We start from the raw sequence: 144,179 nt of genomic DNA on the forward strand, positions 1-144,179 counted from the left end.
CCAAGGAATTATCTTTAAGACTGTGCACTTTTACTGAGTCTGGAAGGAACTCAACTCTATGTCCATCTCCAAAGTGAGTGACTTGGTAGATTGAAAGGAGATTCGAACTTAGGTTTGGAACATAGAGAATCTCTTGAAACTCTCCATTTTCCATTTCCACGTTACCTTTTCCTTCAACTTCCATTTTGCTATCATTCCCCATGAAGATGTGTGGTACCTTTGAGTGATTCAATGAAGAAAAATCCTCCTTTGAAGAACCCATGTGATATGAGGCACCTGAGTCAAATATCCATTCCTTGGAAGAGTTTGCATTTTCCATAGTGCTTTCCCTTTGCCCTTCGAATCTGATGAAAACTCTTTATCCTTGTAAGAATTAGGCAATGGAACATTATGTTTCTTCATGATGTGAGTTAACTCATCAATCTTTTTAAGATAACACTCATGCTCTTCATGACCCAATTTCTTGCAATAAGCACACTTCTTCTTCTCCTTATTGTTGTCCCCTTTCTTGTTGGAATTCGAGGACTTGCCTTGTTGATTGGATTGTGGTGTTGTCTTTTTTGCATCCTTAGATTTACTCTTCCATTTCTTCTTACCCTTTCCTTTATTTGAAGATTGTCTAGCTGAATGTTAAGAACCCTCATTGGCCACCAATGCTTTGGATTGAGGTGATTTGAGAATCCCCATTGATTTCAACTTCTTTTCTTCATCATCCAATAGCTTAGCATATTCATCAAAAGTGACTTTCTTATAGGTAAACCCTAAGGTTGTCTTTGATGTGTTAAAAGAAGATACAAATGTGGAATATTCTGATGACAACTTGTTATGGATGAGATAGATCAGTCTGTTATCTTTGATAGAACTCCCACAATCAGTAAGCTTTGTCCTTAATTCATTCACCTTGATGATGAAGTCCTGTATTGAGTCATACGACTTAGGATCTAAGGAAACTAGCTCATCTTCAATTTTGAACACATCCTCTTCAAACACTTTCCCATAAAGGCTTTCGAGGGTATCCCAAGCTTCCTTGGATGTAGTAAATTTCTTGATTTGATACATGATTTTATCATCTACCCCAAACATATATTACCTAGGGCTTTCCTATCCATGGCTACCCAATTAGAAATTTCACTTATTGATACATTATCACCTACTGGTTTAGGAAGAGTACCATCTACATATTGTGAAACTCCATTATGCATTAAGTGATACCACATTTTAATTGACTACGAAGCATAGTTATGAGGAGTTAATTTAGGAAACTTAAAGTTGCCCATAATGCAAAAAATGAAAGAAAATTGCAGAAAAGAGAGAACACAACACCAAGAACACCCCCCCTTTTCACTAAATCAAGAAACCCCCCCAAAATAGATGCTTTGGGCACTTTATTAGTAGTGCAATTACAATGGGCCACTTGCCAATTTTGGCCTTCGTGGACTTTTGATTTTTCTTGTTGCAACCTCTTAATAGAGTACAAAACTAAAACTTTACAATGTGCTACAATTCTGAAGCTTACAAAGCAAAGAAAGGTCCTATTGCTAAAAGTGACAATTTTGTCCACACAACACTATATTCTGATGCTTGATCTAGAAATGAGACAAAAAATAACACACTTTCAAAAAAATAGAACCTATTTTTGACTCTAGATGTGCCGGTACAAAGCATTTGAAGTTGCAAAATGTAGGATTATCCAGGTACAGTCACCAAAAAATGCAATTTCTGAACAATCCATGCACCAAAACCAAATAGCTACACCACTAAAAACTTTAGAAAATTTTACCCAATTTCAAAAAAACTTGCACCTAATTTGGAGTCTAGATGTGCAAATTATGGCCTCTTGAAGTCGGACTGCAAAATTGAAAATCAATTTGGTGAGGGGTTGCACCAGCAAAAGATGGCGTTAAATTTGATGGTCATATGGCCGTCGTAGCAGGTTTAATTTGCCCAAAAATAACATCCAGATGGGTATCAATTTTAGGATATGAATGCGATGATGTCAGCACAAATTCTCTGCCTTCGGATGACGTGGCAAATTATGCAGATTTCATATTGTACGAATCCATATGGACATGTACGAACCAAATTGACATTTCCTTTTGACTGGTCATACGAATTGCTGACTCAGCAATTGTGGTGGCATCCTCGATGGCGAGAGGGGTTTGGCCCTGTGGGCATTGACTGGTCAGAGAATACTATGTGCATGGTGCAGATGGGATACGACCACGTGTTCACTGGCAGGTCTAACTGTCGTGGTGGAATATTCTCGTAAACTCTTGAATTTTTTACTGCGTGCCGAATTTGTTTGCAGCGACCGCCAGAGAGGATTTCCGCATGTCGGAGGTTCAGATATTAATCCCACATTGGTGGGTCGAGCACTTATTGTGCTGTGTAAATAAAAACTCCCACCGATCTTCTTCGAGGATGGAGCTCACTAGATTTTGAGTGTCGTCGATATGTATTGCCGACGGATTGTGAATGTCCATCGGTGGATATGTCAGAGCTGCTGGAATTGATTCCGTCGGTAGTTAACAGGTATGGCTTACTGTGTGCTAATATATAGTATGATCGGGATAAATGTGGCTCAAATTTAATATTGAAACTTGTGATTAATAATAATTCCACCAACAAAATCACAGAGTCGAGCCGGAGTTTCACTGCCTGGTTCGGCTAAAAAAAAAACCTCGACTCGGTTAAAAAAATTTCCTCTGCCTGATATTAATTTTGAAAAATAAATTCAAAAATTACAGAGAAATAATAGATCTGAAAATTAATAATCAGATCAATAAAAATAATCATATGTAATTGCAAATTGGTGCTTTCGGGTGTTGGTTTGCAAAAAAATTTTGCTTCATGATCAACTTTCACTGAATATAGGTGAATTTATAGTCAATCTTCATCGAATTGATGCTTCGGACGCAAAGGTGAGGTTAGATTTGGCTCTAGACACTCTCAATTTTTATGGATCCTCTCAATTCGTGTCAAGGTGCTGAAGCATGAACAGTCTCGAACGGCTATGTGATGAGAATCTCCCTTGGCTTTGATACCGTGTAAGAATTTGGCTTAGGCCAGAATTGACTCAAGAACTAAAGAACTCAACACAAGCACACATTAGACCAAAATAGACAAAGTACTATTCATTCAATAACTGGATTCAGGAGTACACTAGGAGTGTCTAAATATAAAGGCCTCAGGAGAGCTTCTAGAATGCATAGAAGTCAGCATCATGATATGTCATAGAACTAGGCACATGTCCACCAGATATGGGTTATCCTCCATTAAACATGGGATTAAGTGCGATGATGTGAGGATAAGCCTACAATGGTGTAGCACACAAATCAGTGGTGTAGACAAAATGTGCTGAATGAGGAGTGCTGATAACTGTGTTGTCATCATGACAACTCAGTGAATGATGCATACTCCTATGTTGTAGACACCATGTGCATAATTAGAGTTGCGTAACTCAATGAGAGTTCACAAACTCCTAAGTGTCTCACTTAAAATAATAATAAAATAATGCAAAATAATTAAATAATGCATTAACCTAAGTAAAACTTAAGTAAGTGTAATAAGTAAATACTTATTTACACCAACAAATTTATATTAAATATTTTTATTTAAAAATAGTTATTTTTAATCAGAAGGTAAATATTTATTTAATACAAAAGAAATATAATTAAGAAGACAAAAACTAAATAAAATGTACCAAACTTTTCAACTTGATTTTATCTACCATTTAAAAAATAAAATTAGGACAATTTAAAATATAACTAATATTTTTTCTTCAAAATATTTTTACTCTTTATAACTATTAAAATAAATAAAATTATATAAATAAATAAATAAATAAATAAATAAATTTTATAATATAAAAGAAAATAATATAATTCTTTTTAGATTAAAATTTTGTATTTAAAAGATTTAAAAATAGAATGTGAACATTAATATCAATTGAAGAATACCAAAATATTGTATTTCTTATTGTAATAAATAATATAGTTAATATTTGATATTTTTAAATAAATGTAATTAAGATATTATTTTATTTTTGATATTACTAAATTATTTATTTTGTGAAATAAAAATAGAATAAATTTAATTTGAATTAATACTTAAAAAAATATTTAATATAGAAATTGATGTTTATGATATATAAGTATGAAAAAATTAATTTAATTTTAACTAACAAGTAAATTGATTAATTAGTATCTAAAAATATAGAAAAATAATTTTTAAATAATAAAAATATTTATTAAAAATAAAATTAATCAACATTCTAAAATTGAACTTTGAAGGCATGATTGTTAGTTTTAGGTAGCTTGGATAACTATTCATCCATATGTGATTAATTGGCAAATAATTGTTAGAGTTGTGACAAATATTTGTTAATTAATTGACTCCTAGAAGCAACTAGTAACCTATTGGTTAGGTTGTTTTAATCAAGAAGCAACTAGAAACTTCTTGGTTAGGTTGTTATCAAGAAGAAACTAAAAACTTCTTGGTTAGGTTGTCTTGATCCAGAAGCAACTAGAAACCTCTTGGTTATATAGTATAAAAGGGGGTCAAGGGAGTCATTTGGAGAACATAATAGAATAGAGGAACACATCAAATTGTAGAAGCATCTGCAGTGTTAGAAAATGAGTTTACAGTGATAGCAAACAATTTTGCAGTGTTAGCAAGGGCACAATGATAGTATTGGGGATAGTAGTGGGGAAATCAACAGGAGAAATTAGGAGGTTGTCTAAATTCTACTAGTGAGAGGCAAGGAATTTTGTATCTCTTGATTTGCTGAAGTTAATATATTTTCCATATGTAGAACTAGTTTTCCCTTAGGGGTTTTTCTAGGGATGATTTGTCCAAAAATATTGTGTTCTTTGTGTTGTGAATTTCCTTTCGTATTTTATTGGTGATGTTGTAGTTGTGTTATTTTTTGATATTAGTTGCAAATTTATTTATGACAGTTTAATAATCGTTTACGATAGGAGATTAATAATCAATGACTACAATAGTGTTAATTTTCACTCATTTATATTGTTGATATAATTATTGCTAATAAACTTGAAATTGCCTTAATGAACGATATAATTAAATATATTATCTTTGAGTTAATATTTGCAAGGAATTAAATTGCATAGTCAGATAGGGAAAATGGTTGGTAGATCTCACCGTAATTCAAATATTCAAATTTTTTGAATTAGCACCCATATCTACCAAATACATGTGTTTAAAATTGGGGAGTGATATCGTAGCATAATTTAGATCAAAGAAGTTTTTTGCATGTATTAAATATATTATTGTTTTAGTTAATATTTGCAAACAATTGAATTGCATAGTCTTTAGTAGAGGTAGAATGGTTGGAAGATCCATAATTCAAAAAGTACTTGAAAAATCAATTTGCCATCATCATTCCCCATGAGAATGCAATTTTTAATCCACTATGCATTTTTATATATCTAAACTCTACTTGTTTGTTTTGTATTCTCTTTAATTAACTCATTACGTGCATCTTCTCATTGAATTTCGAAAAAACAAATATTTTAAGTTAAATTTAAGCCGTTTTTAGGTTTTTGAGATTTTAATGAAAAATTGTCCAAATTTTTCTGTAATAAACTTTTTGAAGCTTTACGAGTTGTTTCCAAATGAGAGTTTTCCAACTATACTTTATTTGATACAATGAAGAAATTTACATATAATGAATTTTTCTATTTGTGTTTAATAAGACTATGTATTCCATAATAGACAGGGGATGCTCCAATTAAGTATGGAAGCTTGCATGTTCCATGGCATTTGCCAATACAAGACCCTCTTCTTACTTCATCCCTTGCACTTTTTGATATTATGGATTTATTATTATCATGCTCTGAAATTAATAGCTAGAATTATAGACATATAATTTTAAGATTATTATCCTTTAATTTATGCCTAAGCCATAACCTACTTCTTATATTATTTTTACCACTAATGAAAGGTATTGAAGCTCCTCACCCACATCTAGATCATTACTTTGGCTAGACTTCGCTTCAAGCAAACTATGGAGCAGAACTCTGCTACATTTGTCAATATCACATTCTGTCACATCCCAAAGGTTGGTTATAATAAAAGGGCAACCTACAATTAAATATGACAATGGTACACCAACTGGTTCATAATCCCCTCTATAAGAAAGACAACCACAATTACATCCCATAAGACTGCAACCTTATTTTTCCACCCTAGGAATTTGCTGGAATGTCACAAATGTGAAGTAGTTCCATAGGGCATCAATCAATTTCTTGTATGGTACAAGCTTGTGATCTTTAGTGTGATAATCATTATTTACTCGGTTAATGAAAAACTGAGAGTCCCCATAGATGTGCAATTCTGTAATCCTCCATTATAGAGCCATTTTAATCCCATTAGTTAAGGCCTCATAGTTAGCTATATTTTTGGTGCATGGAGACAAGAGATTGTAGGATATTGGGATAATGTAGCCATGTGGTGTGACAAACAGGATTCCTATGCAAGCTACATTCTAGGTGTGTGAGCCATCAAAAAACATTTTCCATGACCTTTCACTAATGTACATGATATATGCATCAGGAAACTCAATCTGCATGAGAGTGTTGTCTTGTAATGGAAACTCAACAAGTTGATCAGCTATATCTTGTCCCTTAATGGCTTTACATTTAATGTATTGAATGTTAAATTCTAAGAGAATCATCATCCATTTAGCAAGCTGCTCCATAAGCCTTGCTTTACTTAGCAAGTATTTGAGAGGATCAATTTTTGCAATAAGGTGCAGTGTGTGGGAAGGCATGTAGTGCTTAAGCTTCTAGAACACAAATACCATTGCAAGACAAGATTTTTCAATGTTGGTGTAATTTACTTCATAATCCAATAAAGTGTGACTAATGTAGTATATAGCACTTTCCTTTCCATTCTCATCACTTTGTGCTAGTAATGCTCCTAACGAAGAATCTATAGTTGAGATGTATAAGATCAAAGGTATCCCTGGTATAGGTGGCCTCAATATAAAAGGTTTAGCCAAATATCACTTGATTTGATCTAAGATTTTTTGACATTCTTCATTCCAGATACATGTGGAGCCTTTATGGAAGTTTTTATTGAAGGATTGTGCTCTATCAACTAACTAAGATATAAACCTCCTAATAGATTGAAGATGTCCTTGAAGACTTCTTAATTGATTGATGTTCTTAGGAGGAGGCATTTCCATAATGGCTTGCACCTTTTTGGGTCAACTTCAATGCCTTTTGCAACTATTATGTAGCTTAGTAACATTTTTGAGGTGACACCAAAAGTGCACTTCTTGGGATATAGTAGTCATGGCTCTTTAGTAAGTGGCTCTTGTGTTATTTAACCCAAAGGGCATATCATTCCAATAGAAAGTACCCCATGCACATGTAAAGGCATTTTTCTCTTGATCTCCATGGGCAATTTTGATTTGATTGTATCCAAAAAAGCCATTCATTAAAGAATACATTTCATAACCCACTATCATATCAAGAACATTCACATGGGTCTATTTATATTCGAAGACACATGCCAAGCAATACTACCTAAGGTCATAGTTCATTACTCAAGAACTTGGCCCATGCTTGATGCCTCTTTGCTTCACACCAAGTGGTTGCCTAAGAGAGATATTGGCTTCGTCATGGAGATGTTGTTGGCATAAGTAAGGGGACACAAACTTGGGTTGATCTAGGTAATCCATGAGGATCAGTCATTGCACCAAGATGTTAAGCGGAACAATAAGGTAGCTTCTAACCTATGGTTTTTAGAAAGGGCTTCCTTTCACAGTACTGCCCTTGCTCCCAATTACAAGACACCTTACCTTGCGACAAGTAATGAACCTCGTAGCCACAATAGTACCGTAACCATTCTTTCCTAGCATTTTTCTCATGGTCCCAATCCCACAAGTACTCACACTAAGTGAAGACAAGCACTATGTCTACCAAGTTTTTGTGTCCTTGACAACCTTGAGTTTATAGTGGGTTAGAATAGTCGAGTTTGTTTGTCTCCACTTGGGTCATTCCTCTCGATTTATCAAGTAGGCCCTATAAAGTATTTTAAACTATACAAAATGGATCCACTTTTGGGGGTCAAGATTTATGATTCATTGCAAGGGTGAAGAGCATACTCTCCTATTCCAATTGTTTCCCCCAAACACACCAAGAAGCTTCAATTATCCCACTTACTTTCAAAATCTAAGTGTGGGTCAAAATTTTTGATTCACCCAAAGGGTGAAGAGAATACTTTCCTACCACCATAAGATCCTAATTGCAAGTTTTACATGCCTACAAAAATGAACAACTAGTAGAATGCCACACACAAAAATAAAAGAAACACAAGCACACTTGTTTGTTTTTATGCTTTTAGGAAGCTTTGCAAACAAGAATTAGTAGCCTTTTGGCATTTGAAGCTTTTACATGTGTTATTTCAGGGAAATTTTGCAAGCATTCTTAGAGCAACCCTACAAGCAAAAATGTTAGTCCAACAAAAGGTTATTTCAAAATAATGTAAAAACCTATAGTAAAACCTTGGTCATACAGTAATAAATTTGAGAAACCCCCAAAAAAGAATGCACAAGATTCAAAATTGATCACGTAATTCAAACAACAAGTTCCAGTCTAGGTTATAGTATTCTATTGACAAAATATTGTACGATACTTTTCAGTATGGGGGGACGATACTTTTGTTCTATGTGATACTTCACACTATACCCAAGTGATAGAGTTTTGTATACTCGTGTGATAGACTTCTATATGTGTGAGTGATACTGTAACTGGTAAAGTATCACACGGGAGTACTGATAACTATCATATGATACTAATAAAATATCACACAATAATCAGGATTGTAGAAAAAACAAGGTCAGAACAACAAGTGCAAAATGCAAGACAAAAGTGCAAATTGAGAGGCAAAACCAAGATGTTCTGCCCCATGATGGGTGCCAAAATGTACACTAAGTTTATGCACTTCTCTAAACACCTCTATCCAAGATATCCCATAGATTGGAATGCTTGAATGAAGGCTTAGAGATCCCTATCCATGGCATGCAAAGGTGTGTGCTTGTGCATGTGAGGAGCTCTCAGTTGAGCCTTATAAACACAACCCTTGCTAGTAAACTATGCAATGGGAGATTCCTTTAGACAAAAGAAAGAGTATAATGTCAAAGGGATTCTCAAACATGCAATGGAAGAAATGAGCTAAGCTAGAATGAAATGCACAATGCAACTATGCTAACAATATGATAATGTTACCAAGATATACTAATTAAGCTAGGTGATCTAAGCTATTGCAAAAGGAACTAGACTACTTGAAAATGGATCTAAGCTAGTATGGAAATGCAAAGAATGAGATGAGAAGAATATAAGTTTTCCATAAATGCTCCAAGAATCTATAAGTAAACCTACAACATAACATTAGCTTAAAAATGGGATCCTTAGAGAGGGAGAGCGCTCTGTCTCTTAAAGGTGTACATACAGTTGAGATCAAGATTAAGAAATGAAGGATCAAGGTTGGAGGTTGACTTTTGGCATGATCCATTTGCAAGATCAAGTCAACCAATGAGAAAGAGTTGATTTTTCACCTGAGACAAAGTCTTTTCTTTTAATTTGTAAATAGGAAAAAGACTTTATGTGTGCACATTGAGTGGGTTAGAAGAACGAGGTCTTTATTTAATTAAAAGGGGATATGTTCTTTTAATAAAATATGGACTTAGGATATTATAGTCAATCTATAGGTTAAAATGAAATAAATAAATTTTTAGAAATTTGACCTAGGGAAATAATTAGTTAATTTAGCTAAAATGCTGAGAAGGGGGTTAATTGTATAGACAACCATTTTTAGGTGATTACAACAATAACCCGTTCAAACTTAAAAGAAACCTAGCTTTATTGATGTTGTCCAAAAAAATGATATCCCTATTAGTGTCCTAAGCACAAAGGCCCCTAAGATCATTGTATTTGTCATCTACTCATTATTAGTGCATGGTCTTGAATCTCAATTTTAGATAGAATGTTGCATTGTCTTATAAGAGTGAATTTTCCATTTGAACCCTGACACAAGTAAGCAAGATAAATTAAAAAATCCAAATAGGGTACACATTGAAACAATTATTGTATGATGAACCAGAACAAAAATCATCACATGGAAGTTGCCATTCATGAAAACAAAAAAGTATCATAAAGTATGAAATGTAGATTATTCTACAAGAGCTGAGAGGATTGATCTTAATAGAGATAAAAATATATTTCAACATGAGGGGTAAACCAAAACTTCTATTCAACCACTTGTGGGTAGAGAAAAACCCCTCCATGGTTGAGATTATACAACTTGACTTTAGAATATCAAGAGAATCCTTTAAAAAATTGGTAATTCCCTTAGCCATTTTATGAGCATAGATGATATGTACAAAACAAGTGGCTAGGAGGCTAATATATATTATTGGATTTTCAAGTTGGTCATTTTATGCTTCAAACATATTTTTTGGTCATTCAAGTAGAGGCTAAGGCTTGGAAGCAAAAAACATAATTTCTAGTCCTATCTAGAACCTATTGGATGTTCTCATTAACAGTCCTACCTAAAATATTGTCCTAAGAAAATTCCATAGTCATTTTGCACTCAAATCTGATTAAAAAATTAACCATACCCAAATGTGCCAAAAAAAAAAACCAGTACAGTAACCTAAGAAAATTGAAATTAGCAGGCACTAATCCTATAGAAGAGACATAATCAGTATTGCATGTCTATCTGGTAGGCAACAGATAAGTAAGTTGCTAAATGGTAACTACTATTTCCTACTAGGAAATAGGGTGTTTTTTAGTGGTGAATATTCATAATTTTATGAATTTTAGAATTTTTTTTTGCTAGTAATTTGGCTAATAATTTAAGATTTAATGCAACCTAAATCGCCACATTTTAATTATATTTAGTTCTAAAATATTTAAAATTGCTCAATAATTTATTTTATTAAAAAACTTAAACTCAAAAATTCACCACAAATATTCGATACATGATTAGATTTGATTCACGTAAATATTATATATTATTGAAGAAATTAAAATTAGTTCACCAATAATTAACATAATTATTAGTTACTTTAGGGACATATTACTGATATTTAGTTTTCACTATCGATTTAAAATATAATGTAATTATCCTCATAATTTTCATGAGATAAAACATTTTCAATTACAATTTGTAATATTCCATGATGATTAGCGAACTTCCTATTATTATTGAGATTCACCAATATTTTCTGAAAGATTCGCCAATAATTTGATTTTTATGAAGGGGAGTTTCTTAAAGCTTACCCTGCTAGAAAATGACATCATGTGACAATTTTGTCCAAATCAAACATGTGTTAAACAACAATCACACCATGCTTTTACTGACATTAGCTTTATTAAAAATAGCAATTCCAATAGTCCTGGTGCTCCTGTGAGCATCACCTAGACCCAATGAGTGCTAAGTGTTCCATTTATTCTCATGAGAGATGGATTCATGTTGAATCACTACTCATGAAACATGGGTCAATGAGTTTGACTCAAAAATCGCACAGTTAAACCCTGATAGCAATATCACAATTCCAATAGTATTGGCACCATAGAATAAAAAACTGGGAGTAATCGACCTATAATGCTGAGCAAACCAGTTGCTAACAAACATGAAAAAATGCTTGGGCGAGTCCACAGTGAAACTCACAGCAATTACTCGCAATAATTCCAAGTTTTAACACACAAATTTACCACAGGCACCAGACCTGTTGGTAACATGAAAGCATAATAAACTTTCAAATAAATTTCCTTTACAAGAAAATCCAACTCATAATTTCCTCATACAGTATTTACAAATTTGTAAGTGTGTGTTTTGTGTGAAGATTGATCACCTTAGAACTTTTCAGTTGCATTTGAAAAATGCAATGCACCATGAACATAGAAACTGCCCGATGACCCTATAGGGTTTTGCCGACAAAATTCCCTCATAATTCCACTGGATGCCGCCAATCCCAGATCCACACTTCAGTTTTACAAAACAAAACCAATAAAAATTGTTTTTGGCCCATATTTTCCATAGTTGGAAGCAGTTAAACATGTAATACATAATCATAACATTATAACCAAAAGAAAACTCATTTTTTGATCTATAAATGAACTTTTATGTTTCGCCTCTATAAATTCAACGCTATGCACGTTTGTTGAGATTATTTTAAAAGCTTGCATTTTTGGCTTAGACACTTCTCCAAGTTTTTGCCGAGTCCTAGGTCCAAGTCAAATTCTAGGCATTCTAAGTTTTTACCAAGACTGAGTTTCCGAATCACAGTTGGCAGTGTAGAATTGGCACAATTAGTACAAGAATTATCCAATTTTTCCTCCGTGATTTGATCAGACACCTTTCTCAAATTTTCATTTAGCAAATCAGTCAGTTAATTTGTATGACTGTCTTCCAGTCCTCTATGAGCATCATGAATTTGTTTTACACCAAACGGACCCTTCAACTATTTTTCCTATTTCCTGGAGGATTTGCTTGCTTCATTATCTTGAATGTTATGATAATTCTTCCTTGATGTTGCATGTTGAAATATGGTGGCAAGTTCTTTTGCAGCTTTGCCAATGATATCAGGTGGCAGACAGATCCTTCACGGATACTGTGAGATAAAACATAACCATGCATCATTTCTCTCAAGTTCCTTAGTTGTTAGAGAAGGAATTCCATATAACAGAGCTTTCAATATACCTGTATCAACATGAAAATAATCCTCCTTTCCTATATTTGGCACTGCTGAATAAACCATTGATTTAAGATCCTGTATATCTGTTTGTAAAGAATGGCAGTAAGCCGCTTCTGATGGTTTTCCCAATAAAAGGCATTTCCACGGACCAAGCCAAGAATCTTCAATTCTCCTATAAATAAGAAAGAAAACTATTAAAACTGCCTTGATTTTGAAAAAACAAAACATAATACAAGTCTCTACCAGAAGATGTTAAATTACATATATTATTATGCATCATAGAAGATTCAAGGATAGTTGTTTCGTGCAACTTGTTTTATCCTTGATTTATGGATAAACTTGTACTTTTTTAGTTTGTAAGCTAATTAAGGAATATTTCTATTTTTTCAATTAGATTATGTTTTTCTTTTGTTTTTTGCTTTGAGAAAGTTTATATATTGTATTTCTATTCACATCTAAATCAATAAGAAATAGTTTATTGTTTTTATTTTTGTTCTCATTTTCCCCCTTTTACTTCATGTTTGTTCTTTCTTTTCTAACTAGATCTAATGTTTGGAAGTTAACTAAAATTTTACATGCCAACCAGACAATTTTTTATACAATTGATGTAGCAACTAGATGAGATCTCTCCCCACCACTAGTATGTCCTTTTGATATAATGGAAAAATCTTCATGGTATTAGGGTGAAGATCATTAGTATAAGTCCCTCAAGCCCTTTGACCCTTCGCCTACACCACCAATACGTACTTTTGAGATGATGGCAAAACTACAATTCTTTCTGCACTACCACCGTCTTCTTTTTTCCTCATTGCTTGCAACGGTCAGTGCATCAGAAGTGGAAATGTGTCTTTCCTCAAGCAACAAATGAAACTCTTGAGCAACCACATCCATAACCTTAGAAGTGTTGTGGATAACATTACCTTTCAAATTGTTAGCTTCAAGATTCTAGATTGAGTGCTGATTGCATAGGTTGCTGCCCTCCACGACATCTGTTCTTGTGCCTAACATTAAAATCTCCTCAATTTCCTCAAATTGAACTTAACTACATAATGCACTTAACAATTAGAAAAATATTTAGCAATAACATAATATATCTACTCTATAATGAAGTAAGAAGTACAAACCATTGAAAGTTGAATCGATGGTCAATAATAGAACTACTAATGGCCCATCATAATCAAATCGTGTGATGAAAATCATATGGCAAATGGGATTGTGTTCATTTTACTTGGTCCATACTAAAAATAAAAAATATTAAAATGTCAAGAAGTTAAACTCAAATGTTATAATATATATGAAATATTATAATTAAAATATAACAATGATGTCAAGCATCAACAATCATTCATCCAATAAGTTCAGTGTGGGTCTAGGGGTAATGACCCCAACAAAGCTTAGGGGTGATCCCATTGCAAGGATATAGGAGTAGTGTTTGCAGTTGAGTCAAGGGTCAATGTTCTCATAGGGCTTTAAGGTCAACACCCCTAAATTGGGGTTTGGGGCCAACATTTCAAAACTACACAAGCATTTATGGTGCACGTTATTTTGCAATCACTCACATTAGGAGAAATGTTTTTTTTGTCCTTAAATGTGTTGAAATCTACCTTTTAGGGTTGGAAAGACAAATTTTAATTATTAGGTCACAAAGGATTAAAAATAGGTCAAGCAAAAATTTTAAATGACAAAGCACATCTATATGGGGAAAGTACCCATCAAATTTTCCTCAAGTTTTCCTGGGACTGATCCACAACTTTGTGTGGAACCCTACCCAAACCTAAGAGGAACCATATCTGGAACCCAAACCTGAACTGCATCAAACAAGGACTTGATTACTATAAGCGAAAAACCTATAGCATAGTAGTAATATGGATAGTCATATGAGCGAAGGACCCCTAAAGGAAAACATACATAAAATGAAAGCCAAGGTTGGATATTAATGTTGGCAACTAACACCTATAGGCATCTTAACCATCAGTTATATAAAACATGAAATAATTATAATACCACCAACTAAAGAAAAAGGAACAAAACACTAGTTAATGATATTCATAGTCAAATGTCCTTGGCTAGATGGGTAAGCTAATCAATTGAGCAAGGGAGCAACACGCTTCTCCTAAAAGTAGAGACAAAAGTGTTGTTATATATATGTCAACAATATGCTCAATTTGTAAACCAAGAAAACCATGTTGGTACTCAAACCCGAGTAGGAGCATATCAAAATGCATAATATGTGAGTAAGAGGACTGCGACATTTTAGCAGCATACAACAAAAGTCATCATCTCATAAAACAATAGTCTATAGATGAATAAGGTGTATCAAAGAGACACTTGATAACCCCAACATCTAGGACAAACTAAAATAAAGTAGTCATCTTGGTATTAAGAGTTGCATTGCAATGCTTTCTACATGAATATAAGAATTCTCCAAAGGATAAGCGCCAAGAACATAATTTTGTGTTGGATAATTGAAGAAGGCGACTATGGAACTTTTTGACTCTCTATAAGAAGATTAATATCTCAAAATATATTATTTTTCATCCTTCACCCCCTTTGTAGAACAAATTAAAATAGATCATACCATCACAAGTATTATGGTTATCTAAATTTACTTGTAAGGGGTGGCAACATGCCCTCAAATGGAAAAAAAGACTCCTCAAATCATATGACCATCTTTTCATATTAAGTTTTTTAGTATCATTGTGCTTTTTGCAACAATAATTTAAATGTCTAAAGTGTACAAAATGTATGGAAGAATATGGTACAATAGGAGAATGGGTTCCCCTTGTTTCCTTGTGCTATTCCTTGTTTGAGTCAACCTAACCAAACCTTCCACATAAAAAAATTATACAGTACAAAGAGCATATATGAAGTCACAACAAGCTTTACGATAATATTTAATTCTAAAACATATTAAAAAATTCCTCAAGAAATTACAACATTTTTAAAAATAGGAAAGACTAATCCATTAATAAGTCAAGTAAAGAGTACAATCATAAGGAAGTGTCATGATCCAATAAAAGGCTCCTATGAGAAACTAGTAATTGAATAAATGAAAATTCCACATTGGAATACATGAAAGCACAAAGAATGTAAACCATTGTAACATCCCAAAATATGAGTATCCACATTTTTTCCTAAACCATATTTTTTGTTAAATAGTTAGGATTTAAGAGATACCTTTCACTTTGAGTGATGCCTTGCAACACAATTAGGGTTTGTTATTTATAATCACATTTCATAACTAAACAAAAACATCAGGACATTAGTTTATCAAGGTGACCCAACTATAGAAGCACAAATTTAGGGTGAATTGATGAGGTGCCATAATAACCTCCTATTCTAAGGCCAAAAGTGGACATGCCATCCTACTTGACCTCATGTGGGCCATACCATACATATGAGGTGGGCTACCTAGTCTGGGGTCCTATCACTATTTTCCTTTACTTTACCACTCCTCACTTGACTTCAAATGATGGAACAACCAATTACCATATGGTTGGTGTGGTCATAATTCCAACCACATATTTAATTTAGTAAAAACAGTAATAAACATTATTCATATATTACCACAAAATGCTTCTTACCCAGATTGCAGGTCTAAACTAAATTTTGTTCTTAGTCCCTTTTTATTTATTACTTCATTTTTTTTGATTGAATGGTTAACATAAACTAATTTAAGTGATTTAAAAATTGATTGTAGGTATGCTTTCTTGATTGCCAATTGATTTTTGATGAATGATTGAATAATTTCCTTTGATTTGATGATTTGATATGTTACTGAATGATGATTGATCAAATGTGGAATTGATAGATTGAGAAGTGATGATTGAGTGTGTGTTGATTTAATGTATTGGCGAGTGATGATAGATAAATGATCCTTGGATAGTTTCTCATTTATACATTTGTATTGAATAGGTCAACACCTATCATAAGAATTGAGTCACTACTTTCCATTATTGTTTTTGAGAATAATATATTATTCACCAACATCATCTCCCTTGGATGCCCTCATTATATGAAACCTGTTTCTCTTTATACCTTTCAATGTGAGAGAATCAAATCTCTTTACCATATTTTCCTCTTTCAATGGTCACACCCTTTTATAATTACCGCCCTTCCAAAGGGTCACAACCCTTTCTCATTGCTGCCCCTTTGGAAGTTACTTCCTTATGTAAGAATTTTCCTAAGGGAATAATTCACCTAGGAACTAAGAACTCAAACACAAGCACATAGTAGACCAAAAAGAGAGAGTATGGTTAGAATGATGATATATTCAATATGCCATGATGAGAGTACACTAGGAGTGCCTGTATATAAAGGCCTCTAAGATACATCTAGAATACCTTGTAATTAGCTACATGATATGTCATACAACTAGGCACATGTCCACCAGATATGGGTTATCCTCCATTAAGCATAGAAGTATGTGTGATGATGAGAGGATAAGCCTACAAGGGTGTGACATGCAGAACAATTTTGTAGACAACATGTGCTAAAATAGAGTTGTGTACTCCTGTGTCATCTACATGACAACTCAAAAAGGTGCACAAACTCCTAAGTGTCTCACAAATAAAAATAATGCAAAATAATTAAATAATGCATTAACTTAAGTAAGTGTAAATAGTGAATACTTATTTATGCCAACACCTTATTATCTTCCCCTTCCTTCATCATATGTTGAAGTTGAAGTTGATCCCACTAGTACTAGCACTGGCACTGGCACTAGCACAAGCGAACCTTGTACAAAAAAGAAAAAACATTATGAAAATTGCAACATAAGCAATGTTAGTAGTTACTTCACCAATGTATGCACCAATAGCTTATGGACAAAACTTTGAAAATAATCCTAAAACACCAAGATTTGGAACATGCCATCTTTAGGTTGTTGGCAATCCTCAAAATACGATTGTAGGTGGATTAAGTGTAACTAAAATTGGATGAGCATATAAAAATAAAATTGATAATTCACCTTTAAAACATTCAATTGTGTCAAAAAACCCATATTTTTATTTTAAATGGCTTTGCAACAAAGTTTGATCAGACAATTATAAGAAATAGGCAAATTATGAAGATGTTGAAAGGTGATATAGTTGTTGAACATGGGGGTTATAATAGTAACAATATATTTCCAACATATGACCCAAACACCAAAATGATGAACTTCATGGCTATTATACCCCTACCTAGAGATGATAATCTACCAAAAAAAATAATAAATCTTAATGATGTTCAGGGTACCAGTCTTCAAAATGAATTTCTCAATAGCGAAAAATATTGACAAAATCAATATATCAAAATAAAGCAACAAAATGGTCTACTCTACACTTCTAAAAGTGGAGAGAAAAAACAAAAGGCTTGCAAAGAAAATAGAAAAGTTACAAGTAGACCTTGATAATGTGAAAACCAAAGAGAAAGTAATAGACAATAGGCTCAAAGAATTGCAAAGTAGGATAAAGAATTATTCTTCTATAGAGGCAATTGTCTATCAAGAAAAGATGAATGAACTACTAAAAAATCTAACTAAAGAATCTAATAAGTGCAAAAAGAGGTTTGAGATTGAAAAATCCTCTACTACATAGTTGTTCAAGTAAGTCTATAGAGAATAGTGAACAAGTAAACAATAAATTGAAAATTGACTTGGACTCTATTATCAAGGAAAATAATAATTTAAAGATTGAATTAGAGAATGAAAGTAAAAGGTACTCCTCTACTGAAAATACAATCTATAATTTGAAGATGCCATTGGAGAATGAAGAGAAAAATGAGGAGCCTAATGTAAGGATAATTCATAATTTGTAGAAGGTATTGGGAAATGAGAAGATAAAAGAAGAGTCTAGTGAAAATACAATCCACAATTTGAAGAAGCAATTAGAATATATGAAGAAAAAAGAGGAGTCAACTGCAAAAATAATGCTTGATTTGAAGAAGGAATTAGAGAATGGGAAGACAACAAAGTCTAGTGCAAACACAATCCACCATATGAAGAAGGAATTGGAGAATGCGAAGAAAATAGAGGAGTCAACTATTAAGAAAATCCTTGATTTGAAGAAGGGATTGGAGAACACAAAGAAAGAGGAGTCTAATCATACTACAAACACACTCCATGATTTGAAGAAGGAATTGGACAATGCAAAGAAAGAGAAGTCTACTATGAAGACAATCCAAGAATTGAAAAGGGAACTCAAGGATGAGAAGAAAAATAGGTAACTACTACAAAGAAAATCCAAGATTTGAAGAAGGAATTAGAGGATGAGAGGAAAAGAAAAACTATTTGGTATGGGAAAGTAGAGGAAATTGTTGGCCAAAATATAAGGTAGGATAGGTTATTAAGAGGGGAGGGGTGAATCAAGAACCAATAAAAATTTAACTCACTTCACCAATTAATCCTTCATATTTTATTCTAATCTAACTACATGCATGAAAGAATGAAAGCAATAAAACATTCATAACATTGTGACGCAAGATTTAGTGTCCCAAAAGCATTCCAATTAGAAAGTAAAATTTGGGTGGGAATGATACCCACAAGCTTTAGTACAACAGTATAAAGTTGGCCTATTTTGGCTTACAACTGACTACTTCTAGTGATCTGCCCTATTAGGAGCAATATAGATTGTGAGGTCCACCTAAAGGATTTGCAAACATGCAAAAGATTGTTAAGTCCACCTAGTTAAAAGATTTAATTGATACACCTATTAGAATGAATCAATGGTTGATCTCTAATCTATAACTATGATTTAGTGAATGAGATTCCTTGGATTGCAATGTTTCCTTGCTATAATAGATAAATCTCTGCTATCCCTTATACTTCTTGTAGCCTTCTTGAATTCACACTCATACACTTCATATTACTTCTCATTAACACACTTGGATATGATAAAATGAGCTACATATATATTAATCCAAATAATTACCTACTAGAGTTGGCTACAATACTAAATTCATCATTTTTCAAAAAGTCGGCCCAACTTCTATAACTCAAGTTTTGAAGACAAACTCGGTGATGTTCTAACACTCGGCAAACACTATCAATTCTTGACAAATTTTGGCACTTGGTTGAAGTTGAAGCTCAATCCATACTGATCACTTTGACTAGCTTGAACTCTTTTAGCACCATGTGACTCATTGAACACTGAGAAAATTAATAGATACATAATCACTCAGTTGACACTATATGACTAAGTCAATACTAGATTCTCTTTGTTAAAATTGCGATCTTGGTAAACATTGTAGAAATTGGTTAACACTACAGAGATCGGTTAATACTAAGAACTTCAGTGCATCTACTGGATAGCTCGATAGACACTACTATGCTTGAGCTATACTATAAACTATCTCAACTACTTGGTAAAGATTATGTAGTTAGGCATGAATTGTAATCTAATTGTTTAGCTCAGTAGCAATTGAAACACTTGCTTAACACTACTGGATGAATGATAAGCTCAATTGAAACTATAGAGCTCGGTAGGAATGCAACCAAATGACTAAGTGTTGAGTCACTAATAGACAAATTGACCTTAATGTCAACAATCTCCCTCTTTGGCATTAGTGACAAAAACACTTATTGAATAAAAAATTCCTTTATCAACATTTTGTGTCTTGAACTCAGTTTTGACTTACTGCTACTCTAGCTTGCTAAATTATTTTCCTTTTTTTATTTTTCAAAATTGCTTTTATAAACATATTTACTGCTTATCTATACATATTTCTACTCCCCCATACATATATATTTTCTATATACATATATGTAGAGTGTAATATTCTTCTCCCCCTTTATCAATAATATTTTGCTCTGTATTATCAATAAGCATATTTACATTTACTTCTCCCATACTCTATATAGATAATCTTCTTCTCCCCCTTTTGACATAAATGCCAAAGGTGTATAATATCTACAAGTTAATACCAAAATGTGATAAGAAATCAGAATGTACCTGTAAGATTACTACTATAGTCTTGTCCCGATTCTCTTGCAATACCTTACATACAGACAAGGCTATTTGTACCTCTACTGACAGTTCCATCATGCGGTTAGCTATGGAGAAGTTATTATCATGGATGAGAGTATTCATATGTTTAATATGCATTTGCATTGAATCCATGTTTGGAAGAATCATGCCCTAAATTTCTATAAGTGTGGCCCTAATTCTTGCTTCTTCCCTCAATAGTTCTGCCTAAAGATTTGTCAGATATCTTATCTTTTTGAAGTGTGTAGAACTATAACTTGGATCAAGTGATAGCTGGTTTGTACTTCCCTTCATATCCTCATCTATCTCAGATAATTTATCCTTGATCTCCTTTATGAAGATATATTTATCACTCAATTTGACAAATAAAGAAATAACATTATTGATAGATGTTTCTAGTGAAGTAAGAATAGTAGACAAATATACTTGATCAATAACAATCTTCTGTGCTACCTTCTCCAAAACTTAAATTTCAAATTTTCTTTGAGCTCTCTACAACATTTTTTTCTTGTCTATTTAGTTCTTCATTGTACTTGTGGATAATTTCAATAAACTGATCCAGAATAGGTTGTTTCCCATCAACCTCATTATTCAGAGCATCAATAGATGTTCTTTTTATGTCCTCAAGGACTCGATTAATCTTATTCTTCTATTCCCTAAGCTTCATTTTTTTAGCTCTTTTCTTCCAAGTTCTCCAATGGTATTCATCTCTTCTTAGAGGTATCCCAATTTGGAATAACAATGTCCTTATCTAGATCAATTTCTTCATCTTCTTTACCCTTAATCTTTGGAATGGTAGAATGAATAATTTCTTTTCCCTTATTCAAAACTTTAGTGCTTGATTGGGACTAATTCTCAATTGTCATTGTGTTAGAAATGGTGGAAAAAATAGTTGAAAAGGTAGGAATAACACCAATAGTACTAATAGAAGAAACAACATCAACAACAAGAATGCCTTGTTGTTTCTTAGTCAAGCTTGATGTTGTGAAGACTTGTAGCTCAATAGATGAAGTGCTAGTGCTTCGGTCATTGAAATACTCAATAGAGTAATTCTAGAGATTGGTTGTGTCTTGGTGTAGCAGATTTGACCTCAACCAAATCGATAGAAGCCTTCTCTAAGCTTGATTGCACTAAGAATTTTCTCAGAGAGTGAGGAAAGAAAGTCATAACTAATGCTACAATATTTTTTGCATCATATTCTTCAATACTCTATATTTCTTAAAGACTTCCTCCAATGGCTTCTTGCTCTTCTTCCTCATCATCAAGATTGACATCATCTATCTCATCATCTTTGATTTTTAATTCTTCTTCAACATCATCTTCTTCTCCATCTTTTTCATCAACATGCACAACAAAGTCACTAGGCTTGTGTAACCCATAGATGTTCTTCCATGTAGTAGTGCTAGACTTCACCATAGATTCAATATCTTTTAGTAGTATTAGATATGTATTCAATTTGGGTCTGAGATTCTTCTCATTTTCTTTCAATGATTCCTTCACCTCTTTCTCACTAAGACTTGGCATAAGCCATCTCAAGGTTTATTCACTGACATCTTTGGTAGTTTTCATTACACTATCCCATCAAGGTTTAACTACTTTCAAAAGTACATCAAGCACTTGATGTGAAAGCTCATTAGGTGAATACTTCTACTTACCCAATTTTGTCACAAGAGTATCCTCTTTTTCTCTTCTTCGCTCCTGGTCTCATACTTAAGAGACTTAAAACATGACATACTTGTTCCTTGTTCCATCTTCTTCAATCTTTCTAGAAGGGTAGGGGTAGACCTTTGAAAGATAATTTGTTCAGCTTCATCCTCTTCACCCAACTTTAGATTCCTCTTTTATTTGGTAGATCTTCTTGTAAACATAGTAGGGGAAGACTTGGTAGGTTTGGTTATAATAACCTTTCCTATCTTCTTGGGAGGCTCCTCTTCCTTAGGTTCTACTTCCTCCACTTCATCTTCATCTTTATCTTTAATATCATCTCCTTTACCCTCAAAAATCATGAGAGGAGAACTTGATGACTTAGAATTCTTGATTATTTTCCATATCCTCCTTCCTCTATTCACTATTTGAGGTAACTTGATCTCAAGCTCAATTTTGGCTTTGGCCTCCTCATAAGTACCAAAATATGTAGCTTTAGGATCCACATGCTCATTTAGTAGAGATTCAAGAATATCTTTGGTGTCATCAATGTTAACCTCATATTTCAAAGGCTTAACCCATGCCACTCTAGGTCCGACTGCTTGAATGTAAACCTTATCATAGTCAACCATGAAGCATATGTCTTGCTCATAATCTTCTACAAGTTTCTTGGGTATCCTAAATCTGCTCTAAACTTTCTCCTTAAATTTTTGGAAATAGTTGTCCATGATACTATCAAAGTTTTCTCCCAGCTCTTCCGTGAACTCATTTATTTGGTACGATACTGGAGTATCTTTCTTCCATACTACAATACCTTTAGAAGGGAAATAATTCATCTCAAGAGAGAATCAAACTTACACAGATTGTTCTTTGATACTTGGATGCTCTCCATATTCTCACTTAATTGATTCAACATAAGCTTGGCAAGGTCGAAGGATAAGTTGTTCTTCACCACCTTGTATGCTAGCTTAAACATTTCACATGACATATTGTTTAACCATCTTGAGCTATAGATTTTGTGAGTTGATGAAAGCCATTTATGATCCATATTCATACCATCTTTTCACCATTTTACATACCATCATATTCATTTCCATATTCTATTCTATTCCATTTCATCCATATTTTTGTTATCTTATGTTGCATATGGTTAAATATAAATAAGTAATACTTAATAAAGTTTTTAGATATATTAATAGAACTTTATAATTGATTGATTTTACTAATCAATATAGTTATTTTATGACTTAAAATATATACATACATACATACATACATACATACATATCTTGGAACATATAATACAAGATATGTGGACTTATGGAAAAGAGAAAAATTTGCCAATCAAAAATACCATAGTTTGTTTTACATTTCAATTTGTAGAAAAAATGAAGATGAATTTCAAAACTCCATGATCTGGGTTTTGTGTAGAATGAGGCCATTTAACTTCCCTCATCGAAAAATCTTCAGAAACTAAACCATTTGGAAGTTACCTGCAATTTTCTAAACATCATAATTTCTAAATTTACTCCAACAAATGCTCCATGTTTTCTCCAATAAGTTATGGCTCTATCAATGTGGGAATTGATCTTTGGAAGATTCAATTTGCTGGGGAACTTGTGGTAAAGATTTTTATATGGCTAGAGAAGTTTATAACCATTCCAAACCTATTTTTCTATTGTTGTTGCAACTGATTTGGAGTATGTGACCAACACATTGTATGTGAGTCATTCAATTGTGATCTTTGTTGATTGGAGGAAAAAAAATGTTATGCTATCCTTCAAATAGTTGTAGTTTTTTATACAAATGATATTTATATATATGCATCTTCTCTAAATGGAGGAGATATATTGATATCAAATAAAAACACAAGCTTTTGTACACAGATCTCCTTGTAGTAGAATTCTATAATTTTATGGATGAATAAAATATCATTATTCTGATCATGAAAGAGTAGAAGGGAATTCATGTTTCATCACTAGGCATACTAAGGAGGTAGGATCCACTTCTTGGAATGAATGGTGATTTAGTTTAGATTATTTGTGTGTTTTTATTTTTGGTGTGTTATTATTTTGATTTTATTTCATACATAGAATTATCTTTGGTTTGTGTTTGTTTGAGATTAAAATGCAAATTTAGATTTGTGTACTTCTTTATTTAATTATTGTAATATTAATTTTTAGATTAAAACTTTATTCTCTCTATTTTAAAATAGTTTTTCTTTAACAAATTTAGCTTAGCTCCTGTCGCTAGGAAGTGACAATTCCTGTCACTAGTTTTGTTTTGGTTTGTTGTAGGTTTCCTTTCACATGTTCTCAGTTGCATCCAACCCCACTTCACATGATATCTTCATCCCTTGAACATATATCCACTATACCTTTCATGAGTTTATGACCTTGGATTGATATTTAAATGTGAGATGAACTGGCTCTTAATCTTATCATTTATCCTTAATATTTGTACCAGAGTTTTACCCTACATTTTTGGCACCATTTCTAGGGGAAGGTATTAAAGGTGTGAAATCATAGTAAGTTGAGTTAGGAATAGTGCACCTTTGGGAGTGTCTGATCAAGTGTCGACCTTGGCTAATCTAGTACCATAGGTTTGCATTGTAGTAAATCATTTAGGTGCATTATTTTTTTTAACTTTGCAAATAGGTTTTAGAAGTTAGATCTAAAATTTATGTTATAATTTTTTGTTGTGAGTAATTGATAAAGAAAGAGAAATTTGAAGAAAAATGTTTAAAATGATGCATTTTCAAGGTAGGCCAACATCAAATTTTAAAACAAGACTTTGTGGAGGAATTGCATCAACCAAAGGTGATGTTTTTACACGCTCACTACCTAATGAATGAAACTTAAATGATCTTGATATTCTATTGTCATAGGGATGTCCTATTATTATTTCTAAGTTTGAACAAGAGGATATAATTGATGAATTTTTAAAACAATGTGATTTTGAGAGTGACATATTAACTGCTTGTTGTTTTATTTGTCATAGACAAGGTGATAAATGTATATACACAAACAATAAAGAACACATGGTGAATGAAGTGCTAGATCTTTGTGAGCCTCACCATGCTAAGGATGTAAGTGAAAAATTATTCCTTGTAAGTGGTGAGAAATTTCAAACACCAAATCATGGAGATCAAGGTATGGATTACTCTATTGCATTGGAAAGACAACATGTTTCTTCAAAACATAATTTTCCACCTAGTATGCACAATGAATATAATCATGCATTCTCACAACAACCTATATATCCATCTTATATTCTGCCATCTCCATTATTCCCATCCTACTCATATCCACCTACTATATATCCAATAAAACCTTTTCCATTATCCTTATTCTATTCATTTCACTCCCCATCCACCCCAACATATCCACCAATAGAATTCACAATTCCTAATATAACATCACATAATAAGGTGGATCAAACTACATATAGTGTTGATATTTTACTGATCCTTTTTCACATGCATGAAATTGATGACATGGATAAAGAATGTGATTTTGGTTTCAAAGAAGTAGAGGGACATATTTACCAATTTAAAAATCATCAATTTAGTTCTTCTTATCTACTTCTTAAATCACAAAATTTTGAAATACATAAGGAAACAAACCATTATGATTTCATCATTGCAAAGGTATTTATGTGTGTTGGAATTAATGATGCACTGAAAGATGATCTATTGTATACCCTAATCATTCAAGTGTTGTGAATGATACCAAATGATATCTTACAAGACCTATCCTTTAAAAATGTTTTAATATTCAAATATATAGATCTTGGGAGGCCTATGATAAAAATGTGTATTCCTCACACACTTATTGATTTGGGTCCAACTGATTAAACAAAACTTGAAGGATTTGAATGCATTAATGACCAAATAACATGCATTGCAAATGGATGTTCATTATTCTTCATTGTTGATTCTTTACATTATCATGAGATGACTAAATACACTATGGATGATTCATTCAAGAACCAAGGTATTAATATCTATATATTTCTCATTCTTGGTTGTTGTATCTTAAGATGATCATTCATAAATAATAGGCACTGAATCACTTTCTTGATTCTTTGGATGGTTTGAATGCTCATGAGACATTAAGAAGAAATCCATAAAAATACTAAAACATAAAGATATTCTTAAATTTTCTTGCTTAAAAATTTCTTGATGTTTTTATGACCTTGTCGAATGAAGTTAAGTTGGGGGGAAATCCCTCCAATTCTATGGTTATTGGATAATTTCAAATAAAGCTTCATTAATCATTCCATTGGTCCTTCTAGTAAACCTCCACATGTGGGATCTCAACCAATTAAAGGTATGTGTTCTTTTGTTGATTTTCCTTGATATTATATATACACAAGTATTTTCAGTTATTTATCCATTTATTATTATTACCAAGTATCTCTTCATATTAATAACTCTACCTATCATTTGCAAAAATAAATTGCATACTTAATGGTAGAGTTATTGAATGAATGATCTTTTTTTACTATACTTGATGTGCTTGGTCTTGAGAATATGGTTACAAACCTTGAGAATTTGGTTACAGGTCTCTTATTGTGGAGAGATGATATCAATTGGTAATATTTCTTTGTTTGAGTGTCAAGTAACACTCTATCTTGGCTTTTCCTAGCTATATGGAGCATGGTGGTTTCTAACTTGGTCTATGAGATTCCTGAATCTTTTAGTACTATTTTATAGAGCTACACATCCAAAGACAACTTGAAGAAATACATAAGGATCTTGGATATATTGCAGATCATCTCATGACTTCCTAAACATGCGTCTCTATTTGCCTCTAGTTTTATGGACACATTGGCGAATATAATTGTTTTTTTACTCTACCACTTGGCCTTTGGTAATGAAGGTGTCTTATTTCATGCAATGGATACCTCATATTCTTATCAAGATAAGATAACATAACTTCATGTGGTGTCATCATAGAGCAATATATCTTTTGAGAATTGTCCTCATTATTAGTAATTCTTTTAGCCAAGTATACCAGTGCATGTTCTGAAGTTCTACAAGAAGATTCCATAGTTAGTGGCATTGGATATATGGATCAAGATTAGTTTTGTGGGAAAATGGTTCTCCTGCTCAGGTTATTCTTGGTCATCATTTCAAGTTCACTATATAATCTAGTTTTAATGGTGCCTTTTGTCAGGAGATGGAAAGAAATCAAGTTTTTGATGATATCACTCTTTGTCATCCATAGAAGGAATTTTTTTTCCTTTGGTCATTCTATGCAGTTATTCAAAAATGGAAAAAAAATGAAAAAATGAAAAAGAAAAAGAAAAAGAGAAAAAAAAGCAATAAAAGATCCAACAATGAAAACCTTCGAGCATTGTTGGCCAGTTAATATCTGAAATCCAATTTTTGGTAGATATTAACTAAAAAATAAACTCTTAATGGTGAAAACTATTTTTATAGCGCCATTAAGTGTTAAGTGATTGAAAAATGGCTTGCCAGTAGTCACTTATCGTTATCAAATTTTTTTAAAAAAAAGAAAGAAAAAAAAATGAAAAAAAGCACTAATTTAGTTGAGCTAACCATTTTTTTAGGGTCACCCAGTTACTTCTTTGGTTGTTTCTCTCTCAGTGTTTCTTGCATCTCTTGTTGTGCATTGTGTGGTTGTACTTCAGTTTCTGGTGATCACCATGATTTTGATCACATATCCTAAGTACTACACATTAAGTTGAGATGCTCTGGAAAATGGATCAAGCTCCCTTTAGTGTGCTTTATATTACTTCTTTTATATGGAAACCTTTTCTCCAACATTCATTCCAGTTTGCATTTGTGGTTCTTTCTTAGTTGTAGTGGTCTTTTGGCTTCTGGACCTTGTCATCCATGGATATGGATGTGCATGTTGGTAAAATAATCAATTTTATTTTTTATTGTTTTATCTCTTAACTTCGTTAATATTTCTTATATTATGTTGATCATTATGCAACACCCCTCCCTATCCTCTCCTTGTTTCCTATGGATGGTCAACTTTTAAGTTGGGGGGAGGAATGTCATCCTATTATCTTCCATCCATCACCCTTAATAATTCCATCACACTATCCATTATATCCATTCTACAATAGCCTTTACTTTGTCTCTTATCTCTTCTGTTTTGCCCATTTAAACTCCTCTTGTGCAAATTGAGATAAATTTCTCCTATATGTAACCTTGTGAACCATGGTGCTATAAAAAAAAAATGAAATGAAAAGAAAAAGAAAATAGAAGAGAGAAACAACTTATGCAAAATTTGATGAGATATCCCTACTAAAGAAGAAAAGAAAGAAAGAAAGCTTTTCATGTGAAGAAAGGGATTTGTGTTTCTATATGAGTTATCATGGTTTAGACCATAAATCCAAGTACTTCCATTTAAAACTAAAGACTTCTTGATCATTATGATTACACAAGGACGTACAATATGTTAAGTTGGGGGGAATGATGAGAGCCATTTATTATCCATATTCATACCATCTTTTCACCATTTTACATACCATCATATTCATTTCCATATTCTATTCTATTCCATTTCATCCATATTTTTGTTGTCTTATGTTGCATATGGTTAAACTGTTATCAAAATTTTATTACCTACAAAAATTTTCTTTAACATTCATTACTGTTTATCAATTGCATTCATTTGCCAATGTTCACAGAAACGGAAAAAAGTACATTGCATTGATAAAATGAGAAAATCCTTTATTTGTATTAAACAATGACAAATTTCATTTTGGAGTTTATACATTGAAGAATTAAAGAACATGTACTGAATAAAAAAATGATCAAAATCTCTCACACACGGCCATGAGAGTAACCTAGTATTCATTATTCTTGTGCAAATAAGGAACATGTAAAAAAAAAATAGAATAAATGATACAAATGAAGATGCAAGAGCATGAGAAAGGGAACCAGCCATTTCCTAGGGGTATATGGCTGGTCTGAGTCCACATTCCCGAGGTTGCCTTGCTGAAATTGAGTTCTTCTTGATTCCCCAAGCATCCAACTCCTGTAAAAAGTGAAAGGAAGGTACAAGTTAGATCCATATGGATCTAAGCAATGTCTAGTTCTGCAAAAATATACATATACACTTGTACCATTTACCCATGATCCTAATTTGAACAAGAACATTGAACTCAATCAATCATGGAGCAACAATATCAGAGTCTGAAAATCAAAACCATGTATACAAGTGATTTTATTGGTAACATGTTTGTGTCATGTGCAGAAGGTAGGGACATTGATATTTAGGTGACAAGCTAAATTGTTGTTGAAGTTGTTTATAGGTGTCACAAGCCCGTGCTCGAACCTTGTAAGTCAGTTCAATCAACAATATTTATCCAGATGCAAAAAAAGGAGATTGAGAAATTGGTTTTTGCCTACCTCAATATCATAACTAAATTTTTCCAACCATGTTCGATGCCTCTTTCATGGATCTCTAATATCTGCAATGAAGCAATTTGAACACCTTTTTCTTACTCCTTTGTAATGACTTTGTGTACTGGTAGCATATGTACTAGATCAGGCTTGAAGGGAACACATTGTAAACATAAGGAAGATGAAGGAAAAGATGAAAATAGTGCAATAGAGCTATATGAAAAGGAGCATATTAGAATAGAGAGGAGAAAGTCGCTTGGGACTCCAACTACAAGATTGCATAGCTAGTCACTTTGGTGCTGATAACCTAAAAATGTTAAGTAAATACCATATGATAGAAGTTCCAGCATAGTAAAGAATGTGATATTTTCAAATCTCGAACAGGATAAAAAGTAAGCTAAGGTACACATATAATTTCATGGCAGCTTTAAGGAAACCCATAATTTCAATAACAAAAACCCACAATGAATTCCTTCTAGCAACAAAGAAATAGCGGCCAACAAAACCTTTGTGTAAAAATGGTAAATGCTGAAATAGAACATACAACAAAATATTCATGGTAGTTTTAGTACATATGATAAAATAAAGCAACAAACTCCTGTAGGTAGCTAGTATTGAAGCCCAAAAAACCAGAAAAAGATCATATAATGACAAGCAAGAAAACCCCATTTGGGTGCTCAAGATCAACTTGCAATTTCTTTGAAAAGAAACAAAAAATCACAAGAGGAAACTTTCTCATAGTTCCAACAAATGGAGAGAAAAGTCATCACAAAAGTTTAAAGCTTCAATAGTGGTATGTATGGAAAAACCCAAATAGCAAGAGTTAGAAATGCTTCAAAGTACCTCTCATGGCAGTTTAGAAACCAACAAATTTCTCCAATGCCAACCCTGCAAATTTCCACAAACTCCATCTTCTTCAAACCCTTGAGTTTTCCAAAAGCTTCATCTCAAAATGTAAATGTAAAATGAGAAGCCTTTTAGGGTTGTAAAGGCTTGTATGCCTTTTCAATTTTTCATAAGCCTTTGGAGTTCGTGGATATATCATGGGATTTTTATCCTTCTCCTTATTTTGTATAAAACAAAATGTGACAAGAGGTGTTTGTTAACCTCATGGACTAATTTTATTTCTTTTTCATAGGATTCATTTTATATAAGAAATAATATTAATGTGATATTTAATATTATTTCCTTTTTTTTTTTTTTAAATGCAAAGGAATAAGAAGGGGGAGTTTTAATTTTAATCATTTCTTTTGCATAGGTATTATTTTAAAAGAAAAATATTTAAATGACGTAATTATAAGTCATTGGATATATATATATATTATGAATGCAAAAGGAATCAAATGAGTCATCTTTTTCCCATAATGGTCTTTAAGTTACAAGTCAGTTGGGAAACATATGGAAATAATAGAGGGGGTTGGATTTAACTTTTCCATGTTAGTTTGTGATTCTTTATGACTTGTTAGAGCATTTTTAGGTAGTTTTGATGAGTCATGGGGGGCAGTTATGAGTTAATGGAGTCTTAGACATTATGGGACTTTATTTTGGAAGTTTCTAAGCCCTATTTTGGGAGCTATCTTTCTACATACGACCCAAAGAGTTGGACATTGTACTTATGGAGTTTGGTAACTCATTTGTAGAGAGTTCTGAGTTATGCAAAAAAAAAAAACAAAACAAAACAATATTGAGTGATATTTTTATCCTGAGTATTGTTATGCATTTTTCTGTAACTATTTTGGAGAATAGTTGAATATATGATAAGCTTTTATAGGTTCATTGTGGGAAGATTTTCAAGCCTTAATCTTTTCCTATGGTGCTATGTAATGTTTTGATTTGATAGTTTAATCTGTGAATTCAAGGGTTCCTTATTAATCTGTCTTAGCTCTACCCTATCATTGAAGTGTATTTTGTCTGTAGGTCACCTTTTGTGTTTGTTTCATTTTCATCTTATTAAATGAAAATTTCTATTTCCTTAATGAGTCAAAATCAAGACGTTAATGTGAAACACTGTTGCAGGCCAATATAAAGTTTGAGTACTTACTAGTGTTTTTTGATATATTGGTGGTAAAAGGCTATTATTTGTTGAAATCTTTCTTTAAACATCTTTGGTGCATCACCTTTTAGAAAGTAGTTTTAATTTTCTATTTGCAATCTTCCTTAACCCTTTTCTCAGCAAGAAAGTAGTGTTAGGAGATTTAATCAGGTGATTTTCCATAGAGGAGCTGGCCTAGAATCTGAAGGTTCAACCATTGATAGGTTACCCACAGCCTTTGGTTGTTCCAATGTTGTCCTAGATTTTCAAGTTTTTCTTGAAATTTGATAGGGTGCAAATTTAGGTGACAACATAAACATAAATAAGTAATACTTAATAAAGTTTTTAGATATATTAATGAAACTTTATAATTGATTGATTTTACTAATCAATATAGTTATTTTATGCCTTAAAATACACACATATATATCTTGGAACATATAATACAAGATATGTAGACTTATGGAAAAGAGAAAAATCTGTCGATCAAAAATATCATAGTCTGTTTTGCATTTCAATTTGTAGAAAAATGAAGATGAATTTAAAAAATCCACGATCTGGGTTTTGTGCAGAATGAGGCCATTTAAATTCCCACTCAAAAAAATCTTTAGAAACTAAACCATTTGGCAATTACCTACAGTTTCCTAAACATCATAATTTCTAAATTTACTCCAACAAATGCTCTATGTTTTTCTCCAATAAGTTATGGCTCTATCAACGTGGGAATTGATCTTTGGAAGATTCAATTTGTTGGGGAACTTGTGGTACAGATTTTTATATGGTTGGAGAAGATTATAACCATTCCATACCTATTTTTCTATTGTTGATGCAATAGATTTGGAGTATGTGACTAGCAGATTGTACGTGAGTCATTCAATTGTGATCTTTGTTGGTTGGAGGAAAACAAATATTATACTATCCTTCAAATAATTTTTTTTTTAATACAAATGATATATATATATCTTCTCTAAATGGGGGAGATATACTGATATCAAAGAAAAACACAAGCTTTTGTACATAGATCTTCTTGTAGTAGAATTCTATAATTTTATGGATGAATAAAATATCATTATTTTGATCACAAAAGAGTAGAAGGGAATTCATGTTTCATCACCATATATACTAAGGAGGTAGGATCCACTTCTTGGAATGAATGGTGATTTAGTTTAGACTGTTTGTGTGTTTTTAGTTTTGGTGTGTTATTATTTTGATTTTATTTCATACATAGAATTATCTTTGGTTTGTGTTTGTTTGAGATTTAAATACAAATTTAGATTTGTGTACTTCTTTATTTAATTATTGTAATATTAATTTGTAGATTAAAACTTTATTCTTTCTATTTTAAAATACTTTTTCTTTAACAAATTTAGCTTAGCTCCTGTCGGTAGGAAGTGACAGTTCCTGTCGCTAGTTTTGTTTTGGTTTGTTGTAGGTTTCCTTCCACATGTTCTCAGTTGCATCCATCCCTACTTGGCATGCTATCTTCATCCCTTAAGCATATAGCCACTATACCTTTCATGATTTTATGACCCTAGATTGATATTTAAATGTGAGATGAACTAGCTCTTAATCTTATCATTTATCCTTAATATTTGTACCACAATTTTACCCTACATGAGCTATCACATGGATACCAAATTTCAATTCCATGTCAGTCACACCACTAAGATTCATTCCTCTTCTATCCCATTAAAAAATATTCCACTTTTTCAGTTCAACCCGACCTAGGGTTTTAGTGGTCTCTGTCTTATTTGACATGGGAAATCCTATAATTTTATGTATCATCTTATTGGTTATCAAAATAGGATTATATAGCCATAACTGCATGTTATGAACATGTCTCAAGATGAGTCTAATCCACTTTACTTGAAAATCCCTCAGCATACATAAAATATGTGTCAAACTGAGACAAATATTTGTGCTCAGGTTGCAAACAACCATCCACACATAGTTCATTGTATGCTTCATTTGTCACTAGGGTTCCAAGCTCCTAAATAAAATAGTGATAAAATGAATGGATGTCATGAACAAGTAGTAACTTAGGTGGAATTTGAGATTGTGCTCTAGCAAGGTCAAGTGCCTCTATAATTTCTAGACTCAGTTTGAATGTGGAATCCTTGCAATCAACTCCATGAACCAACATTTCAAAACCTTTCTTAATCTTGCTACTTGAAGATTCCATCACTCAGTAGGGTTTAAAAATGGGAGTAATCTTCAAAAATAACTGCTTAAATCACTCAGAGTAATTGAATTCACTCTTTTCTCTATGCTATGAAAATTTGTGGTGAAAAAATACAATCAATTTCCTCCTTTTAATTTATTTTAGTCATTACAATCGCCATTAATGCTTCATACACATATCCACTTAGTGATAGGTTATCCTCCACTTGGTTTGGTCTTTATTGCTCCAAAGACACCTTCAACTCAGTAAGGTCTCTTGACTCAGTAGGAACAACCAAATTGACATCTGCATCCTAAAAAAAGATATGCAACCTGAACTTGCTCAGTAAGGTCTTGAATTTATATCATCACTCAGTGATCCTTGTGCATCTTGAATGGTAATATGGATATTTATTCTTTCTAGTTGGAACTAATGTTAGATGATTTCTTCTAAATCATAGTTCCAATGATCTCAATAGGGAACTAAGTTGAAATGGTTAGGCCACCCAACTCACAAAAACCTTAGGACTTTGGCTTGCATTCTCTAGAGATTTCTGCACCCATTGTTGCCTCATTTTTTTTCTTCTGATATTGTAATCTTTGGCTTTCTTTTCATCTTCAATTCTACCTATGTTCATACAGTTCTTGGCAAGTTGTCCAAGTTCTATACAAGAAAAACATCTCTTTGTAGTGTTTCCTTTCCTTATATGATGTCTTACATAGTTTACTCCAATGTTCCCAAACTCACCACAATAGTGACATCTACACCATGTGTTGTAATCCCATCCAAATATTGCTTTCACAATTTTCTTTGCTGGGTTCTAGTTCTTGGTCTTAAATTTTTAAGATTTGGTTTTATTTAGGTTTCTTTGTGTGTTCACTTGCTCTATGACCATTCTTATTGCAATTGTAACACTTTCCATTGAATTTTTCTTTACCATTGCTCCAATTCTTATTTGATGTATGACCTATCTTACCACAATGATTTTAAGTATGTCTTTATTTCTTTTGAACTACTTGCTGAGATGATTTACCTTCTTCTGTATATCCTAATCTAACTTTTCCTTTGTGTCTATATTGACTTTTCTCATTCAATTTATTCATGGTTTCTTGAGATTTTATCATTCTCTCATTGGTTTATTTTTCAATATTGAGAACATCTTGTAGTCTTTCATTATCTATCCTAGATTGATGAGTTCTTGATTTGTCTCATTGAGTTGATCAATAAAGTCTGCTTGCTGAAGAGATAGTTGCTGAATTTTAGTTTCCTTTTCTTCTACTACTTCTTTGGCTTTGTCTTTTTCTTCCATGACTTCACGTAATCTAACTGATTGGATTTTTTTCTCTCTTTTTAGCTTTATGACTTCTTGAAGATTGAAACTCTTCTCTAATAGGTCTTTGATTACTACATTAGCTTCATGTGAATTTCTTTCTAGACATAAGTCTTCAATTCTTTCTTCAATGTAGAGATTTCCATCCATTTGTATTGCAAGATCTTTCCTTCTTTGCAATGATTGAGACAAATGATCCTTTGCTATCTTGAGTTGTCCAATAGATAATTCAAGATCCATCTTTTCATTCTCACTAGCCTTATCTAGCCTATATACCTCCATTGCCTTTGAACTTTTTTCAAGTTGTTAAAATTTTGATGTGAGAACCAGTCACTCTGATACCAATTGTTGGAAATATAAGGTAGGCTAGTTACTGAGAGGGGAGGGGTGAATCAGGAACCGATAAAACTTTAACTCACTTCACCAATTAATCCTTTATATATTATTCTAATCTAATTGCATGCATGAAAGAATGAAAGTAATAAAATGTTCATAATGCTTTGACACAAGATATGGTGACCCAAAAACCTTCCAATTAGAAAGTAAAACTAGGGTGGGGATGATACCCACAAAATTTAGTATTGTAATGTAAAGATGGCCTATTAAGGCTTACAATTGACCACTTGTAGTGATCTTCCCCATTATAAGTAATAAAGACTATGAGGTCCACCTTGTTAAAGGATTTAAAAACATACCATGAAGTATGCACTGTGTTAGGAGATTTAGCAAAAGACTATTAAGTTGACCCGATTAAAGGATTTGACTGATGCATCTATTAGAATGAATCAATAGTTGATATTTGATCTGCAACTATGATTTTCTAAACAAGATTCCTTGAATTGCAATTATCATCTTGTTGTGATAGATAAATCTTTGCTATCCCTTATACTTCTTTTAGCCTCTTTCAATTTGCACTCATTTATTTCTTATTACTTCTCATTGACACACTTCGATATGATACAATGATTTACATATATCAATCCAAATAATTACTTGCTAGAGTTAAATACAATATCAAATTCATCATACTTCACAAAGTTGGCCCAATTGCTATAGCTTGAGTTCTAAAGACAAACTTGGTGATGTTTTGACACTTAGAAAACACTATCAACACTCAGAAAACATTGTCACTTGATTGAAATTGAAGCTCAGTCTATATTGATCACTTCAAGTAGCTCAAACTTGGTTAGTATTGTGTGACTTGGTGAACACTAAGAAACTTGGTAGATGCAGAACCACTTGGTTGACACTGCATCACTTAGTCAACACTAGACTCTCTTTGTTAACACTGTGAGCTTGGTAAATATTGTAGAACTTGGTTAACACTACAAAGCTTGGTTAACACTAAGAACTTCATCACTTCTGCTAGATAGCTCGGTAGAAATTGCTATAGTTGGGCTATACAATAAACTATCTCAACTACTTGGTAAACACTCTGTAGCTTGGCATGAACTGTAATCTAACTATTTAGCTTGATAATAGCTAACAACCTTGGTTAACACTATTGGATGAATGATAAGCTCAAAAGAAATTGTAGAACTCTATAGCAATATAACTAACTGACTAAGTGTTGAGTCACTAATAGAAAAATTAACCTTAATGTTAATAGAAATATAAAAAAAGAGTGAAATGGAGATGTCTAAAATGAAGAAAAGCATGGAGAATGCAATTGCACAAAATATAACTACAACTGATGCAAGACCATCATGTCAAGGATAGTATAATAAAGATGGTTAATCTTATTAAATAAGAAAATTGGGAGAAATTAATGTAGAACATTGATAGCTTATTTGAATGGCTTGATTTAAATAGCAATATCAGAGATGTCTTTGAAAATGTAAAAAAGCATTGAGGATAAAAAAAGTATCTTCTCTAGTTCCTTATAAAATATTGCAAAACAAATTTTTTTATTGAGTATAGAGATCCATTGATATGGAATTGGCAAACCAGGGAATAAACAACCACTATGATGGCTCTCTGATGGCCTTAGATATCTATCAAAATTGTGAAAAATTAATGGAAATAGACGAAGATATAAAATTTGCTTCCAAAGACTTGATTAAGATGAATCACAACATACTTCATTTGATTATAAATGTTGGATTACCAAATCTAGCTGACCCAGATAAAAATTTCATTAAAAAGAAGATTACATGAAATAATTGCACAACATCATGAACTTTGATTTAGGCAACTTTCTTGAGGAAATAACTCTAGAAAGAATTGCAAGTTGCATCAAACCATTATCAACAATGAATGTACTTATAGATAAATTCCTCAATTCATATGAAAATATCTCTTTGAAGTATTAATTATTGATGAGGTTACAACTATTTATGTACAACCTTAACAAAATAGAGCTTCCAAATGATGCAAAATGGAATGCTATAAAGAACATCCTTGGAGTTGGGTTATCTACTCAATCTGTTAGTGTTAGTCATAACACTAACAAGTAACAACTTAGTAAGTGATAGTAGTATAAATGTTTTGTTACTTTTTGATCTTTAATTTCAAATCTCAAATTTAATTTTAACTTTGTTTAATGTTAATTGTTATCAAGAACCATCCTATCAAGATAGCTAGATAGTCTACTAGTACTACCTAGAGCAGATGTAAATTTTTTCCCTACTACTTGAAAAAATTGTATAATTGGAAATGTGGCAATGTGATTGTACACACATAATGTAGTACTAACGTGATTATATATAAAATTACAAAATAATTTGCAACTATTGTTTCTCCCTTGCATCTATAAAAGGGAATTCAGGGTCATTGACTCATTTGCAAAGGGTTTTAATATTGTACTTCTCTAAGCTCTATATTTGTATAATTGTTTGTAATTTTAAAATATATTATGATATGCATTATGTTGAATGCTGATTTATAAATTATAATACAATTTTTTTAAAGACAATTTTTTTTGTAAAATGCATTATGTTACAATTTCTTAAAGAAACTAGAATCAATGAAAATCTAAAAAAGTCTAAAAACTAGAATGAATGAAAATCTCAATTTCAACATGTATAAAAACTAGAATCAATGAAACTCTCAACATGTTTAGACTCTAAAAATTAGTTTCAATGAAAATATCAACATGTAACATCAACATGTTTAAATTTTTTTAAGCATTATAATATGATAGCTAAGGGTATTGACTTCTATAAACACAACTAGTAGATACAGTCTTAGACAATGGTAAGACTAGAGTACATAAATTAATTTGAATTGAAATTTATAGGACCAGAGCTACTAGCCTACTATTGACTCATAGAGAACTTGAGAAGCTACTATAGTTGCAACTCTGACTGGACTGCCTGAGCATCACTATCATCAAAATCATCCTCATTTATTTCATATAACATTTGATCTTTTTCTGTGTTTTCTTTAGATTCATTGTCAGTATGCATGCCAAAGTCAACTTCATCATCATTGCTTCCAATATCAGGACATGAGCCACTATCACTGCCATTGCCACTGCCACTTGGGTTTGAAATGTTGGCCATCCCTCTTCTTTGAAATTTGTTTCTCCAAATGCTGAGAGCCCTATCATTAGTGAAACTATCTATCTCATACCTAGAATTATAAAGCCTCAAACAATTATCTAATTTTTTTGTCTAATTTGTTTCTAACCTTTGATTCCAGGAAGCCCAAAGTATTGAAAACTCTCTCATCCTCCATTGAACCCAATATCATTGTCAAACATAAATTAATAAGCTTGAAATATTCTAATATTGAATCTCTCAACTGATTTCTATGACTAGGACTTTTCCAAAGCTTTGTTACTGCTCCCTCTTCATTTGGATTCTCCATGAGATCGTATTGTTCTCTCATTATGTTTGCAAAATAATATGATTGATCTCTCAGTCAAGATTCATCTAAATTTCCATTTATAGTTACTCAATTGATTGCTTTAGTTTTGCAAAAATGCTTAATCAAATTCATCATCATTCTTCAAAAATCACTTGAATAGTTTAGAGACCATTATTGAGGAAAATAATAGACATTTCTTTGAGCAACTTCTAAGGAGGGAATCTATATCTAATTTGTGATGAAATATTGTGGAAAAATTTCATGATAGAGTCAACATTCTTCTTGAAGTCTTCTCTTTTAACATGTGAAAGTACCTTCTTTGGTTCAAATTCTACTTCTCTTCTTGATTCATCGGGGTTGGACTCGAGGTCAACATAGGCATGGTACTACATTGGCATGTCAACTCTATGTACCCTGGTACATATCTCATCATTTTCACCAACATGGAAATAGTTCCCAAGATTGTTCAAATATGTGATTTCTATCCACTTTACAAACTTTGATTCATCCAATGGTTGTAATCAATACAAAGTATCTAGGCTATTACATGGCATTTTATGCAGCTTATTATATTTAGCTATGTACATAGCTCTTTTTTGAACCCTTTTCATAATATTTCTAATGTTTTGTAGCATGGGGAGAATAACTACTAAAGTTAAGAGTATCTCAACATTAGTTAGACTCAAATATAGCTGAGGGAATCTGTCTTTTATAGAGTGGATTAGTCCAAGCAATGACGGATATTCAAAGAATACTCAATGAGTTGGTCCATCCAAAGGGATCCATTTGGTATCATTTTATTTAAGATGCTTCCTTCCATTTATAAGTTCTTGACCAAAGTGTTGAAATTCCCAGACTCATTTTGGACTTCAACAAAAGTATTGGTAAATCTCTTTGATTAAAGATTCCACTTTATGACCACAACCAAAATCACTGACAATTTCAAAATTTAGATTCATTCGATGGGCCATGTAGTGAATGGGAATAATGTAAGGTGCCAAATCATTCTGGATCTTTTTGCAAAGACCACCTTTATGACCTTCCATTATTGAAGATTTATTGACTCCAAAACACACCAAATTTTTGGCGATCTTCATGTTATACATGCCTTCATAATCAATTAGAGTACTCTTTAATAAGTCATTATTATTTTTGGTTATTGCACTATAATTCATTTTAGCAACATATAGTAGAAAGGGTTGATGATAAAGATTGTTTATGGTATAAACATGCATGCACACCCGTGAAGTATTGTCAATTGTTATAACTTCATCTAGAGAAAATGCAATGAAATTTGATGATTTAATTTTTTCCTTCATATCTTCTTTTTCAACTTGTGCAAGACAACTAGCCCTTTCTCATCCATTTTTTACTAACTAGTGACTATTTAGGTAGTTTCAAACTTCAAAAAAATACAATAAACCAATACTTGAAGGGTAGTCTATCATAGGACACCCTCTACTCAAAATATAAAAGATGACACTTTAAATTTTCCCATATTTTCCAATTTAATTACTTTCCTAAGGAAATCTTCAATTGAACCTTTTACTGTAGAACACTTCTCGTATAATTTCTCATGTAACTCATATAATTTGACATTCTTGATATGTAGACAATTGTCCTTCATTTTCCAAGTTAGCACAATTTTTTTAACTCCATCTATAGTTTCCTTTTTGTAAACTTTACCAACATTCTTTTTTATGCTGTCAAGTTTGAGTTGCAATCTCTTTTCCTTTTTATTATCTCTATATGCAAAGCTTACATATGCATTCTACGGGAGGCTCACCATCAACTAGATTGGGCACTAGTTGAATGAACCAAAATTTTTCCACCCATTCTAATTGAAAATTCCTTCTTGATAGATCCCAGTGGGATTGATATTTTTTTATTCCAATTTTCTTTTCCCCTTCTATGCATGAACATCATTTATGGCATTACTTTTGGTTTTCTCACCCAAGTCTATAATATCATGTTGTAACTCCCTACTTAGGGAGTTGCCTCAAAATCATATTCAAGTTCATCCTTGACTAAGATATTAGGTTCACCAACTTGAACTTCTTCAAAATGGTCTCCAACTTGTTATTAATCTCCTTTTTCAATATGCATTGGAGATGTAAGTTGTGAATCTTGTAGGTTGCTAGATTTCCACCACCAAAATATGATGATAAGGTTTTGGATTTTAGTGGCCTCTCTTGGCTTTTAGGGATTTGACTAGAACCCCACTTGTTTGACATTGCAAACCAATAAAAGATGCAAAAAATATCAACTTGTTGAACAAAAGACTGTGACAATAGACTACATATGTAATGCCCCGCCAAGGGATCCAAAGAATTAACCTAGAGTTTCACTAAGTTTGGTAACATTTTTTTTTTTACATGAAAGTAAATACCATACTTAACTTATTCACAATAACGGAAGCAATAGCAATGTCCATCTGAAAGTAAACATAACATACATAACAGATTACATTGTTTAAAGATCCCTTAATGTTGAATTACATACAAGAATCCATCTAGTACAACATCCACATGAAATAATAATGATAAGTCCAATGTTTAAACATTACATTTTCAAATGCTCAATCATCCACTATACATGTCACAGGGTATGACAAGCTCAAAGAATATACATATGTGAAATAAGGTACATCATCCTATTCCAATCCATGATACATCAAAGTAGAGATAATCACATGATACATCATCATAGAAGACATATACATCCATCATAAGATCAAACATAATAAACTAAGTGCACAGTTCCTCCCAACCGTCAATAGCATCATCAGACCATCGTGGGCCCTAGCCATCCCTCCGTGCGTAACATCCCAAATCACTAAAGAGATCATCGGTATTAACATAGTAGGAATGTCACCCCTAATATATACAACATCATATGCAAATAAAAGCATAAGATAACATCATCTAACATATGCTAATCATCAATGAAAAATGATACATATCCACCATCATGAAGGACACATCAACCATGATGTCTCAATGAATCTCAAAATTATAAGAGTGGAAAATACACTACCACCCAACCATGTGGTACCTAAGTGGTCCACTCCCACCGTACTGAGGAGACAATCTCAAGTCCCAAACAGGCTATCCAAAATCACATAGCACAAATCTCTATAAGTCCAGGAATCCTAAAAGTATACTAACTCAAAGGTTCCAAACACAAAATCTGACATCTACTTCCCAGAGGCACACAATGACATGTAGGAATCTACTATGTAAGCGGAAAAGTGTCATCGCATTTATCACGTACAAGTTATCCTGGCAGTTAGCTAAACTCCACGGGTCCATACTGATCTCATGCGGCCACTAGTATCCTCTCATACTGACAAGGCATACTAGGGAATGCAAGGTCGCAACCATGTGTCTCACTACTCCCATCCTAGCCTGTACAAGAACTCAAGGCATGGGCGAGAAAAAAACACTTATCTTTTTAGGTTCATTTAGTTAGTATTAGGTGTGAATGTTATCACTTATTAATCCAACTTACAATGAGTTACCCTGGCAGCCTCTTAGGGCCCCAACCCCCATTGCAAGCCACTTCCCATCACTACATGCAGATATCCTACCCTAATGCTCATGGAATCATAAATCTCAAAATTACAAAAGATAATCCATAATTAAAATCATCAAATATGCATAAAAGCATCAAATCTCCATGAGCAAACATCCATAGAAAATCATGAACACAACAGCTCTCTATTGGCAACTGAAGTATCACTGATTATCAAAAGTATCCAATGGTTCTCAATAACCAAAATATATATCAATCATACTGATCGAAGAATCCAAAAATGGTTGAGTCAAACATGTCACAACATGACATCATCAAGAATAAATCCACATCTCAGTCCCATCATGGCGACTAGAAAATAACCAAGGATAACTGATCGATGACCAAAATAATGGTTAGGTCAAGTGTGTCATACACAAGAATCTCAACTATAACAATCAGTATTCACATCCAATACATAGAGCATTCCATCACAAGCCATGGTTGGGTTTATAAAGATCGAGATTAAAACATCATCATGACATCACAAGCACATAACCCCCAAGCCTCTGGTAGACATCCTATAACTGGTCAACACTAGTCAACCCAAAACCCAAAACAATAGCATAAAGAATGCACAATGTAAACACATGTTTTGGTTTTGCTAAGTTTTCAAATTTGAATTCAAATGCAAAAGTCTCAGTTTACGTTTCCAAGTTTAGAGAAAGAATTAGAGGAACATCTTGTACGTTTTTCCACGTATTGTTTTTGGATGGATAAAAGTTTTCCTTTATAAGTCTAAAATCCAATTTCCAATTACAACATTCTATTGAAATCGTTCCCCACCAACTTTTAATTAAATTTCATATACTTTATATATTTTATAATTTAAAACTATTAATTAAATTTTAATAGTTAAATTATAAAATTACAAAATTATTCATTATTATAAAAAAAAGAATTCTTAAATCTTTTATCAAATAATTTTAAATTTATTAATAACATATTTACATATTACATATATACATATATATATATTTATATTTAAATATATATATACATACATATATATAATATATAAATATTTATTATTATCAAATAACATCGATATTTATTATTATCGCGTTTTATAAAATGGAATAACATCGAATTCGATTGAAACGAAACAACATATGAAAACCGATTACGATTTCATTTATATCAAATGTTAAAAGAACTTTTAAACAAGCATATATACGTGACCCGTGGATCGCAGGGTACACTGCAAACCGTAGGTACTCTACGGTACCGCAGTCCGTTTGGCATTGCCGCTAGCGGGGGTGGGAAAAAATCACGTCCCCTCCGCCCATTAACATTTTAAATTATATTTTAAAATGTTGCGTTTTATTAAAACGCCTTCCTCGATCGCGATGCATCATTCGCTCGCTGTGAAATATGTGACATTCAAATTTTTAATGAAATATATATATATATATATATATATATATGTATGTATATATGCATACGTATATGTATGTATGTATGTATATATATATATATAAGTATATATGTATATATATATATATGTGTGTATATATATATATATTGATGCAGGAGCATATCCAGAGGTATAAGGGCAATCCTCTGTCACCCAAAAAAATTGTACTTAGACTTAGTTTCTATTTCATGTCTTTTCATTTTTGGATACCCATTTGGGTCAAATAAAGGTTCCAACTCTCACAGTTCCACTATCAGTACGTTTAAAAATCTTGAAAAAATAAGAGCATGCAATTTGGCCATCATTTTGGTGACCTAGAAGGTGTGAATTGACCAGATGAATGTAATTGTGATTTAGAGTGTTCTAGAAAAAGAATCAGGTCAAAAGGCCCCACGATTTGAAAGTTATTGCAATTTTTTGGGTTTTGGAGACCCCCTAAGAATGCTTTGAAGTCAGGTTAGGGGCATTAAATGACCTCAAAAAGGGTCAAAAAATGGGGGACGAGTGAAGCTTGTCCATAGGGCTATAGAGCGCTTCGAGAGATTTTCAAAAATGTAAACGGTTCCTCAATCAGAGCTACGGTTCAAAAGTTATGCCTCCCAAAAGTTCAGTTACCGTTTCTGGATTCTTCTAGAATTGCACCGACTTCTAACGCAGCTTTCAAAACCTTCTATTTGGTTGGTGGATGCCTACTAGCACTTTCTAGAATGTACTCCTAGTCCTTAACCCTCTGGGGTCTATTTAAGGAGATTTTTGGTATTGTAAAAGGCAGTTCGGAGTGGAGTTTGAGAGGAGGTGCTAAAAGGAAAAATATTCTCCAGATTTATGCTATTGTAAGCCCTTAGGGCATGTTCTGAAGTTTATTTTCTCTGTACTATTTGTACTAGCTTATTTTCTTAGTTAATATAATTTTCCTTTTCTGTTGTGTCCATTCTCTTCTTGGGTTGTGTCCCCATCAAGTGGTATCAGAGCGGGTTTTCCTAAGTGTGTAGACAGAGCGCCGACTCTGAGGCAGTTTGCACCAGGACTATGTGGTTGTGGGTTCGAGTTAGAAGATGCCTCCACGAAGAGAGCATGGCAGAAGGGCCAGAGCTATTGTTCTTGAGGAGGTTAGAGCCCTCCAGAGGCAGGTACAAGCATTGCAAGAGGAGCTTCGTAGAGGAGCAAATGTTACCGCAGGTGACAACAGTGAGGATGACAATGAAGAGGAAGTAATGGGACTAGAAGAGGAAGTTGATGGGGAAGTTCTGAATCCTGTAGAGGAAAGGCTTTTTAGGGCCATTACTAAGTTTGGGAAAAGACCTACAATTGAAGTGGGTATATTTTTAGGAAATCTAAAACCAGATGAGTTGATCGATTGGATCAATGAACTGGAAGAATACTTTGAGTATGAGGATATAACGGACCCAGATAGGGTTGAGTTTGCAAAGGCCAAACTAAAAGGCCATGCCAAAATCTGGTGGCAAGAGGTTCAACTAGAAAGACTTAGAAGAGGAAAGGAGAAGATCACAAGATGGGATTGCATGGTGGACAAATTGAAGAAGCAGTTCATTCCTGTGGACTACGAGCTTGATCTGTTTAAGAAGATGCATGGGTTAAAGCAAGCAGGAAGATCAGTCCAAGAATATACAGAGGATTTTTACCGACTCTTGATTAGAGCGGGACATGCAGAAGCAAACAAGGAGAAGGTTGCTCGTTATATCAGTGGGTTGCGACCAAGCATCTAGGAGGAATTAAGTCTGGTAAGAATGACCAGCATTGAAGAGGCATACCAATTTGCCCTACGAGTTGAAGAGAAGTTGAATAAAAGGTTTGAAGGAAGAGAAAGAGGGCACAGTCAAGGAGGAAGGGGAAGCGATAGATCATCTGGAGGCCGCAATGAAACCCAAAAGAAAAATGAAGATGTGGGTACTAGCAGGAACCAGAGGAATGAGGGTTTCAACCACTCCCATGATCAAGACTTTGGAAATCAGAGATGAAGAGGTAGAGGACGTGGACAAGGAAGAGGAGGCTTTCGTGGTACCTGTTTCCATTGCAATGAAGAAGGGCATCGTGCCTTTGAATGCCCTCAATGAAAAGGAAGGATACATAGGAGAGCTGAGGGCCAAGCTAGGGTTGCTCATGTGGATGAGGATGCACAATCATCACATTCAGAGGATGCAGAAAGAGGAGAGACCTTGGTAAATGAAAGAGTCCTACTAAGTGGTGAGAATGAACCAAGACAACGAAGGAGTTTGTTCTGTACCAGATGCAAGTGTGAGGATAAATGTTGTGACATGATCATTGATGGTGGTAGCACTAATAACTTGGTATTAGAAGAGATGGTCTCTAAGCTGAAGCTCAAGAGGGAGAAACATCCACAACCCTATTGCATTTCTTGGGTAAAAGATGATCATAAGGTCCTGGTAAGTGAACAATGTTTAGTAAAATTCAAAATTGGGAGTTACCATGACGAAGTTCTCTGTGATGTTATTTCGATGGATGTTTGCAATCTATTGTTGGGTAGACCATGGCAGTTTGATAGACATGCAGTGCATGATGGACATGCAAACACATACTCTCTCACAAAGGATGGAGTTTTCCATAAATTGAAGCCAATGAAAAAGGAAGATGAAAAGGTATGTAGCAGTGCTAGGATTTGTCTTGTTGATGGAAGGAAGTTTTTAGAAGGCATGAAACATCAGCATATGTGCTATGCTTTGATTCCTAGGAAAGATAAAGAAGGTAGTAGTGAAATACCATTTGAAGTTTCAAATTTACTAGGAGAATTTGGAGATATTATCTCTGACAATGTTCCAGATGGATTGCCACCAGTAAGGCAAATCAGTCATCAGATAGATTTGATTCCAGGAGCTAGTTTGCCTAACAAGGCTACTCACAGGATGACTCCTACTGAAACAGAGGAGCTAAATAGATAGGTTCAGGAGCTGTTGAGGAAGGGCTTGATTCGAGAGAGCCTGAGTCCATGTGTAGTACCTGCAGTACTCGCACCAAAGAAGGATGGAGAGTGGAGGATGTGTACATATTCTCGAGCTATAAATAGGATAACCATCAAGTACCGATTTCCTTTGCCAAGGATGGATGATCTTATGAACTACTTGAGTGGAGCTCAGTACTTCACAAAGATAGATCTGAAGAGTGGCTATCATCAGATACGGATTCGAGAAGGAGATGAGTGGAAAACAACCTTCAATACCAAGGAGGGTCTTTATGAGTGGTTAGTCATGCCCTTTGGATTGACGAATGCCCCAAGCACCTTCATGCGGCTCATGAATGAGGTACTTAAGAAGTTCTTGGGAAAATTTGTTATTGTCTATTTGGATGATATTTTAATTTTCAGCAAGACTTTGGAAGAACATTTACTACATATTCGTAGTGTCCTTGAAAGGCTAAGGGAAGAGAAACTGTTAATTAATCTAAAGAAGTGTGTCTTTGCAAAAAGGGAGTTAGTCTATTTGGGATTTGTTATATCACTTGAAGGTCTCAAAATGGATCCAAAGAAGATAAAAGCCATCTTGGAATGGCCTACTCTGAGGTTTGCTACTGAGGTAAGATCATTTCATGGTCTGGTTAGTTTTTACAGGAAGTTTATTAAGAATTTTAGTGGCATATGTGCACCCCTAACTAATAAAATAAGAGGGGATAGAAAAGAGTTCAAATGGACTGCAGCAGCTGTGAGAAGTTTTGAATTGCTGAAGAAGAAGGTGACAGAACAGCCTGTGTTGGCACTTCCAGATTTTAGAAAAGTGTTCCAAGTGGATTGTGATGCTAGTGGCAGCACTATTGGGGCTGTATTAAGCCAAGAAGGTAAGACTATTGCATATTTTAGTAAAAAATTGAATGATGCAAAGAAGAAGTATTCTGTTTATGATCAAGAGTTCTATGCAATAGTTCAGGCCTTAAAGAAATGGAGGCACTATTTATTGCCAAAGGAATTTGTTTTGTATACTGATCATCAGGCATTACAATACCTAAATAGCCAAGCTAAATTGAATCAGAGGCATATGAAGTGGGTAGAATTCTTGTAGAGTTATACATTTGTGTTGAAGCATAGAAGTGGAAAATCTAACAGGGTTGTAGATGCACTAAGTAGGAGACAGTCACTGCTTACAGTAATGCAAGTTGAAGTAGTTGGGTTTTATGAACTCAAGGATTTGTACCCCGAGGATCCTGATTTTGCTGAAGCATGGAAAGCTTATAAAGAACCTGTTGCTATAGATAGAACCAAGTGGTTAGACTATTTGATTCAGGATGGCATGTTGTTCAAAGGTAGTCAATTGTGCATTCCAAGGAGTTCCATGAGGGAAAATCTGATTAAGGAGAAACACAGTGGAGGGATGGCAGGACATTTTGGTCGAGATAAGACCATTGCCATTCTTAGAGAACATTATTTTGGCCTCAAATTTCACAGGATGTGAAGAAGTTCATACAAAGTTGCTAGGTTTGTCAAGTTGCCAAGGGGTTTAGTCACAATACTGGCCTATATCAGCCGTTTCTTGTTCCATCAAGGCCATGGGAGGACATAAGTATGGATTTGTTCTTGGATTGCCAAGGACACAAAGGGGTAATGACTCAATATTCGTGGTGGTTGATAGGTTCTCCAAAATGGCACATTTCATTCCATTCCACAAAAATCATGATGCTGTCCATATTGCAGACTTGTTTTTCAAAGAGGTGGTAAGACTACGTGGTCTTCCAAGGAGTATAGTTTCTGACAAAGATACTAAATTTGTGGGGTATTTCTGGAGGACATTGTGGAAAAAGCTAAGAATAGACTTGAAATTCAGTTCCACGCATCACCCACAAACTGACGGCCAAACAGAAGTGGTAAACAGAAGTCTGGGCAATTTGCTGACATGTTTAGTTGGGAATAAGCCCAAGGGATGGGATTTGATTCTACCACAAGCAGAGTTTGCTTACAATAACTCTATAAATAGGAGTACTGGAAAATCACCATTCCAAATTGTATATGGGAATAGCCCAAGGACTGCACCAGAATTGAGGAAGATAGAACAAGGGGAGAGGACAAGTGCTGAAGCTGAGGAATTTGGTAAACATATCAAGCGTCTACATGAGGCGGTTCAAGCACACATTACCAAGATGAATCAAGAGTATAAAGCTAGGGCTGATCAAAGGAGAAGACATAAGGAACTCCAAGTAGGAGATCTAGTCATGGTGCACTTACGAAAAGAAAGATTTCCAGTTGGTACTTACAACAAGCTGAAAATGAAGAAATTTGGCCCCTGCAAAATTCTGAAGAAACATAACTCAGGAAATGCATATGAGGTGGAGCTACCAGATGGTTTTCACATTTCTCCCATTTTCAACATTGCAGATTTAACAGAGTATCATGATGATGGTGCAGATGATGAGCTGGTGTTAGAGCCATGTCCAATTCCTTCTTCTAAGAAGGAGGAGATAGAAGACATTCTAGATCATCATGTGGGTAGGAGTACCAAAAACAGGCAGTATGAAGAGTATTTGGTCAAATGGAAAGGACGACCGATCGAGGACTCAACTTGGATTTTAGCAGCTGAGGTTTCCCATTTGGGATATCCTCTACCATCCATAAAGTGACAGGGTCACTTTTCAATCTACCCGGGGTGTCTGATGTAGGAGCATCCAGAGGTATAAGGGCAATCCTGTGTCACCCAAAAAAAATTATACTTAGACTTAGTTTCTGTTTCATGTCTTTTCATTTTTGGATACCCATTTGGGTCAAATAAAGGTTCCAACTCTCACAGTTCCACTATCAGTGCATTTGAAAATCCCAAAAAAATAGGAGCATGCAATTTGGCCATCATTTTGGTGACCTAGAAGGTTTGAATTGACCAGATGAATGTAATTGTGATTTAGAGTGTTCCAAAAAAAGAATCAGGTCAAAAGGCCCCACGATTTGAAAGTTATTTCAATTTTTTGGGTTTTGGAGACCCCCTAAGAATGCTTCGAAGTCAGGTTAGGGGCATTAAATGACCTCAAAAAGGGTTGAAAAATGGGGGACGATCAAAGCTTTTCCATAGGGCTATAGAGCGCTTCGAGAGCTTTTCGAAAATGTAAACGGTTCATCAATCGGAGCTACGGTTCAAAAGTTATGCCTCCCGAAAGTTCGGTTACCATTTTTGGATTCTTCTAGAATTGCACCAACTTCTAATGCAGCTTCCGGAACCTTCTATTTGGTCAGTGGATGCCTACTAGCACTTTCTAGAATGTACTCCTAGTCCTTAACCCTCTGGGGTCTATTTAAGGAGATTTCTGGTATTGTAAAAGGCAGTTCTGAGTGGAGTTTGAGAGGAGGTGCTAAAAGGAGAAATATTCTCCAGATTTATGCTATTGTAAGCCCTTAGGGCATGTTCTGAAGTTTATTTTCTCCATACTATTTGTACTAGCTTATTTTCTTAGTTAATATAATTTTCCTTTTCTGTTGTGTCCATTCTGTTCTTGGGTTGTGTCCCCATCATATATATATAGAATTTAATCAAATATCATAGTTTATAGACATATATATATCTATATATATATATAATTGAATTTATATACATATATATATATATATGTATTCAGATTTGGAAATATAAATATATATATAAATTTCAGTTCTCAAAATTTTCCTATAAGTTTTTAAATCACAAAATTATCCAAATATTAATCTAATGGATTTGGCCACAATTTAAACCCTAGCCCCATCTTCCTTTCAGATCTATGCAAATAAAATTCTCAAATAAATTTAATTTCCCATATTGAAAATGCATAAAAATATGAAATTTCTCAGAAGACATACGGAAGACACGAAGAAGATAGGGAATGCAAGATGCGAAAATAGCATAAGTAAAATCACAAGAATCTACCCAGATTCTGATGCTAACTCGCTCTTCCTCAGAAAATCCGCAGAGCAAGCTCCCTTCTTCAGAACTTTTGAATCCTCCAATGCTCCAATTGCACTCCAAATGCTATGTCTAAGCTTCTAGGGATGCCTGAATATAAAGAGCTCTCAGGAAACCTCTAGAATGCTTCTAGAAACAGCTAGAAGGTGTCACCAACTAAGCATGGGTCTTTTCCAACCTTTTTGATGAGCCATAGGGTTGTAGACACCATGTGCTTAATTGATGCACCAATCCCCGTGTTGTTGACACAAGAGAAATAGAAAATGCATTAATTCCCATGCAAGCTTATAACTCCAATTTACTTTTAAAATAATTTCTATTTAAATTTTATAACTTTCATTTTAATTTTTATAATTTTTATTATTATTATTTTATTTATTACTTTATTATTATTTTATAATTATTATTAATTTTAATTTACTAATTTTCTTTTATTTAATTCTTTTTCCTCAATTAATTCTCATTTAATTACTTTTAATCACAATATAAAAAATCATGATATTTTATTAATTTTCTCAAATAATTAATTTATTAATTAAATCTATTTATTAAGACTCAATTAATAGAAAATTCACCATAGACCTCCAAGATAAAATATGAAAACCCATCATAGAACAAATCATACAAAATCAGTCTAAAGGGTTAAAAATCACGAATTATGTCATCCGACACATTCGGTGGGTACTCAATTTTTATACTTTTCCTAACTCACTAGGACAAATGGTTTTAGGGTTTGGGATTTGGACTTGAGAATTTATCTCCCTTCTCTTATCATTGAGATAGTATAATAGGGTACGCTCATCCTGGCAATTCAGGGAAGTCGATACCCAGTACCTGCAACCTGTAGAAAACCATGCATGTACATCCAATATATATATATAGTGCTAAGCTAAATAGGCAATGGAAGGAAGTGGTGCATCATGTAGATCTCGACTAAGCAGGTGACTACGACTCCCTTCCTTAACCACATCAAAAACACCATACAATAAGAAAACATGCACACCACACACATGCAAGTATGGGGTAAGTATCCATAATAAAACACATGAGATAATAAACCATCTAACTAATCATCATTAATAACTGAAAACAATATAATGATCATCATGTATGCATGAAATGTAAAGTCTAAATGATCACATCATATAACCACTGAATCCATAACATAATACTAGTCCATCAAAGTATGATAATAATAGCAACAATAAGTCTAGAAAAGATGTGAATGAGGGTAGGCACTACAACTTATACTACATATAATAACAATAATATGATTTGTTCACATAAAAAGGGTATAAATACTATAGTCTACAATACTACCCAATAAAATTCACAAATCTATATGAGCATGTGAGATGTCTTGTAGATAGTAAAAAATAACTAGCACCACATAAAAATAAATAAAAAATCACTTACCTTTTATGAAAACCGTATTTTAGAGTCATGAATTCTCAATGGGAAATGCATTCATCACTCTAAAACATTGGCAACAATAAAAAATGTTAGACCAAAAAAGAGAACATTTTATAGAATGATAGTATTTTATGAATGTATATATACCAAACTAGGTTGATGAATTGTGGGGGATTAACAAGTGGGAATGTCAAATGTAGGAAGAATGAACCTTCCTATGTAAGGTCAATATATAGAATAGTTAATTGGTTATATTAATGGCAAAATAATGTTGTCCAATAAGAAAACACCATGTAAAGCATGGCAACATTTTTAAAATAATTGTATCCAAAACATATATTATGGTGGTGATTGGACTAGGATTTTTGATCAATCATGTGAAAAAAATTGGTGACTAGTGTGGGCTTTGGACCCAAATCTTGTAAATTTTTGTGACGTAGTTGACCAACTTTACATGTTCTATTCACCAAATGACGATCAACCAATGAGACAAGATCACCAAATGGAAAAGATTAGCCACTAAAATAATCTCTAGGCATCATCATTTCTTCATTAATTCATCATTCTACTCTCTCCCACACTTCATGCTCACTTCAATCCATTTAATTTCACTTTCATTTCACCATTTTTCCTTATTTGACCTAATGCTAATGCTTTATCTTTCTTGGTCAAATTTAATTAAATTGGGGCATACCATCACTCCTTAGTGGTCACTCTTTGGTTTTAATCTCTTATCTTCCATAATGGACCTTGCCTTATCTTTATTTGATCATATCTTTCTCATTTTAGTATCCCCCATACCTCATTTTGATTTCAATCTTGAGGGGGTGGGAATATTCTATCACCACTACAAATTGTTTGCTTAGTATGGCTATCTATTTCTCAAGAGCATATGCTTGATCTTTCTATTTTCTCTTGATCTATCTTCTTTTCTTGATGTTGGTACTCTTCTTGAGTTTTGATATCATCTCTTTCTCCTAGTGTTTAGTACTATCATTCCCAAGTTGTGCATTCAAGACTTGTTATCTTGCATTTCATTCTTTAGAATCATATCTTTCTATCTATTGTTGCCTACTTGGCTTCTTCATTATTTTATTGCACATTATTCAAAGAGGGGAAAATGCAATCACCCAAAAATGGTCATCTAGACTATTAGCCCCCTTCTGAGCATTTGGCTAAATTATTTAATTATTTTCCTAGACCAAATATTAAAAAAATCAATTTATTTGATTTTATTCTATAGTTTGACCACTTTATCCTAGTTTCATATTTAATTAAAAGTAACATATCTCTCTTTAATTAAATCAAAGACACATTTCACCCCCTTATCCTAAGTTGTACACATAAATTATTTTCCATAATTTAAAACTAAAATAAAATACTTTAAGTCTCACTTGGAGATACAAAAGTCAACACTTTCTCATTAGTAGAAATGATCTTGCACATGGATCATGCCAAAACTCAACCCCCACCCTTGATCACGTGCCTTTAGATTTTGAACTCTACCTTCTATAGATCTTTAAAAGGGAGTGATCTCTCCTTGTCTAAGTACCCAAATTCAAATTATTATTACGCTCCAAGTTTTTCTATAGGCTTCTTGGAGCATTTGTGGAGAACTTATATTCTCTCTCTCATTATTGCACAAGAACACTAGCTTAGTTTCATAGTGCATTATCTTAGTTTCTTTTGTGCAATAGAATATCTCATATAGTGTTATTAAAAGGATTTGTATCACTCTCATATTCCTAGTTTAGTTGTGCAACATTCTTTGCATCTCATTTAGCTAGTTGCATTGTTGCATTGCATTCCATGGAAGTTCTTGGAAACTAGCATTCTTTCTCTTGTCTTAAAATCTCTCATTTCATGGTTTATTCACAAGGGGATGCACTCCTTAGGCTTAGATAAGAGCTAACTTACCACTTATTGTATCCCTTTGCACTCCATGATTGGGGAGCTCTAGGTCATCATCCAAGCTTCTCAACCTATGGGATACCTTGGATAGAATGCTTTAGAGAAGTACACAATCTAAGTGTGCATTCATGAAATCAAAGAAATTTTTGAAGATACATGCATCATAATTAAGAATCTGTATCAAGTGAAGAGATTGTAAAACACTTCAAATTTACACAAAAATGGAAATTAAAGCTATCCATATACTTGCAAGATGCTTTTATAGGCATATTTTAGGTCAAATGAGTATGGATAAATGATACTTATTTGATATATGGGGACCAAAAGTGGAGTGGACAAATTCCTTTCTATTTGGATGAGATGATTGCAAATGGGTACACCCTAAATTTGATAGCATACAACACAATAGTTCATGCACTTTGTAAACAAAAACATAGAGTTGATAAATTTATTTTTCTATTTCATTATATGATTAAAAATGGCAGTTTTCCTAACCAATTCCCATTTTCTATATTTCTACAAGGCTTGGCAGTAGAGAGACAACAGTGAATAAGGTCAAACACAAGAGAACATTGACCTCTTGAACCGGATGATGTTCCTAATGTTAAGTAAAATATTGCAAAAAGGTATTATTGACCATGATTTGCATTAATGGAAATGGATTAAATTTTTTCAAACAAATGGCTTTGTCTTCATCTTGTATGAGATGTGTGTAGAAGAGTGAATATGTTTTGATTCTTTTTTCATTTCAAGATGATTAAACTATTGATACCAAAAAAGTTTAATAAGTAAAATCATGGGCAAAGAGACTCAAATTTAAATAAAGATTGGATTCCATGCTAAAAAATGTGATATGCAAGAAATTTCATTATTTCAAGAGCTCCTCTTCATCCAATAGGGAAAATGACAACTCTATATTCGTATCAAGGTACTTGTTGTGGTTTCACAATGCACACCCCATTTTTGTAGAAAATGGTGACCCCCTAGTTTTGAAATTTCTATACCAAGCTCCTAGTCTAGAGAGCTAGTCATTTTGGGACCCTCCCATGGGTCTGGGTCAAGACCCAGTCTTTGATTGGGGCAAGTTGGGAAACTGAAGAAGAGGAAAAAGTCAATTTTTGGGCTTGCTGGGACTAAAAATTTCATGGTCCATTTTCAGTCACATTTTGAAAAATTATTTGTAAAATCATGCCCTAAAGTGCCTTTTATGCATATGTGGTTAGTTGTCGGTTTGAGGCCTAGATGGTGTTTGAGTGGCTTAACACCTTTCATTTGATATATGCATGTGATCCATAGTGTCATTCTGACATTTCAAACTATTTGGCGAAGTCCTGTTTTGAGCTAGTGTCAAATCTGCAATTTTACCTAAGTGTTAAACAGTGATAGGAGGCTGTGTTTGCATCTGAACATCTTCCACCTAGAAATGTTTTGTGATTTTCCACTTTGGGAATGTCTAGTATCCATACCTGAGAACCTATGTTTCAGATTTCAAGTCATTTCGAGTTCATTTGACTAGGTTTTGAATCCCTCAAAGTTGGTCAGTTGCAGTTTTCATTCATTTGCACTTTGCACACATTTCTGGGAAGCCCTGTTTGACATGCTATAACTTTTGACCAGTTGATCCAAATGTTGAAATTCTTATTTCAATTCATTGTAGGCATCAGAGACTTGTTATGTTTCAAGTTTCATATCAGGATGAATACGTTTGATCATTTTTCAAGCGTGATTCCAAGTGGAGTTTTTGACTTTTTGCTGGTGTTAGTATTTGTAGATTGATTGGAAGCCCTGTTTGTGACGTTATATCTACAAATCCATGATAGGTCAAGTTGAATGGTTTTTTCCCCTGTATTATACTCTAAAAATACTCCCAGTGTGTCAGTTTGTAAGTCATGATGAATCCGTCTGCACACTTTTCCAGGTCGATTCCATTCACAAAAAATGCTTTCTGTCAGCATGTCCAGTCTGCAAAATTCTGTGTAGCCTACTTTGAACGTCCGCCTTTTTTGCCCAGTTATTCGTCATGAGCCTAAATCATAGATCCATAATGTCCTCATGACAGAGAATGAGTGTCCCAGTTTTCTTTTCCCCATGTGCTCATTTGCCTAGTTTTCCAAGCCGATTCTAGAGCCAATTTGTTGTTTTCTGACTTTTTTACTTGCAGGTAATTTTGAGAAGGCAATTTTAACGGTGAATATCTTTCAACTGGGAATTCGTCATGAGACAAGATTCGACGGGGTGAAAATATGCAGAACAAAGATTCAGTGTGTCAGTTTTCAGAGCCTGGTTAGTGGTTCAGGTCAGTTTTTAAGGCCAGTCAATAGGCCTCCTGACACCAAATTTTACAAGTTGGCAAAAGGTGATAAAGTGAGTTTTATTTGATTAATTGGTGGTCAAAATTAATTCAAATCAGTTTGAGATGTTTAGTTGGTCAGTTTGGAGGATTCAGTTGTTTGGGAACGAAAAGTTTTTTAGCCGGACCCACTTTGGGGCCCAGCTAAATTCATCAGAATTATGACAATCATATATCTACACATGGTTTAAAGATGGAGTGGTCTCATCCTCAACAACCAAATGATTTGGTTACTCCTAGGGGTGGGCATGTTGGTGTCACATTGGGTGACCGATGGTGTGTTGTAGATAGATAGATCAACCTAATAGGAAGAGGCATCTTTTTCTCATAAAAGATAATTGTCTCCTACTAATATGGATCACGAGGAATCCAAAAGGTCAGAGAAGAAGTCCAGGAAGATTGATAGAGATGGAGCTCTAGTGAGACAAAAGAAAACAAAAAATATTGAAAGATGAGACTCATGGTTCCCATCGATTGTCAGATGCAAAGAAACAAGTTCATAATGAGCATATAGAAGGCATCCATAAGGCAGGGTGCTATGACCAGAACAGGGGAAGGCAACACTAGACAATGAAAAGATGCTTACACAAAAAATAGCAAGAGCATCATTGAAGGTAGAAGCTATTAAGATACGATAGTGGATAGAGGAAAGGTCACGAAAATTAGAAAGGGGAGCCACGTGAGTTCAAAGAGTAGCCAGCTAGGCATGGGATGTTTTCAGCATAGAATAGAAGTCGACCATGTAAAAAGAGGAGTAGGCAGCTGCAATAAAGAAGGAAAACCTTGCGGTTTGGAAAGGAGGCCCCATAATTTTGCAGGGGATTTCCACGAGAATGGGGAGGAGAATTTTAGCGCTGAGTGAGGAAGCTTCAATGTTACAGAAGGAGTCTTCACGCCTAAAAAGGAAGAAGCCGCCAAGCATTAGAAGCCGTGAGCAAACTAAAAAGAGCATGCCAAAATTGAAGGAAGTTTGATTACCTGTTGTGGTTCAAATCTACAAGGTTTGGATTCATGCTTTTCCTCTGAAGCTCGAGTTCCCAATTTTTCCAGATAGCTTCTTTAGATCCATGCCTATAAAGATTGATTGGAGATGGCAAAAAGTAAGAAGCATCTCAGACCAACCAAGTTGAGCCAGCCAACGTAATAAAAGACAGAGGTAGATTGCAAATCACAAGGAGAATAAAAAGAATGTATTGCCTGGACTTATCGCTTGGGGCATGCCATTGCTAGAGATCGAACCGCAGACTTTCTATTATGCCACGGTTCTGCACTTTACCCCACACGTTTTCTTCATTGAGTCATTGGTGAGATTGTTGCTATTGAGTTTAAGAGATGCTGCAAATCAAGAAAATGTGGAGCTCACAAAAGCAAGAGAGCAGAGGACGGTTAAAGTCTTTTATCCCACATCTGGCAGGTGTGAAGATTTTTAACTTTTAAATACAAATCTTCACATATTGTATAGTGTCTTCAGAAAGAGGTTTTTGTAAGCCGCTCAAGCATGTAGTGGGGTCCACTCATGACGTCAGATGCACTAAAGGGCATAATTTTGAGCAAAGACACATGCGTGTTGAGGTGGACTCGGGAAAGGAGATTGTGACACATGTCTTGATCATGCGGCCATCGTTACCTCACCATGCAAAGATGCTTGCTAGTTAACTATAGCGAGATAGTGAGGCTGATGTGGCAGCAAGTCTGGGAGATGATGATGTGGCATGAGTTCCAAGGTAGATGATGAGGTGGTAGAGGATGACACATGTCATTCCGTTGCTATGTCGCCAATGACGTGGAGGTTGTTGAGTCAGATAGTGACATAGCAAGGGAGAATCAGGAAATGACATGTGGCAAGTGGTCCCAGAGCAGTTGGTGACATGGTGGACGATACATATCGAGTAGCCAATCAGGAAGCACCAAGTGGTAGCTAGTCAAAGTCAGTTTGACCCTGGATTCAAAGGGCAAGGAAAAATTTGTAGAAAATAAAAAATAAGTTTTTATTTACTTTTCTGGGCAGTGGGTATACACGTTCAAAAAATTTCAAAGAGAGATATTCTAAAGTTTATACTTTAGAATTTTTCAAATTTTATAAAAAATTAAATGTGTAGACATGAGTTTCTAGCAGAGGAGTCATTTTCAAAATGACTTTCAGGAGGTTTCCAAGAGGCTAGATAGGCAATGTTATATATCACCGAAATCGAGAGAAGATGAACTTTCTAATTTCAGAGTCAATTTTTGCACAGGTATCAATCTGTTTGAGCTACAAGAGGATTTGTCTCAGATACTTGAATTGCAAACATTTTTAGACCAAGAAGTTTAGTTGTATTTTTGGCAAGTTAATAGCTTGAATATGCATAAAAGACAAGGAGAATTCAATTGGGGGCATTTCTGAGTTAGTTAGATGAAGTTTTATCAACCATTTTGATGCAAATCAGATATTTAGCAAATAAGGGATTTCATCATTCAGTAGGGGATATTTTGCAAATCAGTTACAATGTAATGATGAAACAGAAGATTAGATGGGATGAAAGAAGAAAGAGGTTACTCAGTTGCACAAGATTGAATTTCAAGTGGACACTTGTCGTCTTTAGAATAGATCTGAGAATTCTTTATCTTCTATATCTTTCTTTCTTTCTGTCATTGTGAGGGTTCCAATTTTTGCACTGAGAGACCATCCTTCAGCATGTCTTCTTGTATTGAACAACATTTTGAGTTTTACGCAAATAGTTCATGTCTGTTAGGTGATTTATGAAGTATTTTGTACATCTTTCATGTATTTGATTTCAAGGAAAGCAAATAAAGAGTGGTAATGGTTTCAAATTCAGTCTGAATCTTGTCTCCTGTTTGTGGATCTGTAATCTTTTCTAGTTTATGATTAAAGACCATAGATTAGGTTGCATCTCATTTAGTGATGTAAGTGATTGAAATACATTGCTTATGGAACCAAGAGCCATATTACCGCTTGGTGTTTATCACAGGGTTTATTGATTTCATGATGGGATATTCTGAGTATGAGATTCATTTTGATGCAGATGTCAGTTCACAAAGTGAAGGATAGATCAGGGATCTTGATGTAGAGATATGTCTGAGATTTCTAGGAGATGTATGGTTATAATTAATTTAATTTCCCAATAGATAAGGCACTGATCACAGATAGGATCATTAAATTTTGTTGCTCATACCTGGGTCTTGCTGTCATCAATCTATTAAATCATTTTCATTTTATGTTGAAAGGTATTCAAAGTATAACCCACACTTAGCTTTCCAGTTTCATGAGTCATGTCCTTAGCTATTTCATGCTTGTGATCTCCTAGTTGAGCATAGAAGAATTAGGGGTTTTTATCTACATTAAATAGATTCAGGGATATGTTTTGCACTAGTACGGTATCAATTGAATCTCAGGTCTACTCGCCTAGGTTTTGCAGAGCCTAAAGAAGAAGAAGGGTCATGCCTTATAGTTGGCCTAGTGTCTGAATGGATGTGTTGATAATAGTCCAGTTAGCTGCCCCTAGATATGTTTTGTTCTCATCAGAGTAATTGGAAATGGGTAACATTTTCAAACACCAACAGGGCTCTCATTTGTTTTAAGTGCGCACATGTGCACATGGATATGTGCACTCAATGTGCAAGTGCACACTAAACCCCTAGGCCAAGGGTGTACACATGAACAAATGCACATGTGTGTATCATCAAAGGGTGCACACCTTCATAGATGCATACTTACGAGGGTGCACACTAGGCGCTTGGTGTCTATATAAGACCTTGACCCCCCACCTCTTCACTTTACTTTACTTTACACTTTGTTCCCCTTTGAGAGTGCACGTTCACACCTTGCCTCCTCACACAAATCCACTTCCTTGTTCCCCTATAGACAAAAAACAAAGGTTAGAACTCTCCAAGCTGCACACATGCACACCTTAATGGGGTGCACATGTGCGCAACTCCACACATAATAAGATCATAAAACCTAATAAAAAAGAAACAATACTAACCTAAAAAATCCTAAGGAAACTCTTTGAGGTGTGTAGATGCACACCTCCATAAGGTGTGCACACGTGCACCTCCATAAGGCGCGCATGTGCACACAAGTAAGAGACAAATAAATGAAAACCTTCAAGGAATTTTTGAAAATGTGCACATGTGCACCTCCATGGGGTGCACATGTATGCATCTCTCAAAGAAAGAAGAAAAAACATAAGCTTTAACTCCTCCCCCCATTTTTTACTGTGCACTGTGTGTATACATAGCTACACACCTGTGTATGTGTGCACCTTACTAAGGTGCACAAGTGCTAAACTACTCAAAAAATCCATTTCAAGGCTACATACGATGCACTAGCATGCCTATAAGGGTGCACTAGGTGTGCTGAAGTGCATAGCAAAGCATTTTGATGGGAGGAGCTACCTTTTCATGTTTTTTGAATGGCCCTAATCTATTTGTGATGGGTGTTCAAACTGCTTTGTTTTTGTATATTCTTTATACATTTTTGCCTTGTCTTAAGCTTCTCCTAACCCCTGTTATGCTATTAATTATTAAGGAATATAATGCATTTAATAAAGTCTTAAGGTTTGAAATATTTCTTAAAAGAGTGGATGTTTAATGCATAAAATTGATATATTTTGGTTCATTTTTCTACAAGAACCAAGGGTGCAAGAGTATGGAGTTGGCTATTTAGATTGGAGGAACAATTTTGAAGTTGTAGTTTTTCTATATTATTTTAGGCAAGTAGTTTTGAATGGTTAAATAGATTAGTTTTGGCCATATGTTATCTTAGCCAGGTTGTTTTGTAATCTATTATGTGTGGCCAGCAGCCAAAACAAATCATTATCTATGTTTAGGGAGTAGTCCACTGACCATTCTAGTTTAGTTATCAATATGGTTAAGTAGCTTAGACTATATAAGAAAATGTGAATCAAAAGACAAGAAAAACATGATATATGAAAATAATCTATTTATATTATCTCTAAAGTTTTAATATTAAGAGTGCGGTGTTTTAATAGCAATTGGTTTTTAGAATAACTCTCACCTTGTGAACTAGAGGAGGGCTCCCTCTTGGGAAACTTGGTGAGATTACTATAGTTTGCTTTGTAAGTATTTCAGTATTATTGATTTTGTGTGTTCTTTTAAGATTTGACTGTGTGCATTTATAAGAAGTTTTCCATATATATGTTTGCTAATCAAATCTATAAAAAGCTTGTTGATTGATCAAGGATTCAATTGTCTGATGGAATAATTGGTTGCGATAGTCTTATGAGGAAATTATCTGATATATATTATTATTCTATTACTGCATAAATCTATTGCAAATTATTATTTACTGCATTCTCCCTACTGCACCCATCCATGTATTGAACCTTAGTACTCATAATACTATTTCTTGTATTCTTCCTACTGTGTCCATTTAGTTATTGAATCATAATACCCATAATACTCACAACTTCCTGCTACACTCTACATTTAGAATTAGTTTGTTGTAAACAACCTCCTACTACCACTAAATCTTCTATCACAATCTAAGTAGATTACAACTCTTAATTAAACCAACTTTTGATCAGACAAAACTATGGCATTCATAAAGACATTGTGACTAATCATTTAGAGGAGTATTAATAGCATTTGTTAAAGACATTGTGATTAGTTGATTAGAGGAGTGTTACTAGTATTTTTTTAGAAGTGTATTAATAGCATTCATAAAATTCATAAAGACATTGTGTTTAATTATTCGGAGGTGCAAACTTTAGATTAGAATCCATTTGCAAAAGTAATCTTAGATGTGTGGTAATTTAGATAGTTCAATTTATTAGCAAGTAGTAATTGCATTCATAAACCTCTTGATTTATTATCTTCACTCCTTGTGCAAATAGCCATTATATCTCTCATGAGTTTATGAATCTCAAATTATTATTTTTAGGGTATTGTTGATTCAATCATATACCATCAAGTTGAACCTCAGTTTTACCCAACATTTTTGGTGCCATTGCCGAGGAGAGATATTAAAGGTGTGAAACTATAATAAGTCAAGATAGGAATAGTGAAACCTTGAGAAGTCTTGAGAAATTATCGACCTTGCTTACGATAGTACCTTTAGTTTCCACTCCAATAAATCATTTAGGTGCATGAATAGGCTTAGAGATAATCAAGGTAGATTTGTTAAGAAGGAATCCATAAGTAGTTCAAAAATTCAAAAACCAAAAAAGGAGAAAAATCCATCAACTACTGAAATCAAACTAAGCGGAAAAGTTAAAATCCAACCATCTTCTCAATTCACCTCTTCTACTACACCTTCTAAAATTGCTAAATAGTTTGCAAAGTCATACAAAATTAGGTGTAGTAAACCTCCAAAACCTCAGGAACAACCCTTTAAAACATATTTTACACCTTGGGAAACCAGAGTTTTGGAAGAAGTCATGGCTAAAAATGTCAAAAACAACAATGCAAGAGGAAATAATGCTAGAAACAATAGGAATGAAATTGTTCAACACAATATGACCTTTGAGTTCCTTATTCAGCCTCCTATGGATGATGCCCCTATGAAAAACATCCCTCACTCCACACTTCCCATATTTAGAGGATCAACCTCTGAGGATCTTGATATGTTCCTATTTGAATTTGATGTCCTTTGTAATAGCTATGATTATCAAAGTGATGCACAAAAACTAAAGCTCTTTCTAGCTACCTTAAAAGATGCTACATTATGATGGTTTATGAGTCTTAGGGACATTAGAACATGGAACCAAATGAAAGATGGTTTTCTAGCAAAATATTAGGAGTATTGTAAGACCAAGGAAGTATGGGATGAAATCTTTCACATGACTCAACGAGAAGAAGAGTCAGTTGAAGATTTCTTTGAAAATTTTGCCTTTAGTTTACAATGTTCAAGACATCCTCATTTAACTTCATAAACTATCAAGATGCTTTTCTTAAGAGGGATTTGCGATGAAACCATGGATGCCTTAAATTTGATTAGAAAAGGTGATATTTCTAAAATGTCTTTTGAAGATATTTGCAATATATACATGAACTATTCACAGTGTCATCAATCTATTTATGGGAATTCAAGTAAGTTTTCCACTATGGGTAATACATCAAGTATCTCTAAGTGTGAAATTGGTAATTTACTTGAAGGTCTTAAAACTGACTTATTAAATCATATGGGCAAACAAATTGACACATTTATTCTCACAAGAAACATGAAGAAGCTGAAAAGGCCTTGGTAGTATATTGTGCAACTTGTCATAAGAAGCATGGATGGAAAGATTTCCCTTATAATCAAACTCACGTAGCATTGCTTTAGGAAGCTAGTAAGACTTCAATGCTATGACCTCTTCCTAAAGGGATGATTCCTATGGAATATACTAAAGAACTAGTTTATTATATGGCTCCACAGTGCCAATTTTTACCTAGAGGATTCTCTAATGAATACTTTTCTAGACCACGTCAGCAATTCCCTAACCAAGGTCCATGGTATGGAGGTTATCAATGACCTCAACCTTATGCACAATGGCCCCAAAGTTTTCAACCTAGTATGCAACCATGGCATCAAACATGGAGGTTGCAACCTTCGTATCCACCTCCACAGTCATTGTATCTACCTTTACAACCTTATACACAATCCTATCTTCCACAATAGTCCTTTTCTCCACCACTAATGATAAGCCCCTATAAAAAACCTCAATAATTTCTTCCTCCCATACCTCCATCTTCTTCGAATCCACCTTCAAATCCACCACAACCACCTTAACCCACATCCATGCCAAATCAACCAAATCCAAATCCTAATAGCAAGCCTCCTCAACCACTATACCATAGTGAGATAACTAATTTTCCTACCTACCCTATTAACACGGTTGAGTTGGATGGTGTAAACCTCAGATCTTAGAAGGCTCTTAAAGGACCTACTATTACAGAGGTCCTAGATAAACCCAAAGAGGAGTCAAAAAAGAACCTCCCTTTCTCGATCAATTCATCGTAAGCTATAGCCTAAAGAACCAACACATTCTGAGTTTGATATTTTAAATGAATTATGCAATGTTAATATCAAAATTCTTCTTTTGTAGGCTCTTAAGGATGTACCAGTATACAATAAGATGATACAAGAATCATTTACCTAATGAAAAAAAAAGAAGGATCCAAAAACTATTCAAGTTATTGGACAACTCTTAGAATTAATGTTAGGAAATATTAGCATCCCAAAATATGCAGATCCTAGTAGTCCTATCATCCAAGTAAGTATTGGTAAAATTGTTATTCCTAATACACTTGTGGATTTAGGTGCTACTATAAATGTAATGACAAATGAAGGAAAAATAAAATTATCCTTAGAGGGACTTAGACATACTTGTATAGTGCTTCAAATGGTTGATCTCTCTTTAGTTAGACCAAAAGGGGTTATAGAAGATGTCATTCTTTCCATTGATAGTTGGGATTATCCAACTGACTTTATGATCCTTAAAACCAAAGCTAAGTTGCGGGGATATCCTCTTATTCTTGGAAGACCTTGGTTAGCAGCAACTAATGCCCATATTAATTGTTGGTCAGGTAACATTATTATTTCTAATGGTGAGCAAAAAAAAGAGTTGACTTTATATCCTCCTGCTCAACCATTATTGGACATTGAGGACCCAACCTGGGTTAGTAGTGATTCAGATGATTATGTTCCAATCCTTACCTTTGAGCAAGTACAATATTTTGAAGACCCAAATGATGAGGCCATTTTAGTAAACTTTCTTTAGAATAGGTATGAGTCTAATGATATCCTAGAAACCATGGTTTTCCCCTCTCATGTGACTGTTGAGTGTCCTTTTGGGAATTTTCCTTTAGTAGGAAATCCTTGATCTATTCAAAATTTCCTCATATTACATCAGCTCTTGCCACATTAGTGTTTGTATAGCCCATTATTGTCTTTGGAAAAATGAGAAACATCATCCAAACCTACATCATCAGAACCTATAGAAATCCTACCTAGGCATACCCTCAATATTAATCCACAGTTAACACCAGCTCAGGTTAAGGATCTCATAAGTATTCTTAAAGAAAATAGAGATGCATTTGCATGGGAGTATCAAGACATGCGAGGTATTCATCCGACACTTGTACCCATCACATTTACATTGAAGAAGGAAGTCACCCAGTTCAACAATTGCAACACTGACTCAATCCTACCTTGCATGATATTGTCAAAGAGGAACTCCAATTTTTTTTTAATGTTGGTTTCATTTATCCAATTTTAGATAGCAGGTGGGTATTTCCTTTGGTTTTCATTCCAAAGAAAAATGGTAAGTGGCATATTTGTGTTGATTATTGAGCTTTAAATAAGGCTACTAAGAAGGATCATTTTCCATTACCCTTTATTGATCAAGTCTTGGATACTCTTGTAGGGAAGTGATTCTTCTCATTCTTGGATGGCTTCAATAGGTACAATCAGATTTGCATTGCACCAGAAGATTAGGACAAAACTACCTTTACTTGTCCATGGGGAACCTTTGCATACAATGTTCTTCCTTTTGAGTTATGTAATGCTCCTGCGAAATTCCAATGTGTAGTATTAAGCATCTTTTCTGATCTTATTAATGATTGTGTAGAATTTTATATGGATGATTTTATTGTTCATGGAAATACCTTTGATGAAGCTAAGAATAACTTAGAGAAAGTTCTTGAGCGATGTATCGACACTAATTTTTCTCTAAGCCATGAGAAATGTCATATGTTGATGATAGAGGGAATTGTTTTAGTTCATTTAATCTCATCCAAGGGTATAAAATTTGATCCTAAAATGATCAAAATAATTCAAGAACTTCCCACACTTTCAACACAAAAAGATGTTCAGAGTTTCCTTGGTCATGTTGGATATTATAGGAGATTTATTCAAAACTTCAGTAAGATTTATTCTCCTTTGTTTGCCTTGTTAGCTAAAGATGTTGTTTTCACTTAGACCCCTGAATGCCAAGAAGCCTTTGAAATCATTAAGACCAAGTTGGCAACTACTCCTATTTTTAGAGGTCCTAATTGGGAATTACCATTCCATATTCACATCGATGCTTTTGTCTTCTCAATGGGAGTAGTACTTGGACAAAATGAGGATAACCTCTTCTATTCAATCTACTATGTCAGCAAGAATTTCATTGGTGTCGAGGTAAACTACATGGTAACTAAAAAAGAATTTTTAGCTATTGTTTATGCTATTAATAAGTTTTGGCACTATATTACTTGTTATAAGGTGTTTGTTCATATTGATCACTCAGTGATTCAGTTCTTGATGAATAAACCTATAGTAGCTAGTAGGGTTATTAGGTGGATGCTTTTATTACAAGAATTTGATGTCACTATACTTGATAAGCCTGGTCAAGAAAATGTGGTTGCAGATTTCTTGTCTAGGTTACAATAGTCTGACAATGAAGTTGTTCCTGTTGATGACTCATTCCCTGATGAACACCTCTTTGTGATTTTTGCCAAAAGTCTATGGTATGCTAACATTGCCAACTATTTGGTTACATGTGAATTTCCACCACACTTCTCTCCTCATGAATGTTAAAAGTTGGTGGGACTTAGTGGACAATATACTTGGATCAATGGTCTTCTATTCTGTACCGACATTGATAACATCATGCACCATGTATTCTTGAGGAAGACGTCTTTGATATTCTCTGTGCTTGTCATACTGAACCTTGTGGAGGACACTTTTCTACTGAACAAACTGCTTAAAATATTCTGATTGTAGGTTATTACTAGGCTATGCTCCATAAGGATTGCAAGCATTATGTTCAACATGATCACTAGTGCCAACGCATGGGTCGTCCTACATGATCAAATGAGATGCCACTTCACCCTCAACTTTCTATTGAACCTTTTGAAAAATGGGGTCTTGATTTTGTTGGAGCTATCAACCCACCTTCCAAAAACAAGAAATATATTCTTGTTTGTATAGATTATGTCACAAAGTGGGCTGAGGTGGTTGTGCTTAAGCATGCTCGAGATACCAAAGTTGTTGAATTCTTGTATTCTGATATTTTGACTCACTTTGGTGTTCCACATGAGATCACTACTAATAAAGGACCTTAGTTCACTTCAGACCTCATTGCTACATTAATCAAAGAATATGAGATTCTCCATATTAAATTGTCACCTTATCATCCTGAAGTGAATGGACAAGTCAAGGTAACTAATCGAGAACTAGAGAGTATTCTTACTAAATTTTTTGCACTTTATAAGCATGATTGGGCCACATGACTTCCTGAAGCCATGTGGGCCTATCATACTACATGGAAGACCACCACTAGTCTGACCCCTTATGAATTTTTTTATGGTAAGAAGGTTGTACTTCCTATTGAGTTCAAGATTAAGAATCTTCAAACTACACTTCAACTCAAATTGAGTCTCTTTGATGCTGAAAAGGAATGCCTAACAAAAATCCACTCCCTTGATGAGTTATGTCAAGAAGCACTTCTTCATACTAAACTTGTTCAAAATCAATGAGCATTATGGCATGACAAACACATTCATCAATGTTCTTTCTAGCCTAGTAATTAGACACTTCTGTACGACTCCCAATTCCAAGATTTTAAATGTAAATTTCATACAAGGTGGCTTAGACCTTGTAAAATTGAGCATATATATGACAATGGTGTAGTTTAGCTCTATACTATGAACTTCGAACATTGCAAGATCCTTGTTAATGGTCATTGATTGAAGCTATATAAGAAGCCTCTCTTAAAGGAAGCTTTCTTTTTGGAGATTTCCAAGGAACTCATCGTGGTTCCCTTTAGTCTCCTTCAAAATTGATAGAATATATCTATATAATTATATATATATATATATATATATATATATATATATATATATATATATATATATATATATATATATATATATATATATATATATATATATATATATATATATATATATATATATATATATATATATATATATATATATATATATATATATATATATATATATATATATAAGATTTCATTGATTGAAGCTATATAAGAAGCCTCTCTTAAAGGAAGCTTTCTTTTTGGAGATTTCCAAGGAACTCACCGTGGTTCCCTTTAGTCTCCTTCAAAATTGATAGAATATATCTATATCATTATATATATATATATATATATATATATATAAAGGATCCAACAATAAAAACTAGTTCTTTGGCATTGTTGGCCAACTACTTGTTGAAAATTGGGTAATCCAACAATGTGTAGTTGTTAGACTACCTGGTAGTGAAAACTAGTTTGCCAACGCTTCGAAGTGACACTTGATTGAAAATTGATTTATCGTCGGTCTAGTGTTGTTCATTAAAAAAGAAGGAATGAAGAGCTCCGAAAATAGACTCCCAACAATAGTTGTGATAGGAGGTTTCTTTGTTCCTATTGCCATTCTCTTGGAATCCCTTCCTCATGACCCTCCTACCGCTCTGAGCCTTTCGGTGGCCTACATTGACATGTGTCTCTCTGCTTTGCTAACCATTTATTTGCAAATCTTTTTTTAGTAGATTTTATTCACTCCTCACATGCTTGCTGTCTCTCTCCTTGGGTTTGCTGATGACTTTAGATCTGGACTTTCCTTGTTGAGATGATCTCCTTGGATTTGCTGATGACTTTAGATCTTCCTTCCTCCTTGTTGCAATGTTAGGAAGTATTCTCTTACCTTATGCTTTATTTTATGTATTTTATTTCTTTGATAAATACTTGGCATGATTAGGATAGATCAGCTGCTTAAGTTGGGGGGGTTCTATACCAAGTCATCATTTCCACATAAGTCCTTATTGAGTCATCATTTCTACAATATTAATTACATACTCCTTTCCATTATTAAGCATGAGAGGGTTTTGCGCTAGGTCACTTCTACACAAGCCCTCTTGTCCTTAAGAATTAATAATGCTTACCTCATCATTATTACTACTTTTGATGATATCACCCTCATTTCTCTATTGCTAGAACTGTTTCATACTTCTTGTCATCTTTGCCATTTTTTTTTTCTTGTTTCCTATTGTGATAAACTTGTTCAAATTCTATCGCTTGCCATCATGGGGGGAACTCATCTTCACTTTGAACCAGAGTCTTTGGATAAGTTATATGCTAATGAGGAAGCCTTGAAATTTTTTTGTCATGTTGGATGGAAAAATTTCTTTAAATGCTTTTGTGGATTTGATGTGAGTTTGCTTCAGGATTTCAGGGAACCCATGCTAGAGTTCAGGGACTACAGTTTCCTATGAATTTGAAAACTATTGCAAAGGTAACTAGTCTAACCCAAATTGGTGACCATTTCATTCCTAATCCATCATCAAGGGTTATAGACTTAAAGCCCCACAAAAAGTAGTTTCTTCAGTGAGGAGAATTGGTTAGAATGTCCAAGGCCAAGGGGTAGCACAAAAATCACTTCTGAAACCATGGGATGTTGTTGTGAAGTTTTTAATTCATTATATCACCTACAAAGGGTGCTACAAGTATGTATTTACCCACCATTTATGCCTCATGTTACATTTACAATATGATGTTCTCGTTAATCTTCCATATTAGCTCTTTTTCTTCCTAAAGTGATCTTGTGATTAGTATAATTAGGGTCATGTGGATTCCTTGACTCACCATGGGTTAATTAAACTCATGATTGACCATAATCTTCACTTGGCTCAACCTATCTTGGAATGGGATGCATTTGTTAACCAAACCCATATAGAAGATCCTCAACTTCTTGCCATTGATGAAACCCTCAAAGTTGACCCTTCTAAGAAATGGCATTTGAAACCTCTAAGCCTACTAAAGGAAAGGCCCTAAAACCCAAAAAGAAAATGAAAAGTGAAACCCAAAAACTTAGCCCACATCCTATGGTTACTTGGCAGAAGCAACATACTCTTGATAGGTTGTAGGGATTAGTAGAGATAGCAAGGTCTGTATGTGACATGAAAATTCTGGGTATAAAAGAACCATAGATAAAAAATGCCCATCTTTTAAGGAGGTTGAAAAGCCAACATCATATGAACAAAAAGAAAAAACAACAAAAAGAAGGCCCTATTGATCATTTAATTCCAGAAGAAGAAGAAACCCCTGAACAAAGAGATGAGGTAGAAATGGAAGACCATGATAATATTACTCAATTGGGTGAGGAATTGGTGAAGTGATTAGGGAAGAAACTCCACCATGTGATATGAATATTCAAGAAGAAGAGCACGTTATAGGAAATTAGCAAGAGAATCTTAAAAACCCATAGGAAGATGTTCATCAAATAACTAAAGAGGTATGCCCTATTTCTCATGAGGGAGCTATTCAACAAAATAAGGATGTAATGAAGGAAAAACCAACCACTAGCACTGATATGGTTCTTTACTAGGATACACAAAGTGATAATCTTCTTCATGAATTTTCCCTTGCAATGGTTAATGTCAGTAGTGATACACCTCTTGTTGCTCTTATAGTTCAGAGTGACTACAACCCAATTGCTATAGGAATGGGTGGACTTCATGAAGTTCCTACCATAGGACAAGGTATGCCACTTTTCTCTAATGCACTATTATGGTAGATTGTTGCTCAAAGCCAACAATCCAATCAACATCTATAGTTGCAATTGCAAGAATTTGTTTCTTAGGAAAAGGGAGTTATTGATGTAGCTAGAATTCAAGAGAATACATAGATACTAAATTTAAAACCTATTGGATCTAGCCAATCACCTCATTTGCATTAGGGCATGCAAAATTTTTAAGCTAGGGGGAATGATGGGTGTGTAAACTACTTTGTTTTTGTATATTCTTTGTATATTTTTTCCTTGTCTTAAGCCTGTCCTAACCCCTATTATGCCATTAATTATTAAGGAATATAATGCATTTAATAAAGTCTTAAAGTTTGAAATATTTCTTGAAAGAGTGGATAATTAATGCATAGAATTGATATATTTTGGTTCATTCTGCTATAGGAACTAAGGGTATGAGAGTATGGATTTGACTATTTAGATTGGAGGAATAGTTTTGAAGTTGTAGTTTTTCTATATTATTTTAGGCAAGTAGTTTTGAATGGCTAAACATATTAGTTTTGGCCATATGTTATCTTAGCTAGGTTGTTTTGTAAACTATTACATGTAGCCAACGGCCAAAAAAAATTATTATCTATGTTTAGGGAGCAAGCCACTGGTCAGTTTAGTTTAGTTATCAATATGGTTAAGCATCTAAGACTATATAAGAAAATGTGAATCAAAAGAAAAGATAGACATGATATATGAAAACACTCTGTTTATATTATCTCTAAAGTTTTAATATTAAGAGCACAATGTTTCAGTAGCAACTAGTTTTTAAAATAACTGTCACCTTGCGAACCAGACGAGGGCCCCCTCTTGGGAAACTTGGTGAGATTACTATAGTTTGCTTTGTAAGTATTTTAGTATTATTGATTTTGTGTGTTCTTTTCAGATTTGACTGTGTGCATTTATAAGAAGTTTTCCATATTTATGTTTTCTAATCAAATCTATAAAAAGCTTGTTGATTGATCAAGGATTCACTTGTCTAATGGAATAATTGGTTGCGATAGTCTTATGAAGAAATTATCTGATATATATTATTATTCTGTTACTGCATAAATCTATTGCAAATTACTATTTACTGCATTCTCCCTACTGCACCCATCCATGTATTGAACCTTAGTACTCATAATACTGTTTGCTATATTCTTCCTACCATGTCCATTTAGTTATTGAATCACAATACCCATAATACTCACAACTTCCTACCACACTCTGCATTTAGAATCAATTTGTTGTAAACAACCTCCTACTGCCACTAAATCTTCTATCACAATCTAAGCATATTACAACTTTTAATTAAACCAACTTTTGATTAGACAAAACCGTGGCATTCATAAAGACATTGTGACTAATTCTTTAGAGGAATATTAATAGTATTTGTTAAAGACATTGTAATTAGTTGATTAGAGGAGTGTTAATAGTATTTTTTTAGAAGTGTATTAATAGCATTCATAGCATTCATAAAGACATTGTGTTCAATTGTTCAGAGGTGAAAACTTTAGATTAGAATCCATTTGCAAAAGTAATCTTAGATGTGTGGTAATTTAGACAGTTCAATTTATTAGCAAATAGTAATTGTATTCATAAACCTCTTGATTTATCATTTTCACCCCTTATGCAAACAACTATTATATCTCTCATGAGTTTACAAATCCTAGATTAACATTTTTAGGTTATTGTTGATTCAATCATATACCATCAAGTTGAACCTCAATTTTATCCAACAATTTAGAGAGAGTTAGAGTCTATGTTTAGGTCAAGTTTTTACCTTTAAACTAATGTTTTCCTCTCTTGTGTAGATAAAATGACATCCTCATCCTCTTCAATGGAAGAGAAAATGGCTCCAAAACTAATCACATTTAAATATTATGGAGCACTGAAGAAATATTGATTGCAAGATGGACACGCTAAGATCAAAGACACAAAACTCAGAGACATAGAATCGAATACATTCCTCACAATCTACAATAAACCAAAGGAAAGATTGTTAATGTTATCTACACTCATCTAGTTAGGGCTTGTGAACATAGCATCTCACACAATGCTAGTTCAATCCTCAGAGCTTATAATGACCCTTATGGAGCACTATGTGACAAAAGAGAATGTTGTTAAGAGTGTCACAAGAGAGATAGTCTTGTACCTCCAACCCTAGAACATAGAAAAAGTATGTCACCTCCCAAGGATGGATCAATACTTGCAAATCTCATATGATGGATCAAAGAGACATTATAAGGAGAATGAGAAAGAGGCAAAGGAAATAGTTCAATCCTCTTTCCTGATTGATAGAACACTAGTGGACTGTAGTGGGCAAAGTAGATATGACAAGGGATACATGAAGGATGATATTAGATATGCAATTTTACTTCTAAGTAGAGTTATGGATCTCCCAATAGTAGGTCACCTTCAGATTTGGATGGTTCACTTCATTAAAACCATCATAACGATAATGATGCCAATTAATTGGGATACCATCCAAAGTGACAACTTGGATGAGCAATTAATAGATGTCAAATATGATCTATGCTTCTATATGACATCATATATGGTATAATTACTTGCAGTAAGAACAACAGATTACCCAAGCCTTTACAGAAAGGGAAGCATGCAGGATGGAAATGCTTGGCCCTGTGTGGGATACCCAAAATTGGTAAAGTAGAAGCTCCCATTGCAAAGTGTGGAATATAGAGTGGTGAATGATGGGTTTATTTTTGCAATCATCAGGTTCATAGAAGGAGACTATGGAAAGACAATGTTAATTGAGGCAGTAATTGCGATCACAAAAATAGGTTCTTACTACATTCAATTCAAAACCTTCACATATCTTCAGGTAGTTGGTACTCTTGAATGCCCCAAGAGGCTCCCAAGATACCCATTAGATAGGCTGATACTCCTAGAGATAGCCTACCAACTCACTTCTACTTATGATAGAGTGAGAAAACAACATAAGAAGACATGGGTTTGGCCCTTCACAATTGGTGCCTTCAAGGTGAAGTAGAATATTTCCACCTTCAATTATGAGTGGAATCAATATCCCTTGGATGAATACAACTCCCCTTGCCTTTTCTTTGACAACATTGGGATGGTGAACATCTAAGAGGGAAATAGTTTGTACATGTTGATGCCTTGGAGGATAATTAGATAAATGCATTAGATGACTATGATTTCTAAATAAGGGATTATTGTAGGACAAGCCTATACCTAGTAGAAAATGTGTTAAAGATGAAGATTCCTCTTAAGACTATGGAGAAGGATGCCAAAGAAGTCCTAGATCCTCTGTATAATAGAGATAAAATCTATGACAAGTTGATCATGAATGAAAAAATAGGGAGGGATGAGAATGATAATATAAATCATTAGAGTAGGCATGTTGTTGAATTGACAAAGGAATGGATTTTAATATTTAGAATGGATCTAGTTCCTCAGGCCATAACCCTATAACCCATAGCTAGGTCAATCAAAGGAAAATTTGTGAAGGTCATTGTGCCAACCTACCCCACTCAATCCCTAGTAAGGCCAAAAATGGTTCATTAGCATGAGCAGGAGGTTGTGTACTTAGAAGATGATTAGGGAAAGAAGAGGAAAAGGGTACCTCCAAGGGAAAAGAAATAAGAAGCTCAAGCTCAAGCACCTCCATAATAGGTAAAACCTAAAAAAGCACAAGATGAGCCTCAAGAAAGAACCTTCAGAGAAGGTACAACTAGAGTAGGAAAAAGTAGAGGAGCATAGGGTTCCACTAGTAACAACTATAAAGGAAGAAGCCTCCCCCTCAGCTCCAAAGAAATAAATAATTAAAATAACTATGGTGGGAACACATAGGGGTAAACTAAAGAAGAAAAATAATCTATCCCAATAGCTTCCAAAGACCATCCTAGAGGCTAAGGATGAAGAAGAAGGGGAACAAATGGAATATTTCCCCTTATGCCAAAGGACCCACTTGACCAAAGCCATAAAAGAAGAGAGGAGAAGAAGCTCCACAATGATGCTTCCATCTACTTCAAGAGAGCCTATCCAAGTGTCAAATTTAGAAGATGAACAATGAAAGTGGATAAAAGAGATGGAAGGTGAAGGAACTGATGTCTTCAACCTTTCTGACTTTGACTTTATGCTATTGTGTATTAATATGGTAGGTGAGAAGATCATAGACACCCCCACTAGTGAACCCTTGGGAGAGAATTGGAATCGATTGCCTCCTCTACCTCAAGAACCTTTGGGCATTCTACCAACACCATCATAGGATATGACCATTCTAGACAAAGGGGCGGTAACTCCACTTCCTCTAGGAACCTTAGAAGAGGAAAAAGAACAAAAGACTGAGGAAGAGGAGTTCCAATATCTTCATGTCAATGAAGTATCTAAGGAGGGAAAAATACTAGAAGAAATTTAGAAAAATCCTAGTGTAGGAGCACCCTTTCAAGGCTCCCACCATTTCATTTTTGGCGTGATGAACTTCTCTTAAGAAGTATGTGAATACAATAAGAGCATATAGCTCATGCTTGTGTGTCCAAGCTAAGATAGGTTTTAAAGTTTCCTTCTTGGTCTTTGTTGAGAATGATATCTTGACTTTGAGTTGGTAACATTCTTTGTTCTTTGTCAGTGAAATGTTGATTTAGGATTCTTTATTTCATTTTAAGCATATGTGTGCATTAAAACAATCCAATGGTGGACTACTTGCTTAAAAAGACCAAAGTGCATAAACAATGCAATGTTATGTACAATGCCATGCTATGAAAAATCTATCAACATATGGAATAGTTATCTTCAAGAGTTTGAAGGTCTTAGGTGAAGTAAGGTAATACTCCCAAGGTTACTTTTGGAAGGCCTAATATGGTCTTAAAAGGTGGAAGCAAATAATTCTACTCGAGCAAGGAAAATTGCTTTAAAAAAAATTGCTAGCAACTTTTCAACTTCTTCCATTTTGTAGCTAAAAGACCTATTTTGTAATGCGACTTTGAAAAAAACCTTAAAACCTATCTTCATACTATGGGATATCATTTTTAAGGTTAGAATAACCCAAACCAAGGGTTGGAAGTCATTGTTTTGTATGACATTGTGCTGCTATAGCAGATTGTGATTGATTATATACAACATTTACTAGTTTTTGTATTGTTTGGTAGAAAAAATTATTTTTATTGTAACTTTGTTGCATGTATTAGTTTTTATATTGTGTATTCTTCATTATACATTCATTATATTAGATCTTTAATCATGTTTTGTAGGTGCTTTGTAAATTTCTTTAAAAGTAACATTATGTTGTCCAGTTTTGAGTTCTCAATAATTAAAGGGCTATAGCTCTTGTTTCCACCATGGGATTTCCATGGCCTCTTGGATTCCAAGAATAAAGACCCTAATTTTTAGGTTCCTAGAAAATGTGTGCAAGTATTTTTTTGATAAAGCCCTAGGCGAGCTAGGCAATGCCCGACTAGGAGCAATCAACAAAGAAATAGCTCTCAAGAGCAAAGCATGAAGAGTGAAGACTTTTACTTTGGAGGGATTCAAGAGGGGTATGAGAAGGTTATTTATTGAAAAGGAGGAGTCTTGGTAAGTTGAGGAAGGTGTTTGAAAAGAGGGGATAGTAGGCAGCCAAGAAAACCCTCCAAAACCCTCAATTTTTTCATTATTGCTATATAGCCTTTTGGTGGCCTAAAACCTCAAGAATCTTTGAGTATGGTCTATTTGAATTTTTTTTTCTTAAGGATAGGTTTGATGAATCTCTAAGGGTAATAAGTTATTAGCCCTACAAATCTAGATGGAGGCCTAATTAGGGGCTCTTCTAGTAGCCTTTTGTGAAGAAACTAAGAAATCGAGTATGAACCCATTGTTACCATCCATTCAAGCATACTAAAAGTGTTCCAATAACACCTTAAAACTTATGAAAACCTTGGTTTGAATAGGGAGTACTATGGAACCCTAGTAGAACTACATATATCTTTTGGAAGAATTACATTCCTAGGAGGATAAGAGAGTCATGGAGCAAGATTTGATCATTTCACCTAGTGGGAAGGTTAGGGCAGGTCAGAAGATGTTCTATGCTATAGGAAATCCTATAGACCAAGTTAGGTGTTAAGAGAACACCAAGATCCTAGTGTGGGTCAGTGGAATAGACTAGTTAGTCTACCCTAACTCTTCCCATTAGCTCCTCAAGATATAGAGGCTAGATCCTTAATCTAATAGAGTGCAAAGACTCCTATTAAAGATGTTCGACATGAGAAAACTCTAGAAAAAAATGATAAGGGTAAGGAGCCTACTAGAGAACCAACCTCTTTAGCTAAGTAAATGTATCCCATGGGTAGTACACCAACATGACTATAGAGGGAGATAATGTTTCATCAAAAAGGCAGCTGGACCTAATAGCTGAGGAAGGAATGAAAGAACAAATTAAAGTAGTGAAAAGGCCCAAGCCACCTAAGGGTGATGCAAGAAAGTCACCCTCCATAATGAAGAACCAAGATTAGGACTTGCTTGCATATATTGTCATTCCTCCTCCTCATGCTAACAATGAAGAACTTGAGTCTGAAATATTATCAAATCGAGGAGGTCATGTTGGGAAGGCCCATAGTGGACATAGCCAAAGTGATGACCACTATAGGCATGAAGGAAGTGTCTAGGTACATGGACTAGGATCAATTAGAGCTAATAATGCTACAAAAGCATAATGAGCTATTGAGAGGCTATTTGAAAACTGTTGTGGGCCCCATGGAGAATCTAGAGATCTCTCTTAGAGTAGCATTAGGAAGAAAATGGGCAAGAAAATAGTTGCATCCATTTTTGGAGGCATGTTAGTAATGGTGTCACAATTTTGAAGAAAAGATAGTGCATAGAATACAAGGCAATCTGATCCTATTGCACCACATCCAACAAGTTTTACAATCTTCACCTGGTGCACATGAGTTCCTAGAACTTAGTCATTTTTCCAAGCCTCACCGTAATAAAGGATTACAAAGAATTCTACCACTTCCATTCCAAATTTCACCATCTTCAGCTCCATCTCTAAACTAACCTCCACCTATCATTCCACCAAATCCCCCACTGATGGCCTTCCTTGCTAACATAGTAGATTCACCAATCAACTTGTAAGGTGCACTTAATAACTTTTTTTGAAGATGAGTCTAAGACTAAGATTTTTGCAGTGCAGTCAATAGTCCAATAGTTATGAGAGATATTTGAAGAAGCTTCATCAGAAGATGACATCAGACACACCTTCAAAACTAAAGAGGCATTATTGGAACTAGACACCAAGCTTGAAGATTTTGCAGATATAAGGATCAAAGTTAGTAATTACTAGCAAGTGCTAAAGAATAAATATGAGGATTTGGATCTACCAGAATCTATCCTCATAGCTAAGATGATAGAAAATTTCAAGAATAAACATCCAGACATCATTTGGTGTAAAGTGGGAAAATACTCAGATGCTGGAAATCAAGTTTAGGAAAATTTTCAATTTTTGGAACCTATCACCAAGGTGTGTAGGTGCACTTTTCATAGATTTGCACTCATAGTTTTGAAGAAGAAACAACACACCAAAAGTTAACTACCAGATGCTATTTTAGAGCATTCCATGCACCAAAAACACATTTTGACAACAATTCAACTCCTAGAAACACCTAGAGAAGGTTGAGCTTTCATTTTTAGAGCTCCCAAAGACTCCCATATCATCTCATGGCTTCTATCTTCTTATCTTCTCATTATTTTATTTTTTAAAGTCATGTAAAGGCTCATGAACCCATTTAATTGATTAAAACAAGGGTAGAGACCTTTAGCACTATTTAAAGAATAAGTTTGTATATAATTAGATTTATTTTATTATTTTTAACCATGAGTTTTCATTTTAAGAGCTCTCACTCCTAACACAAAGGGAGGAGATGATTTCTTATAAAAAAATGGATGTAATATATACTCTAGGCCATTATTTTGATGCAATAATATATGCTATTGGTACTTTCATTTTGACTGTAGTTATTCTTGTCAGACTGTGTTATTTTTGTGAATGTATATTTGTGAATAATAATGGAGCTAATGGTTTTATTATGTTATTATGATTGTGTGATCTTTTAGTTATTATGTTTACCTCGTGTTAATGAATTCTATTCATGTAACAAATTGGAGAAAGGACCATCTATTTTTCTTGCATAGCATCTTGTCTTACATGAGTGCACTTTCTGTGGCCTTTCAATTTGATGAAACATGAAACATCTTTTAGTTTATATTGAGATCCCTTTGAAAATTGCATTAGTGGAGTTAAGGAAACATTGCTCCAAATTTTATTGGTTTCTTACCTGATCCTTTTTTATAATTTAATTTGTAGATGTGTTGTTACCATGGTTTATCTCCACTAGGAATTTCCCTTTTAGTTATTTTCTTTAAACTATTGTTACCTTATCTTTGTTATTTTCTTTTCTAACACTTGGTTAAAATAGGAATTCATATAGTTTCATCAATAAATTGCATTCATCATAAAAACATAAAATACCAAAAGTATATTTCTTTTGTGGTTACTTTTTAAATAGCAATAGATCAAATGGATTATCCAAAATTGTTTAGAACCAACAAAGGCCTCCTCATGAACATACACATTTATCTTCAACTAAAAAGAATTTAGTAGGTTGTAAGACTACCTCGAACCTTTGAGTTGATCCTCAATTAGCTTTTCAAGAGAAGGATTCTAAATGATCCATACCATTCAACATCATGCAAAATGATAGCTCAATAGTATTAATGAAGAAGACACAGATGGAACACTACTTTAGGAAAATGGTGATTTAGTCTTTCTCCAAAGTTGCAAGTTTCTAATTCCCTATCATGAATAGTGATTGTGGTCACTTTTGGTCAAAATAATGTTCAAAACCAATTTTAGTTTGAAGATGATGAGCTAGAGTTCTATGAAGAAAGGTTGTAGTGAGTACAAGTTGTTGGGGGCTCAATGTTTCCTCAAAATTAATTATCAAGCTCTCTCCTCAATATGTCCAAGCCTCAAGTTATATTTTGGTTAATTTTTTCAAGGTTAATCAACCAATCCTTTTCACAAAAAATTGTGAAGTTAATTAACCTCTCCAAAATTTGTAAAAGGGTGAGTTAGTTATTAACCTAAGGATTACAAAAGTTATTTTTGAAAGCGTATATATATAAGGTTATTTCCAATATAATTGGAGAGGAAATTTTAAAAAAGGGGACAATTATCTAGAGATTATTGGATGCAAAATTATGTATAAATGTGTCTTTAAATTTGTATGTCTTCAAAGAGATAATAAAGAAAACATTAAGTCATATGTCTCAAATATGTTTAGGAGTTATTATTATTCATCTTTTGTATGTTAGATTGGTAATCTCTATATATATATTTGTGGAATCTATTCATCTTTTTGATGTATTTGGTTGATGGAAAATAACATATCCATTTCTTCATTAGAACTAGTGCTAAAAATCCTTTTGTAATCTTTATCCTACATAGTGAATCTTAGTTAGTATTTGTATGTCTATTGTTGGGGTTTTGATTATTAACTTCCTTTAGTTCTAATTTATTCTTTATGTGATTTTAGGTTAAAAGTAAACAAAAGTCCTAGTACCTACATAATAAAAGGGAGCTTCCCCTCTCAAATTTAGAGGAAGAATGTAATTAGATAGTGATATGATTGTAATCTCTCAAACTATAGATATATTGTCACTAGCCATAGGGAAACCATGGTCATTGTTGAAGACTAATTCATAGTGATAAATATATTTATCAATACTCCATAATTGTATTTATGCCACATTAATGATCATCTTCTTGTTTGAATTTCCATGCATACATTCAATTTCTCTATTTCCTTCTTCTCCATAGTTTAAATAAGTTACTTTAAAAAAAATCCTATCTTCTCTTTTTGACACAAATTGAGGTGATGAATTTTGAATGTAAACTAGATGAGATGAGTTCATTAGTTAAACATGTTCACCCTAAGCCATTCAATACAAGAGAAAGACATTGACCCTAAAGACAATCTTAGTATTATTAGTTAGTAGAAAATAGTTAATCATTTACTAGGCTAATTTGGGCAGTCAACATTGCAATTGAGTGATAATGAAGGTTGAGCTACACTAAGCACAAGTCTACACATTTATTGTCGACCAAGGAATATATAGTTGCTAAGCATGAGTGAGTGTTAGGAAGGTATAAGTTGTTGGAATTATGAAATATTTTTCATTAGTTACAACACTTATTCGATTTTGAATGCTTACCAAGCTCATCACCTAGTCTACAGTTCATACTGAGCATTCAGTAGTGGTTACCGAGAAAAACAGTTCATACCATGTTGAATAGTGGTCATCAAGCAAATGGGAAGTTCAGCAATGTTTACCAAGTTCTCAGTGTTTACCGAGTGATCAAGGTAAACAAAGGGCTCAATGTTTACCAAGTGATCAAGGTAAACAAAGGACTTAGTGTTTACCGAGTGATCAAGGTAAACAAAGGACTTAGTATTTACCAAGTGATCAAGGTAAATGAAGGACTTAGTGTTTACCGAGTGATCAAGGTAAATGAAGGAATCAGTGTTTACCAAGTGAAGAAAGTTATCAATGGATTCAGTTTTTACCGAGTGACACAATATTCATCGAGTCACCAACGGTTATTGAGTTCCAAACTACTTAGAGTGATTAATATGGACCGTGCCTCTACTCTTATCGAGTGCATGATGATGCAGTGTATTGTAGTGGATGTCGAGTATCAGAAGGTCATCGAGTCAGTTTGAGGAACCCGAGTTTTCTACTATCTGGCCGACTCAGTAATGTTTTTTTCACTTGTGTTTGGCCAACCTTGCCAGTGTAAATATTGGAATGGTATATGTGTAATGTATTATATCATTTGTAAAATATGATGAAATGTTGTGTATCGTTGTATGGTGTTGTATTGCAATATTTTGAGAAGAGTAAAACAAATTAGTAGCAGAACAGAGGAATACAGCAAGGTCAACATAGATGTAGAAAATTTATATCTATCACATCAAGTGATCAGTGCATAAAGGATATTATTAGCAATCAGTTCTAACTAGATCTAATGCTTCATCCTAACAGGTGAATCAGTTTGTAAATCCTTTAATAGGGTAGACTTAATAGTCTTTTGTAAATCTCCTAACAGAGTGCATACTTCATTATATGTTTGTAAATCCTCTAACAAGGTGGATCTAGCAATCCTACTTGCTCCTAATAGGGCAGATCACTAGAAGTGATCATTGTAAGCCTTAACAGGCCAACTTTATACTGTAGTATTGAAGTTTTGTGGGCATCATCCCCACCCTAGTTTTACTTTCTAATTGGAAGGTTTCTGGGTCACCAAATCAGTGTGTTCATGTGTTATGAATGTTTATCTTTTCATGCATACAGTAGACTAGATGGATGAATGGTGAATATGTTATTATGCTGAATTGATTTAAAGTTTTAGAGTTAATGATTCACCCCTCCCCTCTCAGTAACCTTGTTAGTCTTGATTATTTCCAACAATAAGTGTCAAGTAACATAGTTTGAGTATATTAGTTTGGAATGACACAAAATATTATGTAAACCATTTTATCGAGCATGAATCATGTTTCTAAGTTTAAGGTGAATAGAAAGAAGATAATTATGCCTATGATTATGAATCATTCATGCTTATGTAGTGCGATGGACCAATCAAAAAATTAGAAAGGTCAATTGTCAAAAAGGATGAATGTGGATCATTGATTGCAATCTAGAAGATTTTGTAGATGGTTATAAAAGAAGGGTTTTGAGTTTAAATTTTTTTTTGTGAGTAAGTGGAGTGTGTGTATGAAAAGCTAAGGAAGAATCAACAAGTTGTGAAGTAAGCTAATAGAGAAGTGTAGTGAGGAGATATTGAATTGTAGGCATAGAGAGGTGATTATAGTTTGGATAGAGAATATCTTCTATTAGCATTTCAGTGCAAACCAAAGGATCGAGGTACTATTACATTATAACAAGTGTATTAGGTGAATATCTTAATAGAGTGGTCCTAGTAGGCCTATTGTAAATCACTTAACATAGTGCTCACTTAATTGTGAATTTTAAATCGTTTAGTCAAGGTAGACTTAATAGCTTTGTAAGCTCTTTATAGAGAAGATCAAACCTCACATGGTAGATCATTAGAAGTGATATAATTATAGCCCTAATAGGCACTTTGTTGTCGTAGTAGCAAAATTTTTTTGGGTGCCATCCCCACCATAGTTTTACCTTCACCTTAGAGGGTTTATATGTTACTAAAGATTGTGTTTTGTGTTGATTATTTAGTTATTGTTGATATCTTTAATTCTTGTTCTCTATTACTATCAAACACTTAGTGATATATAAGGTAGAGTTAGATGGTCATCACTATGACCAAGCTATTCAATCTAAGTCACATCATATAAAGACTTTAAAATAATCATGTATATGCCAAGCTCTGTAGGAGCTGAGCAAGTCTTTGGTCACTGAGTATTTTTAGTACAAGCTGGGCCTAGTGAATGCCAAATAACCATAACACATTGATGATTAAGAATCAGAAATAGTGAGTGTTGAATAATATAGAGAGAACATAAAAGTATATAATGTTACAAAATTTGAGGTAAACCATTTCAAGCTGACATGGACATAACGTTTAATGATTGTATAGTTTATTACAAAGGCTGTTACATATTTTGACATGGATCATTGATCCTTATGAGGAATGAACAACCAATCAGATGAAGAGGCAAAAAGGGAAGCATCTAAAAGGCTCCACATAAGTCTTTAAATATTCAGTCTAAACCTTATGTTGTATAAGTGATGAGAGCTATCACAAAAGATACTATGAAGTGTACAAAGGAAGTGAAGAAGTTGAGTTTTGGATGTCGCATTCATGAGAGAGTTGTGAAGAACAAAGTACAGTGACCTTATCAAGCAGTGAATGACTGAGAAAAACTATATCAGATTGAATATAAGATCAATGTTAGTGAATAGATTGTCTTTTCCTAGAGAATTCAGTAATTCAATCTATCCCCAAGATTAAAAATCAACTAATGTTCACAATAGTTGGGTAAATGTTATGCTAATCATTTCCCTCTAAATTTTTATAGGTACAATTCCCTTTACAAAAAAATTATCAATGAATTTGAAATATCAAGAGTAAACAAGTTGCACACTTTTGCCAGAAAGTGTTTAAGGGTTTCTCACGTATGTTTAGGCATGAAGGTGATTTTACAACTTCATAAATTTTAACATTAAACTAAAAAGTACATAGTCTTTCCACAATTAAACAAGATTCAAAAATGAATTTAAATCCTACAACCACTTAAGATAATTTTGAAAAAAAAAGGAAAAATACAAACATCATTAGAAACAACAATAGATGTCATACACAATTAATCATTACGGCTCTCAAAGTAACCACAAATGATTATGCTCAAACTCTAAAGCATAGTAAAATATGATAGATATGTATTCAAATAGATTTCCCAAGCACAAAGTCTTTAAGAGATCACTTTTGCATATATCACTTCTTTCTATCTATCACTGTCTCCATTAAAAAAGAATTTTTTATAGTACTAAACTATTAGAGTATTTTTATGCATCCCAAAGCTAACCCTTTCCTAGCTTAATGCTCTAGCATTTATAGTATTTTACAAACTTGAAAAGGCCTCCATCAAAACCCAACCTTTTGGTTAAAAAGAGTTAAGCAAAATAGTTTGAAATAGTTTTTAAAACTTAGAATGTGCAAGCTAATCATCCATAACTAGTTTTCCTCATCAGGATTTTCTCCATCCACAATAGTTTTCTTGAATAACTTCTTGCTCCTAATGAAACTCACAAATTCATGCATTGCATTAGAATGGAAATTTTTCAAATTGAGCAGTTTTGATCTACAAGCATCCTTCTTCCACCTTAGCTCATTGATCTTGTGACTTTGTCTTGGCATAAGCTCCCTATTCATGTATAACATTGAGTCAATGTTAGCAAGGGTGGTGAAGTCTTCAGAAGTAGGTGTGTCACTATCCTTTATCCCAAACATAGTATCATTGAAACTCTTGGTTAAGACCTTAGATCCATGCTACTATCCTCAAATTATAAGATAACTATAGGATTGATAATCTGCATATTCTTAAGTAGATCTTTATGCATTCCAACAACTTCAAGCTATATTGCTCACATCTCTTCAATGGCTCCCTTGTAGATTGAATCTTTCCAACCCATATTACTTTTAAGGATGAACATTAGGCATGAGTCTACAGTCTTCATGGGGTTCTTTCTTAGGAAATTTAACACACCTTATCTTTCAACTTCATGTACTTGAAACACTATGGCTTAGCACTGGCTTTGATCTACCTCCCATAATAGAATGAGGGTCTGGACTTCACCCAACACTACTTCTCCCCCCATGTATGTACTAGTAAAATCTAGGATAAATTTACTCTCTTCCTTCATAATGGATTCTACCCATTCATGCATTGCTTCTAAGAATAATCTTCCCTTTTGTATTTCTTGACCAAATGTTGGCTATATGATGAGCTAGGATGAAAAAATTATGGAGTTTGAATCAATAGAAGGGCAGCACATTCATCAAAGAGTCTATATATTCAGCCATGGTGATTATCGACATCTTCAATTCTTTCTTTTCCTTAACATCCCTTTTAGACTAAGTCAACATATGATCTGCTAAGAATTTGAAGAAGTGATTTCTGGTATCTCTAGTGATAGCTCCCAATTCTATAGTAGTAACTTTGAAATCTCTAGGATAAATTTCTCCAGAAATTTCTTTCTATTTGTAGGTATCCACCTCTATTGTCACTTTTCTAGTTACAGGGTCTTTGATGAATTGCATGTCACTTTTCATCTTCTTGCTTTTAGAACTACAGGTTGCATACTTGGTGATGATGTCTTTAACAAGTGTGGATACTAGTTGAAGACTATATTTCTTACTCACTAAATTGGATAGATAGGGTGGAATGGTAGAAATGGGCGTCATCCCTTGATTTCTTTTGGGAGGAGCCATTAAACTAGATTACTCTACTCTTGGCACTTCTATTAACTCCACATAACCATCTTGGTGATCTGAGAAAGTGAGCTCTTCTTCATTGTCTTGTTCCTAAGCCATGATTTTCTCTTTCTAAACCTTCTCTTGTATGAGTGCCTTAGACTTTATTTTGGACCTGGTTCTAGGACCCATAGTTTTCTTGGGAGATGCTACTTCTTTTTGCTTCTTAGAAGTCATAGTATCGCCTGCAACATTAGATGAAATTGGGATGTTAGAAGTTAATGTTTTAAAGAAAGAAATTACCTTTGGGGATTTTGTGATTTGTTTCTCATTAACTAATCTCATACTCCTTGTTAACTAGTTGTCTATGTAGGCTAAAATGGATCTGATTCTAAGGTTTATGTCATCTTCTTCAACCTGGTTCTAGACCACTTCAAGTTACTTCTATTTTTTTGCCTCTTCCCATCCTAGTTCAACAACTTTTGAACCATCTTTAATTATTCCCTTCAGTTTGAACTTCAATTTCAAGGAATTAATTTAGGGAAGTCTTAATCTTGAATGATCTCTTTTAATCAACTCTCTCTCATTACTACAATCTTCCTACAAATCTTCTAAATGTGGAAGTGCTGGTGACTGACCTTTTAAGGAAAGCACTTTTGCTACAAAACTTTTACAATCAAAATCCCAACTTCCTTGATAGAATCCAAGGTTAAAGTTGAATAGGTTGCTTCCAATCATAGAAGCATTAATCATATTACTATAAGTCAAAGGACCAAGTCTAATGGGAAAATAAACTCCCACTTCTCCTGGGGTAGATTATCCTTAATCACTAAAGAAAATATTCTACATATCTTGGCTATAACAAAATAGTCTAATGCATACCGAGGTAGTTTCATAGGTTCTTCTTCAAATCCCTGTACTCGTAGGCATGTAAACTTTGGAAATTAGAATAAAAAGCTTCTATAGGTTTGGATTAGCTTTTGGGCCTCTAGGGATATCCTTAGCATTGGTGATTTCTTGAGGTTCAAGTTCACACTTTCTATCAAAAAATCATGTATTTTCTTGAACTCTTCTAACAATTTGTCCTTCTAGAGTAGGGGGAAATATTGATAAACAATTATATCCTCACTCCAAGGTTCATGAGGTATGGAGGTGATATTACAAAAAAATGCAATACAATAGGTTAAGTAAGAGGACATATGGAAGTAATCTCTTGAGACTTTAGAATGTTTAAGTTTAATGCTCAGTGTGCTAGTTATCAGTTTTGTCCAATTTAGAAAATGTTTCCTTGTTAGGATAATATCTATATAGTAGTTCATCTAGTCTTTAAAGAGAAAGACATCAACAAACCCTTTAGCTCAGTGTAATAAAACCATTAGGTCATAGATGTGATGCTTCATGTAGTCCTTGGTGATTCTTTTAGATAACCTCTAACCTTTATAGTTTATCTCTATCCATTTTTGAACCTTCATGTTACAAGAATTGGTAGGGTCTTCTTGATATTCAACAAGAGAGTGGGTAGGACCAAAAGTAGAAAAAGTACATTCAAGTAGACTTAAGATTGATGAGATGGTTTCCCTAGTAATGGACAATAAAGGCTCACCATTTCTATTCAAAATACTTCTAGTTCTTGCATCATAATGGTCAATACACAATTAACATAGTTCTGGGCTTAAAAGAGTGGGAGGAAAAGTGGCCACTTCAAGTAAGCCACTCCTTAGAACTTCTAAGAAACCATTAACATCATTAGCTTGATCAAGAAAATTCTCTTATAACTTATAAACCTTGACTCCTTCTAGATTAGTGTTAAAATTATGGGCCTTTTACATTTAAGACTAGAAACATTCCCAAAAAAATGTAGAATAGACCTCATTTAATAAAAAGGAAAGAAATGCCCAAAACTACCTTTGATTCTCAAAGCAACAACATAGAAGAAAGGACAAGAGATTTCTTATGTTCTCACCTATACCTAGCTGAAAGAAAACCAAAAAAATTTCCTACTTTCACTACTACTCCACTTTCAATTCACCTTAGTGTAGGATGAAACAACTAAGTGAGAAATTAGTATTTTTAAGGGAAAGAGAACATACTAGAAAAGGTACCACCCCATAATGAGGTATTTATGGTGAGATCATTGTGGATTAACACACACGCTTAAAATTGTGATGAGACTCCTTCATTAAATGATCACCTTATGGGAATGTCCTTGCAATAACTACAAATCTCTTAACATCTGATCAGGCCCCCAAAGTGAAAGATCTAGCTTCTCATTAATCATGATGACAGTCAGCCTTTGCATTGAGCAATGAAAAATTAGAGAGGACTCTTTAATCATTACTCTAGCATCTTATTTAATATCTTAGGAACTACCACTTTTTAAGAATCAATAATATTGGTGCACAAAAGCCTTAGTAGTAGTACCACTTAAAACTACTTTGAACCAAGGTTCAAAGAGGTTTGAAGTGGTTCAAGTAAACATCTCCATTGCACTTAGTAAGTCTCACTGACAGAATAAAAGTTAATCCCAAAAAACTTTGGTTTAACTACTTTGAACTATTTTGAACTAAGATTCAAAGAGGTTCAAAAGAAAGACTCATAAAGAGGCATCACAAGGTCAACTTTCAAATACAAGGCACAATGACTTTTAAAAAGAAGGAAAAATGAAGATCTTGTTGATGTGAGATTTTGGGGTTAATAGAGAAACTAGAAAAGTACAATGGCAACTCAAAACTAGGGCCAATAGGGGTCTGACTAGGGACTATGTATGTTAAGTACATAAAGAACTTAGAATTCTCAAAACAAAATTGATCAAGATCGCACAAAATAGGGATTGATAGAAAAAAAAACAAAACAAAATAGGAAAGCCAAAGAATATTTACATTGGAAAGACTCTCTAAAGGTCTACAATTTTAGCAATTTAAGGTCTTATCCATTATAAGTAAAGGGTAGACTTGTACCATCTACGTAACTTGGTGAAAGACATTCAAACCAATGACTTTTGTGATAAAAAATGGACCTTTCCATAATCAATCAAATTTACCATGTGCCCCTTTAGGTCTTTCCTCACGTCCCATAACAGAAATTCATCTCCCTTTGTAAAATTGTAGGCACTAGCTCTCATGTCAAAAATCTGCTTTACTTTCATCTGGTGCTCAGTAACATGATCCATAAGCTTATTCCTTTCTTCTTCCATCTTGTTCATATACATCACTCTCTTTTCTAAAAAATCTCAAAAAAAAAAAGGGATCTTCAATTACTAATTGTAACTTTGTAGTGGATAACTCTAGTGGTAGGGATACTTGATCTCCTACTCCATAAACCAATTCAAAAGGAGTCATGCTGATAGCTCTCTTATGTGTGTTTCTGTTAGCCCATAGTACCTCATAGATTTTCTTATGCTAATTCTAAGCATTGTCACTTACTAATTTCTTCACTATGGTGACCAGGTTCTTGTTGCTAAACTTTGCCTACTTGTTACCTAGACGGAAATAACCTGAAGAATGCACCAAAGATATGTCATGATCATAGAAAAACATAGAAATCTCTTTAGATGAGAAATAGGTCACATTTTCTACCACTATCTTATGTGGAGCCCTAGATCTGACAAATATATACTCCATCAAGAATTCACACACCACTTGTGAGTTAGCCTTCTTAGTTAGAATTGCTTCCACCCATTTGGTGAAATAATCCTTAACGATTAGGATACATACATGGCTAGTGCTAGATGGATGATTTAAGGGTCCTATGAAATCTATACCCCATTGATGGAAAGGTTCATCAATCACTATTAACCTCAGTGGTAATACTACAAGCTGGGGGTAGCCTATAAAGAGTTTACACTTCTCATAATCTTTTACATACAAGTATGCATCTTTAAACATGCCTGGCTAGTAGAAACAATTTCTAAGAATTTTGAAAGTGGTTAGAGTAGAGGATAAATTCCCACCGCAAACATCTGAATGGTATAATCTCAACAAATTCTTCTATTTTTCACTATCTACACATCTTAAAAAGGTTCCATCTACATGTCTTTTATAAAACATCCCCTAAGAAATTACATAATTGGCTGCTTTCAACTTGAGGTTGAATATTTCTTTATAACTCAAATTCTTTTGGCATTCACTATAGGTCAAGAAGTATACTACATTAGAAAACCAGGGATTAGTCAAACTAACTAGCAAAATGGTGGTGTGGTGGCTATGTCTCTTGGTAATGACTCTTTATTTTCTTTTATCAATTTACACAAAACTTGTCCCCTAAAAAAGTCAGTAGGTTTGATTATAAGATCATATTCTTGAATTCTGGCCACCCACACTTCCCTTTTATTTACTCCAATCTCTTGTTAAGTTAGTATTCTCTTAATTACTATCTTAGGTACATATACAGTAGAATGGGAATGTAAAATATAATACCTAAATTTTTTCACCACCCTAACTATAGAAAATACATGTTTCTCCATTTGAGTATAATTCATCTTATGCTTTCTCAAAGGAATTCTCATGAAAGTGATTGGTGCTTCTTTGTCCTAATCATTTCTTTGGGTCAAGATACCAGATAGAGTATACTCTAAAGCATAATAGTAAATAATAAAATATCTTTTGAAATCTGATTTTACTAATATAGGGGCATTTGAAATAGCTATCTTAATATCCTCAAAAGCTCTTTTCCCTTCCTCTTGCCATATGAGAGGGTGTTTCTTGCTCATCATGTTCAACTTATGCCATACTTTTTCCAAGAACTTAGGAAAAAAGATCCTTACAAAATTTATTTGACCAAAGAAGGATTTTAAATCACTCCTATTAGTAGGAAAAGACAACTATTGGATTGCACTTATTTTTTCTAGGTCAATCCTTATTCCTTTCTTTGAAACAATGTTTCCTAAAAGCTTGCCTTCTTCTACAAAGAAAATGGACTTTTTAGGATTGAGAGATATACCATGTTGTCTACATTGACCCAATAGTACTTTGAGATCCCTTAGATGGTGTTTCACCCTCTTGGACTAGACAATAAAATCATCGAGATATATTGTAATTATTTTATTTCACAAGTCTCTGAAAGAGGAATTCATTGCTCTCTAAAATGTTTCTCCCACATTGATCAAGTTGAAAGGCATTTTATTATAAGAAAAGGTTCCCTAATGAGTTATGAAAGTTTTTTTTGTGTTGGTCTTCTAGAGAAATACTGATTTGATTATACCTAGAGTAACCATTGAGTATTGACATAACCTCATACCCAATGACTAATTGTAGAACATGGTCCATAGTTAGGAGTGCATAATTATCCTTAAGACTAGCCTAGTTTAAGTTCCTAAAATCCATGCAAATTCTTATCTCACCTTTTTTTTTCTCACAAGAAAAATGTTTGCTATCCAAGTTAAATGATGAATTGTATAGATTATATGGGCTTTATACATTTTCTCCCCTTTTAAGATTGCTTCAAACACTTTTTCGTTATAGTTTTGAACCTTTTTCCAATAAGGGGTTGCCTCAGGTTTTAAAGGTATGTGATGCATGAACTCTCCATTATTGAAAATTTTCAAGTCTTTGTACCCCTAGATAAAGACATGTTTATATTTGACTAGAAGTTTAAGAAAACTTACCTTCTCTCTTTTTGCACATGTTCGACCGATTGAATCCATTTAGGATCTCCCTCATCTCTGACATTAGTTTTGTCATGCTCCTTCAAGTCTTCATTGTGATCACTCTCCTTTTTAATGGTATTGTCATCCTTCCATTTTACCAGATGCTCCAAAGAAACCTATCCCTTGGGAATTTTATTTCCTTTTAATTGAATCACTTCTTTGGACTCAACCAATTATTTTCCTACTAATTTGCCATTTTTTTTGACCCTTCAAAAAAAATATTAGCAAATTTTCCAATACATCCAATAAAATATTTTAATTTTGAATAATTATCAAAAGCCTTCCAATGATCTATATTATCCAAGATACTAGGCATATAGATCATTTCTATCCTATATGCATCATTCTTGAAATCAGCATGCAGGATGAGTAAAGAGGCAGAGACAGCTAAGAAATCAACTCTAGAGTTTAGAAAATGAGGAATGATTTTAGTGGAGAAAGCATCAAAGGATTCTATCTCATCCCATAAAAGGTTTCTATAGTTTTTCAATCTATCATTTTTTATAGAGTATTGATTTATTATCTATTTTACAACAAGTTCAACATCACCTTTTACCTTTAGTTTCTTTATCCCCTTTTCCTTAGCTTCCTGCAATCCTAAAAGAAAAGCTTCACATTCTACCATATTATTTGTGTTCTAGAAGTTCAATTTAAAAGAGAAAGGGAACATGTCTCTTGAGGGAGAAATCAAAACCACCCTAGTGCCTGATCCCAAATTAGAGAAACTACCATCAAATTCCATTTTCCATAGAGCTATTGTGTCTACTTCTTTCTCACATGTCAAGTTCATTATCAGGTAGGATTACATAGTTCCCAAATTGGCATTCGTCATACACTATCTGGTCTTTGGGGTTGTCTAAAGGCACTATAGTATATTTTTTCATTGGTTGTGGTTCAAATCTTCTTTCTACCCACCAAAATCATAGCCTTAGACCAATCCATCTTGATCTCCCCTCCCATGTTCTTACGAAATGTTCTTCTTAACAACATCTCATAACTAGCAGTGATATCAACTACCAAGATGGTTAACTTCAACCTCTTCTCTAGGCAAGTGTAGAGGATGACTTGTACATCTTTGACTTGGCCAATAAGGGGGGCCTGCTTCCCATCCATAGAATAATAAGGTTTGAAAGTTTTAGTAAGATCAAGATCAAGGGATTTGGCTACTAGAGTTGGCATGATGTTATTAGAAGCCCCCAAATTGATAATGTAATTGTTGAGTTTTTGCCTATTTAATAATAGAGATACATAAAGTGGGTTGGGTTTTCTTTCTTCAACTTCTCCTTTCATGGTATGAGAAAAAGGTTCTAAATTAGGGACTTTTCTAATGCCCTCCAACTCAAAGACAAGCTTCTTATGAGTGGTCTAGGTTTTAGTAACATGATTAGTGAATTGAGCATTTGCTAGAGGTTCCCTTTTCACATATTGGACTAGTTTATCTAAATTCTTAGGATTCATTCTCAAATATTCTACCAAAGAGATAGAAATGGAGGAAGATTTATAGAATTCCATAATTTTAAAGGTAGAAGTACTGGCCACCAATTGTGCTCTGGACAATATTTTAAAAGTTTCACTCCTTGTTGAGTCACTATGCATGTACTCTTTCCCCTTGGAGCCTGTGGCAGTGGCATTGGCCCCTACATAAGTCTTTTCATTTCTTTTATTCATAGTCAATATAGTGCATGAAAGATCTTGTAGCTTCACAAAAGTGTCTCCTCCCCTTTTTGTGTCAAACTCATATTCAAGAAAATAGGTACCCAAGTTTTTAACTTTGCCTCTTTCACAGTTGACCAGTTGTTCTACGCCAAGATCATCTTTTTCCATTTGAACACACCTTAGCCAATAAGTTCAAGTTTTCCCATCATGATCTATGGTTAGATGAAATGAACACATAGTCTCTTTAGGTACTTCTTGAATTTGAAACCTTGGCTAGGGGATGGTTAGAAAATGGGTTTTGCCATGGCTTGGATGTTGTTGTCTTTGGTTAACATCCTTGTATGGAGATTGGGAAGGACCACTGTCTCTATTTTGTTGCCTTTTAACATAACCATATAATTCATCAATCTTTTCATGAAGGGGTTAGTAGGTGTAGAAGTAGAAGTTGGTCCAAAGGATTGTACATCTCTTCTCTGTTTATAGGAATCTTTATAGATTGATCACTACATCTTCCAACTGAATTGCCATCCTTTGAGCAAAAACCAAATCAGCTACTACATATTTTAGTAGATGAAAGCTTACATTAGGGGGGACCACATTTGCAAAGAATATCTTTTGATTTTCACCATTTGGCCTAGAGGTAGAAGGGATCCTTTGAATAAATCTATTGAATTTAGCTATGAATTACCTCATGGGTTCATGCATTTATTTCTTTAGTTGGCTTAGCTGAAGCTACTTTCAAATTTTGTCTCCATGTCATCCAAACTAGCTATGGAATGCTAGGGCAAGTAATTAAACTAGTCAACAGTCACATTTGTGAGTGTGTAAATGAATAGTCTCATGGCTATCTCTTGAGTGGGGATACTTATGAGTCTACATGCTATCTAAAAGGAACTTAGGTGATCATCTATAGAGATTTTTCATTTTCCACTAAACTTGGGCAAAATCTTTATTATACAATTGGGCAATGTAGCAGGGTTGACTCTGATGTTCAAAGGACCCATATTTTGTCCCTAAGGTTGGTTAATGACCATGTTGGATAATCTAAATTATAGAGGTTGAATATTTATATGAGAAGGGATTAGGGCTTTAAGTGGAAGGAGAGATTGCACCAGAGATGAGATAGGGGAATCCTTGGGAGGAGAACTAGGTCTACTACAAAATTCAATTTTTCTCTTGCTAGGAGTATTGAAATTAGGAATAATTTTTTTTTATAGGCTCAAAATTTTCATCAAGAATATCCTTCTTTCTTTCTCCCCTTGTGTATCTCTTCTCAACTAGAATTACTTCCTTCTCTTCCCACTTTAAGGTCTTGTAGGTGCTTGGGAGAGTCTATCAACAACTACCTCTTCTTGAACTTTTGAAACACCTCTCAAGAGCTTAGTGAATTCTTCTTCTTTTCAAGGATGTTCAAAACTTGTTAGAACTACTAATTATTTTTATGTAGTGTCCAGGTGACTAAAGTTAAGTCAAAAGTGATGTCTTCCTATGTATCTTCAAACCCTAAATTAGGATGCAAAATAGGAAATTTTTTATCATATAGTAGGACCATTATAATTGATTACCACATCAAAGGACTTAGTCCTCTTCTCCCAAGGATGTCCCCATAGAGTCACCAAAAATCTGTTAGTGAACAAATTGTCTTTTCCTATAAAATTTAGTAATTCAATCTATGCCCAAGACTAGAAATCCAATAATGTTCACAAGAGTTGGGTAAATTTTATGCTAATAATTTCCCTCTAAAGTTTTATAGGTACAACTCTCTTTACAAATAAATTATCAATGAAACTAAAATATCAAGAGTAAACAAGTTTCATATTTTTTCCATAAAGTGTTTAAGCATCTCTCACTTACTCTTAGCTATAGAGGTGATATTTTAAAGCTTTAGAATTTTTAACATCAAACATAAAAGCACACAATCTTTCCACAATTGAACAAGATTCAAAAATGAATTTAAATCCTACAACCACTTAAGCTGGTTTTCACAAATAAAGGACAAATACAAACATCAAGAGAAACAACAATAGATGTCATAAACAATTAACCATTACAACTCTCAAAATAACCAACAATGGTTCTACTCAAACTCTAAATTTTAAAGTAAAATAAAATATGATAGATATATATTCAAAAGGGTTTCCCAAGCACAAAGTCTTTAAGAGATAACTTTTGCATATATCACTACTTTCTATCTATCACTATCTCCATTACAAAAGAAATTTTTATAGTACTAAACTATCAAAGTATTTTTATGTAACCCAAAGCTAGCCTCTTCCTAGCTTAATGCTCCCACACTTATAGTTTTTTATAAACCTATAAGGCCTCCATCAAAATTCAACCTTTCAGTTAAAAAAAATTAAGCAAAATAGTTTGAAACAATTTTAAAACTTAGAATACACAAGATAATCATTCATAACTAATTTTCCTCACCATTCTTTTCTTAATCGGCAATATTCTACTTGACTAACTTCTAGCTCCTAAAGGTGTTCACAAATTCTTACATTGCATGAGAATGGGGATATTTTAAACTGAGTTGTTTCAATCTACAAGCATCCTTCATCCATGTTAGCTCCTTGATCTTGTGACTTTGTCTTGGCATAAGCTCCCTATTCAAGTATAGCATTGATTTGATGTTAGCTAGGGTGGTGAAGTCTTTGGAAGTAGGTGTGTCACTATCCTTTATCCCAAACATAGTATTGTTGAAACTCTTGGTTAAGAGCTCAAAGTGTATGCTACCATCCTCAAACTATAAGATACCTATAGGATTGATAATCTACATATCCTTTAGTAGATCTTTATTCATTCCAACAATTTCAAGCTCTACTGCTTGCATCTCTTTAATAGATCCCTTGTAGATTGAATCTTTCCAACCCATATTACTTTTAAGGATGAACAACAAGCATGAGTCTATGGTCTTCATGGGGTTCTAACTTAGGCACTTTAACCCACCATATCTTTCAACTTCATGTACTTCAAACAAAATGGCTTGGCACATACTTTGACCTACCTCCCATAGTAGAATGCGGATCTAGACTTCACCCACCAATACTTCTCCCTAAATGTATGTAGTAGTAAAATATCAAATACATTTACTCCCTTCCTTCATAATGGATTCTACCCATTCATGTATTGCTTCTGAGAGTAACCTTCCCTTTTGCATTTATTGGACCAAGTATTGGCTATCTAATGAGCTAGGATCAAAATATTGTAGAGTTTGAATCAACTGAAGGGCACCCACTTTCATTAAAGAGTCTATATATTTAGCCATGGTGATTATCAACCTCTTAAATTCTTTATTTTCCTTATTGTCCCTTTCAGGTTGAGTCAACATATGATCTATTGAGAATTTGAAGAAGTGATTCTTGATATCTCTAGTGATAGCTCCCAATTATACAATAGTAAATTTGAAATCTTTAGCATCAATTTCCTCATAATTTTCTTTCTATTTTTAGGTAGCCACCTTTTGTGTCACTTATCTAATCATAGGATATTTGATTAGTTGTGTGCCACTTTTCATCTCGTTTCTCTTAGAACCATAGGTCATATACTTGGTGATGATGTCTTTACTAGGTCTGGACACTAGTTGAAGACTGCATTTCTTACTCACTAAGTTGGATAACTAGGGTGGAATGGTAGAAGTGGTTGTCATCCCTTGATTGCCTTTGGGAGGAGCCATTAAACTATATTACTCTTCTCTTGGGGCTTCAATTAATTCCACATAACCATCTTGGTGACCTAAGAAAGTGAGCTCTTCTCCTTAGTCTTTTTCCTAAGCCATGAGTTTCTCTTTTTGTACCTTCTCTTGTGCAAGTGCCTTAGACTTGGTTTTGGACTTGGCTCTAGGAGTTGTGGTTTTCTTAGGAGATGCTTCTTCTTATTTTTTCTTAGAAGTCATAGCATCACCTGCAACATGAGATGTAATTGGGATGTTAGAAGTTAATGTTTTAGAGAAGAAACTACCCTGGGGATTTTGCAATTTGTTTCTCATTAAATGATCTCATACTCCTTCTTCTTAATTAGTTATCTATGTAGGTTAAAATGGATCTGGTTCCAAGGTTTATATCATCTTCTTTAGCCCTATTCCAATCCACCTCAAGTTTCTTCTATTCATTTGCCTCTTCCCATCTTGGTTCAACAAATTTTGAACCATCTTCAAATATTCTCTCTAGTTTGAACTTTAATTTCAAGGAATTAAGTTGGGGAAGTGTTAATCTTGAATGATCTCTTTTAATAACCTCTGTCTCATTACTACAATCTTCCCGCAAATCTTCTAAATGAGGAATTGTTAGTGACTGACCCTTTAAGCCAAGTACTTTTGCTATAAAACTTTTACTATCAAAATCCCTCCTTCCCTAATAGAATCTAAGGTTAAAGTTGAGTAAGTTGCTTCCAAACATAGAAGCATTAATCATATTACTACAAGCCAAAGGACCAAGTCTAATGGGAAAAATAGACTCTCAGCTATAACAAAATAGTCTAATGCATACCAAGGAAACTTTACAGGCTCTTCTTCAAATCCCCCTACTTGTAGGTACACAAACTTAGGAAATTGGATGAAATAGCTTTCATAGGTTTGGATTAGCTTTTGGGCCTCGGGGGATATATTTAGTATTGGTGATTTCTTGAGGTTCAAATGCATGATTTCTATCAAAACATCATTTATTTTCCTAAACTCTTCTAACACTTTGTCCTTCTAGAGCAAGGGGCAATATTGAAAGACATTTATATTGTCACTCCAAGGTTCATGAGGTAAAGAGGTGATATTACAAACACATGCAATATAATAGGTTAAGTAAGAGGATATATGGAAGTCTTCCCTTGAGACTTTAGAATGTTTAAGTTGATTCCTCAGTGAGCTAGCTATTAGTTCTACCAAATCAAGAATTTTTTTTCCTATTAGGATAGTATCCATATAGCAGTTCATCTAGTCTTCAAAGAGAAAGACATCAACACACTCTTTTAGCCTTGTGTAACAAAACCATTACGTCATAGACATGAGGCTTCATGTGGTCCTTGGTGATTATTTTGGGTAACCTCAAATAACCTTTATACTTTGTCTCCACCCATTTCTGAGCCATCATGTTGCGATACTTGGTAAAGTCTTCTTGATATTCAACTAGAGACTAGGTAGGGCCAAAAGTAGAAAAAATACAATGATAAGAAGTAAGACTTATGAGATGGTTTCCCTATTAATGGACAATATGGTCTCAACATTTCTATTCAAAGTACTTCTAATTCTTGCATCATAATGTTCAATACATAATTGAACCAATTCTGGGCTTAAAAGAGTGGGAGGAAAAGTGGCCACTTCAAGTAAGCCACTCATCAAAACTTCTAAGAAATTGTTAACCTCATTAGCTTGATCAAGAAAGTTCTCTTGTAACTTCTCAACCCTAACACCTTCTAGATTAATGTAATAAATTATGGGCTTTTTAGATTCAAGACTAGAAAAATTCCCAAAAAAATATAGAACATACCTCATTTTAATCAAAAGGAAAGAAATACCCAACACTACCTTTGGTTTTGAAAGAAAAAACATAGAAGAAAGGACAAGAGATTTCTTATGTTCTCACCTATAACTAGTTGAAAGAAAACCAAAAAACTTCCCTACTTTCACTGCTACTCCACTTTCAATTTGCCTTGGCATAGAATGAAACAACTAAGTGAGAAACTAGTATTTTTAAAGGCAAGAGAACATACTGGAAAAAGTACCACCCCATAATGAGGTATTTATGGTGAGATCCTTAGAGCTTAACACACATGCTTAAAACTATGATTAGATTCCTTTATTAAATGATCACGTTATAGGAATGTCCTTGCAATAATAATGAAACTCCTGATGTTAGACCTAGCCCCCAAAGTGAAAGATCCATGTTTTGATTAATCATGATGACAACTTAGACTTTGCATTGAGCAGTGATGAATTGGAGAGGACCCTTTAGTTATTACTCTCATAACTTATATAATATTTTAGGAATCACCACTTATCATGAATCAGTAATACTTGTGTACAAAATCCTCAGTAGTAGAATTTCTTTAAACCAAGGTTCAAAGTGGTTCAAGTAAACATTTATGCTACACATAGTAGTTCCCACCTACAAAAAAAAATTTAATCCCAAAAATTTGGTTGAATTTCTTTGAACTACTTTAAACTAGTAGCAACTAAAAAATGGGCTAAATGCATAACATACTACGAGAAAATCACAAAACTCAATCAAAATACATTAGCACCCACTAGTCTACCATCAAAGCCAAACTAATCAAAAGAAGCGAACACAAGGTTAGAAACCCCCTCTTTTGTTTGTATCTCCCATGTCCTTCTTTCTTCTCCAAATGATGTAACTCCAACTTGCCTATAGTGCACATAGTATTGAAGCAAAGTCTATGATAGGGATAATGCAAATTAGGACTTGCAAAAATGCTCAAGAATTAGGGACTTCAAGGATCTAAGGACTTCTAAGACCGGAAATGAGAGGAAGAATGCTCATTTTATAATGGGCATGGAGGATGAGAGCATTGGATTTGTCACCCTTAGATATGCGATGTTGCAAGAGATTCCTTTGAGAATCCATAACACATATGACAAAATATGCCAATTGTAAGATTCTATGACGCATGGAAGTCAAAATTGACTAAATGTGGAAGAGAATCTATGACATGTCATAAGACATCTCAACCCACTTAAAGCCAAGAATCTATGACAAATAAGCCAAATAGGGACATGCATAAGAGAATAAGAATATATGATTATGACACATCTTATCCAAGTATCAAAGGAGAATCTACGAGGTGTCACATCCAAGTGTCATGATGATGCAATATTTTATGGAATATTTGAATTAAAAATCCTTTTATTCCACAAAATAAGAATTAGTAGAAAATGGAATTGATGATGGAAAATGGAATTTAGGAAATTAAGAATTTCTATGGTTTGTAGATGATAAATCAATTAATTAATAAAATTAATTAATTGAGGATGATAATTAGGAAGAATAATTAGAAAGAATAATAGGATTAAATTATGGTTTATTTAATCCTATAGGGAAAATTAGTAAATGATTGGCCAAATTGATTAAATGAATGTGACCGTATCCTTTGATAAAAATGTAATGATAATGGATATCAAATAAGATGATGACAAGTAGACCAAAGCCATGGTCAGATTGATTGATGGAAATTGATAACATGCCAAGGACACATGACATGAATTGACTGATATGTAACATTTAATCGATATTGTAAATGCTACAAGATCGAAATTGATTAAAAAGGTTGGATCATAGTAACATCGAAGGACACTGCCAATATTAGTATGAAGAAGTGATGAAATCGTAGATGCAAACCATTTTTGAGCATCTACATTTTGCCTCTCTTTGATACAATGTGATTTAGAGCGTTGTGTCAAAGAATAACTAGTGAGAAAGCCAAAATATGCCCCAATAGGGATGATATATATATATATATATATATATATATATATCGAATAAGATGATAAAAAATAGACCAAAGCCATGGTCTAATTGATTGATCGAAATTGATAACATGCTAAGGACACATGACATGAATTGATTGATATGTAACATTTAACTGACATTGTGAATGCTACAGGATTGAAATTGATTGGAAAGGTTTGATCATAATAACATTGACAGACACTACCAATATTATTAAAATGGTTGATGATGCCATGATCTAACTGAAAGCCTCAACAACATCAAAAATTGAATGACATGAATGATAGTTTGACCTAGCATTGAGAGCCACGATAGTACTAAGGTCAAATTTATAAGGTTGATAGGTTGATAGCTTTCCAAGGCACTGAAAGCCACAAAAATATCTAGCAACAGATAAATGATGATTGACTTGGGATCTTTGATATGTTTTAGGTTGATTAGGAATGATTTTGACTGATTTCGACTTGATTTGAGGTGATTTTGAGTTGATATGAAATGGTTTTGAGATGACATGAAATTGATGTGAAAGAGGATACAAATGATAAAGTATGATCAATTTTTTCCAAAATTCTGAAGTTAGTAGAATGAGAAAATGGGACAAATTAGTATGAATAAGTGATGAAATCATAGATGTGAACCATTTTTGAGCGTCTACATTTTTCCCCTCTTTGATACAATGTGATTTAGAGCATTGTGTCAAAGAATGCCCCAAAAATGTGGTATATATTTATGCCCCCTCAAGAAATTGACCAACGTAGGAATATGATAGGTCAATTTCATCAAAAATGAGAAAACAGAGCCATAGCAATTGATGGATCAAAAATCAAAGCTAAAATGTGAAAGTTATGAGGCCTAGAGTGCAGAACAGGATCAACTAGGAGCTTGAGAGTAATTGCATGGGTTACCACTCAAGAAAGACACAAAATGATAGATCATTTTGTCCATAACAAAGATACAAATCCAACGCAACTGACAGATTGCAAATCCGAGTTAAAACGCAAAAGTTATGGGCTCTAAAGTGCAACATAGGGGTTTCAGGAGTAGTTCTTGGGATCCTAGGTCCCCAAGTTCATCAATGACATAGTTGGCATTCCCAAGTGCATCAATGATGTAGTTGGAAACCCCAGCTATGCCCTAGGATGCTTTGGAGCTTTGATCGAGGTCCAAATGGTCCTAGATCGAGCTGAAACTTGGTATGGGTTAGCATAACCCTAGGGCGATGTTAGAAACATGATAAAATGTAGTTAAAGGTGGTCAACATGCTTAGAATTTGGTCAAAAATAGGACAAATATAGGTCAAACTCAGGTAAATGCTAATAGAAAACTCTACAAAGGGCTTGGAAGGGTACAAATAGACTAGGAATGACTTGAAACTTTATGTGCATGCCCAAAATGATGGAAAGATGTCATAACATGAGTGAAATCATCAAAAATGGTCATATTTGGTCAAAAATGGTGAGACAAATGTTAGATTGAGGTTGAACTAGGTGGAAAGCCACAGAGTGTTGATTAACAGTGTAGGATGATGTAGGAATGCATGAATGCAAGATGAAGATGATGTGGTGAATTAGAAGACATGATCATGGTGGTGGATGAGGAGATGAATGATAGAAGACTGAGGAGAAGAGATGACGAATTGTTAGTATGATAGGAAGACTTTTGCTTTTGAAAAGTGCACTATATGTCAAATGGATCTTTATTTTGATATGGCAAATGGAATGCGATGCATCATGGCATAAAGGGCTAGAGTGCAAATGAACGCCTTTTGCATAAACAAGCATGGTGCAGATAGAAAATGACCTTGTCCTTCCTAAGGCATATGTACATGCCCTAAACTCTCAAAGGTACATTGTAATAGACAAAAATAGAAAGAGATGACCATGAACCATCCTAGCCACTCTCATAGATTAGTTTATATCATCGAGTAGCATAGGAATGTGATGGAAGAAAATCAAAGCAAAAATAAATCACTCACTAAATAGCATGAGCCAATAGCTATTCTTGTCCATTATTACTTGCTTTTTGAGTTTTTGAGGTGTTTAGATAGTGTTTGACATGTTGACAGTGTGATAGTTTTGATTGTGAATTTAGTTGATAAGTTCATAGTGACATGTTGGAGTGATTATTGGTTCACATTGCTCAGATAGTGTGATTGGCATTGAAGTGTAGTGCTTTGAGTTTCAGTTTGCAAAGTGCAAGTGTGTACGCAAAAGGGATGGTTATCCACAATGAATATGTACAAGGTTTATTGCAAATTTTTGATGGGTTTTGTGATTTTTAGGGTTTTTGGGGATATTTGATTTTTTAGCGTGACTAGTCTCTTCAGGACATTTTATGATTTTTAGTGCTTTTTTTTTTCAAGACATTAAGTGATTTTTAGTGGTTTTTTCAGGACATTTTATGTTTTTTATAGATTTTTTGGGATTATGTTTTCTTTTTTGGGATTTTTTAAGGATTGTAAAAGCATGTACAAGTGTTAGCTCCAATCCATTATGCGATAAGTCCAATGGATAAAAAGTGCTTAGGGATATGCCCGCAGTTCAAATTCAAACTCATGCACCATGTAGGTAATATGCCCCCAAACAAGACACAAACTATGTACAAAGGCCAATGATAGAGTGTGTGCAGACTGGTGATGCTTAGGCAAGGTAACAAAGGACATTAACTAGTTCATGAGCCATGGTCAAGGAGCCAAGAATGTCTTGCAATAGGAAGGATATGATCAAGGAATGATAGAGGGAGAAAAGACCAGATGGAATCCTGATAGATGGAGGAGCAACAAATGATTACACATGGCACCTATTTGCCAGGTTTTCACCATGGTACTTGCCCAAAGCACCTATTTGCTAGGTTTTCATTTTTGGACAAGATTTTTCTGTTGATTCAAATTTTCATTCCAAGATGCCTATTTTCCAGGTTTTCATCAAGGCATCCAAATTTTTTCATGACTTTTTTCACTTTTTTCTTTTCTTTTTTCAGGACATTTTTCTATTTTTAAAATATTTTTTCAGGACTTTTAGATGGAATCAAGAATGTTGCTGACAACTACTGATAAGAAATCTATTGTTGCTAGTACTAGTTGATAATCATGAGGACCATGACTAACCATAACTACATAGGAGTTGTTCCAAGTCTGTAGCTAAAATCAAACCATTGAAAAGGCCTCGAGACATACCATCATGTACCGTATGTAAGACAATGTCTGCCTCTTGCAAATCAAGGCATCTGAGAATGAATGGGTCAAAGGATGTTCCATGTGGAATGTCACAGATGATAACATATGCAAAGTCTTGTTGGATAAGGATTTGATCTTGGGTGTTGGGCAAATTAGGTAGCTGGATGTGGGGATAAATAATTGGATATAAGGGAGGGTTGAGACCAATAACCTTCCACATGAATGTTGATTGAGAGAGCTCCAAAAGACTTTGTGGCATGTTGAAAACTAAAACACTAATATTCATGGCATTGGCTTTTTCATTTTGTATCCTTGGGAGCTGCTTAGCTTTTGATTTTTCAAGGCCTAATGGTGCCTTTCGGTTTTCACCAAGAGACCTATGCTTTCTATCTTTTTCTCTTTTTTCTTTGTAACTAGAAGGTGGAGTTGGCTTCATAATATATGTCAATGTCTTCTCTTTTGGAGAAATTACTTCTTTATGATCTTCAATCATAATGCCTTCAAAGTCTATTATAAGAGTGTCATCATTGTCAAATTGATCAAAAATTGGTGGTCCATGTTGGTCCCAATCCAATAGCTCAAGATAACTTGAGGGGATGTCATCATCAATCTTGAATGGGCTTGGGTTAAGGCTATGGATATGCACATTAGATTCCATGGTATCATTAGGGTTATACTCAAAAGTGAGAGGATTGTTGGTTTCAGGTGGGCTATCCTCAGATGCCTTTTCATTGTTCAAAACATCCATAGTCTTACACGTAGGTACTGTAGTACTAGGAGGACCTATACATGAGGGTTTAAATCCAAGCCTCAAACTAGAAGGTCATCCTTTTGTAGTGATGGGCTCAATTATACCTTTTGTTTGATATCCAAGACTGCTATAGCCATCATAGCCTTGTTTCTGCATGATAGTAAACCCAAGTCCATACTTGCTAGGAGATATAAAAGTGGGTTCTCGTTCTGCTTTTACTTTCTCAATACATACAGATGTATTCTCATTGATAGAAGTGATATTTTGTGTACTGATCTTAGAGTGTTGGTCTTGCAATAGTTGTGATGTACCATAAGATAGAGGAGAAAGTGGTGACTACCTGATGTGGGATACGTGAGACATTTAGTATTGTCCACACCCATTATCTTCAATCTTAATCTTTTCCTTGGCCTTACTGAGGATTATATCAGCATTCACATAATTAGAGGAATCTATGGGTTGTGCTTCATTATTTGTTGGGATTTGGTATGTAGTAGCATCTCTTAGATTAGCAAAAAACTGTAAAGGATCTAGATCACCAGGGATGGTAACCTCCACATTGTCATATGAAAACTTTAGACATTGATGATATGTAGAAGGGACTACTTTCATACCATGAAGCCAAGGGCATCCTAGTATCATGTTGTAGTTCGTTTTGATATCTAGGACATGGAACAATATGTCTTTAGTAGCCGGGCCAACTCTAACAGGTAATGTCATGATACCCTTGGAGAAGTGTTCACCATCATCATAAGCTTTTATTATGATTCTTCAAGAGGGATCCACATCATCTTTAGAATAACCCAAACTTTTGACAACCTTAAGAGTGTAGATGTTTAGTCCTACTCCTCCATCTATTATGAAATGTCTGACTTTGGCATTATGGATGAAGACTTCAAGATGAAGGGGATCATTGTGATTAGGTTTTTCCTTAGGAATATCTCGAGGGGAAAAAGTGATATGTTGTGATGCAGATAGGTTCCCAACCATGGCTTGGAACTAGGCAACATCAATGTTATCTAGGATGACTGACTCTTTAAGGGCTTGCTCCAAGATCTTTTGATGTTGGGTAGATGTATGTAGTAGGTCCAAAATGGATATTTGCATAGGGGTCTTGCCAAGTTTTTCAACAAGGCTATAATTAGATGAAGTGGGAGCAACAAGTCTACTAGGTGGTACAATTCTAGTAGAAGTAGTAGGTCTAAATGGAGCTCCAAGAAGGGTGATCTTGTTACGACATGTAGTGACAGTGGAACAAGGGTCTTTAACCTTCAATGTGAATGTGGATATGCAAGAATCAGTCTCATTAAAGCAATTGATGGTGTAGTCATATCCAGTGTGTGTGTAATTCACATTACCTTGTGAGTTTGATTTTGAACTTGAGGGTTTCTCTTTGTCATGATTACCCAAAGGATCTTTGAAAATAGTGTGATCAAAGGTGGATGCTAATAGTGATGGATCAACCATGATTACACCATCATCAATAAGGTCTTGTATTGCATGTTTCAATTGGAAGCACGATGAAGTCTTATGTCTTTTGGTGCGATGGTAATCACATTACTTTTTGTCATCCCATCAATTGGCTTTAGTCAAGGGTTCATCTTTGATTAGGGGTAACTATAGGAAGTTATTACTCAGTAATTGTTGTAATGTAGTCTCAAGAGGTATCCCCAATGGTGTAAATTTCATGTCCTTAGTTCTAGGATGTCTTCGAGGTCTGTCTTGCATGGAAGTCTTAGTTTTTTGTTGTTGAGGTGTTGTTTGATTAGGAGTTTGTGAATTTGTAGGGTTTGCACATTTCAAAGTCAATTGAGGTTATGATGTGCTAATTGTGTGGGCATCCACAATGCCATCATTAGTCACATTCTTGTTTTTGGAGAAAATTTTTGGCTTTTCATTAGACAAGTTGGTGCTTGTGTTTTCTTTGTTTATCTTGAGGATTCCCTTATGGATAAGAGTGTCTTCAATACTAGCCCCTTTTTTCATCAATTTAGAAATAATGCTTGGGCTCTTGATTTTGAGTTCATACATTAAGTCTAGGACTAAATTTTCAATGCACAAGTTAACTTGTTGTTCTTCAGGAATGTCTAGTGAGCATTGATAGACTAAGCTTCTCCAACATAGTAAGAATGTGATAAATGGTTCTCCTATCTTCTGTTTAGTTGAGCATAAGTCAAAAAGTGTTACCTCATTTGTAATATTAAAGGAAAATTAGGAGATGAACTTTTCTGAAAGTTATGACCAAGATTTGATATTACCAAGAAATTTGGAGTACGATTCAAGTGTGGGCCCACCCAGAGAATGAGGGAACAATCTCATAAGGTAAGTGGGCTCATCACTGAGTTTGGTACATGAAGAAAAAAATTCTTTGATATGATCAACAAGGTTTCCTTTTCCTTGGTGTTTTTCGAACCTTGGAGCTTTAAAATGTTTTGGGAATGGAGGCATATACAGACTTTTATTGAATGGATTAGGATGTAGGTCCGTTTTGTATATAGAGCCTATTTCTTTTGGAATCCCAATGCCTTGACTTGTTTGAATTTTTGTAATAGTTCTTCATTGGGGTTTTGCATGATGGTCTTTCCTTCAAGTCTTTTGTGTCTGTGAGAAGACCGTTTGCTATGGTGGGAGCTATGTCTACTCCGTTTTGACATTTATGTGTCTGATGAGTCTAGTAATGTGTCACTAGGTGGAGGAGGTATGTTGGTATCTAAAATATAGAAGGGTCCTTGTTGTTGGGGTACTTGTTGTGGTATTTGATGTGGCACTTGTTGTAGGATTGACTATGATTGTTGTACCATGTGTTGTTGTTGTGCCATTTTTTGTGGTTGTTGTTGGGATACCTCTATTGGTTTTATGTGAGACCATGTATGTGAGTGTTGTTGTAGAGGTATTTGTTGAGGTTGTTGTTGGTATGCAATTTGTTGCTCAAGGCATCTTTGATATTCCATTTTTTTTTTGAGTTGTTCTTGTTGTTTAGTAAACATGGTTTGTAATTATTGGAATTGTTGTTGAAATTGTTGTTGATAAATTGTGTGTAAGTCAAGTGGGGTCACATGGGACTACATATTAGGAATGCTAGATGTTTGCCCCACTTGAGGTTGTTGTTGTTGTGATTGATGTTGTTGTTGATATGTTGGATGTGTGTTGGAGAGATTAGGTCCTTATCACAGTTTGATGTTGTTGGGGTAGTTGGTTATGTCCTTGAGAAGTGATCATCATGTTGGTATTGTTGATTTGGCTCCTTTGTGTGTTAGAGGTTCCTCCTTGTGACATCATATTGACTTGACAATGAGATGTGTTCTTGTTGGGAATGGGTGTAATGTCAATAAGGATTTTCCTTTGTGCCTCAATAGGGATTGTTGTAGTTGATGTTGCACATAGTGTACTCATGGGAGGCTTCATAACATTTGATGTCATACCACTTGGTAGGGTTAGGAGCAAAGTGCACTTTGTTGATTTGCCTCCAAAGAAGATATGTTTGGCATTCCTAGAGCACAAATCCCTTTAGGTGCATCTTGTTGTTGCATCATGTGATTAAAATCAAGCCTCAATGTCCTTTTGGGGTGTTTAGGAGTTGGTGGTCTTTCATCAAACAAGGGATTAATATTGATGTGTTGAAATGTACTTTGGAGGATTTTGATGGTTGATTCTTGATGGGACCTTATAGGTGCCATTATCGTGTTTGAAAACTCCAAAGGTTGTTTTCCCTTATCTAAGTCTAAATTGATCATGGGTTGTATGTTTTCAATGGTTGTGTTGGTTTGATGTTTGGACTTAGCTCCTTCCACTTTTGGGTTGAATTTGACAATTTCTTGGGCTGCCAAAAGTTTGAAGTTTTTATGAAAGTTTTTATCTTGACATACCCTAGCCATTTCTTCATCAGTGATGCCATAATCAGTGTCAGAGTCATCACTTAGGTGCATAGTACCTTTTTGTATGTTTGATGTGTTATAGTTGAAGGTACTTGTGTTAGGTTGGCTAAATTCAATGGAATGTGATTGTTCATCCTCAGGTGTGGTTGGCACACTTCCTCCTCCAGGTGGTATTAGCATGAATATAGGTTCAAATTCAGGACTCCATTGAACCATCCCATGTGTGGGGGAATTTTTTAGAGGAAATATCATGGTAGGTGAATTTTTCACAATTTTTTGTGTCATAGCTTGATTATGAGGATCTTGTGGATACATGTTCAAGGGGTATGCTAGCAATGGTTGTGATGCCTTGATTTGGTCTTCGTCAAATGTCAGTTGGGTTTTCTTGCCCTTGTTCTATCTTGGAAAAGGTTTTGGTTGTGCTTGTGACTTATAAAACAAAGGTTGATAAATTTCTTCAAGTATCTAAGCTGATTGTGTCCTAGTAAGTGTTGGTATGACACCTAAGAATGTAGATGCAATGGGGAGAAACCTAAATGGACTTTTCTGCCTCCCAAGTGCAAAAGAGGTCAAAACTTGATAACTAAGATGTGGGTATGCAAGATATGATTTTTTTTGAGATTTTTAAGTGTCTAGAGATGTTATGCAATGTGATGAAATGCTAAATGAATTAGGGTTTTGATGTGCAAAGTGCAAATGTCCTAGGGATGTTATGCAAATGCAAATGCCAAGTGATTTTTTGAGGGTATCCAAAATGAAGGTTAGGGTTATGTTTTGGACTTGATAATGACACTAAAGGTAGGTTTATGAAAGGTATATTATACAAAGGATGGTGTTTTAGGGTTTGTAATGATGTTTGGGATATGAAAAATGAGGGTAAATGCTCAAGAAGGCAACTTGGTTGATGGAAAATTTGATAGGGTTTGGTAATGAAAATGATGCTAGGATTTTTATCAATGCAAGATGAAGGGGATATACCACTAGGGTAAGTAAAAATGACATTGAGGAACACTAAGAATACTGATAATGCAATGACAAGGGTACATGGAAATTTTTGAACTTAGGTAAAACCTTTAGAAAGTATTTTGTCTAGGAGTTTAACCTTGTGATAAAGGACTTTGGATCTTGACCAAAAAATGATAAAAGACGAAAAGATCAAATTGATAAAAGATGAAAAGGTCAAATCTATCAAGAAATAGACATATTTTGACCAAATAAAATGATGAGAAAAGATAAAAAGACTAGTCAAGATCCATTATCCGTCAACACCAGGAGATACTCTAAGACTCAAACTTTGTCTAGATTTTTTGACTAAATTCAAAGGTTTTTGGGGTTCAAAATGATGTTTTAGGGACTCTAAATGGTGGTGATCATGAGAAAATATGTAATATGGACAATGAATATGATGAAAAATGGGATTTTGGGTGCAAGATGTAGTTTTAGGTCAAGTGTAGAATGGGGAGGTACGAAGGCTCCTAGATGCAATTTTAGGGTTCTAAAGTGTAGTTTAGAGGCCCAAAATGGTCTTGTAGGTGACCAAGTTTTCCCTAATGATTCCAAGTGTGCTCAAATAGTACCAAATACATCATTGATGCACTTGGAGCTAGTTTGGGTGCAGTTGTAGTTTCTGGGCACAATTGGTAAGTCAGGATGAAGGTTTGTTGATTCTGAGTGGTATGGTTGCCAAACTGATATGCCATGAAGCTAAGATGTTGAGGTTGTTTTTATGATGGGTTGGGAGATGTAAAAAAGAGGTTATGACCTAAGGAATGATGTCCTAAGTGAAGGTGATGAACATTAGGTGATGTAGAATGCAGATCTGGGCAAGCTAATGCAAGTGGAACTAACTAGGTACCTAACGACACAGTTGAAGCCCCAAAATGTCATCTAGAATCCAAAACTAGGTGTAAGGACCACCAAGTACAACTAGATAGTGCAAAATACATTAATTATATAGTTGGTAGTTTCATGACGTAGTTGGTAAACTGGGTTGAAACTAAGGCAATTTTGGGAGCTATGTTTTCTAGATTGATGCTATAGAGAGGTAAATAGTAGGGGATAGTGTTAAGACTAGTATGAATGCTCAAAATGATGCTTAGGATACCTAGAATGAGGGTTAAAGTGTGCAAGATGATGGTTAGGTATGCAAAGATGTAAGGTGGTGGATGCAAAGTGCAAATTTTGAGATGGGAATGCAAAAAACTAAGGGAGGTAAACTAAACTTAAATTGATGCAATATGAAAGGTAATAGATACTAAATGAGGATTAAAAGGTGCAATATGAAGTCCATATGATGCAATAATGAAGTCTAGACTAGGGTGAATGCAAGTGAAGTCTATGCAAGAATGAAATCTACGTTTTGCGAAGCACATTTAGGAGCACAAGTTGCCATGTTTTCCAAGGTTTGAGTGTGTTGAACCAAAGTTTGCAAAGTTTGATAAAGGTTGTAAAGTTTTGACAATGTGTAATGTTTGGAGAAGGTTCAAGGTGTAAATTTGAATGTTGGTTGTTATCTTGATTATGTTTTACACACATGCAAGACACATTAAGATAAGAATAGCTATTGTTAAAAGTGAAAAAACACACCACAACCTAGGCTTTTAGGATTGTAGGCACTGAATTCCTACTTGAACTAAAGTTTAGCCATGCTTATCTAGAGTGGAAAACCTAGGATCTTGGCACCACAAGCTCCCCCTTACAACACACTCACTTCTTGGGGCTACCAAGATTTGCTTCCCAAGGGGCATGACTTCCCAAGGGACTATTGCCTCTACTAAGGACTGCAAGAATGTATGATGTCTTCACGGGCATGGGTGACCCCTTGAGCCAGTGGATAGAAAATATTTTGGCCAATAAAATGTGGTTTTTAGTAAGGGCATTCCATTCAGAAAGTGAATGATAAACTTCTACAGGAGGTGTCCCAGCTGCAAGAACTAGGGTTTGATGCACCACAAGGGTACTGGAGGAGAGCTATCACACAGCAATACCAGAGACATGACTTTCACTGTAATCAAATTTTATATAGTGGCTAGAAAATTGACTTGGCTTTGGCCTATTACCACTCTGAGGTCATCCCCTAGCATACCCAATATCGAGTATCTTGGTCCAAGGCAGGCCTCCTATAGAAGTTACACGAATTTCTCTTACACCCAAGATCCACGAATGGCAAGGGGAGAGGATACGTCCAATGTAACCCCTAGAGATTTAAACACTCTAGACACACTAGGAAAAAAAGAAAAAGTTCATTTAAAGAACCAAAAAAAGTGTTATCTAAGCTAGAAAATGCACACACATAGTTTTGACTAACACACAATGGTCTTCAACAATGTCCTACAAAGCAAGCATTAGTAGTTTTTCATGATCATGTCTTCATCCAAAAATTGCCACATGTTGCAAATAGACCATTAGTAACACAAAATCATCTAATCTATTTTCTAGAAGGAAATGGAAACCTTACATGCAGATTCTAATTGATGTGTGTGTTTTCTATGAACCATGTGTGCTCTGACAAAGAAGATTGCACCCCAGAAGGCCAAAATGGCTCAGAACACCCCCAAGTGTGCCCAGATAGTGTATACTATGTCAATGATGTAGTTGGGGCCCAGGTTGGCATAGTTGGTAGTTTTAGGGCACAGTTGGGAGGTCAGGTGCAAACCGTGGGGAAATGGTGCCCTAGATGATACCCAAAAATTGCAAACTTTGACACCTATACTACCAAGTACACCCAAATAGTGAAAATTGTGTCAATGACATAGTTGGTAAGTTTTGGATGCATTTTGGAAGTCAAAAACAATAGAAAGGGGTTTTGGTGGCTTCTAGACTCCTAAAACTGCTCCTAGGAGTCCCAAGTGCACCCTGACAGAGCAGAGTACACCCTAGGACAAGAAGCTGAAAAAATGCATAGAATGAAAGAATTTAACCATAGTACTAGACCTCCTAATTAATCTAGGTGTGAAAAGGAAGAGTAGATAGTCATTATACCCTCCCAAGTGAGCTCCTTCCTTGCACATACAAGCACAAAACAAGAAAACCCAAGTTAGATATGCATGTTCATGTCGAGTTCACCAAATGTAGCAACTAGAAAATGGGCTAAATGCATAACATACTATGAGAAAATAAAAAAAATCAATCAACATATGTTAGCACCCACTAATTTACCATGAAATCCAAACTAATCAAAAGAAGCAAACACAAGGTTAGAAACCCCCCCTTTCGTTTGTAGCTCCCATGTCCTTCTTTCTTCTCCAAATGATTGTAGCTCCAACTGTCTTATAGTGCACACAATATTGAAGAAAAGTTTATGATAGGGATAATTCCATGAGAATATTAGAGGAGTGAATTGAATGTGAGAGATGGAGTGAAAAATCTAAAATAAATTAGGACTTCCAAGACTGGAAATGAGAGGAAGAATGCCCATTTATAATGGGCATGGAGGATGAGAGCATTGGATTTGTCACCCTTAGATATGAAATGTGGCAAGAGATTCCTTTAAGAATCCATGATGCATATGAAAATAGATGTCAATTTTAAGATTCTATGATGCATGGAAGTCAAAATTGACTAAATGTGGAAGGGAATCTATGACATGTCATAAGACATCTCAACCCACTTAAAGCCAAGAATCTATGACAAATAAGCCAAATAGAGACATGCATAAGACAATAAGAATATATGATTATGACACATCTTATCCAAATGTCAAAGGAGAATCTGTAAGGTGTCACATCCAAGTGTCATGATGATGCAATATTTTATGGAATATTTGAATTAAAAATCCTTTTATTCCACAAAATAAGAATTAGTAGAAAATGTAATGAATGATGGAAAACGAAACTTAGGAAATTAAGAATTTCCATGGTTTGTGGATGATAAATCAATTAATTAATAAAATTAATTAATTGAGGATGATAATTAGGAAGAATAATTAGAAAGAATAATAGGATTAAATTATGGGTTGTTTAATCCTATAGGGAAAATTAGTAAATGATTGGCCAAATTGATTAAATGAATGCAACTGTATCCTTTGATAAAAATTTAATGATAATGGCTATCAAATAAGATGATGAAAAGTAGATCAAAGCCATGGTCAAATTGATTGATGGAAATTGATAACATGCCAAGGAAACATGACATGAAGTGACTGATATGTAACATTTAACCGATATTGTAAATGCTACAAGATCAAAATTGATTAAAAAGGTTTGATCATAATAACATCAAAGGACACTGCCAATATTATTAAAATGGTTGATGATGCCATGATCTAACATTGAATGCCTCAACAATGTCAAATATTGAATGACATGAATGATATTTTGACCTAGCACTGAGAGCCACAACAATACTAAGGTCAGATTGATAAGATTGATAGGTATATAGGTTTCCAAGGCACTAAAAGCAACAACAATACCTAGGAATGGATAAATGATGATTGATTTGGGATGTTTGATATGTTCCAGGTTGATTGGGATTGATTTTGAGTGATTTTGAGTTGATATGAAATGGTTTTGAGTCGATATGAAATAATTTTGAAGTGATATGAAATTGATGTGAAAGAGGATATAGACGATAAAGTATGATCAATTTTGGCCAAAAGATCAAAGTTAGTAGAATGATAAAATGAGACAAATTAGTATGAAGAAGTGATGAAACCATAGATGTGAACCATTTTTGAGCATCTACAAAACTAAGGTTCAAAAAGGTTTAAAGTGTTTCAAAAGAAATATTCATAAAGAGGCATCACAAGGCAGATTTTCAAATACAACGCATTGTGACTTTTGAAAAGAAGGAAAAGAAAGAAACTTGTTAACACAAGATTTTGGGGTTAATAGAGAAATTGGAAAACTACAATGGTGACTGAAAACTAGGCCCGACAATCAACTATTGGAAGGAGGAGATCTATAATCAGCAATTAAAGTGTAGACCATAGGTTTAAGTATTGAGACGGTTCTAACAGATTGAATTAGGGAAAATCTCTTAACATAGTGGTTTTAATAGACCTTTGTAAATCTCCTAATAGAGTCCTTATTTTATTCTAAGTGTAAAATCCTTTAACAGGGTAAGAATTAATAGTCTTAAATGCCTTTAGCAAGGCAGACCCCTCATAGGATAGATATCAAAAGTGATCAAAATTGTAAATAGGTTAACTTTGTTACTCTAGTAGTAAAGATTTGTTGGCATCATCACCACCCAAGTTTTACCTTCACCTTGCAGGGTTTCTAGGTAACCAAATATTTTGTGTTATGAGTTTATATTTTATAGATGTAATTAATAGCTAGATCTATTTATTTTAGCATTTGATTTTACAAGTTATGTTACACATAAACTAGATATGAGAAGGTCAATATAGTCAATACAATAAAGTTGTTTTGAAGGATAATTTTTTTTATAGATCTAGATTCATTCCCCCCACTCTCAACATCTTAGTTTTCAATTATTCGTCCAATAATTGGTATCAGAGCTTTGTGTTGAGCTATCATTATGCATGATGCTAAATGACAGGAATTATTTCAAACTCCTCTCTTGAAAAGTCAATCTTGTGAATCAACTCTAAGGTTCTAGGTGATCTTGCGACCTACTGGAATTTTCTCAATTGAAGATAAATTTTTTTGTTCAAGAGGAGGCCATTTTTTGTTCAAATGATTTCAGATGAGAGGTAAAATCTGCTCACTACTTTAAAATAAAAAACATGAAAAAGGACTATGTTTTTGTATTTTTTGTTTTAATATAAATACAATCTAACAATGCAACTAATATGAATTACTAAATTAACAATGGGTTAGTAAAGAAAATAAAATTTTTTTAAAGCAAATAACATGAAAGTAAAATTCTAATGGACATAATCTACAAAAACAACACGTCCATGAGTTAAGCTTTTAGAAAAATCAGTGGTAGCTAACGAAAACAAGAGCAATGCTTCCTTGATTCCACTAATGCAATTGTTGATGGGAAACTTGATAATCTTATGAAATTTCACTCCATCAAATCACAAGACCACGAAAAGTGTTCTCATGCGAGACAAAAAGTTATGTAGGCACAATTTGGTGATTTCTTCTTGAGCTAGATATGTCAGCAAAATTCGTTAAACCATAACAAACACTAGAACTAAAAGAGATTTCACAATAAAAAATAATGCAATAAACTTTTGGCTCAATCACAATTCCATGAACAAGAATTCACAAAACAATGACACATTGAGGCAAGAATCACTACACTCTAAATGTGAGCACCAAAAACATAATATTATTGACAAATAAGAGTGACCCCGATTACATATTACAATTGTGTAATTATATGAAATCATCTCCTCAATTTGTGATGAGAGTGAGAGATATATTCATGCAATAATATGCTTTTAATTTAATAAAACAAACTAATTATGTATAAACTAACAATCTAATTGGTGCTCAGTAGGACTCCATCCATTTTTATATTCATTAATTGGATGCATGATCCTTTACATGTCATAAAACAAAGAGATTGAGAGAACATAATAAGAAGAAAGCCTTTAGTTGAAGTAGTAATGTCAAGAAGTGTCAAAAATAGAAATTCCTCCTTCATTAGGTGTCTATCGGAGTTAAACCACTATCAGAATGCATTTTTGATGCATGTAAAGCTCCAATTTTGGAACTAGTAGTTAATTGTCAATGCACCTTTGGAAAAGTGCACCTTAGAAGAAGCACACCTAGGAAGCTGTGACTTATCCAAAATTCTTCCAACAATTTATTGACAAAAAGTGTACTAGTGCACATCAAAAGGTCCAAAATTGCAAAATTTCACTGAGTGTCAAAAGTGAAATTCCAACTTTTGGGTTTTGTTTCCTTTCATACCAGAGCTATGTTTAGATGCTTGCCCTTGAATTTCTCAATAATCTTAGTGATTTTTTCTGCATTTGATAAATATAAAGCATTGTATTTATCCTTGACCTTTTGTCTGTAGTTGTCTACTTCAATATGGGTTTCAGCAAAAACCCCAAGTTTGGTATCCAACTCTAGCAAGGCTTCTTCTATTCTAAATGCTTACCGAATATCCTAATCACTAGCAGCTTTTTCAAAAATCTTCCTAAATTTCTCTACTACTACCTCTACATGCATCAATCTCTCTTGCACATTATCTTTGAATATGTTGAGACATGCATCACTATAATGTTTATCTGCCTGTAAAATCTGCTCTCGGGCTTGGTCCTTAACCAGTGGATCTCCACATGTAATACTTCCATTAATTTATTACTATTTGCTATCTTTCCAATCTAATCATCAATTAAATCCAACTCCTCTACTATATATACATCTACAAGAATTCTATACCTCTTCCCCTTTATGGCTTGTAGTACCTGTAAATCCTTACCCCATGCATGTACCTCATCCATAATACTAAAATCCTACTTCAATATTGCTACCATTTTATCTACATTTTCCTACATATCATGAAGTACCTTTAGGTTTCCTTAGATGATAAACACACCCTTTTCCTCAAAAATTTCCTACCATTGCTGACAAACATTCAAAAATGGATCCAATTGTACTCCTCCCCTATCTCTTTTCTCCAATGTAGTGCTCAAAGTCTCCTCAGGGTGTTCAAGATACAAGAGGCACACCACTTTGGCTAAATATCCTTTTAGGATTTCATTCTGCCTATAAAGAATCATTAGTTCTACCTCTTCCTATTGTAAACTTCTAAACACCTCCTTCATCCCCATTGTGACCATCAGCTTGGCTATATCAAGTGTGGCCCTCCTAAGCATAGCCTCTCTAATTTGATAATCTTGTAGACCCAAATCTTCTATTTCCAAATCAAGAGGAGGGATAGCCACTTGCACAAATAAATCATGATTTTGGTCACTGTTGATGAATGGCAATGCTCTTGCCTCTATTAAGGGAGACAAAGGTTTCCTTAGAACCTCAATCAACTCAATCATATCCTCTTCATTGATGTTGAATTGTGGCCTTTTACTTCTTATGATTTCATTGCGTAACAACCTTCTACTACCTCCTTTCCCTCATCACTCCTTTCTAGGTTCTTTTTCCTTTGTGAATGTTCTTCCTCTATAGTTTCTATTTTCATAGAGCCCATAGTTCTTACCTTAGTGTCTTAGGGAGCTTGCTAAGGATATTGAACCATTTGTGCTTCCCTAGACACTTCATTGTTGATATTTTCTATGGTTCTTCCTCTTGCTCCTTTTGAATTTGTTCTTCTTTAGTACTTGGAGACAGGGGAGTAGTAGAGCCTTTGTCTACAATAGTGACTTGTAATGAGCATGGAGGAGGAAAGTCAAGACCTTGTGATTCTGGGGGTATTTGAGTCCAATCTTCTTGTTGAGGCGCATTAGTTGGCATATCCCAGATCTTGTCCCCCACCAATTCCATTGCTATGGGCACAAAATCAAATTTTGACATCTTAAATATGTCAATACCCTCTAAATCTTGGTCATCAATCCATTGCTACATTTCATCCTCTAATGTAGTTGTTTGCAGAGGTTCTTCTGGAATTGATGGTGGTGTAACAGTGGAACTTTTACTTCTTTCTTACTCCTTAGCTCTAGCTAGCTAGGTTCTTCTATTTAAAGGAACATCATCCTCATCATCCTCCTCTTCATCATATTTATGGATATGTTTGGGGTTTGATGGGATAGAAACCATTCTCTTGATCACCCTTTGCCTCTTCTTGATAGGAATCTTAATCTTTCTTCCCTTTTTAGGTGTGAAAGGTGATACTTGTTCTGCCTATTGACAAGGAGAAACTTCTTGAATTTCAACCTCTATTTCTCCTTGGTTGGGTGTAGCTAGTGGAACTTGAGGGTCTACCTGGACTTGTAAAGGTCCAGTATCTTCTAACCCTTGCACATTTTTTTCTTGTTACTATGGAGGTGTTGGGATTTCACCCTCTTCTAGTTTAGCTCTTTGAGGATAACTCCTCTTTCTTTTACCCTTTCCTTTTCTCTCCTAAGGGTGATAGTATCCAACTAGTATATCAAGTTGGTATACCATTTTGGGCCTAATGGGTGACTAAGCTACAAAGGTAGGGATGGTGACTTTCTTCCCTCTACCTTTGACTAGGTGGGCTTATGGATGGAAAACTAATGTCTTGGATATTGGATCAAGTTTAAATGGTTTCTTTATCCAATCCTACATCATTTTGATGATGTGTCTCACCTGATGGTTAATATCATCACTCTCTTCCCTGTCAACCTTAGCATTCATAATGGGTTGTTCCCCAATTTTATCTTCATTGAACAAAGGGTCAAGGAGCTCCCTTGAGTCTTGTTGCAATATCTGTAATGGAATCTTTATCTTTAAAGTCTTTTTTCCCAAATTCAAAGTCATCCTACAATAATCCCTAATACAAACACCATAGTCATTTTTCACAGTCATCCAATGGTCTTCAATAGTTTCTTCATGTGTGAATTCTTTTCTTGCTAGATACTATATTCTCACAATATTATCAAAACATAGTGATGGAGAATTGTACTCTTCCAAGGGATACTGATCCCATTCACACTCAAAAGAAGGAATATATTGCTTCCATTTCACTTGGAAAGGCCCTATGGTTAGAGGCCATGCCCAACACTATTTATGTTGTTTTCTAACTAGGTCATATGCAAATGATTGTTGTTAGGCAATCTCTAAAAGAATAAGTCTATCAGTAGGATATCTTGGAAGCTTCTTAGGGTTGACCATGGTACTAGATACCCTTAGATATGTGAATGTTTTGAAATGAATGTAATATGCTCTAAGCACCATTATTTGTGCCACAACATCATCTGATAACCTCTTCACATAATCTCCTTTTAAGAATCTAATTATGGTGAATATGAAGGCATCATTAACAATTTTGTATTCCTTTCTTTGCCCTAAAAGTCTCTTCTTCACCAATTGTGGATAGACATTGTATGGCCAAGCATTAGGATCTTGCATGCTACCTCTTTTGTATAGCCCTGGGTAGTCTATCACCTACATAGCTAATAAGTACACTAGGTAGGATGTCATTTAGAACTTCCTTTTTTCCTTGACCTCCTCCAACTATTCACATAAATTTTTAGTCAAAGTAATAGCCTAGTCAAGTGGTATCTTTTCCATCTTGATAGTCTCAATAAAATGCACCATGAAGATATTTAGGTGTCTGACTATTGGTAGACCCATTACTCTACTCAAAAGTATGATTGAGTACATGATATATTCCTTCATATATCCCCTTGTCATGTCCACTCTACTAGTTATCCTCCCTAGAGGAGTCTTCTCTATAAGATAAGAGGATTGGATGATCTTAGAAGCCTCTTCTAATTGGTCTCTATACCATCTCTCTGCTGCCTCATAAATTAACTTGATAAATTGACCTACCCTCAGGAGATGGAATACTTTCTCAATGTTGTTGGGTCATATATCAAGAACGATCTCTCCCATAACACTCTTAAAAACCCTCTCTTTAAGGACAAAGTTCTATGCAAGTGTCATAAGAAGCTCTAAAGATTGAACTAACACTAGGTGAGATGTTGCATTCACTAAACTTGAATGAATCAAAGTGAAAACCATAGCAAATCTCTTAGTGGGTTTGTTACAAATCTTTAGGAATTCCTCCAAATCTGTTTTCCCTAGCTCCATATCTTTGATGTCCAAGTAGTTATATTGAAACCTTGGTTTCACTGAAGGAACACCTTGGAACTTGAAGATGACTTTTGGTGCCATTTTCTTGTCCATGGAAGCTAAAGAGGAGGCCATAATATCTGTACAAAATAACACCCATTAGTGTGGAGTTAAGGAAAAATATTACTATAATGCTTAGTCCTATAAAAATCTTGACAATTAGATGCTCAGAAAAACATGAAAACAAAACCCACTATCCTTTGAAAGCTTATTGGTGCACTTGGCAAACCTAATAGGTGTGCCTATGCATATTCCCTAGAAGAAAATTTGGATAAATAAGGTATGCACTAGCACACCAAGTTAGGTGTGCTAATGTGCACCTTTACTTGGTGTTTATGTGTTTGCCATCATGTTTGGGATACATAAGTGCACCAAGATAGGTGTGCTAATGCATACCTAGCTCTAGTTCCTTTTGTTTAAAGCTATCTTTTTTCTCTTTTTTGGGGTGCATACTAGCATACCTAGTTAGGTGCACCAGTGTGCACCTATTTTTCCTTTATGTTTGTTATGTTTGTTATGTTTGTTTTAAGATTTTGTAGGATTTGGGAAAAAGAAAGGTGCACATTACTGCAGTTGATTAGGTGCACTAATGCATACCTCACATTTTTTTATGTTTCTTTTTTGTAGGTCTAAGTTAAAGGTAGAGTGGGGAGAGTGCACCTTATGGATGTGGGAGCTATGACACAAAGTTCATCGATGCACTTAGTATCAAGTTGTGAGGAGAAGTGGAGCTATGATTGCACGACAAAAAATGAATGTAATGAAAGACTTGGTAAGGAAGAAAGAGGAGTCTGCTCCCCTTATATAGACTTGGGGGGCCTTTGGTGCAACTATGGAGCTGCACAGGTGAGCCAACTGCGTACCTACACAATTGTGCATGAAAAAACATGTTTTCTCAATTTTGAACACACTAGCACACCTTATGAGGTGTGCCTAGTGTGCAAAAAATTCTTATACTTAGCTCATTTTTTGAATTTCTTGAATTTATGACTTTTTATCTTTTCATTAGTACAAAGACATGACCTTAGGGACAAGGGGAGTCCTCAAAATGGCTCAAATCTTGGATTAGGAGTGCCAAAAGCCTAGAATAAAGTAGTGGGTCCCCATTTCTAACAGGAAATGGGGTGTACATTGTGAGACCACAACAAATAGCCCTGACAAAAGTAAGAAACGACAAAGGCATTTCTTCATCAGCAAACATTCTTTCAACATGTGTCAAACACTAACTAAATCCTGAACATTCCAAGAAAATTTCAAATGACTTCGCAATCAAAACTTTAGGATCCAAAACCTTGAAGCTCAGTGTGTTTAGCCTATTCATTTCCTCTGATATCTTAGGATTTGATCAATCAAAATCTTTTGACAACTCAAAAACAATCTTCTACCCCTCTTGGCACAACCATTGAGAATCTTCGTGAAGGTTATTTATTGATCCTTTGCTTGACCAGATGAGAGAATCAGTTCGAGGGCTCTTAGCAGGTTGTCCCTTTTCTTTTTAAATTTCTTGGTAATCCTTTGGATAATTGCTCCATATGGTTCATATTTTCACCATTTGATTCTTGGATGAAGCAATGTTTTCATTTGTATCTATTTATCAGATTACCCTTTTGTTAGTGAACAGATTTTGTCCTTTTAATTGGTTTACCAAATTGACTCTATACCCCAAATATCACAAAGAACAAAATCATTCACTGCAGTTGAGGAAGCATTCTTATCCTACTTTACACTTCCTCTCTAAATTTCTAAAGGTACAAATCCCTTATTATATTTGAAATGAATTTGAAATCATTTTCACACTTTTCCCAAAGTGCATAAAGATCTCTCAACTACTCCTGGGTAGTGAGGTAATTATATAAAAAAAAGGAAATGCTTGAAGATGAACAGATTGAACTAATGTAGAGATGAAAATTCACTTCAAAGAATGAACCTCCACTTAAAATTTTAACATGTATCATTGAAAATGAATGAAAAAAGAACTTTTAAAGAACTTACAATCAAACAACAGTAGTTTGGGATTTCCGAAACGCCGAATCACATTCACAAAGTAATAATAATTCAACACTTTGAACACAAAGTCTCAAAGCATAATTTGAAATTCTCCATATATGTATATTCAAACTTTAATGCACCAAGTCCTTGAAAGCCAAAAAATTCATATACTGATTCCCAAAATACTATTATTAAAATTAAATCTATGTCAAAATATTGCTATCTAATCTCTATTTTCTATCTCCTATTTGCTTCCCCGTCGAAAAAAAAGAAAATACACCTTTCAATGCCCCAGCATTTATAGTTTTTCAAACCCGAAGGGCCTCCATTAAAACCCAACCCTATCGGATTGGTACAAGAAACAGTTATAAAACTAAAAAAAATAGTTCTAAAAAAGAAAGCCCCAACCTGCGATTGTTCAACTCCCAGTATCAACGTCAATTTTCTCCTCTCCTCCAATAGTTTGACGCACTAGCTTCCAATTGCGAAACGTGGATACAAACTCCTGCATAGCATGGGAGTATGGGTTCTTCAAGCTCATCACCCGAGCTCTGCATGCGTCTTTCTGCCACTTATACTCTTTTATCTTTTGGTTCTGATGTGGCATCAAGCTGTCATTAAGATGCAACATAGATTCAATGCTTGCCAAGGAGGTGAAATCATTGGCCTTGGGTGATTCTTCTACCCTGATCTGTTCTACTTCCCTGGTGAAACTCTTGATTAATGTTTCAGTGTCCATATTCCCTTCCTCAAATTGTAAGATGCCAGTAGGATTGACAATATTTATGTCCTTGACTAGCTCCTCGTGCATTCCGGTGATTTTACTTTCGATGCTTTGTATTTCTTTGATGGTCTCTTTGTAAATGGACTCTTTCCAACACATATTGTTCTTCAGAATGAAAAGTATGCAGGGGTCCACGACTTTCATAGGATTTTCACTCAGGAATTTGGGGACCCCAAAATCTTCAACCTCTAAGACCTATAGAACCACAACTTGACAGCGTGCTAATTCTGTTTCCCATATTGCGATCAAGGTTTGAATCTCCCCTAGAAGCATCTCACCTTCAGAGTAGATGCTGAAAACTTTAGAAATGAATTTATTTCCTTGATTTATTATGTTATTCACCCAGTTAGTCATAGCATCAGTTAACAGTCTTCCTTTCTGCATCTGTTTCATCAATTGTTGGCTCTCAACAGAGTTGGGGTCAAAAGGTTGTGGAACCTAAATTATAGGAGAATCGCTTAGGTTGATCAGAGAATCGATATATGCGGCCATCGTCACCACCATTGCCTTTAGCTCTTTCTTTTCCTTGGAATCTCTCTCTAATTGTGTGAGCATGTGGTCAGCAGAGAACTTAAAGAAATTGTTGCCAGTACTCCTATTTATAGAACCTAATTCAAAAGAAGTAACTTGGAACCCTTCATCCTCGATCTCCCCAGATTCTTTCTTTTGTTTATAAGTGGCAACCTTTGCTATGATTTTTCCTGTCATTAGGTTTTTGGTGAGACAAGCATCCATTTTTACTTTCTTTGTCTTAGAACCTTTGGCCGCATATCTAGTGACTGTGTCCTTTACTGGTGTAGATACTGGCTGCAGACTCCATTTCTTGTTGATTGACTTTGACAACCACGAAGGGACAGAAGAAGTGGATGACATTACTTGAGTGTCCCAAGTTGGAGTTAAGAATTTAGGCTGATCTATTCTTGGGGCTTCAATGAATTGGACTTCACCATCTACTTCGTCTGGGGAAACAAATTTATCATCTGAACTTTGCCCCTAAGATGTCATCTTCTATTTCTGAACACTAGGCTACTTTGAGACTTTGAATTTGGATTGGGATCTCGTCCTAGGAGCCGTAGCTTGCAAATGGGGAGAGGATCTCAGTTTCTTTTCTGGAATCGGTGTGTCCCCTGCAATATGAGAAAATGGAATGTTAGATTGAAGTGGTCCTAGGGAAGAAATCACCCTAGGAGCAGACTCATTGATATTTCCTCCTTTTTTCCTCTGTAGCCATTCATCTGTATAGGTCAATATGGATCTATCTCTCAAATTAACATCATCTTCCTCCTATTTTCTCCAGTCTACTGCTAGAAACTTTGCCTCATTTGATTCTTCCCAACTAGGTTCAATTAAGTATGAATTGTCTTCAATAATTCCTTGTGTTTTGAACTTCAATCTGAATGAATTGATTTTTTGTATAGTTAATCTAGAATGGTCTTTCTTCAAGACCTCTTCTTCATTTCCATAGTCTCTCCATAGATCTTCTAAATGAGGTGTGTTCGAAAGATTTACTTCAAGGCCAAGGGTTAGAGCCGCATATCCCCTACTATCAAACTTTCTCCTGCTGTGGTAGAAACCAAGATTGAATCCCAAAAAATTGTTTCCAATGATGGAAGCATTATTCATATTAGCATAGACTAAGGAGTCCAGTGTGATAGGGAAATCTATTTCCCAATTCTCTTGAGGAAGATTGTCTTTAATGACCGAGAAAAGCTGTCTGCATAATTCGGCCAAAATGAAACAATCGAGAGCATATCGAGGTAATTTTAGAGGTTCATCCTCAAAGCCTCCAACTCTTAAATATGTGAACCTGGGAAATTGGATGAAATGACTCCCATATTGTTGAACTAGCTTCTGTGCCTCAGAAGAAAGTCGTGGCACCTGAACACACTTTAGAGTCAAATAAATGCTTCCATACACTACATCATGCACCTTATGAAAATCTTCTAAAACTCAGTCTTTTTGCAATAAAGGATAATACTGAAAAATGATTATTTCTTTGTTCCATACCCCATGTGGAAGGATAGTGAGATCACATGTACAGACAATACAATAAGTCAAATATGAAGCCATATAGAAATCCTCGCGAGATTCTTTGGCCCTTTTGAGTTGATTCCTCAAGGCATTGGCAATGATCTTCGCCCAATCCATCCATTGCTCGCCTTTCAAGATAATTTCAATATATCTATACATCCATTCTTCAAACAAATATACATCAGTTGAACCCTTCACCCTGTGCAATAATACAACCAGGTCATTTATATGGGGTTTCATGTGATCTTTCGTAATGACTTTGTTAACTTCGGTCCATTTTTTGGCAAGGGTGTTTCGAAAAACGTTAGGGGTTTCCTGGTATTCAGCCAAAGCTTGATTGGGTGAAAATGTGGCAAAGGTATTTGTTGTTAATCGTAAAATAGATGAAATGGTTTCCCTTGAGATAGAAAGTATTGTGTTGCCATTCGCATCTATTATGCTTCTACTCCACATTGTAATGGTCAATGCAAAGTTATAGAAGTTCAGGGCTTACAAAAGCAGGAGGAAAGGTAGCGGCTTCAATCAACCCACTTGTTAACACTTCCATGCACCCCTTAACCTCTTTGGTATTCTCAAGAAAATTTGTTTGCAGCTTTTCCACATTTACCCCTTCTAAATTTGTATCACAGATCATTGGCCTCTTACATTCTAGGCTAGAAGCATTGCCAAAAAAGTGCAAGACTGACTTCATTTTCAACAAAACAAGAAAAACCCTTGCTAGACAATCCTTTGGAAAACAATAGATTTGCAGAACAAAAAAAAGATGTCTAAATTCTCACATGCTTTTCGCTGAAAACCAAATGACTTCTTCTACTTTCCTTAATAGCTCCTTCTCTATTACAAAGTAGTTTACTGAGGTACTGAATGGTTTTATTAAAGGAAAGATTTGCATGTGGAAGTATTGGATCATTAATGGACATGATGACATATCACCTCATATCAACCTTGGCACATTCGAAACATTGTAGCATGAGCTTTTCATTTAATGATTTCCCTTTTCACATAAATCAACAATGATTGGTTTCGTACAATATTCGATCATCCTTCAAGACGAAGATCTTTTCTCCCATTCCTAATGATGATGACTTCCTCCTTGGAAAAAGAACAAAATATTTTGATTTTTGATATCTAACACAAGCCTTAATTGATTGTGGAAAGGTGGTGCACCGTATTTTAGAAACAAATTATTGCCATCCATTCTGATCAAGAACTACTTTGAACTGCTTTGAACTAAGACTCAAAGTGGTTCAAAGTGCTTCAATGAAGGCCACCATATAAAGAGAACTGCCTGCCAAAGGAAGAAGCATTAGTATGAAAATCTTAGGTTGAACTACTTCGAACTACTTTGAATTAAGGTTCAAAGTGGTTCAAAGAAAGGAGATCACAACCACGGAAGCTTGTGACAACAACTTCAAGGGGCAGAGAAGGAAAAGTGATGGGGAGAAGACTTCAAACAAATATAGGTAGAGGGAGGTTGAAAGAGGTCCTTAGGAAAAGAATTAGGTGACTCTACACACAACTAACACCTTTTTAGATCCTTTAAAATCCTTTAGTCTTAACACAATCATTTCTTTTCTTTTCTTTTTTCTTTTTCTTTTTCTTTATTTTATTCTATATCCTAACTATGCTTAGACTGTGTAGCCAAGACATCAGTGTCATTTCCTAGATTCGATCCTTTTGTAAACATCCCTTTTCTTTTTGAACTTTTTAGAAACTCTCATGCCAAACAATGATCTTAGCAATCATTTGAGAAGACCCCTCTATTTGAACTAATTGGGGTCTAGACTATCCCTTGCTGGTTTCAACCTTGGTTTGACAACACCTAAGATAATTGATCTTTAAATTTGCAAAGTGTTGAGAATTTTTGGGTCTATAATCTTGAATTCAAGACTAAAAGTCCCCCTATTATTGCAATTAACATATGTTCATCAATTGGTATAAGACACACAATTGTCTAAATGTTTTGACAAAGAAATAATTATTCCTAAAATTAGAACCAAAAGAGTAGTTAGTAAGATATGTCAAGATAAAATCTCAAGTGCACCTTACCCCCTAGACTAACACAACTTTGAAAGAAAACACACAAGTAAAAGAAAACACACTTGTAGAAAATAAACACACTTGCAAAAATGAAATCTAACTTCTTCTTTTTTGGTTTTTTTTAAGGCTTCAAAATAATGTTTCAAAAATTGCCCATTGACTAGCAACGAAACTAATTCCCCCTGTAAGGAACTGAGCCTAAAAGTATTTTCTTTGAGAATTTATGCAATCTTATAAGGACTAATCCACAAATGTTGGAACTTGGTATGGTTGCCCATCTTTTCTTTTTCCTTATCCCAAAGTAGAACAAGGTTAGAAATCCTAAAGGATTTTTTCGTGGCCCTCTTGTCAAACCATCTCTTCACGACAACTTGGTGTTTAGCCATGTGCTCCAATGCAACTATTTTTTTCTCATCTGTCTCTAAAAGATTCATCAATCTAATCTATATTTTTTTAACATCTTTAGCATACCCACTCATGAATTTCAAAACATGAATCCTGAGGTTGAGCAAGAATACAACCTCTTGTCCATAGATGAGAAAAAATGGAGAAGTCCCTAAAGAATTTTTAACCCTAACTTGATCTATCCATAGAGCATATTTAAGTTGTGTATGCCAATCTTTAGGATTCTCTTTTAATAACTGTCTTATTACTAAAATCAAGTTCTTGTTTGTAGATTCTGCTACCCCATTTGCTTGTGGTAATAATTTGATGAGAACTTGATAATAACCTAATTTTCAAATGCCCATTAAATCAAGAAGACTAATCTAAAATCTGATTTGTTATCACACACTAAAACGAATGGCATCACAAATCTAGTAACAATGTGTTCCTCCAAGAAGTCCGTTACCACCTTAGTAGTGCAATTTTTGAAAGTTTCTGCTTTTATCCATCTTGTACAATAATTCATGGCTATGAGAATATAGGTGTGTCCATTAGATGATGGTGGATTAACTGGACCAATAAAATCCAACCCCCACTTTGCAAAGGGGTGCACCTCGTACACTAGTTGTAAGGACATCACCAAGTGTCTTTCTCTGTTAGCACTAGTCTAGAAAACATGACAATAATGCACATTTTCAAAAGTGTCCTTAAATATCATGGGCCAAAAATTACTTGATTTGAAAATCATATGAGTAGTCACTTCTATTGAACCATGCCATGTACCATACTTATCATGAAATTTTTCTAGAATTTCCTTTCCTTCATCGTGTCCTAAGAATTTTAGGTAGACTCCTTCATAGTTCCTTTTATACAACTTGTTATCATGTTGCATATAGGATGTACACTTCATTTTAAGTCCTCTACATTATGAACTATTCATCCAATTGGGATAATGGTTTTGTAGAAGATAGTAAACAATATCCTGGTACTAGACATCCATCACTACACCTTGACCAATGTCAACTTGAGATACTATCATTTTCTTCTGATCTTCTATAACTGTTTCATTCTCAGACTAAAATTTCTCTTCATTTCCAATTTGGTTATCAGCTATCATTCTTGATAATTCTTGTCCCCTAACTAACCTCATGGGTTGGATCTCTAAATCAAATTCTTGCAATATCACCATCCATTTACATCATCTTTCACCAAGTTCATTTTGCATTATTAATGTCTTTACCCTTGGATCAGCTACAATAGCATACACCTTGCTCCTTAGTATGCAATGGAAAAACTTCTTTCCTGCTTTAATCAAGGCAAAATACTATTTATCAAAGTTGGAATAGTTTAACTTAGCATTTCTTAGAGGGTAGCTCATAAAAGAAATAGGTCTTTCATCTTCCTTTTGCTTCTTTTGGGTTAGGATCTCAACACACGAATGTTCAGAAGTGAAGAAATAAATCTTAAAGGGAAGGTTGTAATCAGGACTTACCAATACTAGAGCCATGGAAATGGCTAAATTGATATCTTCAAATGATTTCTTTACCTCAAGAACCCATTTTATTTTAGCCCCCTTTTGAGTAAATCATTAAGGAGACACATTATCTTTGCAAATTTTCTTATGAATTTTTGCACAAAATTTATCTTTCCAAAGAAAGAATTGAGTTCCTTCAAACTATTGGGGGGTGATAACTTCAAAATGGCTTCAACTCTATCAGGGTCAATGGAGATGCTAGCCTCAAAAATGACATGACCTAGGAGCTCTCCCTTAGTGACCCCAAATGAACATTTCTTGGGATTGAGAGATATGCCATATTTATGACACCTATTGAATACCTATCTTAGATTGGCAATGTGAGTAGTTCAATCCTTTGAAAATATATTCAAGTCATCCATATAGAAATAGTACATTTGACCCCATTTTTAGACCAAATTTTTTGACCATCTATTAAAATGGGGTCAAATTGGTCGGAATAGGCAAGAAAAAATGTGTTTTTTTAAATATCCATGCCCGCGTTGGTCAAAATTTTGACCAACACTAAGAGTTGGTTGAAATTTTGACCAACACGGGCTTCATATTGTTTTGAAAATGTAAAAAACCGCACCCTATTTCATTGTTATGAACACTCTGCATCGTTATGCCAAACATGAGCTTCATATCTGGTCTGTCGAATGCTTAATCTCAAGGCAATAGTTGGAAAGTTCAGCACATCAGAGATCAGAGGATTGAACCAACTTGAACAATATTAATAATTCTACTATGAGTATCTAACTAGGCCTTTTCTTTTTTTATTTTTTCTTTGATCATAACCATGTTTGAATGTCTTTGGAAACCTGAGCAGAACCCATCTGGACATCAAGACGCCACTTCAAATAGAGAGACTTATTTAGAGTTTGGTCGTGACTTAATAAAAGAGCTATGGCAGAATAGTGATCAAAAATATGTTTTGCGGATACCTTCCCATCTTACAATCTATGAAATGTAATGTATATATATTTCTGAATCATTTTGTATGTGCATTTTTAGCATCGAAGTTTTGCATCATATTTTAAGATTCAATAGAAGTTTCGAATCATACTCATGATTCATCTTCAAATTTAATGAGAATGATAACTTATCATGAAGTATTGATTCCAACCATCGATGTTTTAATTATGTCTTGATGTTTTTAATTGACCAGAATAGGGTTTTTTTAGGGTTTATTTTTTATGACTGAACACTTGAATTGATCTCCTGTGCAGGCAAGTCTTCAAAAAAAGTGGGTATAGTTTTGGGTATTGTTGGGGGCTTCTTGTTGATGTTATTACTATGCCTATTTGGATTCAGAAGAAGATTCAAGTCTACGACGTTAAGGAAAGGTACTTTTGAGGTGATTATTTTTTAGTAAATCGTTCTTTCAAATGTCAACAAAATTTTTGGCTAGTTGATTATATAAGAGCTACTCACTCAAAAAGGAAATAAGGGAGAAAAAATTCTATTTATTTTTTCTTGTAAAATAAAATCTTCTCTATACAAAATGTGTAATATTTTTCCCATGCATCAATTAGTAGATCATCCTGATATAGAGATGTACTCTACTATTGGGAAGGGGATGGAATTTTTCTCAACTTGGAAAATATAAAGGCTGCAACTAGAAATTTTCATGATGATAACAAGCTTGGAGAAGGGAGATTCGGCTCTGTTTATAAGGTAACATAACTCTAACCACATTAAATATGCTATTAAATTGAACCAAGTTACTTCTTCGTTCTCCACTGAACAACAATCTATAGACTATTTCATAGAGAATGAAAGGGTGGGAATATGTCCTGAAGTCACACAAAATAGGCATTTTAAGTTTGAATTTCAAGACTTTCATATATTATTAGAATACACTCTTGTACAATTGCTTGAAGTATAAATTCTCAAATGTTCACCGGTATATGTTCTACGGATACCTTCCCATACAAAATAATTTAGAACATTGATAGTTATGAGAGCTCCCCTACCAGTGTGTATGTGACATAGAGCCAAATTGGACATCTTTGTTCGAATAGACTACTGAAAGCTATATCAACAACTTGCAATGAGAGTCATATTTGGACATCAATGTAAAATACCAACACAATGTATAGAAACATACACAAATTCATCCATTATTGACCATAAAGGTTTTGAGTCAGTGAAAAATATACCTTCTTTTTAGTAATCAAATGCTCAACTTCAACAAGTGACAAGTTGACAAGCTTTGAAATCTCTGGTAGCCAAGTCAGCTTTAGCTTTGTTGTTTTGACTGATCCTTCAAGATGGAGCATGCCATGAAGCCATACAATAATACCCTTTGATTCCTTCTCAATATTTTTTATTATGGCATTTCCCGAATCCATCAATGTTACCTCTTCACCTTCTGATACAAGAGCAGCATCAACACTCTCCAACCAAATGTGTTTTGTGTAAGTAGTTGATTTCCTGCTAGCACCTTCATACTTTTTATGCCTAGCCAGAATTTTGACAAAAGGTTCTTCAGGCCCATTTGTTAAGCATAGAAGAACACAATTTTCAAAAAGAGTAGTGTGTCTAAGATAGACAGGGTCAATGATTTTTTTATTCATTGTCCAAAGTCTGTCCCACTCCATTAGATTTAGATTTTTTGATTATTTTATGCTCCTTGAAAAAAAAGTGCCAAAGAAAACTTAGATTTATAATTTTAATTGGTATAGGTTATAAGAATCTATATGGAAACTATAGAAAATTAAGTGAAAAAAAGGTGTTCCAAAGAAAAAGTCCAACATTCAAACTTGTGACAAAATAAATTGCTTTAAGGCCTCTACTGTCAATCCCCTTCACAATGTTCCTTGCACTGTTGGGAAGTGAGGATCATCCCAACCCTCCACTTTTTCATTATCTACAAACCACTATAGTTTTTGATTGCTCTAGAGAGTATAAAAAAATTTTAAATGGCTAAAATCCCACACATGCACTTTCCTCAAACCCATGTCTTCTAAGACCCTATAATATTGTTCATTACGATCATGGTACTCACTTGACCGGAGAGCATGTGTCACACCTTCAATGATATCCACATATGGGCATGCAAAATCATATGTTGGATATATCTTATATTTAGATCTAACATGGTGATGGCGGATAGGATTGCATCTATAATAAATAGGATCTCGCAATGTTTTGTTAACATCTTGCATATCTAGCTCACCTCTTAGACAACATTGCATCCCCCTCTCAGTAGTAGCAATAATTTCTTTCCACAGACACATATTTTTCTCCATAGAGTTATTCCTATTGATGGACTCAATTCCATCCATTCTCTCTTTCTGCATCTGCTCTTGAGGTGTGTCATCCACTAATCTGGGTTGCATAAGGAAACGTTTAAATGAGTTGTGTTAATATAATTTTTTAAGGATTGGTTACAACCAAAGTCATAAAGTTTTTGACATTGGTGGAACCCTAGTACACTATTAATTAAATGGTAATATATTCTACATAAAGGTGAGTTTCTTATTTGGAGTCCCTTGGTTTCTTTCTCAAACTAATCAACCTTGATTTGATAAGTGTTTCTACTTGTAAACTACAGTGCTAGAATTTTGATGTGGAATTCCTTCTGCATGCAGGCTCATTTGGAGAAGTTTTTTGAGGCATATGGAAAGGAATAGAAGTTGCAATCAAGATTTTACTGGAGCAAGACTTGATAGAGGAGAACACAGAAGATTTCTGCAATGAAATATCACTTTTAAGGTAGCTACATAACATTCTATTCAAAATACTATAATCATCATTAATTTCTCCTGCTATCTCAAATTACTTTAAATAAAGAGGTTGGTAGGACTTTTCTTTCTCATACATTTTCTATTTTGTTCTATATGCATCTTGTCCAGCCACTTACGACATCCAAATGGTACTTTCCAGCTCCCTGTCTATAGCTTGAAGTTATTCACCTGAAAATTTAAAGTAGGGTGAAGTTTTCTTTTAAAGTTCTCAAAAATTATATACAATTGTATGTTGTGTTTATCCTATAATTTGATGTTTTGGTTTGGATATCTTGTATGTGTAAATAGTACAATGCCTATGAGCTTTATTAGAACTCATGCAATGGCCGCATCACAATTTGTGTGAAATTGCTTGTATTTTTGGCCCTAAAATTCCCTAGACGGTTTGTATTCACCAAAATGCTAGTATTGAAACCATGCAAATGCAATCAATATCATCGCCTAAGCTGTTTGCATCCAAACAGTGCTATGCAAGGAATAATGATGCATTTTTGTTGAAGCAATACACACAAATTTGCTTCAAAAATCACCACTTTACCTTTAGAGTTCAAAATGCATGGTATAAAGTCATAAAGGCATGCTTTTTGAAGCACTTTGCATTTGTTTTTGTGTGTAAAATTGACACTTAGTCTTCTTAGTTACTAAGACAAGGTTTTAAATGAGAAACACACATGTATATGCATTCAAAATCGACACTTTGGAGTCTTTTATAACTAAAGTTGATAATGATGTGCTTTTCAAAACAATTTGCATGTGTAAACACATCTAAAAAGTGCCACAATAACTTGCTTTTTAGGAGGTTTTACATATGGTTTTTATTTTACACATGTTTAATATATGCAAGTTTATAATACACAAACAATGTGCTCTAGTAGCATTCAATTGATGGATCAAAGGTTTGTGTGATATGCATGTATAGATATTGTTAACGATATCTATAGTTGGGCAAAAGTTAGCGGAGTACTGATTCACCCCCAAGTATTCCCTATTTCTAACAATGACTATTTATGGTCTAATATTCAATCCTTATTTTGAATGTGCTATATGTTGAAAATTTGGAAATTAGTGATCCAAATTTGATAGAAATTATGGACACAAGCACACTTGTAGCTTGAATTTACTTAACATCAATGTATGCACATCCATGTATCTTTCCTATTGCATATCCATGTATCATCCTCTACCATTTTAGTTTAGCTGATCTCTGGTGAAGAGAGGCAATACTCTCATTGTGAAAGCCTATGCCATCAATGAAGGAATCTAGTACATAGAATACTGTTAAGGTTTTGAGAGATGATAGTGGAGGTTCCTGAAACACCGTACTAGAAAAAATGTGGCCCTGCCAAACTTCCTGGCCAGAATGGTAACTATGTTCTATATAAAGATGCTTAGCTTGAGAAAAATTCATTTTCTTTTGGAATATGTACACAAAAGGCTCTAATTTCTTAGGAAAATAGCATTTACCTATAGGTTCATTGTAGTGCATTGAGCATCTAATATTTTAAAAGCCTGTTGTTACCAATAATGCCCGAGGTGTAGTTTATGGTCATCTTTCATTCGAGAGCTAAAAATAATTTTATTTTCTAAGGATTTTTTATTTTCAAATATATCATGCCTATATATATTAAGTAGTGATCTCGAGCTTTCAACTCTGTAGAAATCCCCTAGTAAGTCTATCAGGGTTAGGCTTCCACTTCCAAAGTAGATTGTGGAGTACAAATTTGGATCCCAGAATGGCAATGGGGTTTTACATAAAGATGCTCATGCCCAATTATTTTGATGGCTCAAGCTTTGTAAAGCCTGATTAGGAAAATATAGGAAGCCATTGGGCTCTGCTGACATGTCCATTATGGCTAAAGAGTACTTTATGGTCTTCTTTGCTTGAAAAAGATGTTTTTCAAAGAGGAGTTAGTTGTATCAGAAGTTTGCTTTTTTTTTTCTTTTGTTCTTTTGTTGATTGAGGGTCTCTGTTAAAAAATGAGTTGATTACTATTTAGATTCCTTGTTTATTTTTCTTCCATAAACATCTTGATAGAAGTTTCTGAATCTTTATATCTTGAGGTAACTTTTCTTTTGGTCTTTTTAAAATATGGTTCTTGAAATTTGTTTCCAGTTCACAATTTGATATTTTGAGTTCAATTTCGTTGTTATTCTGACAAGATCTTAATAGTATGAATTAGATAATTGTTCAGTAGTTTTGCACCCATTATCTTCTCAGCATAGCCTATGAATTTGAGATGGAAGTGGGTATATGGTAAGTACATAGGTGAACTATTCAAAAAGGTTTATTATTCTTGGTAATAGATGTCAAACGGCCTTTTCTTACTACTGAAGTTGAATGGTTGGGAATGAGCTCAGTAGAGGTCAAATATCACATATGAGGCCCTCAATGCAATAAGGGATGAGGCTGGGATCATGCCCTAGGAAACTTTGGTAGAATGGGTACTTTTCAATCCTTTACTCCTAGGCCCTTAGTCTAAAAGGTAAACTTTTGTGAAATGGGTACATTTGAATCCTTAACTCTTAGGCTCTAAAGCTTAAAAGGACAATGTTGGAAGAATTTCTTTTGTTCATTCTCTCACTCTTAGCTAAAGAGATTATCTTAGACTTGTGCTTTTGAATGAGGTTGCAAAAATGACTTGGGTATGGAAAGCCCTCTATTAAGAAAACCAAAAATGATAATAGATGGAAAGTAACCATGCACTTGAAAATTAACTATCAACTTTTGCCTCACACTTTGTAATCTATCATTATGAAAAGACTGTGATAAAAAGGTTGCCAAAAAAAGCCATATGTATACACAAGATGCTAAATGAGTGGTGGAACCATAGAAACCTAAGGAAATAGCTGATAATTGTACACTCAAAAGTGTCCCACTCTAAACCCTTCTATCCAAATGATTCCATGAGTTCGAAATGCTTGGATGCTGACTTAGAGCTCCCTATCCATGGAGTGCAAGAGAGTATATTTCAAGAATAAGAAGGCTCTCAGATGAGCCTTAGAGATACTCTTCTTGCTAGTAAACCATGCAATGGGAGGTTCTAAAGACAAGATGCAAGAATGCAAATATCTCAAGGAATCCCTCAAGTATGTAATGCAAGATGGAAGATTAAACTAGAATGGAGATGCAAAATGCAGCTATGCTAAAACATGTATGAGAGTGTTACAATCCAACTACTAGACTATATGATTTAAGCTACATGTAAAAATAAAAGCTAAGCTAAGCTAGAATTCCATGGATGAGAGAATGTAGACAAGAAAGAGAAGTTCTCCACAAAGCTCCAAAGAAACCTGTTAGAAAACCTACAACATAACAATATTCAAAATGAGGATGTGATAATTTGAGGGGGAAAGCTCTCTCCTTTTTAAAGTCATACGGATGGTAGAGATCAAGATGAAGATGATGGATGATCAACGGTGGAATTCGAAAAGAGGAGTGATCCATGTGCACACACAATTCAACCAATAGAATATAAGTTGACTTGTCATATAAGACAAAAGTCACAAAGCCTTTTCTTTTAATTGGAAAATAGAAAAAGGACTTTATGTGTGCACTTTAAGTGGGTTAGAAGAATGGGGTCTTTTATTTAATTAAAAGGGGACATGTTCTTTTAATCAAATAATGAACTTAGGATAGCATAGTCAAACTATAGGTTATAATCAAATAAATTGATTATTAGCAATTTGGTCTAGGTAAATGATTAAATTAATTTAGCCAAAACGTTGAAAAGGGGGCTAACAATTTAGATGACCATTTTTAGGTGATTACAATAACCAATTGAGGAAGAGTGGGAATATAAAATATGTTAAAAGAATGGTAAATGTTGTAAAAAATGCTATGAAGAGGATATGAAGAGAAGAAATCATTTATTGTGCATGTATACTGAACTAAAAGGAGAAATCATCTATATCTCCATCATGTAATCTCAGTCTTTATATCCATTTTGTAATCTCAATCTTGTTAGTTTATGTTTCCGTTATTTATTTTTACATTTTGTTCTAGTGTATTATTTGCAACATAGCAATCTCCTTATTATTTCCCCACCATATCATGTTTTAGTATTTTACCACTTTTCCTGTTCTTTGATTTTTCTTTTTATAATCTCTTGTTCTCTTTTAATCAGTTATCATTTATTTACTTTGGTTTTTCTGCCCCCTTTATCATTTTTCCTCTACATTGATGCTAATGCCAAGTATTTTTGTCAATGGGACCTTATCCCTCCATTGAAGCTAATGCCCAATTTTTTTGTCAAGGAACATTACTGTTATTGTCAATCATCAATAGTTGAAAATGGACTTTTTATGAACCACAAGATTTGCATTGAAAGAAGCTCTTGAGAATGAAAACACACTTCCAATTTTACTATTAGAATTTTAGATCACAATCATTGATGATAATGCCAGTTTTTTTGTCAATAGAACCTTGCCCCTCCAATGCCACTCACAAAAACTCTGTCTGCCAATATTGCTTCCCAAGTCATTCCTTTTTTTTTTTAGCAGCTGATGCTCTTGGCTATCTTTTCGAACATGCTCTCTCTTCCAAACCTGTCCATCGTATCTCATTGCTTGGTAATGCTACAGTGCCTGATTCCCAATGTTCTGATTACAAAAAATTTATTTAAAATTCAGTTGATGAAGTAATACATACCTTAGATATTCGACAATGTTTCTGCACTATCTCAGGATCCAAGCTTGCAATTCATTAAACTGAATTTATTATGATCTTCCCTAACTCAAATCCCCATTGGATACCTTAAAATGCTGCATAAGCATGGCTTGATTACTAGATTACTTGGTATACCCTTTGTTATTAGAGTCTCTCTTGAAGATCTTTGGAAATGATTCATGACCAAGTTCAGAGGCAAACTTGTGAGCTAGACTTTGATTTCTTTCCATGACTGGCTGCATCCAAGTCACTAGTAAAATTCTCTTTGCCAGCCATGTCTACATTTCATCATTTTGATTGCCCTCCAAATAATGCTACAATGAATAGACTTAATTGTTTAGGTATTTTATTCAGGCCAAAGGGGGCAAGAAGAAAGGTCATCCCCCTACTTCTTGGCTTCATTGTATCCAACTAAAGCACAGAGGTGGTATGGGGATTTACTGATTCATACACACAAGGGATTCCAAGATACAAAGGGAGTAGGCTTTAGAGTATTAAAGAGGTAAGATCATCCTTCTATTTTTGCATGTTGTAGTTTTTTTTTCTAAGAAATAAACTTTTCGAGTAGAAAATTATTACTTGAAGACTCAAATATACAATTTGAAATATCTATCGTGTCCATCTTCAAACCATTTATTTTAGTATTACATAATATTTTGCACTAAACTCTTGATTTCATATACAATTCCAACTTGAAGTAGATGATCTGGTGGTACCTTCTAGGTAGAAATAGTGGATTGATAGTTGTCATGAAGAAAATGATATTCATAAATAAGTATTCCTGAAAAAAAAATATCTTCATATTGGCAGTCTTAGTATGGTCTTTCCCAAGACATGTACAACCTCTACATTGTTTACCAAATCAAGTTGTTGCAGCTCCTCATATTCAACATTATTTGTTGCAATTGGATTTTTGAGATGATCATTTGCACCTTCCTTATGTTCTTCATTTATGATATGATATTTTATGCTCTTGATAACATGGGTTAGAAACTTATCCCTTTCCATGCTTGGAGCCACATCATTGTTAGTATAATGTGCTAGACAATTATTATAGGTGAGAGCATAAAACTCACTTTACTTGTACTAGTAGAAGAATTGCAATAGATATTCTAACAAAAATATTCTTTCTTAGATTGCCTACCTTTGACTAGATTCCTTGAAAAGTTGACAAAACTAATATTACAGGAGTCAATGCTCCATAGGTATATGTGTGCTTCCTTAAGTATTAAAAGATAAGAAGAATATATTGGAAGTGTTTATAAAGTAATAGTAGAAATAGAGGAAAACACATAAGGATGACCAATAACAATAGAAAATTTCATTCATCTCCCTTGTTTCCATGGTAGGAATAATATGATATAATATCTTCAGTCAGCAGAGAAACTCAAAGGAATAATGGAATATAAAAATAATACTCAAATATCTTAGAGATGTGGATATATGATACCAAAGAGATTTTCTATTATTAAATCTTCAAGTTTCAATGGCCAATGATGCTATGAAGTATTTCAAAAATATGATTAAAAGGTTGAGACTACAGCTGGAGAAACATGGAAAGATATGATGTATATGTTTTAGTACTGGAAGTAGTAGATGTAGTCATGGTATAGATTCTACAATAAAAATGGAACAAATAAGAGTATGATTTTGTATTGATTTCCTATTTTGGTTTATGTTGCATCTTAGAAGCATTTTCCTTATCAAAACCTCAAAGATCTTCCTAGGCGGTCAAAGGTGGTGAAACAGGAAAAACATGGGAAAAAAACATAGAGATGGGTAAAATATGATTGGATAAGTCTTAAACATGCATTCTACATCCATTTGTGGCAAGGAAGCCAAAAATTGTCATGAAGATGTCAACTTTGCAAAAATTGAAAAATTGCAATGTTGCAACTTTGTGCAACTTGGTGGGCTTTCATATAAAAGTTATCTCTACCCTTCTAAAAGTTGGAATGATCACTAAAACATATATAAGCCTTTTCAAAAGGTAGTTGTACAGGTTGGAAGCAAGTTATTGCACAAGATTGAATGCCAAAGCTGAGTTTTTGATAGATTTCATGCTGTTTGTAACCTTCAATCATGTGAACAGTCATTAGTTTTGAAATTTCTTTGTAAATTGGGGTTAGTAATATGTGTTAGCTTTTTTTTGCATAGGTTTTGATTTCATTTTATTGAGCCTCATATGTATTTTCTTCAAGGTCATTGAATGCTATCAGTTTTCCTTCATAACTTGGCAATTTTTACAAAATATAGTCTATCTTTGTTTTCGACGGCTGAAAATTGATGAAACCTTGGGGAAAAGAAGTAGACTCATTTTACTTTACAATGTAAAAGGTTGGAGCTAAAAAAATTCAGTTTGTGAATTTTACCAACAAGCCCTAGGCGGGTTGACAGTGAATCCGGCTAGAAATGAATGGCAAAATAAGCCTAGTAAATGCATAGGAAGAAAGATTGTGACATGGTTTCTTTTGGAGATGAAAGAGAAAAAAATGGAGGCCCATACACAATGCCTTTATCCCTAAGATGTTCTCTAAAGCAAAAGTTTGTGGTAAATATTGTCCATAATTACTAGGAGACATAAGGATATTGGTATTGATATGAGGATTGAAGTGTAAACCAAATTAGGGTTTGTAATTAAATGATTAAGGAGACAACTATTTTATTTGTAAATGAAATCATTAGAAATTGTAGTTACAAAAGATGGAGTTTCCTCTCATCTATGATTCCATCACATTTCATTGCAAACACTATTTGCATGATGTGTTTTCTAATATTAAATAAGGATCCAATTATTTTTGTAGATAAATTTGGTAATTTTTTAGCATCTATAACCATACACTTGGATACATTAGATCTCACCAATAATTTGGTCAAGGTTATATTTGAATTGATGATACCTTCTCTCATAAGGATCTTGATTTAACTATAGGTTACTATGCCCTGGATTGCACTTGGTATGACAGGTTTTTGTAGAGAGTCCTTTCTGCGCCATCTTGCATTGCTATGTTGTAGAATCTAGATATTACCTTTTTCCCCAGAAGCACACAAGCACATTTTTCATTCATTTGAATATTGAATATTTGAGAAAAGCTTGCACAATAAAGCTAAAAAAATGCTCAACAATATAAGATAGTTGGAAAGAAAAGAATTTTTTAGCGGTTTAACAGCAGCATTTTCAATTTTTAGGGGTCTGGTATCTAAACAATGTAAATGAGAGGAAACTTAAATACAAATGCACACCAACCATTGATTAAATTTTCAAACTACATCTCCAAGCAGTCATCAGTGAATTCGACCTATTTCGTTTACATTTGGCAAATATGAAAAGAACCAAAAAATTGTATTTTTTGCAGATTTGTGGTGCTATTTACCATGAGATAAGTTGGCAAAATTTGTTGATTCCCACTGAGAAAACTGTGAATTTCTTCCACTAATTTGATCCATGATTCTTTGGCAGGAAAAATCACACCTCCAGCAAGAACTTTATGTGTTTGTAAACTATGGACCTAAATTGATATAGCTATGTTCAAACAATCTTAGCTTCTAATCTAAACTTTTGTTCTATAATCAATAAATTGGCTGTGTGGTAGCACATTTTCTGATTAGCACTCATAGCTTTTACCAATAGATCATTAGATGTGCTAATAATTTATTTTGAGTATTTCATTAAATTTTATATCAGTTTTTTGCTAGTGTCTTGTTGAAGAATATGGCTTATCCTATTTTGTCAGAGATAATTACAAGAAAGGATTGATTAAGAAATAATTGTGTACAATATATTGAATTACCATTTTGCTCTTTGATTGTGCTATGATTCCAATCATTGATCAAGAATATTTCTTACATTCATGCTAGTGATTAAGATTTTTTTGTCATATATTTGGAACCTAAATGGTAATAGTACTAAATGAATGTGTAATTTTACTATTTAATAGGTATAAACATGGTATCTTTTTTAATGGAGCTGATTGTCGATATAGGCACCAAAAGATGCCTCATCCACCTCCTCCTATAGAAGAAGTTTTCCAAAAACTTCAGCAGTGGGCGACAGTGACAAATGGTTCCTACCCAAATAGATATCCTCAGCACAGGAAAAACAATCATTATCATCAATCAAAAAAGGCTCAGCCTTCACATAGTGCTTCTCAAAGACTGCTAGGAAGTTCACCTTCAGGTGACAAGCCCAAGAATCAAGAGCAGAAAAGGTCACAACGTGTACCACAGTATCAGACAAATTAGAGTCAAGGCCAGCCAGTGAACCCTTTAGCAAATGGATTCTCAAATCAACCGAATGTTGTATTTGCTATGTTGCCACTGCCACAAGGAATTTCTAGGTTCGTTGACATGACTCAGTGCATGGTTGTTCTTCTATGGGACTATTGTATTGCAATTTAATTCCTAAGTCTGTGATGTATGTGTACTTAATTGTTTGTTGCCTTTCCTCAAGTGATGTTGGGGGTGTGCCATTGGAATTGGTTGTTAGAATTATATTGGTGCTAGATGTATACATTTCAGCTTCAGAAGTTCTTATATGTACCAATTTTATTTTCTGTGCTTCATTTAAATGTACATGGATACCAATCAATACGAAGATATTGTAAATTTTGTTGTTGGAGCATTATAAGCTTTTCCTTTTAAATAATAGTTATACAGCTACCGAATCTGATGTCTGTGAAACTTTTGAGTAATTTAGTCTATTCCAGGAAGTTTTATTATCAGAGCAACAGAGTTGATTTCAACTTATTCTACCATATTGAGAATAAGTGTGGGCATTAGGTTCTTTTTGTTCTAACCCATAAGCCTGCCTTTAGTCTGGAGAGATTTCCATTCTATATACATTTGATCACATTATTACATTGAATTTCCTTTTGTTAATTGGGCAGTGTGGGTGGTGAAAAATCATTCTGCTTTTAGAAGCTCTCATATAATTCTCTTAAATATTGGTTATTTTGAGGCAACATTAATTATTGTTTTTGATTAAGACTATATTGATTATTGTTATAGCAAGCATTTCATACTATTTATTAATAAGTGTAACATTGTGATTATATCATGCAGCCATGGCTGAGTATGTCTTCTGTTTATTATGAGTAGCAGCAAAGATATCTATTTTATGCTTCTTTTCTATTCCTCTATGTCCTCAAATGTATTAAAAATAGCTGAGGGCACTCTTAAGTATACTTCATAGGTCTTCTCTGGTGCATTGGTTTTTATTTAAGTTAGTATCAGTAACAGATAGCTTCATAATTGTTACTTATATTATGACTTATTGACATTAGTGGTCAAAAGCATTGCAAGATACAACAAAGATCTTTGTAAAGCCACAAAACCCATATTTTTGGGAAATGTGTTGTACAAGCAGTATCAAAGGTCCAAACCACCAAAACCCTTTACAAAGTCCAAATGGGTATCCTAAATTGTTGTTTGTCTTGTAGGTTGTTAAGAAAGTTTGCAAGATAATGATAAAAAACCTACATAGGAGGGCTAGTTACAAAAAGGACAGCAAAGAAATATACAGCTAGTTTGGAAAGCGATTGGAAAAAGGAGTTTGGAATTGTTTTTTTTGGTCATTCTAGGCCCAAATAAGTTAGTCAAGAGTATGAACATCTCCTACAATGCTAGATAAGCACAAGCACAAGACTTGACAAAACAAAACTTAACAACCATGTTTACACAAGATAAGATAAGTTTGTGACTTGGTGAGTTGACCCAGGGGGCAGACTTGGTGAATGAACATAAAGAGTCAACTTGGTGAGCGTACTTGAATTTTCAGCTTGGCGAGCTGACTAAGGGAGTCAACCTAGCAAGCTAACATGGTGAGTCGACTTAAAGTGGCGAGTTGGTGGGTCAAGTGGGGGTGACTTGGAGAGCTGACCTGGAGAGTTGGCCTAGGGGGAAGACTTGGTGAGTGAACTTAGAGAGTCGACTTGGTAAGCATACTTCAATTGTTAGCTTGGCGAGCTTGCTTGACGATCTAACATGGTGAGTGGGCTTAAAGTGGCAACTTGGTGGGGCAAGTTGGTGAGCCGACTTAGCAAGGCCACTTAGAGACACGACATGGTGAGCTAACTTGGTGAGAAAGCTCGATGAGTGGACTTAAAGATTGACCTTGATGAGGCATTTTGGTTGGGTGACTTGATGATCAAACTCAAAGAGTCAACTTGGTGAATATACTTGAACAGTTGACTTGGCGGGGCAAGTTGGCAAGCTGACTTAGCAAGCCCACTTGGTGAGGCAAGATGGTGAGTCGACTTGGTGCAGTGACTTGGCAAGCTGACTGGGTGAGTGGACTTAAAGACTGACCTTGATGAGGTGCTTTGGTGGGGTGACTTGATGAGTGAACTTAAAGAGTCAACTTTGTGAGCGTACTCAAATAGTTAACTTGGTGACATGACTTGGTGGGCTGGCTTGGCAAGCCGACTTGGCATGCATACTTGAACAATAGACTTGGTGAGCTGATTGAAAGAGTCAACTCATTGAGGTGACTGGGTGGGAGTGACTTGGCGAGCTGACCTGAAGAGTGACTAAAGTTAAGAGCCTATATTATTGAATTCTCTTCCCTATCACCCATATTCATTTCCTTTGCTTCATGCTTCACATGGGAGTCTTTTTTATATGATGATTTATTGTCAATCATGTCCATTCGCTACCAAACAATTCATATTCTACAAATTCAAGACACTAGAACTTTTGTGGATGTGCAGGCCATTGGAACATACTGTAGGGAGGATGATGAACTTATTCTCAACTATCAGACTCAGGCAAGTGATACAA

Source organism: Cupressus sempervirens, unplaced genomic scaffold (genome assembly GCF_028749045.1).
Source record: "Cupressus sempervirens isolate cs-2001-9-10 unplaced genomic scaffold, ASM2874904v1 CseChr00s100002_03, whole genome shotgun sequence".
Lineage (NCBI taxonomy): Eukaryota > Viridiplantae > Streptophyta > Pinopsida > Cupressales > Cupressaceae > Cupressus > Cupressus sempervirens.